We start from the raw sequence: 144179 nt of genomic DNA, 5'->3' as shown, positions 1-144179 counted from the left end.
AAACTTTAGGGAATGCCTTCCCTAGATCAGTTAGTTAATTTGATTAAACTATATATTAAAGAGAAAAGCATAGCTAAACCATTTTCCCCAGGAATAAATCTAGGAAAAAGTACCCATGATCATGAGATTAGTGTTACCAAGAAAATGCTAAAGGTAATTACTATAAATTATAAATAAAAATTAACCTTATACATTGATGTGGTCGTGAATGGGCTTAATTATTAGTACCACCTTTTAAAGATATAATGTTAAAATTTTTATTCATAAACTTAAAGAGATGGTACATTATTGCTAAAATAGCAACAAAACAAGAGGGTAAATTCTCTAACCAATCATTAACTTTATATATAGCATGTGAGGCCAATTACCTAGAAAATCAATGCAATAAAGAAACTAATCTTCTGTTCCTCAAAAAAAAAAAAAAAAAACTAATCTTCTAACCAGAAAAAAAAAAAAAAAAAGACAGTCTCATATCATTGATGTTATCATTGCACGCGTCTCATCACAACCCAACGTTATTGATAAACCTGCGGCTATTCACACTTGCAAATGGGAGGGATCATGAAAATCCCCCTTGTGACAAATGATGCACCAATTTGTGAGAGAGAGAGAGTTTTGAATTAGACGGAAGTTACAAATTGGTGTCATTCCAACCCAATAAATAAATATATTGGCAAATGTCTTGTTGCATAACTTACACTTTCAGAAATTTTCAATAGAGACGTACACGGTTTAAATCTCTCTCTCTCTCTCTAATTTTAAGTATTGAATTACAAAAATAAAAATCCTAATTAGTGCTATTTTGTGATAGTGACACTGAATTTATTGTATCTATAGTATTTTTCATAATATAATTATTGTTGTAACCACTTGTCATAAAATTGAATGAAAATGACACTTGGTGTGCGTTTCAAATTCGATTTTAAGCTAGTTTTTTTTTTTTTTTTTTTTTTTTTTTTTTGCTTAATTTACCAACTTTTTTTTGTATCTCACTGGACTGTTCGCGGGTCCTAAAAAAACAAGACTTCTATATTTTGGTTCGACAGCTTATTTCTCAACCAGCCAATGGACATTATTTGCTAGCCCACTCTAATTTTTTCTCAAAAAGTTAGGTAAAATGTATACTCTATAGTTTTTGCTCAAAATGCTACGTACGGTCAACAGCTATTGTGGGTCCTACTTAATTTTTTTTCTACAGTAATTTTTTTTACAATACTTTCAACAAAGAATTAAATAAGTCTGTTTGGGTGTTTAGTAGTTTTCAGTAGCTTATATAGTATTAAACAAAAGTATAATTTTTTGCAGTTTTAATGCTAAATATATATGTGACAAAAAGCTAAAAATAAATTTCACTTTTAAAACAAGTTAGTTAAAATAATAAATAACCTTAGACAGAGAAAACAAAAACTAAAACTAAAAGTTAAATTAGAGGGACCGCGTGCTTTGATTTGCCACATGCAAGATAATCTCTTCTTATATAGATAGGAAAATAATGGATAGCTTTCCTCAAGTACTGCATTACGGCTACCATGTTACGAGCATTTGTAGGCCCCTTTTAGAGACCATATTTTCCATATGATTCCCTCAAGAGTCAAAACTATAGGTCAAGCATAAATTTTGTAGTTGTTATATTAAAAACAAAATTGAAGAGAAATGATATATGCATAACATTTTCACAATATTTTTACAACAAATTTTAAGTGACAAGCTGTTATTGATTGTTATTATTGGGCCAAAAAAAAAAATATTAGTATTAAGTTCAAATTTGAACTAATAACAATTAACAAACTATGATTTGTTACAAAAATATTATAAACGTTTCTCATAAACATTAAAAAGTGAAAGAATTTATTGCGCGCAGTGATGGCTGCGGAAGCTGCGGACAGCGCTTCAATTTTCAAACATCGATATTTCATGGTTTTTCTTTTTGTCTTTTTCTCGTCAAAACTAGTAGCCCAGTTTTACTGGATTCAGAAACTTTTCTGCGCGCGCAAAACCTTCGGCCTGACCAAATAATAAAAATTCTGAAAATACTTTTCCGTCGCCAGAAGGCAAAGGAGCAATATTGACATCGTTTGACAACCATTATTTCTTCTGGTTCTCGTTAAACTCATCACCAACAATATGTCACATAAATAGTTATGAAATATTTTGTCAATTTTTGTGTTTATGAACTTGAGAAAGTGTTTATAAACTTTCTCAAAGCAAAGGCAAAACGTAAATACCATTGAAATCTGATGTACTATCATATCTTAATTAGGCGACACGTTACAGGTCGTGTTATACTCATGCGTGTGTGCGTGGCGTGTAAAACTTGTAGAACCACTTTTTTCCCCACTAGTACGTATACGTGTGCATCAGCTATTGCATTACGATACTGCTAGTGGTCGAACCACCGATACAAGTAGTCCTTTTACTCATTACCGCTTCTGAAGTGCTATATAAGAAAAACTTCAAATTTCTTCTGAAGAAGAAAAAAAAATGAAATAAAATTTCACCACGTAGAAACTAAAAACAAGGGCGTTATATAATTATTACATAGTAAGTTTTTAAAATTTTCTACGTAACTTGTAAGTGTAAAACTATATAAACAACAGCTGATGTCTGCAAATAATAAATTCCACAACGATGCTCTCAGTCAGACATCTTGAAATAATATACAAGCAAATTTATGACCACAGCTTTACTACAGCTCTAATATAATTAGATTAACTATTCTGATGTGATTAACTATAAGTGGTAAAGAAAAAAAAAATGACAAGTTCATCTAAAAGTAATAAACAACCAGCCTCATATAGTCATGTCATGTCAGAGTTGCGAAGAAGTTGTGGTTTTAGTATAGAACCTCCACTCATAATACAAGTGATAACATCCCATACAAACAAGACCTTCAACTACCTTACTCACCATTCTCACATGCACACGCAGCACACCTACTCTACACATACAAGCATTGCATACACAACACACGTACGTCATTACTAGAGTATGAACTATGAACTGATGTACTATAGTGACATGCACGACACATGCGAACGCATGAGATCATTGGCTCATACTTACCTACATAAATTTTACTAAATGATATTTACAAACATAATATAAATTTTACTATATAATATTTACAAAGACAATAAAAAAAAAAAAAAAATTATCCCCAAGTCTTCAAGCTCTATACAATATATATGCTATCATAATCATGCATGCAAACAAATTTACATACTCAAATCAAATACATGCATAAAGAAACACAAGAACCAACAAAACAAGGTCACCCATGCCATGCCATGCATCCCAAACAATCAAAAGGATTTTTCCATCAACAACAACAACAGCAACAGCAACAAAGCATTAAAAGGATTTCCATCACGAGGATTTCCGTTCCAAAATTACACAATACAATTTGCAATAAATACACAGAAGCTAAAGAGATAGACAGAGAAATACACGTCGGACTACAACATTCCAACATTCCCGGAAACAGAACATTCTAGAAAGAGAGGGAGAGTCAAAGAAGAAAGAAGAAGAGGTGTCAGAAACCTTAATGCTTTCGAAATTTGATATTGTGTTTATGTTTTCATACGAAACTCACCATCATTCGTTCGTCACCACCTCGAATCGACTCGAACATACCGTAAATTTCGAGAGACTTTAAAAATACTTCTTTTTTGTTTTCCTTATCTGACGTGGCTTGTAACTAATGAGAGAATGCCACGTCAGACTGTTTCACATCTGTATCCACCGAGCGAGCTGCGTAGGGTTGACAATATCAGGGATGTGGGTCCCTTCGGTCTTCAATATGTTCGCCACCTCACCATAACTCTGGTGCCCCTTCTTCTTCACGCTCGGCTCGGCTTCCCTCTTCGACTCATTCCCCACTGGAACCGCCTCGGCTCGAGCCGGATCGAACTTCTGACCCAACAGCGTACCCCTCGTCAAGAACTCATAAGCCATGTACCCAGCTAGAAGCCGATTCGAAGATTTCAGCCCGCTCGGCTTGGAAGCTTGAGCCGGATCTGGAGCTGGAGCCGGAGCCGGAGCCGGAGCCGTTGAAGCCAACGGTTTTAAAGAATATAAAGCTTCTCTTTCTTTACGTTTTCTTGAGGCCCCAGGTGTCAAAATCCGACGAGAATGATAACTCATCGTAGCCTTTCAACCATGCCACGTCACCACCAACTGTTTCCTAATGGGAGTGGGGGGTAAAAGCGTCAATACGTGGGTTTTGATATTTGTTTTTGTTTTTTGGAAAGTGTCTGTCTAATCAGTTTTATCGAGAAGTGAGAAAAAGTAGGAAAAAAAACAGGGGAAAGACTAAAAAGACTCGCTGGATGGGTTCGGTTTTGAGTGAAATAAAAAATAAAAAACCGTGGGGTTAAAATGGGCAAAATGACAAAACATGAAAAACATTTTAACAAAATAATAAAAACACAGAAAAGAGAAAGTGGGTTGGGTTGGGTTGGGAGGTTAAAATCGGATGGGACTGAAAGAGAAGGGAAGAGAGGCGGTGGGATCTACGGTGACGCCAACGCAGGCGGCGGTTAGAGGCGGAGAGAGTGTGCGTGAAGGGGTCTGATTGAAGAGAGAAGAGGGAAGAGGAGAGAAATGGATTGAAAGAGAGAGAGAGAAAGAGAGAGGAGAGAGAGAGGATTGGAGGAATATATAGAGGTGGGGGCAAGAGACTGAAGGAACGGCGTGGTTCATACAATATTTAAGTGCCCGGTTGTTTTGCACATCCCCCTTTTGTTCCCAATATTATCTGAAATGCCATCACCTTATGACAAAAGTACCCTCATGGTTTTTGGGGACTATTTTCCTTTTTAATAATTCAAGAGGTGAGATTTTTATCATAAAAACATCCCAACTAATCGAATTACAAAGTTTTTGGTTGACTACAATTTTCTTTTAATTCTATTTATAAATAGTAAAATATAACAAAATCTCAAAATATTTTCACATGCTAAGTTATTAATTCACCGTAAATCAAAATAAAATAAAAGAGTAAAATATAGTTTTTTTTTTATATACAAGATATAATTTTACTATAAACTAATTTAAGTGTATATGTGTGTAAAGTCATCTCTTTAAAACTTGAACATCAGCCCTTACCCCTCACTCCCCACAAACACTTATATTTATGGAGTGACCATCGTACCAAAGGTGTGCGGTGGTGAATAAAATATAGTTAACACAACTGAGATTTAGACTAATAGCAATCATATCAAATATTTTTCAAAACTGACCAATTTAGTCCCCTAATCCAACTTGGACCCTAAACAATTACACATTTTTTTCCTCTCTCTAGTAGTGATTAGGGACCAAGTTAATCAGTTTTGAAAAATTTTAGACCTAACTGGCATTAGCCCAAACCTAAAAAATGAATTGTATTTTTCCCTAAAATAAAATACTCAGATCCATCATAACTCAAATCAATAGTGTTATGAAAATGTTATGGGATTTTGCATGTATAGACTTTCTTTTCTTTTCTTTTCTTTTTCTTTTTTATAAAAGGTTATAAAAGGAGAACTACAATTTAAAATACAAGGTTCTTTAATATTCCCAAAAAATTACTTGCAATTCACATTCCTTGAGAAAATGTGACATTTTCTTGTTAATAAAAGATTTGAACATAACGTGACATATAAATTCTTAGCATGTGTGAAGTAGGATTCACTCCATTTCAAAAGTATTTATTTTATAGTTTAGCTTAAATATAAAGATTTATTTCGTGGTGTTAATTTATGTCTTTTACCCTTCCCCACCCCCCCCCCCCCCCACCCCCAAAAAAAAAAAACTTATGTCTTTTAAATTTTTAAATAACATTCTATCATATATACGATTAAATAGAAGAATAATATCTTAATAATGAAATGAAAACAATCCTCGTCATATGTGACACTCAACCTATTGACAGATAATTAAAGGAAATGAAACTTTCGCTTATATTTAATGCTCGTTAATATAATAATTAATAGCAATAATGTCTCTCTCAAAAAAGAATTGCAATAATGTGTTAGGTAATATCTCATAATTTCCTCTAAAAAAAAAAAAAGGAATCATAACCTTTGTTACTAGAGTTAGGAAGCCCATATACAATTTGTCTCAATGAAGCACTCAACTTACTCAAGTCTTGAATTGGGTTTACTTGTTCGAGGTCTTTTACTTATTTATTTTATAATTCATAAAAATAATCGTAGTTATTAAACCATACTAGACATTAAGCGGTATAAATTATGTGGGGCCAGAGGATTTGTAGTCCCGACCCACTTTTTATTAGGGCCCAAGGCCCGCACCAAGGAGAGTAGTTGCCGAGGACAAGTATTGAAAGACCAAATAGTCTAGAGATGCAGCCGAGGATGACCCTGTCCTCGGCATCCCAAGGCTTAAAAGAAAAAAACGACACGTCATCAAAGGCAGCTTCCAAAGCGCTCCTAGAAGGAAAGGTGAGTAGAATGGAACTCGCACGGGGGTACAGTGTGGGAGTGGTTCAAGGAAAAGATGTCACCTCCGCATTGAATGCGCCAACAAACGTCTTAGCCACATTGATGGGAAAAGACGCATGAATAGTGTGGCTTCGGTTATTGCAACTAACAGAAAGTGGGGGGAGGCGGCTGATGGGATAGGCACTCGAGTAATTATCTACCTGACCGACAGATGGAAGGTCAGGATCAACTGAGAAGAACTATATAATGTAAGGATTCATGCGCCAAAAGGGGGGCCGAAGAAATGGTACCCAAAAAGTGAAAGAAATAACAAGAACATTAAGCTCAATGGACAAAGTCCATGGGCAAACTTGGTTCACCTCTGAGCGTCCACTATGAGCACCATGACTAACCACTGTTCGGTGACCAAGACCTAGTTTTTCAGCCCACGCACTACAAATTTTATTGTCTGGGCCTTAAACGTTCGAACCCAATAAACCAATTGGGGTCGTTACCAATTGAGTCCTTACAAATTAGATTCCAAAAAAAAGTGATATGAATTGAGTTTACTTGTTTAATTGTTGGGTCAATTTCTTTTCTTTTTTTTTTCCTTTTGTTTTTGATGAACCATCGTTGGGACATTGATTTAACCATTAGATCATTAATTTATATATATATATATATATATATATATTAATCAATACATAAAAAAGATGAAGATAAACTAAAAAATATATTTGAAGATGGTATTAATTCAAACATAAATATGCATGTATACCAGACAATGAAAGTAATAAATATTATTATTAAGATCATTTATTCATATATAAAGTTTAATGTGTTTCCATATACAAATATAACAAATGACTAAAAATAGGACCCTTAAATTGCTTTCTAACTATTTATTTCAACTGTTTCTCAAAAAAAAAAAAAAAAAAAACTATTTATTTCAACTTTTAAAAGTAAAAGACTTAAAAGACCATAAATAAGTGAGTTCTAATTAACTCAGTTAGTAAAATTTTTATTGCCTTTTAAGAGATCTGTGATTTGAATCCTACCTACACAAAAAATAAATTAGTATTTTGGTCAAATGATAAAGATAAATTATCATGAAATAAATGTCATATATTGAAATACTATCATGTCTATAAAAAAAATAAAAAAAAATAAAAAAAAAGCATAAATGTGCAAAATTGAATGAAAGAAAAGTTATTTGATCAAAATAACTTCTTCTTTTTTTCTTTTTTTGAGAAAGTGATCAAAATAACTTAATATTAAAAAATCAAACGATTCAAATAAAACTGTACGGTTTCGTATTTCTAAAAAAGTTTTGATTTTCACTATTCAATCGATTTTTTCGTAAGAAAATTATTTCTTTCCTATCGATGGAATTTTGTTTGGTTCATTGATTTGAAGGCTCAACCAATGATTTAGTATCGGATAATATATATATATATATAATTTTTTTTTCTTTTTTTTCTTTTTCTTTTTCTTTTTTTGTTATTGCTATTTCTAATATATTTCCATCTAGTCCATTGTTACTGTCCTTATATTGGCTATTTAAATGAGTTTAGGCAGTTTTATATTATTTGAACTATTCCTATTTTTCTAGAATTTTTTTTTTCTAGGATTACTACTTTTAAATAATATTTCTTTGAGATTTATTTTTTCATTTGTTGGATTCTAGAACATTGTGAATTCAATATATTTTTTATGTGTTTGTTAGTATATAAAAAAAATGGATCAAAATAAAACTATCTCTTAACTTGCTCTATTTAGTTTGGCGTGAACTAGAGTTATTTTCGGTTAAAATTTTATGGAAAACAACTTCATTTCACACAAAGCTAAATAAGGAAAACAATTTTATCTCACATGAAGTTAAATAAAGAAAATTAAAATATATTTTTCAAGCTCATTATAAAGTCGTTATAAAACATAGAAAAATGAGATAATTTTCTAGAAAATAATTTTTGAAAAATGTTAATGTCAAAACAAACAAAAGGAGGCTATTTTCAAAGATTCAAAAACTCTAATAAAAAGTTATCTACCAAAATTATCTATAAATTTAAATACAGTTTCATTATTAATTTTTATATTATTTTAATAATCTACCACGTTATGCTCACATTATGTGACTCAATACAAGTATTATAAATTGTACGACAAATTACACCATGTGACTCAATCATGTACATCAAATTTATTCACATAGTTTATAAGCAAAACTCCATCACTAAAGTTTTAAAAAAGATAAATCACCTACTCCAATTAAAACTAATTATCAAAAGTTTCAAGAAATTTAAAAGGAATTTCATTGTTTATTTTAAATTATTTAATAATCTGTTGTAATAATTGGTTTTTGATAAAAATTTGGTATTACATGATTTACATTAATTATGAAATTTGAAGAAATTTAACCAAAATGACTTTCATTATTTATTTTCATAATAATCTATATGATAATTTTTTGTTTTAATTAAATACAAATTGGATTAATATATACACTCAACTGATGTAATACTAATATTGAAAAGCCAAAATATAATTTCAACTTTTTTTTAGAGAGTTTCAATCTATAGCGTCCGCTCTTGATAATAGCTCTTATCATCAGACTAAGACACTAATAAGTTTTTAGTATAGGTGGGAAATAAACATTAGACTTCTTATTCAACCATCAGAGACTTTAATAATTGAATTAACTGGAACCCACAAAATATAATTTCAACTTATTTTGAATCTCTTTCTTTTCAACACAAATAGGCCCGAATTTTGTAATGAACATATTATTTGACATGAAGCCAACTGTTAACAAGTCGATCTTAATTGGTATGCCAATGTATATTGATATTAAGTGTGTCTTTCATCTATCTAAAAATAAGTGTCAAGTAATTCAATTAGTAAAACACTTTTAATCTCATTCAGAATATTTGAAACATTCTAGAGTTAAAGAGGAAAAAGGAAGTTGATATTTATATCCTTAGGCTTGATGGGCCTATGATGGGCCAAAAGAATGCCAACAGAAATTTACATTTTGTATTTTTTTAAAAAAAATTTTACATGGAATTGGGCCTATTTGGTGAATTTATTTTTATTGGCCTTATTTAGTTAAAAATTAGTTATATTGAAATATAGTTGCAGTTAGTAAAAAATAAGATTTAAAAAAAAAAATTCTATTTAAACCAAATAAATAAAATACTTCTATTAAAAAAAAGTAAAATAAGCTTACCCAAAAAAAAAAAAAAAAAAAAACTAAACAAGCAAAGTAAACATTCTTAAAAAAAAAAAATTAAAAGTGACGTGTACTTTCAGTTACAATGTCTTTTTTTTTAAGTTTAGGGATGGGTATAGGAAATTACAGTCATGCCCTATCTTTTATGTGTTTCCCAAAATGGACGCGAAAGGACTGAGACTTTTTTTTTTTGGGTGAGAAAAGGACTAGGACATAGTCACATAGCACTGTAGCAGTTTTTATATATATTATTTTTTGAGGAATATGGCAGAGTTTATATACGCCCTCCAATCGGAAGAGATTTGGAACTGTTTCAATTTCAATGACAAGAAGACTTTATAAATTTATATTCCCTTAGATGGAAGACTAGCAATATTTTTCATAACTAGTTTTTATTTTTTTTTGTGATCAGATTAACATTGCTTTCTCTCAAGATACTATTAACATTCCAGTTATTCTACTTTCACAATTTTTATCACAAGCATAATTATAATTTTAGATGGAATTTTTTCCCCTATAATTTACAGTTGACCACGTTAATATTATGGCACAAAAATTATGTTCACAAACTTACTCCTAAAATTACTTATAATATACACCAATCACAATAAATCTTGTTAACAATTATGAAAAAAATTTGTAAAATTTTTTTAGATGTCCTAGCTTATTGTAAATGGAAACGGGGCTTCAGTAATCATTTTTCATTATTCCCAATTTAAAAAAAAAAAAAAAAAAAGGAGAAAAAAGTATTTTTCATTGTTGGGGGTTCCTATCTTTGCCGCATCAGCTCATTGGAGGAATAAAGGTACAGTGACCTTCTCTTATGAACTGTGATTCACTCAAGTTCTTTTAGATACCTTGAAAAATACAACAAAATATTAGAAATTACACCCAAGTTCTTTTAGATACCTTGAAAAATACAACAGAATATTAGAAATTATAGGTAGAGAGGGTGCTTGCCAGCATTCAGGTACTATATATCTCTAAGAGACTTACATTTACAAATGGATAAGGCTTCTCTCTAAATTAGTTTAGCAAAAAAAAAAAAAAAAAAAAAAAAAAATCTTTAAATTCCTCCCATAATTTTATTATTGGATATGAATTTTGAAAATTTAACCATTTAATTATATATTCCTTTTATTTTTAACATGTATGTCAAATTTTGTTCAACTTAGATGTTTATTATTCAATCAATAAACTTATTTTTTATGCATAATTTATAATAGAAAAACTTAAAATTTAAACATTTAATTGATGATATAGTTATTAATTTTTTATCTTCATAAAAGATATAATAAAAAAATGAAATCCAATGTTTAGATTTTCAAAATTCATATTCAATAATATATATATATATATATATATGAAGAATTTGAAAAGTTTCTCTCCAAACTAGTTCGGAGATAAATCTTTTTCTTTACTTGAGTAATGCTACAGGTATAAAGTATTTTACAACATTTTTACAAACTATTAAAGTGATAAATTCTTACTGGTTTTCACTTGGGCTCACTACAAACATAATTTGCTAGTTTTTAGGCCCTTGAACACACAATGTTTCACCTAATTTCATTGCCAAGTCAATACTTAAATTAATTACGTAGATCTTAGGTTAAACATAAATCAATCATATCATGTAGCAAAAAAGTAAATAAGACACATATATGATGACCCAAAAAAGCCAATGAAACAATCCAGTTTTAAGGTAAAAAATCTAGGGAAAACTATTCCAAGAAGAACAATCCACTATATCAAATAGAAATTTACAATCAAGAGTATTTAATTTGTAGTAAACTTAACTTTGATTATCAAACCTAGCTCTAAAACCCTCAGACTTCTTTGGTGTGAATTTGCTCCAACATGAACCTCCAATTTATACCTTTGATCTTTAGTAGACTTGATATTTGAAGCTTGTGCTGCAACTTTATTCCACCGGTACTTGTAGTATGTGAATGAACTCCGATAGATGCTTGAAAGGGTAGATGGCACAAAACTCTCTCAAATCTCAAAAGAGTAGCTCTCCAAGACTTGGAAAACGTGATTTAGGGTTTTCCTTATATACCAAGTAAGTTTGAACTGAAACCTTGAACATTTAATGGGCTAATGGGCTTTAATTCAAATCTGCAGATCGCGGTTCGATCGGTTGAGCTCTTCAAATTTTCAATACTTGAACCTGTAGTTTGTATGCTCTTGAATTTTGACTTGCAGCACTTTGAGCAATGTCTAAAACACTTCATGGACACTAAGATCTATTTCTAGATAAGCTTATGTACCCGGTTTGCCAGCACACAAATCATTTAGAACCTAAACATTTATACTTAAATATTTAGAACCTAACATAAATTTTTTTTCTTACCAATAAGGCAATAACCACTCACTACTATAGCACTAGCAATGGGGGATGTAAAAAAAAAAAATACCTATTTTACATTCTCAAATACTACTTTATCTATTTTACCAACCTATCAAACAATACACTCAACATCTCAGTTTTTATTTTTACATACAACCCAATAAAATAATATAAACTTCCCTATCAACTCATTTTCTCTCTTTTCTCTCATCTATCTCTTTCATCTTTTTTGTACTTTCATGTACTTTATATTTTCTTTTATGTTTAGCAACCATGAATAGTAGGTTGTATATATACAACCTTAATATTCATGGTTGCTAAAAATTTTAAGCAACCCACACCTGGATGGAGCTCAATTTGAGCGGGTGGCTTGCTAAAATAGCGACTTGGGGGTTTTTGCACCCCCCAATGCTAATGCTCAGTTTGTAAAAAAATTGTGAAAAAATGTGTCTTTAGCATTTTCCTTACAAATTTACATAAACTCCAACCAATTCTTTTACTAATCATTTTTTCCTTAATAATTAATACTTATTATTAGCTAGAGAAAAGAAAAGAAAAGAACAAAGCAAATTACAACATGAGGGACTAATACCATCTCTCTCTTGAAATTCCAGGCAAAACTCAGGGATAAAGGAGGCAAAGGAATTCAAAATAGTTATACTATTATAGTCTTAGTAATAAATTTACAATAGACCAATGAGGAGTAGTATTAGAGTTTTGGAGTGGTTGGACCATGTTTAGAGCACTTCTTCATAGATTACATGCTTGATACCTACTTCTATTGCTTTTTCAACTGCTAGGTTAGTAGCCTTGGCTTCCACCATTAGCTAGATCTTCTATAGTCTTTGTACACACAAATGACTTCTCCTTATGGTTCCTAAATATTGCTGGAATGCAAGCTGTTTCCTCGTCCCTGAATCAAAGTTTACTTTCACAAAAGGGGGGATAGGGAGATCCCATGAATTGCACTATAGGCCTCCTCACCTGCAAAATCCCAAGACATTAGTGATCACAATACATTTTAATAATTTAACTAATTAAGCACATAGGATACCACTTCCCATTCCGACTGCCTCAGGATATGATTTCTTGTTATCCATATTATGTCATAACATACTGTAGACACCTCATTTTGCAACCTACATTTAATCTTAGCTAGAGGTAAAATGGTCATTTTACATCTCAGGGGTAAAATTGTAATTTTCAGTAATAGATTTCTAAATTCTTCACATAAAAAAATATCTAGAAGTCTTAATGCTCAAAAAGATATGTAATAGGCTCCAATTGGACCACTCGATTGAAAGTTATAGCCAAATCAAATTTCAACAAACATCGTGCATCCTCATGATCAATTCTAATCACATGTGATTATGAACAATTCATTTTAGTTTGTAACATGAGTAATTAATTTAAATAAATAATAAAAATAATATCATAATGCTATTGGATTAAGTTCATCAAAATTATCATGAGAATGCACACGTTTACTTTCTACTTGATGTAATATTTTTAACTATTCAATAAAGTTGTGTTCTTTTTAATAATATGGTTTTCTTATTTTTCATTAAATAAAATAAGTAGCGATTTCATTGTAAAACCCTTGATTTAGGAGGGAAAACATAAAGAGAAGCATTAACGTTACTCTAACTATTGACATGAGTTTAGCCCAACCAAAGTTGATAGGCTGGTGCGATCTCTCATAATACTGAGTATTTTTTGATATAGCTAAAATTAAGTCTTATAACTCAATTGATTGGCATTACTGGTATTTCCAACTGAAACATCCACGGTTCGAATCCTCCAACCCCTACTAACAATGTAAAATAAAATAAATAAATAAAAAAAGAGGAGCATTTTCGATATAGTTAATTTGAATGTGCTATGTTCATGTCAAATTGTTTGCTTTTTATATTTTCTCCAAGTTATGGATTTTTCTCTCATCTTTCTAATCATCAATTTATCATTTTTTCTATTCTCAAAATTAATTTTTGTTTTTGGTTCTCAAAGTTGATCTTTTATATTTATATTTTTTGAGTTTCGAATTAGGCACCACATAGGATATGACAACATAATTTTATACAAATAAGAGAATTTAGGGAAGCGCTTTAGAGTTAAGAGAAATTGCTACAAAATTTATAACACCTTAATATATAGATGATTAACTTGAAATTTATTAAGAAACAATTATTGGGTTTTTCATTTTATTTATATTTTGTTAACATTAAATAGGCGTAAGTTCTATTTTCCACATATTAATTTATTCTTGAATCATTTTATAATTCTCATTATAAACTTGTGAAATTCTTTTGTTCATAATTTGGCTCTCCCAAATATGAAATTCTGGTCCTTGCGTGCAAATACTATATGGCTAACTGATGTACACATACCAAAAAAAAAAAAATCTGATGTACAAAAATTTATCTACATTAAACGTTTTTGAAGAAAAGTGTTTAGTAACTTGTACATCGATCAAAGGATACTGCAATAACCAATGACTAATAGCGTCTTTTTTTCTTTTTCTTTTTTTAACCTTTTATGCAATCTGAATATAAATATTTGACTCCAGAATTGACAAACCAATACAGAAAACCTAAGAGCCTGTTTGGTTAGTTGGAAAAAGTGGTGTTTTTGTTTTCATTTTCAATTTTCAGTGGAACCTACCACAAAAAGCTTGTTTGGTTTAAGAATTCGTTCTAAGTTTTCATTTTCAGTGTCCTAAAAGTAAAAGCTAGATTTAAATACAAAAAAGAAAAACACTTTTTCAGCATTTTCATTTTCATAGAAAGCAAATATAGTGGCAATTTTGTAAATATTGTGCAAATGCAAAGGACCCCACCTCTTATTACGTCCTCTAAAGCCCTTTTTTCTATATTTAATTTAGGATATATCATAATTTGGCTATAAGATACATCACAATTTGGGTATAAGTTGTTTTCTATTTCAAAAAAAAGTTACTTTTTTCACTGTTTAATTTCATGCTTAATTCAAAACAACTTACCAAATACTCTCAAATTTAAAAATGAGTAATTTTTTCTATATTTAATTTCAAGATAAAAAAGAGAAAATGAAAAGTGAATACACCATTTTTTGGAACCAAACAGGCCAGAACGTTAAAGGACTTCAAACTATGGAATCCATATCGTTCTAAGCCCTTGTGATGGTCAAATGTTTCTGCACTTTCTATGGTTTGAACTTCGATGAACTCGCGTTCTTGTGTGTCAAATTAAGCATGATTTGATACACGGGTGTTTAGAAAATATTTGGTGAAGTGGACGAAAAGAGAAGTTAAATACAGACAGTGGCTCATGAGTCATGACCCAATGGGCTCTGAAATGTAATTTTGAGGCTTGCCTTCAGCCTCATGCGATCAAGCCCGTTCCCTTATGTGTGTTAAAAGGCTCCGAAGTCCGAAAGCAGATGGGTATTCCTGATCTCTGTTCCCTTACTTACGGCTGATTAAAATTTTAGGATTTGACAAAGATTATCACTTTTCGAGGAGAAATAAACTTGAGATTGACTCAAACTCATATTGTGACTACAGTAACAATGATTAATGATTCTCCCATTTTATAACATTATGTTATGTGTAATAATTTATTGAGTCAAATCTTAATCACTATAACAGTCTAAAATAAGAGAAGATAAACATTTCTCCTTCACCTTTAGGTCGCTTCCTTTAGCTCCACCACCACCACCACTAGAGTCTTAATTGTTTAATGAGAGAGAGAGAGAGAGAGAGAGAGAGAGTATTTCAAGCTAATTTAGTTTAGTTTTTTTTGGCTTTGTGATAATTATCGGTGGGAATTTGTGCGATTGGTTTTAGTTTTTCGTTTGTGTTTATGATTTTGCTTCCAAATACTTTTTTGTTGTGTTTCTCATATTATTTTATATAAATCAATCGGGGTTGACTCAACCCCAGCTTAAGGCTCCCAAATGGAAGAATTCCTCTTACTAACCAATAGAATATATTATATTTATCAGTCTTGTAGTGTAATCCAAATAATAATAATAATAATAATAATAATAAGGCCCTTTGTTATTGTCCAATAAAATGTATTGTTTATCTATATCACAGTGTAAAAATTTAAATTAAGATCTAACAATTTGAATCAATAAAAAATTATTTTTGAAAAGCTAAACTCTCTTTAGATGTTGTGATTTTGTTATTGCATTTCACTTGTAAATTATTATTTTTTATTATAGATCGTGTTTCATTTATATGTAAATATTTTTTAACTACAAATGTCTCCTAAAAAATATCCATAAGGATGTGAAAAAATTGAAGTAAAGTGCGTTAGTATAAAAGAGAGAATATAATACAATTAATTAATTAAATATGACTATTAAAAGAAAGAAGTTTGAAGTCAGACTCACTATCTTCAGATACACAGATCCCTTTGCTTAATTGCTTGTGATGACATGCTTTGCTGTTTCCCTCCCTCCCTCCAAAGTCCAAATACAATAAACTACAGCAGATATAGCATAATTTTGTAGATAAAATTAAGACACGAAAGAGTCCTTAGGAATGCGACCAATGTTGTTAATTTTACGGTTGAAATATAAATATGTTTCATTATAATTATGTACATATTTACCCATATATATATATATATATATATATGAAACAAAACTTAGGTACAGCTAATAGAAAAGAAATATATATTATTTTGCATCGAGCAGTCTAAAGCCATAAATATGACCTGTGCAGCTGATAGAAAAGATATGAGAGAAGACCTACCTTGTTCAATTATTGATTAGATCTAAACTTTTATTTGTAGTCATCATTGATTGGGCGGCACCTACATATATAGCATTATTTTTAGCAAGAGGAAGTTTAGATGCAGCACAATAAAATTTCACAACATTTTTATAATATCCTCATTTTTAAGTTATAGTGAATCCTAATATAATCTGGGAAGAGCATTGATTTAAGATATATTTAAAAAAAAAACATTTATGGGAAAAAAAAAACAATTAAATTTTTTGACAGTTTTATATTTTCCATAAAATTATTGTTAAATTTTCTTTTAAATATTTTTTGTTTAACAATTGCTCTAAAATATTAAGTACTCGTTAACATGACCCATATAATCTATTTAGCATGCACAAATTGATTGTAGTTATATATGTTTTTTTATTTTATTTTATTAGATTGACAATTCAGCTTTACGTTGTAAAAATGTTATGCAGTACCTGTAAAATAAATTCTTCTAGCAATCCGCGTGCTTTCAAACATCTTGCAAAATTTAAAAAGACAGCTAAATTCAATATCTCCGATAAGAAACATACATGTTGTACAATTTTAAAATAGATATATAGTGTCTAGCAATCAGCTATGTTTGATGAGAATTGAATGCTGAACCGAAATGTATCAGCTTTCAAACTATCATTAACTTCTTCATCTACCAGGCACATGGAATTGGGGAAAAGGACCGATATATATCTCTTCAAAATTTATTAGTTGATCCGTAGCATTTTGCGTTCTTCCCCTTCTAACTGCTTTGTACTGGATGGTCCCATATGCAATACGAAAGTGTTTGTCAATGTCCAGATCATATGAAATTTTGTAAAATATATATATATATATATATATATTTAGATAAAACCTAAGAAATACATTTTCATCCCATGAGAAAAAATACATATGACAAAATCTTAGAAGATGAACCTAAGAAACAGTACCTAAGTCTTGCGTTTTTTTTATTTTTTCCTTAGATTTTTGTCTACATCACCTTAATTGGCTGTTCACAACACCAAAAAGCTCTATGCCATTACTTGATGTAGAAGTTGATCAGTTTTCGGTGGATATTATAAATTGAAAAAAAAAAAAAAAAAAGAAGTGAAAAAAATTTAGATGGTAGTACAATTATTTTTTCTGGAAAACTATTGTATAGTCCGGACTATACAACAACAGCCCATTTTTTCTTCCCCTAAATCAATATAACTACGTAGTAATAAGTACGTACCCCCCAATGCATCTGTATCCCTCAGTCTAAACTCTAACGTCTAAAGCATATCTCACACGGTTTGGCTTGAACTTGAACTCATAATTAACATGATGATAATTATTTGACATGGTTGGTGTATTGACATTGGGTTTAATTTACCTCCAATACTTTTTTTTTTTTAACTAGACACTTCCTTTTGTTTTAAATAACAATGATAAGTGGTAGTGAGTTTTAGTCTCCATCTTCTATTTAGTTAATGGGTGATGTGACAGTTTCTCATTAAAATAAAAGAAGATTCCAATTAAAAAAGTACTTGATATAAGCCAAACCCATTGACATTAACCTCATTTTCTTTTATGCACAATGAATTTGCATTAGTATTAATGCTCTATCTTATTTGTCATGCAATGCTCAAATTATAATATATATACTATATAACTGTACTACTTATTTGTCCTCACTAAAAAAAAAGGGGGGGGGGTGTTTCTCTATTATGCTCAACAACTTGCAGATCAGAGTAATAACCTGTCCAGGTTTTCCATTTCTAAACATTTGGGATGCTTAAAATAGCAGCAAAAACAGTTAATTACTATTTCATGCATGGAATCATGCATGCCAGCCAGCTTGAGACAAGTCACTTGTGAGTAATGTTAGTTAGGAAGACAAATTTTCAAAGGGTTAGGGTAACAAATGCTCTTAAGGCAATTATTAATAAACTATAATAGAAAAGTTTTGACACCATTTTTATTGAAAATATAAAAAACTGTCAATAATATTTATTGTTTTATTATTCTCTCAATAAAATATTTCTAAAAATAATTCCTAAACTAATGTCTTAAAAGCATTAGTTAACATTTCTCATTTTGAAAATATTTTTCATAAATGCTTATCTTTCGAGTTGAGAATAGATATGGACTATTTATTGACATCACTTTTACTAATTTTAATTACCATCGCGTACAGTGGTCACTTCACAAGGGGTGTGGAGTGTGAGACGCAAAAGCTGAGATTCAAATCTCTAGAAATGAGCTTCACACACATATACAATTAGATTATATTAGAGTAGAATTTCTATTTTGTATAAAAAAAAATTACTATAAATTACCTCAAGAATTATGAAAATTAATTTGTCTCTAAACTAATTGGTTAATAATTTTAGGACACCCTGATGAATACAATTATAAGGCAATCCCAATTTTACTTTTACTAATATAGGGAGAGAAATTCGCTGAGGAAAAGGTTTGGATATGTTCAACCACTTGCGTACTTAACACTTCCTTCTTCTTTTTTTTCTTTCTTTCCCTTTTATTTTCTGAATGTCCATATTTTCAGATCCAAATTCACGTACTACAAAGTTGGAATAGCCTACTATTATGAAGTCAGTCCTAGCCTAGCCAAGTAGCCATGCCCATATGGGTGGCAAATGGGTGCATGTCAGAGTTGCGTGTCTTTTACCGATTTGCATGGTAGGGTTTTCTTTATGTGAATAGCAGTGCCCAATAGTTCAGTCATAAAAGACAGATGCACCAAGAGCGTGATGGTACGTGCATCATCCATTAATGTGACAAACGGTTGGTAGTTGAGACCCATTGAATGCAAACGCAGACTAGTTATGCACTACGCCTCTATTATAAAAACCCTCGCGCCTGTAAAGCTTCCATCAACAACAAGCTCACACTCCTTAAGATACCACCAAAATGGCAAGCGGCACTAGGAGAGTTGCTTTGCTATCTTTACTTTGTCTTCATGTTTTTGTAGTGAGTGTGGTTGCAAGGAACGTGGTGAGTGTGAAGAACGAGGAGGAAAAGTTTCTAACCATTCAGAAGGGAGGTGGGTTTGGTGGGGGAGGTGGATTTGGAGGTGGAGGTGGTGCTGGCGGTGGGTTTGGAGGTGGTGCTGGTGGTGGTTTCGGTAAGGGTGGCGGCATTGGTGGTGGAATTGGTAAGGGTGGTGGAGTAGGAGGTGGTGCTGGTGGTGGCTTTGGCAAGGGTGGTGGCTTCGGCAAGGGGGGTGGCATTGGTGGTGGGATAGGTAACGGTGGCGGTGTAGGAGGTGGTGCCGGTGGTGGCTTTGGCAAGGGCGGTGGAGTTGGAGGGGGTGCTGGTGGTGGCTTTGGTAAGGGTGGTGGATTTGGTAAAGGTGGAGGCATTGGCAAGGGTGGTGGTATTGGAGGAGGAGCTGGTGGTGGATTTGGAAAAGGTGGTGGAATTGGTGGCGGTCATGGTGGTGGAATTGGTGGTGGTCATGGTGGAGGTGTTGGAGGAGGAGCTGGTGGTGGATTTGGAAAAGGTGGTGGAATTGGTGGCGGTCATGGTGGTGGAATTGGTGGTGGTCATGGTGGAGGTGTTGGAGGAGGAGCTGGTGGTGGATTTGGAAAAGGTGGTGGAATTGGTGGTGGTCATGGCGGAGGTATTGGAGGAGGAGCTGGTGGTGGAATTGGTGGCGGTCATGGTGGTGGTGCTGGAGGAGGATTCGGCAAAGGTGGTGGAGTTGGTGGTGGGGGTGGTTTTGGAAAAGGCGGCGGCATTGGAGGAGGGATTGGTAAAGGGGGAGGATTTGGTGGGGGCATTGGAGGTGGATCTGGTGGTGGTATCGGTGGAGGAGCAGGTGGGGGTAGTGGATTTGGTGGAGGAGTTGGTGGAGGAGCAGGTGGAGGCGGTGGATTTGGTGGAGGAGCAGGTGGAGGTGGTGGATTTGGTGGTGGTGGCGGCTTTGGTGGAGGAGGCGGTGGTGGGATTGGACACCACTAAACCTCACATTGCATGGAGTCTCATACTAAGAATGAGATTTTTTTTTCTTTTTTTCTTTTTTTGTCAAGAGTGAAACAAAATAAGAATGGGATATATTACTAATTATTAGCTTCATGTATTTCTGTATCAGTAATTTAAAATATTTTATAGTTGCACTGGCAATTACCAAGTCTGTTTAATATGCTTATTATTGTTTGGATCACATTTGGTGATGCCGAAATATATATAACAATAATATAGATTATTCTTCTTATTATTATTCTCAAATAACATACATTCAATTATTAGTGATTGATCGCAATACAATGAAGCATTAAAGCTTCACATTTTTTAATTAAACATACTTTTATACTTAGTTATTAGGGATTCAATGGGCGGGGAATGACGCGGGATAATGGGTGCTTCGTCCCCATCCTATTTCCTTCTTAGGGTGGGTTTGAGGTGGATTAGGGATGTTTTATAAGTACTAATGAAATTGATAGGATAAATATGAAATATAAAGGAAAATGGCAACTGTAAGAGTAACAAGAGACAATGTGAGACAATATTTTTAGAAATGATAATGAAATATGTATAAAAAATTAATTATAACTAAGATATGTATAATGATTAAATTATGAATAAAAATAATTTAAATATATATTAAATAAAATATCTATATATATACACACATTTGGGAAGCGGCAGGGTGGGGTTAGATAAGATGGGACAAGCAAAAGCCGTTCCCACCCTGTCACCTCTTTAGGGTGGGCCAAGGAATTTTAGCCATCCCTATTAGTTATTACATTAAGAGACAATAGAAAAATTGTTATTGTTGGGTTAAGATAACTTGACTTTAGTTAATTAATTTAATTATTCAAATTGATTAATTATGTTCAATTAAATGTAAATCATGAAGGCACCAACAAATCACAAAAAATACTAAGTGCAATGGAAAATAAATTAGACATGGTGATTTGTTGACAAATGGGGAAAACCTCGCAAGACAAAAACCCCACCGGATGATTTTGAGGTCACCACTCCTAAGAATCCACTAATCAACAATCAAGCGATTACAAGTATAAGGAATCTTACCAACTACCCTGGTCTATCTCGAAATACCAACCTACAGTTGAATCTTTACTCCAATCCCCAATTAGACTTGATCTTGTAGTAGCCTTCTTTCCCTTTGATGCACAAACCTCCAATTTGTGACTAACCCTTTATACGGATCTTAAGTACGTGACTAATTTCAGCAACTTGAACAAATGTTGTTGACTGCAAAGCTTTTCACTTCATCAATAATGAAGATCTAGAAGCACTCGGTTACAAAATCCCATAGCGTATAAACGCAATAGCTTCACACAGAAAAAATAAGTCTTTTGGTTTCTGTATCCGTGTATGACAGCCTTTAAAATAAGCTTTATATTTGCCTAAAATTGTGAGAAAAGAAACCCTAAACAAATATACAAGACTGAGCCGAATTTCAGATATGAAAATTCTGAAATCGTAATTCTTAATAGATCGAGCTGCTGTCGAGCTATCTATCGAGTTTCACATTAAGTATCGATAGTAGGTATCTATTAAGCTATTTGTTAAGACTTAATAAACAACTTTTCTTCACTTGTTTCTTGGACCAATCTTCATGTCTTTAATACTTGACTTGAATAACATGTTTCTTGAAGTACTAAACTCATCTTAGATCTATCCAATTATAAGTAAAGTGCATTTTGTTAAAGAATTAGCCAATTACAATAAAAAATGATCCTAACAATTATTAAGAGGGGTAAAATAGTAAATTCAATTTAAGAACTAATTTATCTCCACATTTTTCTTCTAATTTCGGAGAATAGTTTTTGGTGGGTCGAGTGGAAAACTCCCCACCTATCCCGTTTTCTATCTTCCCTCACTTCCACTGCACAAAATAATGAAAAACTTTATTTTCTGTACTGAACCAAACGGAGACGAACCATCATATATAGGTTACACTTATAATGCATGAAAATCTATCTGATGCTTCTATTAGCAAATGGCTAGTTGGCTACTTGTCTACATATATGATATACCAACAAAATTTTCTTTTTTAATTTTTACTGCAAAGATTTTATAATTAGACAAAGCAAACTCAAAAAGCAAATCGATTTTTAAGGAGTTCTCGCATTATCTGATGCCATTTAATTTTTTTAGGGTATAACTAATTAGGTACAAACTATAGTACCTTAGCTGTAATATATAAAATTCCACCATTAATTTTAAATACATAGTTACAATGAATTTAATTATTCTTGAAATATAAAACAGTGTTTGTATTTCATTGGTTAATAAAATCATATGTTTGAATTTAATTAAATGACCTAATGTGCTAAAAATTCTTTTATACAGAGAACCTATTTTAGTTATCTATCAAACAATTCTATAATACACAAAAAAATTGTACTCTATTTCTATAATTCAAGCGTATGATGTCTGGGAAATTACTACAAACTCACGATATTGGTGGCTTGAGGTAGTCCCGACTTCTTATGATAATTTGAATAGAATTCTTGAAATTCTAATAAACATTTCTTAATGAGCAGTTATATATTGTCATATCATTAATAATTTAAATATATTAAAATACTATCATTCAAAAAAAAAATTTATATATATATATATATAATAGGCAAAATTGAGAAAAAAACTAATTAGATTTCAAATTGAAATTCAATTAGAGTCTAATTTTGTGCATGTGTCCTATCTAATTTAAATTTTAAATTTTTGTGCCAAGTGAATTAATTCAGTGTAAAAATTGGATTTCAATTAGAGTTTAATTTTATGCCACGTGTTCCATCTAATCTAAGTTTTTTAATTTTTTTGCCCAATGAGTTAATTTAGTGTAGAAAATGAGGAGTCCAATATAAAGAAATCATAAAAAACCTAATCATATAACTAAAAACAATTTAAATTCCTCAAAAAAAAAAAAAAACAATTTAAATTTATAAGTCATTTATGTAATATACCATAACTATGTATGTTGAATTACTATGTTATATATATATATATATATATATATAAAAACTAAAGTTTAGAGAAAATTCAATTAAAATCAAAATTAGACTTTGTTTTTGTTAGCTTTCCATACAAATTAAATTGTTTGGATTTTTGTTGTTATTTTTTTCTTTGAACTAATGAACATATTTATTATACTGTTTTTATTCAGATATTTTGTATACGAAGATATTAAACGTAACAAATAGTAATTGAGTTGAACGATCGCATGCACCTATCCCCATTCAATTTAGGAGATATTATTTGACCAATTTATTATTTTATTTTGTATTGTATTTAATAGAATTTCACAAATAATAATTGTGAATTGATATTGTATATGTAACATCCAAATAGTGATTTTCAAAATTATATACATAATAGCAATGTAATGAGAAACTTGGATTTTCAAAATATATGACATCAAAATCAAGATCGTTTGTTCAAAGACTATATAACAACTCACACAATTAAGCACTAGATAGCACAAACTAGCAAAGTGTAAAAAATAGACTCATCAAAGCTAAATAAGGTACACAGTCATGAAATGCAAATTTCATTGGCCAACCTTAATTACACACTTAGTGGTGTGCAATACAAAAAAATATTTTTTGATTTACAAATATTTATAACCAAAAACAAAAAACATATATTATGCTAAATGAACAAAATACAACAACAATGCATGACAGTGCTCAATTAAGCTATAGAGGGTACACAAACAAGAAATATCACTTTCTTAATTAACCCATAAGTACATGTACAAATTAATACATACTCACACAAAAAAAAAAAAAAAAACAAACAAACAAACAGAAATAGCTTATAAACTCAGTTATACAACACACACTTTCTTTGTTTCTCCACAATATCAAGCATGTTCTAAATCAAGAGAGAGATATCATCATTCATGTAATTCTCAAGAAAAAATAAAACAAGACTCAAAATAAAATATTTTTGTCTTTTTGAAAATTTTCATTGTTTTTGGATTTTTTTAATAAAATAAAAAAATAAAAAAATAAAAACTAAAACAAAACAACGAAAAACTGAAAGAAAACATGTCCACAAATAATTGAAAGAATTAAATCAAGGACATGTAAACAACATTCACTTGTGTGCATCTTTTCTCACCCACATAGCATGGGTCTTTGGCTTTGTAGATGAAAATCTATGAAAAGTAAAGTGTATTTGAGGGATTACACAAATTCTTCTAAGAGAGACTGAAATCCTGCAATTTCCTTTTGCAAGCCAACAAGCTTAAATTTTAAAAAAGTATATGAAACAATTTATCAGGACTTATGGTAGGAGAAATATCATCACATATCCTAGATTGAAACATAAAATGCTTAAATTTCAATTTATGACAATTAGGATAAATGTGACCAAGAACACCACAAAAGTGACAAACATGAACAAATTTAGGAATATTAGTATTCCTAACAGCAGATCTAGTCTCAGATTTTGATTTTTGCCTCAACATGATTTTTGCCTCAACAAGGAACAATTTGGTCTAATGTGACCAGCAACATCACAAAGGTGACAAGTAGGCACAAAAACAGATTTCTTATGCACTTTAATAGTAGATTTAGACACAAGTTTAGAAATTTCAGTGTCTACATCATAACACTTACCTTTGTCTAACCTAGCAAAATAAGCATTTTCTTTATGATTTCTCTTAAAAGAAGGAATATAAACTTTTTCATCTTTAGGCTTAAGAGAAATAAAATCAGATTTGTTATCAACGGCAAGTTTGGTATTAGATAAATTTTCAAGTTTAGCTTTAGACTCAGCTAACTTTTGTTCCAAACTTTTCATCTTAAGAGGAAAATTGATTTCTCAAAAATTCATTCTTTTTATTAGATTCATCTAATCTCACAATCAATTCCTCTTTTTCAAGATTAATCAGCCAATTTTAAAACTTTCTTGAATTTCTTTGCAATTTTCATAAATTTAAATAATTCCTTACAGAGAGTTTCACAAGCATCAATAAGATCAACAGAAATATTAGTGTCCTTTTTATTCAAATCATCACAGCTAAAAGCAGTAAGACACTAAAAATTATCCATGACAATAGGGATCGAGGATCTCACTCAAGACGTTAATCCAATCAGAGTGAACCCACTCTAATACCATTTGTTTGTTTGTTTAGACCCCTTGAAAAACATATTAGTTTAACCTAATGAATTAGCCAAGTATTTACTTAGGTTAATTATGAGATCTAGGTTAAATACATGCAAACATATTACTTAGTGCAAAAAAGTAAAAAAGACAGTAATATGATGACCCAAGAAAACCAATGAATCAATCGTTTCAAAGTAAAAACCTAGAAAGGATTTAATCTAGCTATCCTTAAAGTAAACAAATCCACTATGATAGAATGGAAGATTACAATAGATTTAAACCCTAAATCTAAAGCTACCTCATTTAGAACTTACTAACACGACCATGTGCAGCTCTGACTCTACAGGCTCTTATATCTTGGATTTGCTAAACGCATACTCCTCGTTTGTGACTTTGAAATCCCACTCAAAGGTTTCAGTCACCAGTAGTTGTTGATCTTAGGGATGGCAATAGGGCTAGGCAGGGCCGAAGGATGGAGTCTTCGTCCCCGCCCCGCATGGTTTTATATTGCCCCATCCCCGCCCCGCCTTGCACGACGGGAAAAACTTTCTCACCCCATCCCCGCCCCTTGGAGCCCCATGAAGCCCCGCCCCACCCCGTAAAACTCTACTTTTTGTTAATTTTCCCTATAACTAGTACAATTTTTTTAATGAAACCTATTTCATTAATAAAAATATACTTGAAATTACAACTAAATTTATCCTATCAAATCAAATCAAGTTTTAGGAAAAAAATTGAATAATATATCTAAGTGTTTAACAAGATAATCATTAAAAAAAATCTCATAGTATAACACATAACAAAATAAAGGCAGAGAACCACATTAGGTAGAATAAAATAAACTAATATTAATATGTTTGTTTAAATAGTAAGGTTTTAGGGTATAAAAATTTACAACTATAGCCCTTAGCAACGCGGGGCGAGGCAGGGTGGGTCTAAAAAGTTTAAATCCATCTCCGCCTCACCTCGTGGTGCGGGGCTAAAATCTTGCTTCATCCCCGCCCTACCACCTTTGCGGGGCAAGGAAAACCTGCACACGGCGAAGCGGGGAGGGGTGGGTTAAGCGGGGCGGGGAAAAATTGCGATCCCTAACTTTAGATCTACTGGTTCTAATGGTATGAGAATGATTTTCAATAGTTACTTTGAAAGGAGAAGGCACAACTAGGGTGGCAATTTATATCTGACCCGCGGATACCCGGCCCAGCCTAACCTAATTGGGTCGGATTTTACCCGGCCCAATAAATTATAGGGTTGGGTATGGGTTTTTTAAAAAAAAAACCCAAAGCGGGTCTAGGTCGGGTTCGGGTTTTATGCATACTTGGCCCGAACCCGACCCGTATACACATAATATTAAAAAAAGTTCAAAACCCTAGTAGTATAAATACTCTCTTTTTCTTTCAGATTTCATTTTTCTAAACAACCTAACCCTCACCTCTCAACCGCCCCCTCTTTCTCTCTCTCAAGCTCTCACTGCCGGCCACCCTTCCTCGTCCTCAAACGCTCCCCTCACCATCACGGCCTCACTCAACTTCACAACCCCATAACCTCGTTTCGCCTCATGCTCCCCTCACAACGTCACTCCACCTCGCCGCCCCTTACCTCTCTCACTCTCGCTCTCGTTTTTTCTCAACCGCCCCTCATCTAGTCACGTCACTCTCATTCACTCACCAACCCACCCTTCACTCTCATCACGTGGTGGTTGTTGTTTTGAGCACGGATCTTGTGGTGGTTGAAGTTTGACACAGAGGAGCATGGGATTGTTAGATCAGAGCATGGGAATTAGATTGGAGCATAGGATTATTAGATCGGAGAGAGATCAGATGATCGGAGGATGGAATTGTATTTTTTGTTTATGATTTGTGTTTTTTTTTTTTTTTTTGATGAGTGAAAAATCTGTATTAACAAAGAAGAGCAAAAAAAAAAAAAAAAAAAAAAAATGATTTGTGTTTCTATTTATGTTTGTGTTTGTGTTTTTATTTTTTTATTTTTTTTTATATGAGTGAAGAGTCTATATTAACAAAGAAGATCAAAAAAAAAAAAAAAAAAAAAAAAACTGATTTGTGTTTATGTTTGGGTTTGTGATTTGTGTTTCTAAATCTGTGGTTGTGATTTTTGGATGTAAAATTGATTTTTTATTTTTTTATATTTTATTTTTTTTAATGATTGGGTCGTATTGGGCCACAACTTTTGATTAGGCTCAGAAACTGTTGGACGGGGCCCGCAAGGCCCGACGGGGCAAGTTTGGAGTTTTGAAAAAAACTCGTTTATTAAATGGGCCAGGTTCGGGTAATGGATAAGGACCTGCGGGTCGAGTTCGGGTATCAAAAAACCCAGTCCGAACCCGACCCGTTGTCAATCCTAGGCACAACACCTTTTAGATTTCACAAGAGCACCTCCAAAGTCATAACAAAACGTGCCTTAGGGGTTTTTTTTTTTAATTTTTTAATTTTTTATTTTTTAAATACTATGTGAAATAGATCTAAAACCCTAATCACTTAATGGGCTTAATAGGCTGATGGGCTTTAGTTAAATTATGCAGAACCCGTCTTTCGATTGGTCGAACTTGTTCACTCGATCGGTCGAACCTGGCATGTTTCGAATTCTTGAACTTGCAGCTTCCTTATTCTTGTATTTTGACTTGCAGCATCTTGAACATTGTCTAATCATACCTATTAACTCCTAAAATCTATATTTAGACAAGTTTGTGCTCACGGTTTGCCAATTGTTCTAAACTTTTAGAACCTAACAAGATTGTATTTACTCCTTGAGATTTATTTGTTGTATATCCAATTTATTGTAGACTTAAGTTTGGCATAAACTTGATAGTTGTAATCTCTATTTCATTGTGGACATTTTTTTAGAGTTGCCCCGTGGTTTTTCCTTCTACACCGGAGGGTTTTTCACGTAAGATTAGGTGTTCTTACCGTATTTTGTGGTGTTTGCTGAAATTTTTGTTTCCATAATATTGCTATTGCTTGGTAGTTATATATTTTAATTCACACATATACATTGAGGAGATTTAGGATTTTTCCCCCAACACAGTCACAACGTTATAAATAGTAAAAATGATTAGGTAAGGTTTCCCATTGTTTCAAGATGGGGTCAAAATAGAAAGCAAATGTCAATGGGTCTATCATCTATGAGCCAAAAGCTTATCCATAGCTAGCTATGGTATAGTTGTAGGATCCCATGCAAAGTGGTTGGATTGTTCAATCATATTGGGACCAAAGCCAATATCAAGAGAAGAGAAGAGGTTGTAGTACTGCAACACAGTTGGAGTGCGAGATATTTGCCAAACAACCTTGGAAATAATTAGACATGGCAAAACGAGTCAGAATTTTCTAACCCGACCCGGCCCGAACCCGATTTGTTTTTTACCTAAAGCAAAAACGAGTTGACTCGTGACCCGACCTGTGTTTTTTGCGGGTCAACCCGACCCAAACCCGAACAATTTTTTTAAATTTTTTTTTTGGGTAAAAAAAATAGTAAAATTAAGACAATATTGGTTTAATTGTTTATTGTGAGTTTTAAGGAAACAATTGATACATTTACATAGCTGCATGCAAATTAATTGAAAGATAAATGCATGTGGTTGAGCATTCTGTAATGAGTAAAGATTTTTAGATATCAAATAGCAAAGTACATGCCAAGATAATCTGTAGAGTTAAAAATATAGATTTAAAATTGTAGACATGTGTGAGAAACATTCACAAGTGTGAAAATAGTGAAGCCGAAGTATCAAATTAGCATAAATTATGAATGCTTAAACCTATTTTTTAACAATTTATGTCCAAAATAAACAGCTTTTCAAAATAAATTATGATATTTCCTAGAGTATGTGTTGCTTAACAATGATATAATATTCATAAAAAATACCATATATAAATAATAAGCAATCAAACTTTAATGTATATCTCAAATTGAAATAGAGTGTCAACCACAATTGATAATAGATTATAAAATTAATTTTCAAGATTGTAAATTTCTTATATGTTTTTATTCTTTATCAAATGAGTTATCCAATAAGTCATTTGTAATTTTGTTTTATGTTTAGGGATGTTGATAATGTGTAAAGTAAAACTTCTATATTTGTTTTACTTATCTTTATGTTATTTTGTTTTAGATAGCAATGTTAAGATTTGTATAATATTAAAATTATTGAATAAGTATTAATAAGTTTAATTGAGTTCATTCTTGACATAAGTGGTGAATTCAAAATAATACATTTTACAACAAGTAATTTGTTGCATAACTTTCCAAATGGCAAATACATGTTGTTTTCTTTATAAAAATAAAAAAAATAAAAAATTCATGTGAAAAATACAGGTCAACTCGACCCAACCTGACTCGACCCGCAACCCAATTGACCCGAACTCTTTTTAACCTGCTTAAAATGACCCATTTTTTACCCGTGACTCGTTTGACCTACAACCTAATTAACCCGACCTGATCTGCCCGTTTTGCCATGTCTAGAAATAATGGTTTGTTGAGGTTCTATTTGACGTGGTTAAGAAGCTACCACTGAAGTAATCTGGAAAGAGTAAGCTAAGGACCTCGAGCTCTATAGCCAAAAATGTCTTATAAAGGTGCATCAAAATGTTCTTCAAACCTAGCTTTTTCATCTGTTTTATCTCTCGTTTTTTCTATTAAAATATGTTTTTTTAACGGAAAAGCCAGAGGTGAGTTATAGTTGTTTAACAGAATATTCCCTAAGTGGATGAAGTGTTTGCTTTTAAATCATAAGAAGGCAAAGTAAAATCGAACCTAACCTCAAATGGCTAATATGTAACTATCTCTTTTATAAAAATATTGGTTTTGGCCAAGCAAAAGTTTTTTTTTTTTAATAGATATATCAAACACAACCTTAATTTCAAGTTTGATTATTTAATGAGTTGAGCTTAAATGTAATAATATATTGGTGAACAAACTCGTAAGTATGAGGCTTGATTTGAGTATATATAATATTATGTTTATATATATTCACATATGAAATATACATATATAGATATAAGATTGAAAAATATGAATTTGTGAATAAGTTTGTAAAATGTCAAATTATTATTTGTATTTTACTCGTAAATATAAATTTCCTAGGTAACTTTATGTATACTTTTAATAAAAAAGTTGTTGATTCTAATTTTTATACATATATTTAAGAAAATTATTCTATAGTTAATTCTAAAAATATAATTTCAATTATAATTAGTTATTATTATAAGAATAGATTTGTTTAGGGATAAGGAATTTCAATCCTAATGTTTAATGTAGGGTCCCAATTTGTGGCCCAAACCCAAAGTATATGGGATCTCGGCCCAATGAGCCTAATACAATAAATTTGTAGAGAGTGGATTAAAGAACTTGGCCATAATGAATTGAACAACGACTAATATGAAATTTAAATGACAATCAGGCACTAACAAGATGTATTGATATCAATAGATTTTCAGTCTGAGGAGCCCTTAATTATATATATTGATCACAGTTAAATACAGAGACAATTTTGATTACTACAGTGTTCTTTCTCCCTTTTTTTTTGGATCCTTCTCTTATGAAGAATCCTTCCCACTATATATCTTCCTCTGGACCATCCTCATCCTACACCTGTTGATCATCCGAGCCTTTACTTGAGTACCTGTCCCATCAAACACCCTCTCTAGTTTTTTGTGAGTTGCGGTAGTCAAGGTAGAACTGTTCAGAGGTCTTCTCCACATAAATGCGGCCAGAAAAGTAGCTGCAGTGCATTTAATGTGGTGGTGGCAGCTTTCCCTTAGATATTTTTAGGTCTCCTTCCATCTCGTATGTTCATGAGGCACATCCTTATCATTAAAGCTTCTTGAAAGGTCACTTTAATTGCTGGATTATATACTTTGAACCATGTTCATCAAGTCTAAGGAGGAGCTACTCTTCGGACAACCTTTCATTTGCTCCCTACTTATGGGACCTAGTTTAGGAATATCAAATAATTATTTGCTCCTCCTCGAACCCATCTATATCCTCGGATAAAGCCCAAGGCTCAATATACGATCTTGGGCCGTTGCCCCTACAATAGCCCTTCAAAACCCCGATTTTTTCCCCATCTAAGGAGAAAAGCGAGGTTTTGATTTTTTAAGAGCTAACACCATTTGATTTTGTTGCTCGCACATGTGGAAGTTCCATTTTCTGTGCCTTATGATTATCTCTGATGTTTCGAAGCCCACGAAGCATCATTAATTGCTCCAGGCAGCATGTTGTTCCCCAGATCCAATGACGAAACTTAGATTCAATAGTTAAGCCTTGTCTTGGAAATTTAAGTGGAATAACTCTCACTCATTTCCATTTCCTATATAAAGCCTCGAGGGAACTTGTTTTCCTTTTACTTTACCAATCTTCAAGCTCTCTAGTGATTTCCAGCGCTCCAACTCACAAAACTCTCCAAATTACAAAGCTTCCGAAACCTTTTCTTCAAGATTTCTTCGAAAATCTTTTAAAAAAAACAAAGATAAACATACTCATTCTCGTAAGTTCTTATTTCTTTATATTCTCCCTTTTATTCTCGGCCATCCTCCTCGGCCTTCTTTCTTTGTTTTAGAAACTTCTTTTTGCGTCATTTCCGTTCATTCAAATGGGTAGATTCAAGTATTTGGTAGACTCTCCGACTAGTATGGAGAGCTTTAGGGCTAAGTACCATATCCCCCCAGGAATAGGCCTACAATATTGTCCCCCAGACCGTGTACTCACGGATAGAAAAGAAGGTGAAATTGTCATTCCAATGATCGCCTTTATAGAGGGAGGAATGGCGCTTCCCATGGGTAGGAAAATTAGGGACTATTTGCTCAACCATAGGTTATGCCTACATTAGTGCGTTGCCAATATGTTTAGAGTCTTAGGATGTGTAGATGCGCTAAATGACCAGATGAACCTCGGTCTTACATGGCACGACGTTGCTCATTTGTACGAGTGTCACTCCCTTTTAGGGGGATATTACCTCAAATCTCAGTCTAACGAGGTGAGACTGATATCCTGCCTCCCTAAGTCCAACAAAGGCATGAAGGATGATTATCTAGTTGTCTCCGAGGGAAGGCACGACGGTCTTCACTGCCCAGTTAGGGCAGGAACACCAGGTGGGGTACCCTAGGATCAGGTCTCTCGGCTGAGACCTTAGTTTTCTGAGCTCTCTCTTTATTCATTTTTGGTAGTCTGTCTTCTCGGATAATGTTCATTATTGGTTTAACAATATTTACCTTCTCGGATGTTTTTGCAGATAAAGATCGCGTTTCTCTGAAGCTCAGTTTGGTCAACATTCCCGGGCTCAACTTTTTGCTGAGGTCGGAGATATTCGTGAGTGAGGATAATCAATTGCGGGCTGCTCACCTCATCCTAGGTTACGAGCTCTTGTCGCGCATATACTAGGATGCAAGCCAAGCGTTAAGAGCAGGTAACCCCCAGTTCACTAGGGTTCCTAGCGAGGCGGGATCTCCCTCCTGTGGTATTGCCTGCTTAACAAAACCCCCCACAGTTTGCGATACCGCTCTAACAAGTTCCGTTCGCAGCCGTAGTAGCAGTGGAAGGGATAGCCTCCTCCTTACGTTTGTCACTTGAGGAGGAGATAGATAGATTTCATTTTGCAAAGGAAGATAGAACACCCGAGAGGCCTGTGGAGCTTTTGGATTCTGAGACCGAGTCCAACAGGCTTTCTACAACTCATCAGCCAGGACAAACCATTACTCTGGTTGAAACAAGTTCTAAAGAAGCAGAGATCATGGACCTTAAGAAGAGGCCGAGCTTGAGGGGTTTGATTGCTAATAGGAATAAGGGAGCAACTCCACCCAAAACTCCCAAGACCCAGACTTTTGCTAACCTTCCTCTTCCCCCTCCTCCTTCTCCTACTAATCTAGGTCCGCGCATCAATCCTGATCTGAAAAAGAAAAGACCACCTCAAGAGCTGGAAGAGGGGGAGATGCTTCTGCAGAAGGGCACAAAACAACAAAAGACCAAAGACCCTCGAGACAAGAGGGCTAAATCCGTGGATAGCCGAGACGATGCTGAGGTACGCCAACAGCAGCGTATATGGGCACCCGCAATAGAGATGGACGGAGCCCCTATCCCTTATGATTCTACGATAAGGGAATCTAGTAGAGGGCATTCTATGCATCTGGCCCAAGCCTTAGAGCAGTCTCTCCCCTTCCGAAGGATATGGAAGCCCTCAGGTGGATGAGGCAACCTGACTTGTTTATGTCTCTAAAAAGAAACCTCGCAATGATGAGTACAGTTCCATTAGTACCTTAACTCATTTCCCTTTTCCATTCGCATATATTTTTTATGTGTAATCCTTTTGGTGCTTTTATGCAAGTCACTCAACAAGTCTATGTGACCGAGGAATGCGTTAGAAATGCCCACAATAAATTTGAAGCCGAGTCTCATTCCTGGCACGAACTCGGCACAAAGTAGAGAAAGTGCTCAGGATTGTGAAGGAGGAAAAGACTTAGCTGGCCGAGAAGCTCAAGACCTTCGAGCATGAGTGTTTAAGCGCTTTGGTAGGGCTTAAGACTGCTGAGACCCAGGTTGAGGACCAATGCAAGCTTCTCTATAAAACTGAGCTGAATCTAGCCATAGAGAAGGTGACAGTTCTATGTCTGAAGGCCGAACTACAAAAGGCTAAAGCAGAAACCCAGGCGATCAAAGAAGCTGCTAAAGCCGCAGAGATAGCAGCCTATGAGCGGGGGATGCTCGAAATGGAGCAAAGGCTGGTCAAGGAGGTGGCCGAAGTGTGCAGGGACTATTGCACTGTAACCTGGAATGAGGCCCTTAACAGTGCAGGGGTCCCGGCAGACTCCGAGCTGAGGAAGGCGGAGAATGTGTATTTTCTAGAACACATAAGAGAGATTCCAGCCAACCCTTCTTCAATCGCTTTGCCCTTGCCCTCTCCTAAGCAGGTTTCCAATGCTCAAGATCTTACCATTGATGTTGGGACTTCTACCGGAGCAGGTATGGGTAAAGAGGGCCTTCCTCCAGCCAGTGATGCTCAGTCTGAGGACACCCTCACTATTAGGGATGTGGTCTCCCAGGCTAAGGTAGCTGAAAAGCCTAAAAATGGGGATGCTAGGTCTAAGATTGCCACTACTAAGGAGGATCTCCAACCAAAGAAAAAGTAGTTGTAGGATTTTCACTTTCTTTTGTTTTCTCTTCCCGAGATTTATTTTGTTGCTTGTAATACATCTTTTTTGAAATTAATGAATGAACCTTTCCTTCTATTCTCTGAATCTTTACTTTTTGCTCTCTTTGTACTTATTATTATTATTGCAAACAAGTTTAAACTATTGTTGCTCCATTTCCAACATATTCTAACAACAAATCATTATTGACATTTCCAGAAATCTATCTAAGTATTAGCAATAGAGACTCATTATCCACTTATATCATAAACTAACCCTTATACAATGAGTATTGAATCTAGAAGAGATAAGTAATATACCTTGTATTTCAAGCTCTGTTTAACATCTATAAGGGTACCTTTGAATGTTAATTTCACCTAAATATGTGATCCGAGAGACCTGAAATATCTTAGGATTTGTTTAAACACTTATGTATATGCCCTTAACTATTAATTTCCCCTAAGCCTGTGGTCTGAGGAGCCATGTAGGGCTTAGGTTTTGTTTAACACTTGGATATATGCCAAAAGTGATTAATATCCCCTAAACCTATGGTCTGAGGAGCCATGCAGGACTTAGGTTCTGTTTTAACACTTGGATAGATGCCAAAAGTGATTAATTTCCCCTAAGCCTGTGATCCGAGGAGCCATGCAAGACTTAGGTTCTGTTTTAACACTTGGATAGATGCCAAAAGTGATTAATTTCTCCTAAGCCTGTGGTCCGAAGAGCCATGTAGGACTTAGATTCTGTTTTAACACTTAAGTAGATGCCAAAAGTGATTAATTTCCCCTAAGCCTGTGGTCCGAGGAGTCATGCAGGATTTAGGTTCTGTTTTAACACTTGGATAGATGCCAAAAGTGATTAGTTTCCCCTAAGCCTGTGGTCCGAGGATCCATGCAGGACTTAGGTTCTGTTTTAACACTTGGATAGATGCCAAAAGTGATTAATTTCCCCTAAGCTTGTGGTCCGAGGAGCCATGCAGGACTTAGGTTCTATTCTAACACTTGGATAGATGCCAAAAGTGATTAATATTTCCTAAGCCTGTGGTCCGAGGAGCCATGCAAGACTTAGGTTCTGTTTTAACACTTGGGTAGATTGAGTAATATGAAGCACGATGTTTTTTCACAACAAAAGAATTTAATGATAAAAGAAATTTTCATTAATAATAATACATTTTCAGGTTGTTTACATTTCACGGGTGTGGTATTATATGTTCATCTAAATTTTCAAGGAAATAGGCCCCTATACCAGCCACAGAGGTGATGCGATATGGTCCTTCCTAATTGGATCCTAACTTTCCCCATGCTGGGTTCTTTGCAGTACCCAGAACCTTTCTCAACACCAAGTCACCAGGCACTAATGGCCTTAGCTTTACTTTGGTATCATAATCTTGTTTGAGTTTGTGTTGGTAGTACGCCAATTGGACCATTGCACTTTCTCTTCTTTCTTCAATAAGATTCAAGCTCCTTTCTGGCAACTCACTGTTACTACTTAGACTGAATGAGCTGGTCTTTAATGTTTGGAAGCCTGTCTCTAATGGAATAACAGCCTCGGCTCCATAAGTCATAAAAAATGGGGTCTTCCCCATTGATCTGCGAGGCGTGGTTTGATAAGTTCACAAGACATGTAGCAGTTCTTCCACCCATTTTCTCTTTGCATCATCCAACATTTTCTTGAGTCCATTCACTATGACCTTATTAACAGCCTCGGCTTGTCCATTTCCCTGAGGATAAGCTGGGGTAGAATATCCATTCGTAATTCCCAATTCAGAGCAGTATCTCTTAAAAGATTTACTATCAAACTGAAGACCATTATCCGAGATGAAGGAATGAGGGACCCCGAACCGGGTAATAATGTTTTCCATATAAACTTCTTAGCATCCACATCTCTGATATTTGCTAAAGGTTCAGCTTCAACCCAACAAATACTTCTTGTTCCTTGCTGCTTTGGGTAAAGGGCCAACTATATCTAAGCCCTATTGAGCAAAAGGCCAAAGGCTAGACAGGGGGTTCAGAACTCCTCCTAGCTAATGTATGTTTGGCGCAAATCTCTGACACTGATCACACTTCTTCACATACTCTTGTTCTTCTTTCTGCATATTTGGCCAACTATAGCCTTGAGTGATGGCTCTATGAGACAAATATCTGCCTCTTGTGTGGCTTCCACAAATTCCTTCATGCAGCTCCTCAAGGAGTAGCTCTGTCGCTTTGGGGTGAATACAGAGTAGATATGGCTCAAAAAAAGAGCGCTTGTACAATTTTTGGTCCTCGGATAACCAGAAACGAGGAGCTTTTATCCTTATCTTTCAGCCTCTAATTTGTCTTCTGGCAATATGTCTTCTCTCAGATATCGTACTATAGAATCCATTCAACTGGGCCCTGCCCTGATTTGATGAACATGAACCGCTGGTCCCTTGACCTTCGTGGGTTTTTACACAAGTCTTCTATAAGGATAACTCGAGGTAGGCTCTGTGCCGAGAAGGTTGCCAGCGTGGCTAAAGAATCGGCGTGTGTGTTTCCACCCCTAGGGACGTGCAAAAGAGTGAAGGATTCAAATCCTGATTGCAGATGTCTAACTTGACTTAGATACCCTTGCATCCTCTCATTTTTTTTTCTAGCTCGCCCTTCACCTGGCTGACGATCAACCTCGAGTTTAAGAACATCTTTACCGTCTTTCCTCCCATTCTTTGAACCATGGACATTCCTTCCAGCAAGGCTTCGTATTCAGCTTCGTTATTTGTGGCCAAGAAGCCCAATCTTAGTGACTTTTCTATGGTGAGCTTCTCAAGCAAGATCAGAACTAGCCCCATTCTAGAGCCCCTTTGGTTTGCCGCACCATCAACGTATACCTTCTAGCATGAAGGTTCTTGCAGGGATACTATGCCAACCAATTTTCCATCCATGTTATGTGTTGTTGATATTTCTTCTAACGGGGGTTCAGTGAATTCGGCTACGAGGTCTGCCAGTACCTGACCCCTAACAGAGGTACAAGGCATGTATTTGATATCAAAAGCCCCTAGAACTATGCCCCACTTTGCAATCCTTTCTATGTAATTAGCACTTCGCAGTATGGCCTTGAGTGGAAGTTGAGTTAGGATGACAACTGTACGCGCATGGAGATAATGGGGGAGTTTTCTTGTACCATGCACCACTGCCAGGATAGCCTTCTCCAGCGGTAGATAGCGAATCTTGACCTCATGCAGTGATTTGCTCACATAATAAACTGGCCGTTGTATTCCATTATCAACCCGTATCAATACCAAACTCATAGCATGGGGGGCCACCACAATATAAGAAAACAAGACTTCGTTCGTCTCAGGGATGGACATAATAGGTGGTTGAGATAGGTATTCTTTAAGTTACTGAAATGTCAAAGCACATTCTTCAGTTCATTCAAATCCTTTCCATTTATGCATCAATAGGAAGAAAGGTCTGCATCTATATGCGGATCGAGAAATAAACCGGTTTAAAGCAGCAGTTATTCCGGTTAGTTTCTGAATTTCTTTGGGATTCCGAGGTGGTTGTAGATTGTTTATCGCCTTAGCCTAGTCGGGATTAACTTCAATTCCCCGGTGGGTTACCATGTAGCCCAGGAATTTTCCTGATCCCACACCAAAAGAACATTTGGAGGCATTAAGGCGCAACTTGTGTTCTCTTAGTATTTCAAAAATGCTTCCGAGGTTTCCCACATGCTTGGACACCACTTTGCTCTTCACTACCATGTCGTCTATATAGACTTCAACATTCTTGCCCAACTGAGGTTCAAACATCTTAGTCATCATCCTTTGATAGGTGGATCCTGCATTTTTCAAGCCGAAAGACATTACCTTGTAGTGGTAGTTTCTAGTGGGAGTAACAAAAGCTATCTTTTCCTAGTTCTCTAATGCTAGCGGTATTTGATGGTATCCTTGAAAGACATCTAAAAAGCTCATCCGAGGATGGCCTACAGTAGCATCTACCAGCTGGTCTATCCGAGGCATAGGAAAGGGATCTTTTGGACAAGCCCTATTTAAATCCGTGAAATCCACGCACACTCGCCATTTTCCATTCTTTTTCCTTACTACCACAGTATTGGCCAGCCATTCAGGATAGAAAACCTCTTTGATAGCCTCCACCTGCTTAAGCTTCATCACCTCATCTTTGACAACATCAGAATGTTCTCTGGATGAGTGCCAAGGAGGTTGTTTTTTGGGGGTAACATATGGATTAACATTCAAGTGGTGACAAATGAAACTTAGGTCCACTCCCAGAGCTTCATAAGCATTCCACGTGAATACATCCACTTTTTTTCTCAAGAATTCAATTAGCTTTTGTCTTTCTTGGGGAGGCAGTTGGGAGCTGACTTGAAAGAACTTCTCCGGATCATCACCAACAGTAACCTTTTCTAGATCTTCGCACTTCGCTTCCTCAGTTGATTCATTGTTGGACATTACCGGGGTTCTTAATTGCTATGAGTTCCTTTCAGCAGAGGCCGAGGACTGCGTATTAGGCCTATGCAAGATGGCAGCCACCATGCACTATCTAGCCATGGATTGATTCCGTATAATCTCTTTAACTTGGCCGTTGGACGGATATTTCACCTTCTGGTGGAGGGTAGAAGAAACGACATCTAAAGCACGGAGCCAAGGCTTGGCCACAATAGCCGTATAAGGTGAATAAGCATCCACCACTATGAAGTCCACTTCCACCACATCCGAACCGGTCTGTATTGGCAGTTTAATCTGACCTCTTGGAGTAACTGTGTTCCCTTTGAAACTTACTAGTGGGGAATCGTATGCTATCAGGTCCTTGGGTTTCAAATTCAGCCCTTTGTACAGGTCGAGGTACATTATCTCGACAGCACTTCCCCGATCTACCAACACTTTTCTCACATTGTACCCCCTTATCCTGAGTGTGACCACTAAAGCATCATCATGGGGTAGGATAGTTCTGATCTTATCATCGGCCGAGAAGCCCAAGACTAACGGGGCCTCTATTATGGCTCTTTTTGGTTCTGAATAATTGTCTTTGGTTGATAGCCGAGCCACTGATATTACTTTGGAGGGACAGGAACAGGTTCTACTGGGAGTAGCGAAGTTGACATTGATCGTTCCTAGAGGAGGTCTTAAAGAAGAATCTCTTAGTGGGTCCGAACCTGTCTACCTCGCTTGGCCACTAGAATGGTGCAGTAGTTGCTTCAACTTCCCTTCTCAGACCAATTGGTCCAAATGATCCCACAAATTCCTGCAGTCTTCCATGGTGTGCCCCTGATCCTGATGATATTGGCAATAAAGGCTTTGATTGCGCCTCAAGGGGTTTCCGACCATCTTATTTGGTCATTTGAAGAATGGCTAGTTCTTAATCTTCTCTAGAATCTAAAGCACCGGTTCTCAGAATACTGCATTGACAATCTGGGTGTTGGTAGACCTTGATTGTCAAGCAAAATCTCTTCGGGGCCGGTTATTATTGAATCAGTCCGACTTGAAATCCCTCCTCTCTTGAGGGATAACCTTAACCTTTCCTTTACCCAATTGTTGATCTTCCTCAACCCTTTTATACTTGTCAATACGGTCCATAAGTTAGCATAGGCTGGTGATTGGTTTTCTTGTTAAAGACTTCCTTAAACCATGCTTGGTTGGGAGGCCACTCTTAAAAGTACTGATGGCGACATCTTCAAAGTCACCCTCTATCTTATTATACATCTCCCAGTACCTGTCTGAGTATGTTTTTAGGGTTTCCCCTTATTGCATGGACAAAGACAGTAAGGAGTCTAAGGGCTGAGGGACCCTTGTACATGTGATAAAACGAGAGCCAAATACCCGAGTGAGCTCCTTGAAGGAATTTATGGAACCCGTCTTCAAGCCGTCAAACCATCTCATCGCCACGGGTCCCAAACTAGATGGGAACACTTTGCACATCAAGGCTTCGTCCTTAAAATAGACAACCATTTTCTGATTGAAATGGCTCACATGCTCCACTGGGTTGTTCACTATGATACTCTTCTTCATATGAGAAGGATTCGCTAGGGGGAGTCCTTGATCTATGTCGATAACCACTATCCTTCTCATCGTCGGAGGAGGAATCAGACGGGGTGGGAGTTTGTTTTCGTTGTGCATGGCATAACTTCTTCTTAAGCTGGTCGATTTCCCTTTGCATGACTTTATTATGTTGTTCTTGAGAGACGTGACTCCCAACTCGAGAATGTTTTTTGCTTGTGTACGTAACGTGCACACTGCCCTCCCTATCTCTCCTACGTTCAAGATTGGCGAAAAGATTTTCATGTTGAGATGCCATGGATTCTGCCTGATGTGAGCTAGAATTTTCCATATTTGACTGTTGTTTTCACTATTACACAGGTTTTTTCCCACAGACGGCGCCAATTGTAGGATCTCGATTTGTGACCCAGACCCAAAGTATATGAGATATCGGCCCAATGAGCCCAATACAATAAATTTGTAGAGAGTGGATTAAAGAACTTGGCCCTAATGAATTGAACAACAACTAATATGGAATTTAAATGACAATCAGGCACTAACAAGATGTATTGATTGATATCAATAGACTTTCAGTCCGAGGAGCCCTTAATTATACATATTGATCACAGTTAAATACAGAGACAATTTTGATTACTACAGTGTTCTCTCTCCCCTTTTTTTTGGATCCTTCTCTTACGAAGAATCCTTCCCACTATATATCCTCCTCCGAACCATCCTCATCCTACACCTGTTGATCATCCGAGTCTTTACTTGAGTACTTGTCCCATCAGACACCCTCTCTAGTTTTCTGTGAGTTGCGGTAGTCAAGGTAGCACTGTTCAGAGGTCTTCTCCACATAAATGCGGCCAAAAAAGTAGTTTCAGTGCATTTAATGTGGTGGTGGCAGCTTTTCCTTAGATATTTTTAAGTCTTCTTCCTTCTCGTATGTTCATGAGGCACATCCCTATCATTGAAACTTCTTGGAAGGTCACTTTAATTGCTGGATTATATACTTTGAACCATGTTCATCAAGTCCGAGGAGGAGCTACTCCTCAAACAACCTTTCATTTGCTCCCTACTTATGGGACCTGGTCTGGGAATATCTAATAATTATTTGCTCCTCCTCGGACCCATCTATATCCTCGGATAAAACCCAAGGCCCAATATACGATCTTGGGCCCTTGCCCCTACATTTAATTTATATGAAAAAAAATTAATCAAATATCTTGTGAACAAGCTTGAGTTTGTTCACCAAAAAAAAAAAAAAAAAAGAATTAAGCTTGCACAAATAATCTAACTTGATGATGAACTCAAACTCGGCTTGTGTTCAAAATAAAATTAAGAGAGTAAATCAAACCAATCTACCTTGAGGTTTATCAATATGACACTAGCTCCCCCTATTAAAGTTTTTATCAATGCAACAATAATTCCATATCCCCTTACAATGTTCCTTCTCTAAAGGAATAACATATTTGTTTATTTAAAAAGAAAAACTTACTACTCGTTTATAAAAACCTTAAGAGCTGGGCGCAATACAAGCCAAAGATCTTTGGTGATTACAATTGGGAATTTCAACATCCTATTGTTTAGCGTATGGCTCAATCCATTATATTAATGCAACAGGTAAATCCATGATCTTTCACAATGTTACTTCTCTAATGAAAAAATTCTTTTTTTAACTATAAAAAGCTTACTGTTCAATTATACAAATCTCATTAGCTGAGTTTTATACAAATATGAAATCTTTGATAATTTCAATTCGGACTTTCAAACATCCTATTGTTATAGCGTATGGTTCAATCCTTGGGTTTTTTTTTTTTTTTTTTTTTTTTTTTTTTTTTGGTGAGAAACAAACACACACACAAGGGAGAGAGAAAGGGATTCTAACACAAAGGCACACTACAACTTTACTCAAAAGCCATGGTAACTTTTGAGGAGCTTAATCCTTAGTATAAAGATGTAATGTTTAGTAGTAAACTTTAACATGCTATATATAATAAATAAATTTAGGGCTCCTATTAAAAAGTTCCCTAAGGGCTCATGATAATGAATAATAAATACAATTAATTTTTTTCACTTTCTAGAAACCCTTAACAAAAATAAATTTGTATTTATGTCATTTTTTGTTAATTTAGACGGCAACATGAGGTATTAAACTTGCAAAGTTGCCATTTAATCCAAAGGCCAAAAAAGACACCTTAGGGTTTGGATTAGTTGCAAACTAATCCCATGTGCTATCACATTTGAATTATTGATCCATGAGTTTTAAGAATTGTCCCAATGGCAACTTGGTGTGCACATGACCTCTTTACTAAAAAAAAAAAAAAAAAAAATCATTTAAAAATAACACATGCACATAATTGATATGGGTGAGTCAAATTGAACAATTTTTAAATTTCAGAGGCCAAAAAGACAAAATTGATAACATAAAGTACCAATTTGCAATTGACCCAAATCGGAAGGGGTCTTTTTATATTTGACCATAATCCAGAATACAAGAATGTAAGAAAAGTTGGTAAGGTAAACTAATAATGGCCTTAACTAGACAGAAGCTATTTTGTCATTTATTGTATTTATTAGTTACATATTTATTTAAGAGTACTGTAGTTTTAGTCTAGTGAGAGCATTCCCATTAATGATGCTAAAAGTGCCATATGCTAAATTTTATCACCAATACACCAAAAAACCAACTCCAAACATTTCAAATCTCAAAAATTTTGAGATACTGCTACAGTGAGATTGTATTAATACAACCTCACTGTAGCTCAAATCTTAAACCAAAAACTATTTTTTTATTCCAACGGTAACTGTGCGTATATTTGTTTTTTTATTTTTCCCTTCTTTCTTCTGTCTCCTCTCTCACTTTCCTCTTCTCTCTTTCCCATAACTTCTCTGTGGGTCTGATGGGTCTCGATGACTGCAAGTGGGTCTAGGTCTGACGGTGGAGGGTCCGACGGTGGTGGGTCCGACAATGGTTGGGGTTGGTTGAGACCGTGGGTGGGTTGAGTTGGTTGAGGCCGTGGGTTGAAGATCGGGGTTGAGGATCGGGGATCGGGGTTGCTGGGGTGGTGGGTTTTGTGGCAGTTTTGTGGTGGGTTTTCGCTGCAGTTTGTGCTGTGGGTTTTTTTTTTTTTTTTTGGTGGTTGGGGGTTGAGGTTATGGTTAGTGGTGGTGGTTGTGGCTGTGGCCGTGGTTAGAGGTGATGAGCTTGAAAAGCTCAGGCCATGGAGGTTTTGAGAGCAAATATTAGAGAGAGGGAGAAGCTTCTCGGTTTATGCCATGGGTTTTTTTTTTTTTTTTTTTTTTGGTGGTTGGGGGTTGAGGTTATGGTTGGTGGTGGTGGCTATGGCTGTGGCTGTGGCCCTGGTTTATTGGAGATGAGCTTGAAAAGCTTAGGCCATGGAGGTTTTGAGAGCAAATATCAGAGGGAAGAAGCTTCACCGGGTTGAGAAAGATGGAAAGATAGTGGGAGAGAGAGATAGGGGGAGAGTGAGAAATAATAAAAAAAATGAATAAAAAATAATAAAGAAAGAATATTTAAATGAAGTGTTAAAAAAATAGAAGTTTTGATGTAAGAGATATTGTAAAGTGGTGTGTTATATGTTATAAATATAGGTTTTGAGATGATAAATGCTAAATTTTTTAAAAGTCTTGATAAGAATGCTCTGACAATATGCTCTCCTTTACGAGGAGAACTAGGATTCAAATAATTCTTCCATCATTGTTGTAACTATTCGATAATCAAATAAATTAGGCTAAAATTCATCCCTAAGCTTTACAAGAAGTTTGGTTTTCATCCCTAAACTTTAATTTTTTTTTCCCTAAACTTTTGTAAATGAAAGCTCGAATATTGTGAAACACTATAGCAAATTTAGACCCCCAATTTTAAATTACGGCTTAATTACTTGTACTCTAACTTAACTAAGTGCCAAACAAGAATAAATGAGTCATAATTAGGGGTGGCAATTTGGGTTCGCGAGTCGGGTTCGTGTCGTGTCGAGCCATGAGTACTCTGCTATATGGGTTAACTCGAACCTGACATGTTTAGTAAACGTGTCAAGAATTATCAACCCTAACTCGACCCGTTTATTAAACAGGTCGACCCGACATGACACGTTTAACCCATTTAATTGATAAGTCATGTAAAATTCAATACAAATGACCCATTATCAATTTCCACATATCCAAAATTAAAATACAATTACAGTCATAAATATAGTAATGTACATATAATTACAACAAAAAATTAAGCAATAATAACAAAATTTAATACATTTATTATCTAACTGGGTTAGACGGGTTCACATGTTGAACACGAACATGACCCGTTTATTAAACGGGTCAGCCATGTCGACCTGAATATAACCCAAACCTGTTTAACCTTAACCCATGACCTATTTGTAAACGGGTTAGTCATGTCGGGTTCGTGGGTCGCGTCAGATTTTGCCACCCCTAGTCATAATAAAACTGAAACACTACTCTAAGGCATAAGCACATACAATAAACAATAAATGTAAAGTTTAAAAAGTAAGGAAGAGAAATACAAACACAAGATAAAACTGAGATGTGTTATCAAAGAGAAAATTGAAGTACTCAGCGAAAAATTTCTTCGCAACCTTCCAAGCCAAAATTGATCCACTAGTGAATAAAGTTAAAGTACATAAATAACAAAAAACCCTCCAAGCCAAATCTACCCAATGTACTTGAACCCTTCAAGTTCCAGCTACTAACGGGTTTCACGGAGCCATGTTTTCACTAGTTATCTGGATCCCGCAATTAGCTCCAAATTGCATCCGCCACTTAATGGCTTCTTCCAGTGCTTCTCATATGCACAAAAACTTCTCTTAACACTCAGATTGGGTAAGGTAAGTGTTTGAGCTAAGAACCTCTCAAGGACGTGTAGATGGAGAGGTAAGAGTAAAGGAAAACTTTAGAAAAAATGCTATAGATGATTGTGGGTATACAATCTCTAACTCTTAAGTTTTTAACTAGGGTTTTTTCTCTCAAAAGTTTCTTAGAAAAACTCTTTACAATTTCGTGGGTAATGAGGGCTTATATAGTGTTGGTAAATGTATGAGAAAAAGCACACTCAAAAAGATCCAGGTAAAGAGTTTCGCAGGTCACTTGCGACTTGGCCTGAGTTGCAAAGTGACTCAAAATCCAGCCTAACAAAGGGACTCTTCAAATTCCAGCATGTGCTTCTTACATGGCCTTTTGCAGGTTGGCACTCGCAAGCTAGTCGCGAATTCTTCATCTTCACAAAACTTCACCAATCTCTCTCACACACAACCCTTACATTAAATCTCACAAAAAATACAGGAAAATGATTAAACATAAATACAATTAAATATGACACAAAATTAAAGCTAACATAAAAATATAGTTGTAAATTACAACTTTACGGTTAACATTTTACTTTATGTCCTCTTATTCATATTTGTTACCTTTATCCTATATGGCCTAACAAAAAGCTAGTATGTTATTTTTTTAACATTAAGGGTTTGTTTGGATATCGCTTATTTTGCTGAAAATTGAAAACACTGTAGCAAAATAATTTTTAAATATGTGAATAGTGCTATGAGACCCATTTTTAATGAAAGTTTTGTTGAAAAAAGAGGTTTGAGGTCCCGTGAATAGTGTACGAGACCCACTGAACAATGCATAATCATGTGAAAACTGACTTCTTAAAAAAGAAAAAATTTTGAAACGTGAAACGCAAAAACGCAGTGACGTGGACGTATATCCAAACGGATACTAAGTGATTTGGCTTGGACCAAACTATTTTTTAAAAAAAAAAATTAAAAAAATGGTTGACCAAATGGCATCTAACGGTTGGTCACATGTTAGAAAAAGGCCAAAGTAATGCTCACTCAAATCATCCTCTCGTTTGGGTATCACTTCTCCTTCACCAAGCTCAACAATCTAACCAAAGGGCTCAAAATTGACACTATTTTAGACTCAAAATCCTCTAATGTATTGACTAGTAGTTTAAAAATAGCGGTTTCTATAAGTGAAATGTTAGTAAGGACCAAAATTACAGTAAATTTAAAAAAATACGGCCCAAATGAGAGGTATGAAAACTTGAGACCAAATAAAAAATTGTTTATGTTAATGAATGCTCTTAGGACAATTGTTAATAAATCATAATAAAACAATTTTTTTTTTAGAAAGAGTTTTAATTTATGATGTTTGCTCCTGATAATAGTTTTTTATCATCAGACTAAGATACTAATTAATTTTTGATATAAGCGGGAATAGAACTCCAGATCTCTTATACAACCATTAAAAACTTTACCAGTTGAGCTAAAAGACACTCACAATAAAAACAATTGTTAATAAATCATAATAAGAAAGTTTTAATATCATTTTTATGAAAAATATAAAAAATTATCAACAACATTTATTATTTGAGTTTGATAAATGAGTGTAATTAAGTGTGTGTTTAATGGTTAATTTTTTTATTTTTTAAATATTTATTATTTAACCCTTTCCTTAATAAAATATTTCTAAAAATAATTTCTATAACATTTCTCGTACAAAATTAAGGCCTAGTGTTTTTGCTTAAAATTTAATGTGAAGTATGAAGTCAACAAATTGAACACAACTGGAAACCAAAAAGAGATTTTCTTTTGTAACGTTAAGGGGCCGGCAGTTGAGTAGTTGACCACACAAGGAGGAAACTGGGCCCCGCTACATTTCCTTTCCATTCAGATTCCAGAATGACAATTTTTCTTTCTTTAATAATAAAATTTAATATAATAAAGTATAAATACTCGTTCCAATTTAGACTAAAATAAAGATTAAACAACACAAAATAAAAAAGTTTAAACAAAATCTTTCTTCTGTTCACACATTCACAGCTTCGAAAGCAGAATTAGAAGGTACATTTCATCATTTAATGCACAAACTCTGACTTGTCTCCGTACTGTTTGAATTTTGAACTAACAATATATCAAAAGCGTAGAAGAGGCAAAGGAGCAGTGAGTTACAAGAAATACAGGCTCAAAGTCATAAAAAGAGAGCAAAAAGTCATTGCAGCTTTGGATTCTTGTTTAGCAAGAGAAAATCAAGGGACCTTTTTTGGTTGTAGGAACTGGAGAGATGCACGGTGGTGTTGATGTCTGGTGGGCTCAGTCAATGCTTTTTCTTAACCAAAAGGTACTTTCTTAAGATGCTGTTTTAATCTCTTTTGTTCTTTCTTCTAAGTTGTAGTTGTAATGGGTGTTTCCTTTTCTGCAACTTTAGCTTCCATAATCATATTGCTTAGCTGTAATATCTTGTGGCTTGTATTTACTTCATCTGGGTTGTTGTTGGATTCTTCTGGGTGTTTTTTTATACTCTAAAGTTTCTTCTTTTATTCATCTTTGATGGGCTTTTGGGGTACTTAAGGTTTCTTGTTTGCGAATTCTGATGGAGTTGTGAAGTGGGGTTGCAGAAATTTTGGTTGGTTTTTCATGTCATTACATAATTTGGATGTTCGAATCCTAGATAGTAGGATTCTGAATTGGACATGTTTATAGCATAAGCTTCATAACATAATTGAATAGGAACCAAAAAGAAAACTTGTTGAAAGTTGGAATTTTGGGATAGTTTCATTTTCTTAGTTCATTTTGATATATATGGAATCTAGTACTCTCAAGAATTCACTGGTTGAGCACTAACACTCTGCTTATTATCTAGGAATTTATGTGCGCTTATATGAGCTGGGGTGTTGGGTAATTTCTGGGTTCTGATTTATAGTTCTATGGTTGATGCTAGTTTAGAAGAATTTCAAGTGGATTGATCCAGTATGAGACTTAAGAATTGGGTGAATAAGGGAGTAATTATCATTCAAGGGAGATTGCAGAAGATGATGAAGTGTATTTGTTCAGGTGAGCAATTGAAGGTAGATGAAATGGTTCATTCATCGGAGTCCTTAGCAACTCGGGACTATTCAGCAAGTGGCTATTCATCCCGAGCTGGTGAGATGGAAACAAAGGTGGACAATAGCAACATTGAAGAAGCAGAGTGCTCTCTTCGTGAGAGTGGTTATCTGAACTATGAGGTTAGTTATACCTATTTTTGCTGATCTCTTGCCTTTTCTGTTGTATTTTTGTTTATCTGTAATATGTAAACTAAGAGCCTGTCTGGTCATACTACGAAATTTTTTATGGTTACGTTTTCACTTTATATGATCTTCAATGAACAAATTGAGCATTATAATGGGAAAATTTATAGATATGATTTATTCATCCATTGTAGTAAATACTTCAACCTGTTTTTGATTGCTCCATTTGAGATATGGATTTAAATTATATGGTAAGACAAAATGAAGTAGTCAAGTTCATACGAACCAAAAAGGCCATAAGTCTTTGTTTTACTGTTATTTAGCTGTACATTTGTAAAGTCATTTTGAGGTGGGAGTGACTCTGACAATGAGAATTCCTTAGTTGGTTTATCCTGTTTTAGATAGATTTGCCTTTTTTTTTTTTTTCTCTGGATGGTCATTGGTTACAGTTATATTAAGGGCAGTACATTGTAATACTAAACCAAATGAATTCTTTTTAAAAAAAAATTGGCAATTCCAATATTCTATGGTAAAGATAGCTCTCTAATGATGCCTGAGACTATAGTATATATGTCTAATTTGGAGAGATCATGAACACCGTCAAATTTTGCTATGCTGGAATCATGGAATCTCTACTAAATTTGTTGAATAATGGATTTATTTTATTCCATGAAACTTCAAAAATTTGTTGTGTTACTACAACCCATTCCTTCACTTAGGCATTGGTTTTAGTGATGCAACGTCTTTTGTCTATTGGTTGAGTACTTGAGTTGCATGGGAGTGGGGTTTAGGGGGTTCGATTAGTTCATGACATGTGCTATTTTCCATGTAACTTGTGATCTCTCCACTGCATTTTCAATGGATGTATCCAAAGTTGGGTAGTTGAATGTATGATATTTTATCTTTGATCTCCATGTTTTCCATAACTGAAGAACTAGTTATTTTGGGCATGTTGATCTCCTAGAACCAGGACTTAAACAGGAATGCTGTTGCTCCAAATATTTTCTTTCATCGATATTGATAATGTACCAATTTGATTTTCAGTAACTTGGTTATAATGGCCCATTCATACATGACATGGAAATGAAAACATGTGACTCAGTTTCTCATAGGAGTTAAGTCCCTTATATTTATTGATATGATGTAAATATATTATATGCTTTTCCTTGAGATTCTTTATAACAGGGGCTTCTTGAAATTTCAGCCAATGTCCTCATATCTCTAGTTTTTGCATGGTTATGGCTAGACTACATGTTATTCTGCAATCTGGGCTTGCTTTGAATCTTTTTAGAATCTTCTTTACAAATTTTTAAGGCTAAGAAAAATGTCTAACTTCTTTAGGAAGCAAGAGCTTTATTAGGAAGGCTTGAGTATCAAAAAGGTAACATAGAAGCTGCACTTCATGTATTTGAAGGAATAGACATTGCTGCAGTTACCCCCAAGATGAAAGTCTCCATTTCTAGAAGATGTGAATACAATAGACGCCATTCACAAAGTGATGCTGCCCCACTAATGTCAATGCATGCTGTTAGTTTACTACTTGAAGCTATTTTCCTCAAAGCAAAATCATGTCAGGGTCTTGGGAGGTTTGGAGGTATTCCCTCCATCTCAATTTGATTTCCGCTTCCTGTTTATCTTTCTTCTCCTTATGTTGTTTCAATTATCTTTCAGATTGTCTTGTACATTTTTGGACTCATGAACTTGCAACGAACCAAGCAACATTTTCTTAACGGTCATTTATATTTAGAGGTCACCAGCATACTGAATCCCATGATCAGTTTTCTTTACTAAATTAGGAATTTATGTATTGTGTAATCAATCGACCAGTATAAAGTAATTATTTAGGTGATTTGTGCATTACAAGTTATCCCCTCAACACCCCCCCCCCCCCCCAAACCCCCAAAAAAAAGAAGAAAAAAAAAGATTGTGCTTGTTGTGGGCTCTCTCTCTCTCTCCCTTATCTTCCCTGCCAAGGATCACATAGAAATGAAAATTTTAAGGTTTCTGAGATGGTTTGTTTATAAAATTACTGCATGGCTAACCTTCCTTCCTAACCCATTTTCACAGAAGCTGCTCAGTCTTGCAAAGTAATTTTGGACACTGTTGAATCTGCATTACCAGAAGGCTTGACTGAAAACTTTGCATCAGATTGTAAATTACAAGAGACTCTAAACAGAGCTGTCGAATTGCTTCCGGAGTTATGGAAGCTTGCTGGGTCTCCCCAAGAAGCTATCCTATCATACAGGAGAGCTCTACTTTATCATTGGAATCTTGACACAGAAACTACTGCAAAGATAGAAAAAGAATTTGCCATTTTTCTTCTGTATAGTGGTTGTGATGCAAATCCCCCAAATCTTCGTTCACAGATGGGAGGCTCCTTTGTGCCAAGAAATAATTTAGAGGAGGCTGTTCTTCTGTTACTGATTCTACTAAGAAAATTTGTTCTTAAAAGGATTGTATGGGACCCATCAATCATTGATCACCTTTCTTTTGCCCTATCTGTTTCAGGGGAATTGAGGGCCCTAGCTCATCAGGTTGAAGAATTGCTTCCAGGGATCATGGATAGAAAGGAAAGATATAGCACTCTAGCTCTCTGTTATTATGGGGAAGGCGAAAACATGATTGCTTTGAATCTTTTGAGGAACTTTTTGCATGATAGAGAGAACCATGATTGCATACCAGAGTTATTACTGGCTTCAAAAATTTGTGGAGAGAATTTGGTTTGCATTGAGGAAGGGATTAATTATTCTCACAAAGCGCTTTCTGGACTGCAAGGAAAATGCAGCCAAGTGTTTAGTGTTGCAAACTGCTTACTGGGTGTTCTATTGTCAGGTAAATCCAGATTGGTTGCTTCCGATTCTGAGAGGATTTTGAAGCAGTCTGAAGCAATTGAAGCACTGGGAACTGCTGAGAGAACAATGAGAGAAAGAGATCCAAGCATTGTTTTTCATCTTTGTCTAGAGCATGCTGAACAAAGGAAATTGGATGTAGCCCTTTATTATGCAAAGCAGCTTTTGAAACTTGAGGCTGGCTCTAGTGTTAAAGGGTATATCCTTTCGGCACGGATATTGTCAGCTCAAAAACGGTTCAGTGATGCAGAGACACTAATTAATGCTGCTTTAGATCAGACTGGGAAGTGGGATCAAGGAGAACTGTTGCGAACTAAAGCTAAGCTCCAGATTGCACAGGGTCAGTTAAAGAATGCCATAGAGACATATACTCATCTTCTTGCTGTTCTTCAAGTTCGGACCAAAAGTTTAGGTGTTGGGAAGAAGCTTCTAAAGGTATGGTGTTTGGTGGGCATCCACGTTAGGTTTGTGCCCTTGTAATTAGATGTTGAAATATAGAATCATGTTTTCATTAACTTGAAAATGTGTCCAGATGGACCTTCTTTTCATTTATTGAAACAGCTTTGCATATTTCCTTCTGTGACTAAGAAAATATTTTACAGTGAAACAAAGGAGTGTAAATTTTGAAGCATATATGACATGTCTTTTTTTAAAGAAATTATTTTCCCTTATATTTTGGTTAGGAATTTTGATTTGCTATTCCCTATTTGTAAAAGATAGAGAATATGTGCAGGCTAAGTATAAAAGCCTTTTTTTTTTTCTTTTTCTTTTTTTTTTTAAAATAATGGAAAGGAGATTAGCTTAACTTTGATCTATGCACCCAATTATTATTCCCAGAAGACCGTTTTGAGGTAGCAAATGACCTACTTTTGTTACAATTTTCTCTTACAGAATAGGAGAAATCATGACAGAAGCTTAGAAATGGAAACGTGGCATGATTTAGCTAATGTCTACACAAGCTTGTCACAATGGCGGGATGCTGAAGTCTGTCTTTCAAAATCCCAGGCTATCAATCCTTATTCCGCTTCTAGATGGCATTCAACAGGTAAGTTCTCATTCAATCACTACTTTTATATTTAATTTGTATATATCTTGAATTTCCTCTTAGCTTTTATGTTCTTATTTTTTAGTTCCCTTCTACTCAATAGCCCTTAGAGACATGGGACATGGTGCAAATTGCTTCATTTTAGAATGATGTCAAGACATAGTGCCAAAACTCAAGTTGCTTGATATAGAGTAGAACTGTATCTGGAATTATTTCTCGTTAAAATTGCTATCAAAGTCTTTTTTTTTTTTTTTGATAATTCAATAGTTACAATAGGGGAGAAGGGGGATTTGAATCCTGGATATTTTCACTAGAAACACCAAGAGGTACCAACTAGTTGAGCAACAAGGCTCTTGGCACTATCAAAGTTTAATCAAGTCTCTCTTCCTTGAGTATTTTGAAACAATCTTATGGGGTGTCCACTGTTCATATGCAAAAATATTTGATTATATTGTTGATTAAGGAACCTAAAACTTGGTGACTTGTTAGGTTTACTCTATAAAGCCAAGGGTCTCCACCAAGAAGCCCTGAAATCATTCAGGAAAGCATTAGATGTTGAACCCAACCATGTTCCAAGCTTGATATCCACAGCATGCATCCTTCGAGAGCTCGGAGGCCAATCATTGGCAGTTGTGCGAAGTTTTCTCACTGATGCACTTCGACTAGACAGAACAAATCCTTCTGCCTGGTACAATCTTGGGCTTCTCTACAAAGCTGACATTGGAGCAACACAGCTAGAGGCTGCCGAATGCTTTGAGGCTGCTGCGCTTCTTGAAGAATCCGCGCCAGTTGAGTCCTTCAGATGACCAAACTACACGCACACTTTGTCTCTATGACCCATGTATTATATTGTAGATTAGACTACAATTTTTATTTTAACTTGATGATACCCATTATAAAAAAGAGCCAAAGGAAATAGAAGATGTTTGATAATTAAATTGCTTCACTTGAAATGTTATTAGCATCTTTTACCCTAGCTATGTCTTGAGGTTTATTGATGAGTGGACTATAATGAATTTTGCGTTATTGTTGTATGATGAACATTAGAAGGTAAAGTATTTTTCATGTTCAATTCACATTCTAGTTTAGGAAGTTCATGAAATCTCTTCTATTGACCTTTGCTGTTCTGTGGCACTGACATTAACAGCACTTCTCGACTCATTCGAGTTGGTCCACTTCCCATGTAAAATAACTGGTGCAGAACATGTTAACAATCAGATATTAGAGCTCCATCCGTAGGGAGATGTATAAGCTTCATATGATCATAACTGATGCAAACTGTTAGCAAGGATTTCAACTCAAGGGAGGCAAAATTAAAAGAAAAGATTGTAAGTTAAATTAATCTAAAAAATAGGAATCAATACTAATAACAAAATAAATAAAAAGCTATATGCTAATATATTTGTCATACACAAGCTAATGTAAAATTTTAATTTATTTTTTCATAATTTCAATTAACTATGAATATATATTTTATATCATTATAATAAAGAAAATAAAATAATAAATTCATTGCTCATAACTATCAGATTAAGAGATTAGTTTAAATACATAAAGTTTAAACATATAACTTGATTTTTCAAGAAAAATTTTTAAAAAAAATTAATGTAAAAAAAGTTAAGAATATAACAATATAAAGTTGAATACATACCTCATTGTTTTGGTTGCTTTTGAAAATTTTTAAATACTTCATTTTTATAATTAAAATGGGGGTATTTAAAGTTTTGAACATTAGAAATACCAAAAATGCCAATTGAGTTATATAGTTCTTGAAAAAAAAAAAGATACTTCTAATACAATATTAAATGAATAAATATAGGAGTTTTTATTATTATTATTATTATTATTATTATTATAATTGTGAGACACCTATTTCAGTCCTTACTTGCGGTTAGAAAGGTAGAATGTGTGGGAAGCAAAGAGTTTTAAGTAGGAATGTGGGACCTACTAATATTGAAGTTTCTTTTTTCTTTTTGAGAAGAATATATGAAGTTTCTAACTGGTGTACAGCAAAATTGCAAATTCTGCAATAGACTTTTTGTTTTACATGCAATTTTGCAATAGACTTTTTGTTTTACTGAAATGCAAAAGACTTGTACAGCTACACCTCTACACTGCACAATAAGGTAACTCGTCCCCCCTTAGACAGCGCCAAGGGTTCACGTCACTGTCTATCTAATAAATATCAATTCAATATTCCATTTTGATATATTTTATGGAAAGTTTGGAATATATATATATATATATATATATATTTATCTGCTACATGGAGACAGATAAAACCATAGTCACAAAAACTATTCTATGAGTTGTGACTTGTTTAAATTATTATGTGAATGGTTTTATAAGTTAACATGATAAATCAGAAGAAATTCATCTAAATCAATTTGAAGGAAAACTTTGTTTATTCTATATTTTGTATGACATTCAAGTATATTAGTACATCTTGTTCATTTTATTTAGACATCTCATTTTATAATCTTGAAATAATATTTTTTTTTCTTTATAGATATACCCAAAATGTAAAATGATCATTTTACATGTGAGTAAATTCCCAAAATTGACCTAGAGGTGAATTTGGTTTGCAATTTTCGTTGATGCAACATTTACCAAATTATTTTAGATACGATGAATTTAAGAGCCAGCTTAATAAGATTTTTCATGGGTGCAACACATTAAAAAAAGAAAAAAGAAAAAAAAAACATAACTTTATTTTTTTTTTGATGAAAAAAACATAACTTTATTATTATTGAATAGCATTCATAAAGAGATTACAACTTCTATTATTATTGAAAAGCATATGTGTAAAGTCAATCCAATATTGCAAGGGGCATTGATTCCAAATGACAGTAATATCTGGACGTCACATGGGAAATTTAATGATGTTTATTCAGACCTTTCAAATCAATATCTGCTATAAATTAAATTCTATCACATCAGAGCATGCAAATGGCAAAATAAAAGCTACATGACTGTCCATGACAAAACAAATGCAAAAGTACCTGCATTAATTTCGTCAAAATAACTCAACAGGCCCCACAAGATTGTAATATTTTTACTAGCTAAACCAAAACAAACCATATACATCCACAAGAACAAGCTTCATAGACAATATTATTATTAAAAAAAAAAAAAGTGATATAAGAAAGAAAATGATATGCTTCCTAACTCGAATCTGACTTGGTTTTACTTTAAAAAAAATTATTTTCATATATATTTCATTTGTTAAAATTAAAAGAGGATGACAATTATTTTTCGTCAAAATATACCTATTAGATAGGAGAATTTACATACTTTTTAAGCAATGTTTCCTGCCCTCATAAAGAGAGTGGGGCTCACACTTTTTGTGAGACTTGAACCAGTGCTCTAAGAATATTTAAGTTTCGTCTAAAAATATGCATATTGGATGGGAGTATTTACATACCTCAAGCAATGCTTCCAGCCCTCATAAATAGAATGGGGCTCATCCTTTTTGTGAGACTTGAAGCACTGTTCTAAGAATATGTAAGTTTTAAGTAGTGTAGAATTGGCTGAAAATTGCAACCAAGTTTAGGCCACCTCTACTCCTTCCTTGTCATCTATGCAAACTGGTCATAAATGCTAAATAAGAGCGGTTTGTATTTCTTAAAAAAATTGATAGTTATAATAAGAGTAATTAGGGGCCCGTTTGGTTGTAGTTTTTAAAAATTGTTGTTTAAAAAGATGTAAAAATTGTGGTTTAAAAAGTGTTGTTGAACAACGTGTTTTTAGTGTGAATAAAACAAAAAAATGTGTTTGGTATCATTGTTTAAACAATGTTTTTCAGTGTTTAAAAAATGTAAAATATGTGTTTGGTATGTATGTTTTGTTTGATAAAAAAAAGCTGACTAACGTATTAAATAATAATTTTTTAATCCGTTTTTTATCCCTTCTTTTCCTTTTCTTCTGTCTTTATCCCTTTCTCTTCAGTCTTCAGTCTTCACTCAGAGCAGAAAACAAAAAAGCCAAACCCACGCCAAAGAAGATCCACGGCTCCGTTCACCGATCAGCCGATCAGCCGACGCCAAACCCACGCACGTCCTCATCTCCATCGACGCCAAAGAAGATTCACGGCTCCGTTCACCGATCGGCGTGGCGAGGTGGGTTTTGATTTTGGGTGGGTTTCGATGGGGTTTCGATCGGCGGAAGAAGATCAGGTGGCTTCCAATGGAGTTTTAATCAACGTGGGTTCTATGGAGATCGGAGTTTTGATCAACGTATATGGAGATCGGGTTTTGATTGCATGGGTTTCGTTCCAATGGGGTTTTGATCGAGTGGGTTCCGACGTTCCGTGGAGATCGAGTTTAGATCGGTGTGGGCTCCATTCCGTTGGAGTTTTGATCGCGTGGGTTCTGTGGAGATTGGATTTTGATCGCGTGGGTACCAAAATAATGGGTTTGTTGGTTTTCTGATTTAATGGGTTTGTTGGTTTATGATTTAATGGCTTTTCCGGTTGGCGTGTGGCATGGTGGTGGTGATTGGTGGTTTGTTGGGGTTCAGTAGCAGTGGCAAGTCCGATCACTTTAAAGATTGGCATGAATTGATGGTGGGTTTTTCTTCGAATTTTTGTTTTGGGATTGTTGTTGTGATTTGCTGGGGTGGCTGGTGGTGTAGCAGTGATTTGGGTCCGTGTTGTGGGTGATTGTTGCTAGGCAAATGACTAGTGAAATGAATGTTGCTAGGCGAAAAAGGTGGTTGTGATATTGATCTGGGTTTGTTCACAGTGAAAATCCAGTGTCAATCCAGGTGAGATGAATTTTGGGCGTGAAGACTGGCGTGAAGACTGAGAAGAGATGAGAGTAGAGAGGAGAGGAGACAAATTTTAGGAAAAAGCTGGTCAGTGGGTCCGGGAACAGTGAAACTTCAGTGGCAATTTTATTACAATAATGCCATCAAAAAACGCTGTTCATTGTTTGAAATATGCCCAGACCATGTTTCAAAAATAGTGTTTCAAACAATGGTTTTTGAGTACTAATTTTCAAACAATCCTATTTCAAGTTGGCAAACCAAACGTGTTGTTCTTAAATTTGGACACTAGTGTTCAGTGTTTAAACACTGAACACTATGTTTTGAGTTGGCAAACCAAACAGACTCTAGAACTCTGGACGTCTGTTTAAAAAATAGAAACACCACTTTCCAAACACAATGTCAATCAATGATATAAAATTATCATATTCCAAAGATAAAATTTCAACAAACAAAATGTGCACATAAAAGAAATAGTAAAGGAGAGGAATGGAGAAAGTGAAAGCAATGTGTCGCTTAGGAGGGAAGGAGGGGTTGGTTATTGATATTGGTTGGTGTGGTTAGTGTAGTTTCCGAATTGGAGAGCTATTTGGATTTTTGACTAGGAAAAAGTTAACAAATGCTCCTAGTTTAGGAAATATTTTTAAAATCTTTTTATGAAAAATGTAATTAAATATTTATATATTTCCTGTGAATTAGTGTCAAAATTTTTTTAAAATAATTTATTAATAATTGCCCTCAAAGCACCCGTTAACATGGTAAAGTTGGCACTTGCTAATTGGGTGGGGTGGAGCTTTGCATCGTATTATCATGGTTCACCGGTGCACCCAATAATCTTTCCTGTCCTAAAGAGAGCATCACAACCGTCAAATTGAAATACCTTTGTCTTTGTCTTTGGTTACTATAAATAAATCAGATATGTCAATCGTATACCCAATAAAATCTCAAAAAGTTTTATTTTTATTTTTTCTCAAATTGGCGCCACACAGAAAATTCTAATTCTTTCTCAGAATCAGAGTTGGCACCGAAATAAGGATTTCTCAGTGTTGAAATAAACCTTTTTTTTTTCTTTTCCGCTTTCCTTTTGGATTTTTCATGCTACTACTTGGTAAACCCTATAAACCCTACACCACACGGTTTTAGGGTTTTGTGTTACTCAGGTCGGTAATGACTTATGAAGTTAGTTTATACTTCATATATATATATATATATATATATATATATTATCATCTTCCTTCCTCTTCTTTCTTATTGTTTTCCGAATACCCATTATTTTTCTCTTTACAGGTTTCTTCAATATGGTAGACGTTCAAGGACTAGTCAATGAGCTTGTCTCCATGCTAAGAAGAAGGTAATGTTCTTTTATATATATATGTATGTATATATTAATACGTGGGTATGTACGTACGCTTCGATTCTTGGTTGAACCTTACGACTTCGGATATAATAAAAAAGAGGAAAAGAATATATGTGGTCTACTTTTACTAACTTATAGTTGGCTTAAAAAATTTGAGGCTAAGGTTTTGTTGCCGTTGTTCTGAGATATATATAGAGAGATGATGTTGTTGTTGGGTTGTGTGATGATGGCTGCAGGAAGGTTGAGGGTTCGCGTGCAACAGCTCGGCTGACAGCTGAGTTGCTTCGTTCAGTGATATCGCAATCGAAACTGCCGGCTACAAACCAGCCCGCCGCTCTCATTGATGCCGTAAGGGATGTTGGAGGGAAATTGATTGCTGCTAATCCCATTGGTAGGTCTTTTTTAATTTCTGTTTTGCTGCTTGAGATTTTAATCAGCACCAGAAGGAGAGGGTGAGTTTTGCACTCCCTCGTATATTGGGTCCTACTCCTACAAGTACACCCATTAGTATATAATTTATAGTATGATTTGGAAGGTTAAAAGTGTGTTTTGAGTTTAAAAATGCTATTTTGCAACAATAACTCATCATAGCTTTTTAAAGAATCCTTAATGATGCAACCAAGCCACTTCTGTAAGGAGTTAAGCCATGCTTTAAACCTGAAACTCTAGTATTTTATTAACTTTTGCTTTTGAAACCTCCTTAACCAGTGCTGTTAAAAAGCCTTCTTATATTAAACGGGTTATTTATTTTTTTGGAGATTTTTTCTGCCCTTGAATATTAATATCCAATTTTTCGTATTGCTCTTATATAATTATAAGATTTTTTTTTTAATAAAAAATTCATCTCTATTTTAAGTATATTTGTTAGATCATAGTTGATAATTTGTTATTTGAAATTATAGATATCATTATAAATTCTTATATATGTTATCATTGATATGGCTTATTTATTTACAGACAACTTTCTATAGTTACAACATCATTTTCACATACTTTTTTTTTTAAACCTTTTTTATAATTTAAAAAATAAAAATAAAAATATCTACAAATATGAGATTAAGGTTTCTTAAAAATATCGTAACATGATAGTGCTAGAATTGTCAAGCATAGAATTGTCAAGCTTGGTGGTCAGTGGTGTACATTGGCTGGTCTAGATCCCAAGTTTCCACATCACTCCTTAACTTTTTTGGACGCTTCATTAAAATCAATGACTCAGCTGAAAGACAATTTTGACCATTTGTCAAATTCACACAAAAAGAGCCAAAGCTTAGATTAGACCATGCCTGTAATTCTAGGAGCATTGTAGGAAGCTTAGGTTATGAGTCTTTGGATGAGCCCAAAGAACACATTCTTAAGAGAACATGTTGGAATCATGTGTTCCAATTTGTAAAATAGGTCACATACAAGAAATCATGTCAGGTAGATATTTCAAGTAAGTTTAGGACTCCCTACGAGAACCTTCTTCCCTTCTACCCAATTTTAGGAGTAATTAGAAAGACATTGTAACTAATCTTGATTCATTAAAAATAAATGTTACCACTTAAGGATTTAAGGGCATATACCTATGAATTATATGCATGTACTTATTCATGCTTGTATGCATACAAATATACATTCGTTTATGAATAACAACTTGAGTAGTCTCAACAACTTGGATTAACTTCTTGAATATGTATACTTCCACATGCCCATTCGTTTGCACACACTTGTGTTATAGTTGCCTAAAGTTGATACCAATTGACTTTGGTTTTTCCTGTCCGCGATATATTTGAAAATTATGATTCGAAGTTATGCTCAGCTCTCTTACAAAAAAGTTAGCTTGTTGCAAATTGATGAAAATTTTCTATCTTTTGGATTACAGAGCTTGCTGTTGGGAACATCGTGAGGCGTGTTTTGCATATAATCAGGGAGGAGGATCATTCGAATGCAAGAGATGCTGTTGAAGGGTTTAGATTATCTGTAGGAGGTGATAATGATTATATAGTTGAGCAAGATCACCTAAATCTATCAGTTGCTGCTCAAAGTTCTCTGTGTCGACCTTCATTGCATGCCCTTTTAGAGCGTTCTCCTAACTCTGCAACAACTTACTTCACTGCTACTTCAGAGGATGATTCTGAAGAGAAAAGCAAATGTAAGCTATCACAGTGGCTTGTATTCAATGAACTCTAATTATGACATCAAATCAAAATATGAATTAAGTTTCTAACTTTGAGAGTTTTTTTTTTTTTCCTAGGTAATAGAATTTTTATTGAAAAAATGAACATCGTATCGTGTTCATGATGATGAACATTCTGGACATGATATATTATTGCTGATATATTACCTTGAGTTTACATAAATGCTAAATAGACATTATTGTTGTTTTGATTTTAAAAAAAAAAGTTATATCCAAAAAAATTATATCCTTTTTCAGCATTGGATCCAATTGCAACGAGCTTGGAGTTTAGGCGTAAGGTCATCTCAGCAGTTAATGATCTCATTGAAGATATAAATACCTGCCATTTGGTGATTGCAGAACTAGCAGTGGAGCATATACATCACAAGTAATTACTATTTAAACTTGATATTATCTTTCTCCATCAAGTAGCTTTCGTTAAATCTTTAAATTTACATCCAGAAACATTTTTCCCCTCGATTGCCACTTTGAATATGTTTATAGATGTTTTCTTTTCTGCTTATTTCTTCTACTGTAATAATTTTTTTTTATCTTGCAATGTTTTTTGCTCCAAACAAGATATAACAGAGGGTTTTTAATTTGGTATTACTCCTAATTATTTTCATCTCTTGCATTTTCAGGAATAGTTCTTTTTTTTTTTTTTCTTTTTTTCTTTTTTTCTTTTCCCCCTCTCTTAATTAATACCAATCAAGAAAGTCATAAAATCAAAACTGAGCTAACTTATATAAGATGTCAGAGCAGACTTGGCTAGGCTATGGATCTCCTTATTTCTAGATCTTTGGACATTATTTATACGAGAACAGAAAATATCATGGATGTCTAACATCAAGACTATTTCTGCAATGTACTTATTTATTAGATAAATAGCCGCAATGAGTTGATCTACCAATAATTTTTCTCTAAACCTCTTGAGAGAAGCTATTGATATGCGAGAAGGAATGATGGGGGAAAGTAAAATATGTCAAAGAGGCACATCAATCATAAGCTAAAAGTAATTTCCAGCCCCCTCTAGGGGCCAAATGAGATAGCAGCTTGTCCTATTTTTACATGCCTGAACAGGTTTTGTCTGGATGTTTACAGGATTTGTACAAAAGCACAAAACTAGGCAACCTTGCTAGTTGGGTGTTCATGAATCCTCTTTAAGAAGGAAGCCTTCACTAAGACTGTTGATTGATCTCTTCTATTCCGTTAATTATATTCTATCATGTCATTTTAAAGTCTATCCCTTGAATCTGGGTGGTACAATGCATCCCCAAGTTTTAGGAGATAGTATTTTATATGGATAATGTAGTGGCACTAAAATTTCAAATTGCATCAACCATGGTTGGAAAGTTTATGTGCCCATATCATCATTGGCAAGTTCATACTTTAGAGAGCTAGTCAATACATAAATAGAAAACTCTAACAAATCTATCACAATATGATCTGCATCAATGAAACTATATATTTCATTGTTTTCAGAATACCCTCTTTCAGCTTTCTGACTAGAGTAGGTTTAAAAGCCAGTTGTAGTTTTTCTATTTCTAGAAATCTTTCTAGTTGAAGTGGAGCTTTGCTTGATTTTTAGTCTCTCTAATTGGTTTTCACGTATGGCTCTCTTTGTTAAAATTGTTTAGTCATTTGATAATCTTTCATGTATGTTGCAAGTATTTGTTGTTTATAGGCTATAGCGGTTTAGTTTTTTCATTCAATTGAAATATTCTTTGCCTTGTGATTATTACAGTGAGGTGATATTAACATTCGGTCGTTCAAGAACAGTGAAAGAATTCCTATGTGCTGCAAAGGAGAAAAAAAGATCATTTGGGTTATTTGTTGCAGAAGGTGCTCCAAAGTTCGTACTAGACACTATCTATCTTTACCACAAGAAAGCAATTGTTTAGTCCCTTTTTAGCTTAAGACCGATTTATTTTACTCTTTTTGAAATGATTTGTTGCAAATTGGTCATTGATTAGGTACCAAGGGCATCTTCTTGCAAAAGAGTTGGCTGCCAGAGGTTTACAAACCACAGTGATTACTGATTCTGCTGTTTTTGCCATGATTTCCAGAGTGAATATGGTAATTATTGACTCTGGAAGCTTTTTCTATTCCATTATGGCTGTTATTGGAAAGAATTTTAATTGTTTAAACTAAAAATTGTCATAAAAGGTAATAGTTGGAGTTCATGCTGTGATGGCCAATGGCGGGGTCATTGGACCTGTTGGGTTGAATATGGTTGCACTTGCTGCACAAAAGCATGCCGTTCCATTTGTTGTTGTTACCGGTACTCACAAGGTATGATGGTATGATAAAACGCTGTTCATTTATTGAAAGAATGTGTCTCACACGGACATCTTATTGCATAATATTCTGTATTACAAAATTACAATTTCCATCCGACTTCTTTAGTCATAGTGTGATTTTTTCATAATCCATAAAATTCCTCCTTAAATATAAGTATCAGTTTTTACCTTTTCATTTCAAATCATGTTGCAACAACTTGTTTCAAGAATTCATAGGAACACCTGGGCTGTGTTGTGTTCTATTAGCACTAAAGAGCTCGAGTCAACTTATGTCAAAACTTCTTAAACTTTTGTTCTGACTATATGGTATCAAGTCCCATTCAAATTTTGATATGGACTAAATGTCATATGCAGCATTTTTGAATAGGATGTGGAATATTTTGAATTATTGATACCAAAAGGTACATTGTTTTATTTTCTACAAAAAAGCTTTGCTTATTATGATTTGTGTAATGCTGCCTTGTTTATGACAGTTGTGTCCATTGTATCCAAACAACCCAGAAGTCTCGCTGAATGAGATGAGATCCCCATCTGAAGTATTGTCTTTCGAGGAATTTTCAGATTGTATGGATTATAGAATTGGCACTGGTGCTCCTCAACTTCATGTTGTCAATCCTGCATTTGATTATGTTCCCCCAGAGCTTGTTAGTCTTTTCATTACTGACATGTAAGACTGTTTTCCATACTGCTAGTATTGAGAAACTTTCAAACACCTTTTTCCTTCTTGTTCTAAATGTTATTTTCTAACTTACCAAAGAAAATTTTCTTTCTGTAGAACTCATGTTCTGAAATTATCAAATATATCTATAACTAACTTCTTTTTCCATTCATAAATATGATTAAAAAAAAAAGTCTCATCCTATTAAATTATTTCTAATATCTATGATACTTCCTATGTATGAAATGTATTCATTAATGCCCTGATTATGCTTAATTTCTTTTGCAGAGGAGGGTATTATCCATCATATATGTATAGGCTTATTGCTGATTATTACTCTTCTGATGATGTGGTTATACAACAGAAACCTGCTTCCTAAAAGTAAGTTTTCTTGAAGCCTCAACCATGTTGGAAGAGATTTTGGTTATGTCAGTCTGCATGTATTATTTATGTGTTGTAGTCTGCATCAAATACTCTCTTCTTGTAATCTAGATTTGATGATTGTAAGCAAGAATCCAAATATCAAGTACCAAAACTTTCCCACGGTTTGCTAAATGATTTACATATTACAAGTATTCTTAGAAGTTAGATATTTAAGATTTTAGTGATTTGGTTAGTCTATGGTGAAAACCAGTACCTTATAATAAACTGTTCATGATTGTAATCACAATTTTCAGTCCTAGTGTTATTTAATCTGGATTTGATAGGGGGGATTATCGCTTCTAAAGAACTGGAAAGCCAAAAGCAGCTCTTTTCTGCTTATCTGTATTCGTTGAACCTCATATATTACAAACTTGATAAGTGTATATCAAGACTTAGCTATACCAGTACTGACTACTGAGTCAGTGCATGGGAGATATACCTAATGTCAATGCCACTACAGATCGCAAGCTTGGTATTAGCGTCAATTAATTCTAACCATTTGTTTCCTTTGCAAAACTCTAGATATCAACAGACCTCAATGGGATTGTACTACAGACACCAACCATAAAATGTAAATTCCTCAAAAAGATGAAAAACAAACTGTACACAGGATACTTCTCTTATGAAGCTTCACTGCATGCCATGTACCTGAATTCTCAAATTAATAAGCCAAGATTAGTAGCAATCCAATATATATTTCTTGTAGTCCATTAATGTATTTAATTAAGAATACAAGCAATAGTATACTAGATTCATCAGAAATTCGCTATTATGCATGCTCCAATATTGTTAGGGGTATGGCTTAACATTTTTTTATAAAGCCGCGAGTAGGGGTTTGTGATCCTCAGGCAGTATTCACAAACAGATCTAATTTGGGTGTCTTAAGTGACATAAAAAGTTTTAGTTTAACATAATCTTTTAATGTTAGTCATATTTTGATATGTGTTGATTGTTTGTGTCTGGTGCAGATCAAGGAGGTGATACTAATTAGCGGACAGAAAATTAACAGGAATTTGACTACCATTATGATTCATGATAAGTTTATGTTAGGTCCAAATTTCATGGGCAAAGAGAAGCCCCTTGTTAGTGGGGAAGAACTACAGGTTAAAAGCATAGATAAAATTTCAAAAATTGATGTTACTGTTAATAAGGATGAACTAATGACCAAATTCATTTGTAACAAATACATTCAAGTTTTCTAGAGATTTTCAGTCCTTTATGTAATAGTACAATTGCTTTTCAAGTTTTTATTTTTAATTTTTATAAAAGATTAAAAAAGTTATGCACACACCTATGAGTTTTGAATCCATGGCCTCACCCTCAATCTTACTCTACAAGAGAAGGAGATGGCATTTAAAATAGAATTAATTAATTGCTTTTCTATGAAATATTAACCCTGTTTCTGTTATTTTATTTCAGTGTGAGCCTGTAGTTATGAATAGTCCTGGCCTTTCAATACATGCATTAGTAGTTACTTGTTCTTATCTTTAATCAATCTATGAGTGGGCTATACAATAAGCAGTCTTCTCCCATTCAAATCCCTTCCCTCTTGGAGGTGAAGGCTAATTCTCTCCCCTTCCCTTGCTTCTGTTTGTTTCTGCTTTCTTTTTTTTGTTAATATATGTCTTATTCAAAAAAAAAAAAAATCCCTTCCCTCTTATGCTGTACATGATCTTCACCTTGCTAACGGGTAGAGATACCAATTGCTACTTCAGAGAGAATGCAGCGATTTTTTTTTTCAATGATCTTTTGTCATTGGCAACAAACATTAAAAGGCAATCTCTCAACCTTGAATTTGACCATTTCCCTTAATTATGACGGCTGATTAGGTGAATAGTTAATAGAGAATTAAACATGACATATACGGGAGTAGTAGAAATGAAGAAGAATTTGTAAAATGGACTGGGGTCGGTCAGTTCCTGAGGGAGTGGGGGATACGTGCCTATGATCGTTACCTCCAATATTTTAACAGTTGGAACCAACTCTTCCAACAAGAGCGAGCTCTTCCTGCAATGTCTTCTTGTTATTTACCGAGGAAAGCCATAAAGAATGTCATCCAGAACACAACAATTCCTCCTGAAATTAAAGGGTGCAATGCAATTGTTATTCTGCAAAACTTTTAAAATTTCCATTCTGCGCCGTCTTGGTTTGGCATCAACAATGACGGAAAAACCAGGACACATGGCCAATGATATGATATCGTATTCAAAGATCTCAAAGCAATATAAAATCATGGATCCATGGTCCCATGATTGCTTGCAACAAAGAAACATATAAACTTTTAGGCTTGTGTGAATAAAATTATTCATTTAAAAAGAAGATCAACAAAAAAGTGATGCAATTTATATTAAAAAATTATTGCAAAAATGAAGTAACTAAACAAGCTTATGAAACACAGACAAAGGCTATTAATAAGGGCCACATATTACTCCTTGCGAAGATCTATTCCCGCCTTCTTAGCAACAGCATCCAGACCGTTCTTCTCTATGGTCTTCAATGCCTTGGTTGATAACCGTAGCTTGACATAACGTTTACCAGCTTCCCACCAAACCCTTTTGTACTGCAGGTTCACAAACTGCAACTTCTTTGTCTTATGGTTTGAGAAGGAAACTTTATTGGCCCTGTTCGCCTTCTTCCCAGTGAAGGGACAGATCCTACCTGAAACAATAGACCAAATTAGGAGATAAGTTCTGAAAAAAGGGCACTAAAATGGTCATCAATGGTAAAGACTAATCACTGTTAGAAGTATAGGAAGTCATATAAGTACATACGCCTACATCTTTGGATAAATTATCAAGAAATACTACATCTTTCACATTTTAAAAATATATCAAATAAAATATGTGAGCGACTGTTACAATGCAAGCCGTAAACAGATATTACAGCACCAATTTCACATAAATTGCTTCAGCATAACGCTCAAACTCAACCCCAAATTTATTCCATTTAGCCATAAAATTATAAGCTTATGCTATGAATTCATAGATACTTACTAGGCTTATTCAAAATCTCCCCCTAAATCCAATCCAACAAGTAAAGATTACTAGTACAAGCTTGGTAGTAATCGCAAAACCAAGTCAAACTAGTAGTACAAGCTACATTGAGGCTTGTTCATTCCAATTTTTATTAGCAAGCCTTGCGTATGCAAAGCAGGGTACTAGCACAAGTAGTAAGTGAAAGAAAATCAATGATTTTATCACTCAAGGGTTTTCTAAATTCCACAAAAAGATAAGCTTTTCCATACATTATTATGTTCAAGCATACAGATTTTGTTAACTTCTTTACCTACACATAATTTATGACGAAAAGGCTCACTCCAACTTGATTATCCTTCCCCTAGTACACATAAACATTAGACACCAACTTGCTTTAGGTTTCACTTCCCTAGACCACCAACGTGGTTTGCGCGTAATTGCGTGCACATTGCAATAAATTCAAATTATAAAATAAAAAAAAAATTGTAGTCTCGAAGAACTCTGGATACCCACATTAGCTATACTAAGCTAATTCAAGCTAGAGATTATATAAAGCCTTGAAATTTTTTACTAGTGGGCATTTCTTAAAAAAACAAGAAATTTGGGTTACATAAACAAAATATGTTATGCGAGTTGAAAATGTATAATTTAGCTATGACTACAACATTGAATGATTCATCAGCGGCGTGGTTGACAACATATATGTACACAAGTGATTAATCCAAAAAACATGTGAAAATATTGAGAGGTTGAGAAGTTTACGGGCAACAATAGGTTGGAGAGGAGGTGTGAAAGGTGGAGCAGTGATAGAGTGAGAGAGGTTGTAATCTGAGATTTTGGTTCCGCTCAATTGGGAGGTCAGGAACCCTAACTCCGACACCGACACCGACACCGACACCTTGGTCCTCAGTGAAGAAGAAGAAGAAGATATCGGGCTAAAAACTGGTGCTCCTGTTCTGCGGAAACATAGAGTGGAAGTTGAAGTGTTTCCAAAACACACTGCCGATGCTGCCATTGCTTCACTTTCTCTCTGTGTGTCCTCTTCAGTTTGAATGGATAACGAATTAAACGAGATTGGCAGATAGATAGAGCCTCTTATTTTCTTTTCTTTTTTTTCTTTTTTCTTTTTTTCACATTCACAGTGGGGTTGCTACTTACTAGTTACTACTAGCTACTTTGCCCAAGCTGGCATGTGAGGCCCAGCCCAGGATTGGTTTTGACCACAGAGTACCGGACAAGAAAATAGTACCAACACATTTAAAAAAATTTTCATGCTAATTTGTTTCTTGGTCTTTACCCAAAAAAAAAAAAAAAAAAAAAAAGAAAGAAAAAAGAAAGAAAGAAAGACTACTCGATAATCTGTATGATGCACAAAAAATTTAACATAATATGATTTTTTCTCTCTCTATATATAATATGCCAAGATTTTAATGAAGTGTTTAGAATCTAAATTCAATTAACAATATATTTAATATGAGGATGTTCAAAGCACCCCAAAAAGATGTACCAAGTCAATTGTATGGTCCACATCGATCTAGCCAACATTTACTTAGGTCAACAATATAAGTTGATTGATTAATATAGTAATCCTCAAAAGAAGTGTTCACTGACCCTCCTCACATTAAAATTTATTGTGTCCTAACAAAAAATCATCACATTTTATGGATCCCTAGGTCCCTATTCAAACTCCCACCCATACCTAATCAATTCCAAACCTTGCTTTTGAAATGACAAGTCATTTGGTGAAGACAACAAAATGGCATGTTGTACTTGATAAATAGATGACGTTATTGTTAGTGTATGCTTATTTAATTTGAGTGCAGCATGCATGCCCTTGTGATTTTAATCACACCTATCAATCTTGCTCTTTGCTTAGAATGATTTTAAGAATGTAAAAGAGATGAGATTAAACGGGATACATAATTAATTTTTCCCCCTTTCTTAGTAAGAAAGGAAAGATGAGATGGAAAATGGGGTGAGCCATTTTCTTTCTTAACCCACAAATTTTAATCCCTCCAAATTGAGAAATAAAGTGCGAACAAAATATAAGAGAAAAAAAAATTATTATTTTAACCCTCTTTTAAAAACTAATGTAAAAAAATTAAAATAAAAAATTTATTTCTTATATATAAGAACAAAGTTTAGCTACAAAATTAGTTGCAGCCTAAGGCTACAACCTTACTCAATATTTCTTTATTGGAGGTAAATTTTGACAAATCCATCATTAGATTACATCTTCTTCTTCTTATATCCTCCATGCTTGCAAAATTTCTAAAAAATTAAAGACCAATAGCTATGTCATCAATAAATTGTTTAAATTGCAAGTTTTTGTAATTTAAAATTATGAATAAAATATAAGCTTATATATTACATAGTAAATAATATCCGATTTATACAAAATTTGACATGTGTATCAAGAGCGTAAAGAATATGTAATTCAACGGTTAAAATTTTAAAATATGTAAAAATATTTATTTTATTAAGTAAGGTTATAGCCTTAGACTATAACTAATTTTGTAGCTAAATTTTGTCCTATATATAATAGGGATAAAATAATAAATTGCTACAAATCACTATTTCTTTCCTCTCATTTTCCTTTCCAACTAAGTAAAGGAAAGAAACTACTATTATATGATTTATATCCTCTCAATTTTCTATTTTCCTACCAAACATAAGTACGTTAAATTAGCATCTTCTCCATACTCCCATTTGTCCATTCTACCAAAGAGCCATACAATAACAGTGTGAAACGAACAATTATATGGTTATGCATCATGATTAAAATGGATACATATTCATTCCGCTGTGAGATACTGCAATTGGGAAACTCAATTATTTGCTATGAGATACTGTGACGGTTTCTGGTCCAGATCAATGGAGAGATTTTCCGCCATCATTTGATCGGATGGTTTCAATCTAGCTATAGAGTATAAGGCAATGCACAGGCTTTGCGTATACAATTTTAATTTTAAACATAGGAACAGCAAGCTAGAACAATCCATCAAACCTCTCCCACAGCATCTGGTTCTCAGCTCAAGTGGTAATTGGTAAATCAGAGGAATATAATTTCAACTTGCCCAGAAGCAACCTAGAAAACAAATTAAATAAATAATCTATAATCAAGCAAAATGGATCATTGCCTCAACTCGGTGCATGAATCCATTTTAAATTTCCAAGAGCATTAAGAAATTGACATAAGATTGTTCATGGGACATAAACCAAGCTAAACAAATCTAAGGGAAAAAATTAGCTCTAGGAATGAAGTTAGTACATTGAGTAAGCAGCACCTAAATACCATTTAGATCAGTAGCCCATACCCTTCCCATCATCATCCTTTGTATACAGTAACAGAGACATTCAGACAAATAATCTCAGAGCTCAAGCAGTATCCAGTGAAGTGCTTGGTGATTAGCTAAAGCCAAGCTCCTCACTACACAGCCAATATGAAGCAATTTCGTAAGATTTCTGCATCCATGCGCCTATACACACTGCACCATGGCCAAAAAACTAAAACATATATATTTGGATCCAAAATTTTGAAATTAACCAATGACTGAGCCCTGCCACATAAAGTAATCAAATGTGTGCTGAGGACCCAGAAGTCAGATTCATCTTCCAGTGGTTGAAGAGACAGGACATTGTACCCTGTAGTCTCACCAAATGCAGTTGTCCAAACATATTCATTTTGGAAACCTCACCCGGTAAAGATCAAGAGCAACAAACTCCACTGTCACAATCCGGTCATCAAAAAGGCGTCCATGCAAACAATGTGCTGCCACACAAGAGGCTTCTGTTCTTCCATACTCAACAAAAACACACCCCAGCTCAAATACATGTCCAAGATCACAATCCCGTTCCTCGTTCTCACCCCGCTCAGCAGCAGCTGATTCAGCAGCCACAATGCCATCCATTCCAACAGAAGCTTCCTGTAACTTATTATCAGCTTCCCCCAAAGTTGACTGATCTTCAACCATCAAATTGTTTTCCAAGCTAATGTCCTTCGCTTCAGTAATATCAGCAACCTTTTCATCATGACAATCCGATTGATTTTGACTGTTCAGCTGGTTAGCGAGTTCTTCAGGAACACCATCTGATATGTTCTCATAGTCCTCAACAACCACGTTACTATCAAGCAGACCCATTTGGCATGACTTGTTCTCTCCATTATCATCAGCAGGTCCATCATCATTGAAGCAAGTTCTTCTCAAAATTATTTCATCTTCTTTGAGTTCTTTGATATCACCAAGAAGGTCTGCCTCACTAATTTTACCAGTATCATGGTCATCATCTTTTCCCGAAGTTTCTGTTTCTGTTTTTTCTTCATCATGAGATAAATCTTGCCAGGCCCCAGCAGATTCCCCATTGTCAATAACTTCAAAGGTCCCCGAGGTGCTCATGTGACTGTTGCTCTGCTTGACAACTTTAACAGATTTCACAGTGCCAAACCTGCACGATTAATCTTATGTAAAATGAGTCTATCTAAAAACACAAAAGAGTAAGGGCCTGTTTGGTTGTAAAGAAAATTCTGAAACATTTTTAAATTAGTAGAATAATATAATAAAAAATTAAAAAAATAAATTTAAATTAATAAATTTCAACGCTTTGTTTATCATAAACTGAGAACAAAAAACAGAAGTCAACATCATTTAGATTTTATCTGAAAATTGGCTTTTGAAAAGTAGTTCTCTGAAAAAAATTTCCCGCGCAGGGGGGTGGGGGTGTGTGGAACCAAGCAGGCCTTATTAAAATGGAAAACAGTTTTATCAGGACCTTGCACACTCCAACCGTATATCTTCAAGAACTTCTTCAACTTCTGGCTCGGGCAGCAATAACAGACTCTCAGGATTGAACTAATTCACATAGGAAAAAAAGAAGATTAGATTGACAAAGAAAATATTATTAGGATATTTGGAAGATTCATGATAATATATAATTAACCCCCCCAAGCCCAAAAAAAGGTCCCCAAGAGTAGAAAAAAAGTAAACTATACTGCAGAAACCCTACCACATTTTTAAGCTTTAGAACTTCTGTGGGCTGTTTGAGAAGTGGCTTTGCAAGCTCGGGGATCCCATAGCAAATAGAATTCCCACCATTTTCCTGCCAGATGTTATTCTCTAGGTCAGTATACATCTCCATAAAAACGTTATAACAGATAATAAAATGGGAGTAGGCTACCTCCCATTACATAGTCCACATACCCACCCAAAAAATAATTAGGATTGTGTTGCATCTCAATTAATTTTTTGATAGAAGGAACAGGGTGATGTTTATTACCAGAAACAATGCATCAGAAATAGCTTGAACTACTGTAAGTACTCGCCCTCCCAACTTCATTCCATTCAAACCAGCACAAGCTTTGGGAGTAACTGATTGATCTACATACTGATAGAGTACACAAAAGTTAGAAGACACCCAAAAGGTCAGAAGAAAAGGTAGTTTCACTCAAATAAAGAAAGCTGAAGAGAATCTAACATTCAAGATTTCACTATAGACGCATACATCAAAGTTCTAAGTGATCCTGATAAATCCAACGACATATTTGTCTGTTGCAAAGAAATTGATATTTATAGACATGACTAAAATAGACTCAATTGAATAAGAGCTAATTAAGCTTAAATACAATGATATATAATTTAGATTGTTTCTTCAATATCATCAGACTTTCCAACAAATGAAGCAAAGTAAAGACCAAGCACATTAAGTCAATATAGGCATTGGTGTCCAACAATGTGAAAAACATGGCCAACTCAACTTAAAAAATTTAAAATTTAAAATTTAAAAAAAGAAAAAGAAAAAGAAAAAGAAAAAACGCTTGAATGCAGGATATGCAACTAAAAATGTCTCCAAAAAGCATGCACGTCAGTGTCTAACACCACATAAGTAGAAGTATTCTCGTTACATAGGCAGAACACAAATAAGATCAAAATGATTATTTTGGGAGTGATTATTATAGTAACCAGACAGTGAAATGTAGGTGAATTTAAGCCCAAAGGGAAAAAAAATGCCCCTTAGTTCATTGTCTTTTATTTTTCTATGTTATGTTTAATTGATTATTATACATTGACTGTTTTAAAAGGAAATGTTACTAATATGTGACTTTTAGTGAAGAAGATGCTTAGGATTTAATAGTTATATGTGAGATGAAGAGTTAGGATTCTAGAGTTACTTAAAGCTATTATAAATAACCTCTTTTGAGTCATTATAGACAGCCTTTCTTATCTAACCTATGAAACTTCATAACCTCTTTTAAGTCATTATTGGCAACATTTTCTTATATAACTTATAAAAGTCCATATTTAAATATTTCTTGTGCTCTTTGAGCTGAGAGATTGATGTTTTAGTGTTTCAATCCCATTTTCTTCCTCTAGCTATAATCTTGTTTTATTGCTGGAAATTTCTTCACAGACCCTTCTTTTACACAATATCTAAGTTCTCCTCACTGTATCAAGTGGTATCAGAACAAAAATATTTTTCATAAAGCAACCACAATCCTTGGGACATACTAGAAGGTGGACTTGAGAATGACATAGAACATGTAGCACAAGGCAGATTGAAGAATCAATTGGTAGGTGTGCGCGGTTGAACTGAAGGATGAAATTTTTTATAGAGTTTGTGCCATAGACTAGGATTCTCCACTGATCTATGATGTCTACTTTAATGAAGGTGATTTAACTGTGAATACTTATACATATTAAAGAAACTATTCAAGAGAGTGATGCATGCTAGGTATTTGATGCAAGTCCTCTGATGATTCAATGACTGGTAGTGGGGGGATTTGAACATGGATGTGTTTGTTGGAAACAACAAGAGGTGGCAGTTGAGCTAAAAGGCTCTTGGCAAGTATTCAATGCAAGTATTAATGGTTTTCTTTTAAAAATGGAAGGTTTACATAAACATGCTGATTTGAATAATTTTACTTGGAAAGATGTGATTTTTAATAATTTTCTATTGACATAATGTTGAATCATGAGAATCTTTATTTTTATGAAGAGAAAGATAAAAGATTTGATTGTGATTAGGAAGAATTTTATGAAGCAAGACTATATTTGATAGGATTCAAGATATGCAAGGACGAGATTGAGCCAATTTTTATAACAAAGTTGTATGGTGCTAGGGTGATGGTAATTTAATATATGTAACTTGTTCATGTTACAAATAGAAGAAAGGTTCTCAAGCTTATTGAAAATATCAAGTACCTCACAAGAGTTACAATATCATAATAAATACTAGATTTTGTATTAAATAGATAGATAAGCAATCATTAAGATCGAAATTTAGATTATGAGAATCTTGTTTAAAATTGTGTTATCTATAGCACATCTGCCATGCCCCACAATGACATAAAAATCTCATTCAAAATGAGAAAAAAAGAAAAAGTTGTGAAAGCAATCACTGCTTTAACATCTTATTAGACAGAATGTATTAGAAACAAAAGTATAGAGGTACAGACTGCTGTATTACCTCAAGAAAAGCACAGCGCTCACTGAGCTCTTCGTTGACCTCAAAGTGGTAAGCCTTCAAAGGTCCAAAGACACTTACGATCTCCATAAGCTGGAAAGCAGAATAAAAAGCCTAGTCACTAAAGATATCCACTTACAAAGGATAATAATAACAACAACAACAACAATAATAATAAAATTGAAAAATATTACCATTTTTGATGAAATAAACTTTGAAATTCCACCAATGAATATCTGCAGAGACAGAGCATAGAAAAAGGATAATAACATACACAACCACAAAGTTAATAAGGGAACACCATGAAACCAAAAAAAAAAAAAAAAGCGTATATAAAATACAAAGAGAAATCCTAAATATTCAGATATGCAATCGCTCTTGAAGCTTTAGAATATGTATATCATGTCAACAAAAAACCTCAGCATACTTCTGACAGCTGGTAATGCTGTAAACACTTCCCCCATCTATTGATATTGATGACGACCCTCATTAAAGTATAATTATATATGTGAAGAAAGAGAGGTAAAGAAAATACATGAACCTTTGAATCACAGGGAAAGAAGTCTGTTCTTGAGTAAAACATACGACACCTTGGGCAATTACAACAAGCACAAAAACATTCTGCAACAATTATGTGACCCTAAAAATACATAAACAAAGAGAATATATATATCCAACTCAAAGCATGACATAATCAGGAATAAGGAATCTTTTCAAAGTGAATATATATGGAAATATATTAACAATTTAACATGGTAAAAATTTTTATAGGTAGATTAAAAACAAAAAGAAATATACAAAAAGGTAAATCCAAGAAGGAAAATGGAAGTTTACTATTATACAATGAAGACATTAAAAGTTTCATCACTTCTGTATGAAACTACATACTGCAACTCCATTGTATATAAACTTAGTTTACTATTAGTTCACTTGGTAAATGGAAACTGGACTATGTGATATAAAGCAGGTAACAATGTATAGGGGTGTCTTCCCATACATCAAGCTATCACATATATACATAGAATTCAACATTGCATACACATGCGGATGTGCCAGAAAATATTCACCACAATAGGGTTATAAAATGATAGAAAAATCCTCAATTTAGTTTGAGCTCAATGTTTTAAAAGATTCAATGGAGTAAAGTAGTATGGATGTCTAGTAATTCGTACTAATATATACCCTAATGGGAATTCACTCTACAGATAACACTTGACAGAATGACTCCAATGAATTCCTATTCTATTTTCTGCCCACTTGCAGTAGTGTAGCTCACCAATGAGAATCTAGTTTACACCAAAAGATACATCCAACCAGGATATGAAATAAAAGATACACTAAAAGAGAGTGAATTAACCACCAACCACTGAAATTATATAGAGTAACTTATGCATGCATAACTTTACGGTCGAGTCTTAATGTAAACATTGTTATATTGAAATTACAAGCTTCATATACATGCCTTGTTAGGTGAATCCTCCACGATATCACTTATTGAATCAACTGCAGCCGCTGATTTCTCCAGATCACCAGTCTGCATGAAAATAGCAACTGTCTGAAAACCTGCTACATGGATAGTAACCACAATATACCTCAGAAACTGCAAAGCAGTGGTAGAAAGTGCTAGTTGAACCAATAATAGCTTCTTTGTATGGCATAGAATAACTTAATCATATCACAGTAAATCATGCTAATAATATAAAAAATGAAAAGAAAAAGAAGATAATAGGAAGCCATAAAATCTAAAACTACAACAAAATTTTTGGATGTTTACTATTAAATAAATAATAATAAATAAACAAAAAAACGCACTAGTATGGTAATCTCATGGGGTTCCATGATAAAATGTCATGAATGAACTCTAAAATTTGAAATGAAATGGTAAAAGGTAACAGTGGGCCATGTTTAAAATCTGAAATCTTTATTTTAGGACCTCCCATCTCCCTAACACAGAATCAATAGCATGAGTGAATTAATCGTCCCATGTATTTCAGATTTTATCCAACAAGAATAGAAACCACAAAAATGTTTTCAAGGTTAAATTAATTATTGGCAACTGAAAGTGTGGATATTTAAATTAATTTGAATGCGCTAAACACCAGAATGCATTATCCAAAACCAAATGAACATTGAAATATTCCAATCAATAAGCAATATGGGAATAAAGCAATAATTATTATCATATAATCCAACGAGCTTTAGTTCGAACCTAAAAAGCACAAACACAACACGACATAGGACATAGCAACAAGGTAATTCTTTAAAAATTAGGACATGACACAGTATTAATTACTCCCTCCATCTCATATTGTTAGGCATGTTTAGAAAAACCAACTTTTTAAAGGAACATCATTTAATGCATTGTCTTTTATATAAAAAGGTACAAGTTCCCAAAACCACCCACTTTAATTTAAATTTTTGTGAAAGAGGGGCATTGACTTTTTCAATAACGTAAAAGGTATGTTAGGAAATTATTTATTGACTTTTCAAAGAGGACTTCATTTTGGGACATCCCAAAATGAAAAGAGGACTAACAATTTGGGATGGTGGAGTAATTATTATATAGTATATATTCTAGGAATGTTTTACATTTTCTTTAGTTAATAATTAAAAAATACAACTAAGCACTCAACTGACCTTAAGAGTAACAGAATAACCGAGTGTTTTAGCCAATATATAAAAAATAGATAATAATTAAAATCAACAATATCATTCAAAAAAAAACAAAAAACAAAAAAAAAAAAAAAAATTGTGGTGGAGAATTTGCTGACTTTTGACAATGCCAAGCGTTTTTGTAACAGAATGGTTTGCATTTAATCTATTAAGTCGTGTCTTTCTGCCAAAAAATAAAAAAAAAAGTTCAGAAAACAGGCTTTTATCTTCTTATAGAGAGAGGTTTCAAGAGCACCCAAACAACTAAAGCCACAATTGGTCAAGACAAAGAGTGAGGCTGATGAACTAAAAGTAGTGCCGATGTGCCTCGATCTGCTTCAATGTGTGTAGATATTCTTTGATGAGTGTAGATCAAGGGAGGAAGAGCGAGAGAGAAGACTATTTGGCTGTTCCAGAGAGAGAGAGAGAGAGAGAGAGAGAGAGAGAGAGAGAGAGAGAGAGAGAGAGAGAGAGAGAGAGAGAGAGAGAGAGAATCATTACGGCTTTTGAAGCTTCATCAATGGCTTTGAATGTGGTAAGTTGTCAAAAGTCATATTTTTTCTTCTTTTTTTTACTCCCATTGTGTCTAGACTGTGTTGCTACAACGTCTCCAACATGCCTAAAACATGTCCAAAATTTTAATTTTTTTGCCAGTAATGCATGCAACTATGTCCCAGGCATGCTCATGTATTACAGACATGTAGGGCTCTTTTGATGTTTCTTAGGGTCAAATGCACTTCCTCCATCCAACATCCAAGATTAACGACCCACAACATCCAAGATTAACTTATACAGTTATGACTGTTACTTCTCTATACCAATACTCAAGTCAATATACTACACAATCAATACATAGTCTGAGCATAACTACCAGAAAACTGCCCTTTTCATAACATTTTCTGAACAGCACAATTTGCTCCATATACATGTCTATAAGCAACATAATTATTTTGATGTGAATCTTCTTCACTGAAGTTTACAGATATGGGAATGACTTCTCTAAAATAAAAGGCCACCTTCATTCGTCTGCTATGAGAAACATGCCCGCACCAACCATATCTTTGCTTTCAGGACAGAGGGAGTACAAATGAGTATCTGAAGAGACACAAGTGGGTTTTTTTTTTTAATTGAAAAATCACAAACTTAAGAAATCTCTTTTTAATTTTTTTTTCCCCTTTTTGTCTTTAACTTCTTTTTAAACTCTTTTTTTTTTCCTTTTTTATCCATCTTTTCTCCCTTCCCAGATTCTGGTTAAGATAGTATTCGACTTGGGTTAGAAAATAGATTATGGGTTAAGGGTGAGAATAAGGAATAAATAATGACGCCAAAAGTCCAAAACAAACATAAGACTGGAGAGATCACTAATGCATCTCAAGTTACCAGAAGAAGGAATCGCATTTCTTGGTCTAGGTTTAAGCAACATCCACAATATTGAGGCACTTCATCTCATATAAACCAAATTGGCTACAATATGCTTTGTCAAGTGTGAAGACTTACAGCCCTATAAAAGGCCTTGCTAGAGGTTATGGAGGGCTAAAGTCAATAAAAGAAGGTTGCGTCAATGCATTTATGAGAGGATTGAAGAAAAACCAAATAAGGAAAATAAAGAAATTTGGTCAAGATGGTTTGTTCACATGCAAGCACACAACAAATACAGAAGATAAAACTAATAAGGACAAGTGATCTGGTTCAAATTGAAAGCAGTACAAAAACATGAGAAATACCACCTAGAATTGAAACAGGGGTTGTGAGAAAAGAAAGGCCTGCAATTAATTCATTTATAAATAATAAACAAAGCTACACACAGTTAAACACAGAATGGTTCATTTAGACAGTCTTATGTAGGTAGTGTAAGACTTCATTAAACATAAACTGTCGATCACTTTCCATCTCTTCATCTTAAACACATAATGTGATGAAAACTGAAAAGGGTGTCATCATAAAACTAGTCCAACCCATTAATATGCACAACTATACAAACAAAGGAGATCATTTCTTATCTTAAGTTTCTTGTGCCATGTGTAAAGGAATATAAAATAAAAATTTTAAAAAAAAAAAGAAGAAAGAAAAAAGAAGAGAATTACAAAACAAGAGGGAGGTCAACTTATATAACTTGGGATGCAGCAATATGCTAACTTATTAGCGCATAACAGTAACTGGTGTTCAAAAAACATTTCGTAACAATAAAATACTTATCTACTTATCAAAAAAAGTTCTGGTGTTACAAAAAGGTAAAATTGCCAGGTCAAATATAGCAATAAGAAAATTCAAACTGCAGATACTTCCACTGAGAATGAGAGCAGACATCCTACAAGAACTACATCTCACAGCATCTTAAAATTTGAACACCAAATAAGAACGTTGTATCACATGTCATATAAAATCTACTACTCTTAAGAGCCTCGATCAATGACCCCAACCATCCAGAAAAGAAAAAACTGCAAGCACATCAAATTTGTCACTACACCTGGAAATCTTCTTATTTAGGAGTCAGCTTCATCACCATCCTGAATGTGAATTACGACATACGCAACATAAACACCCTATTTAAGAGATTCCAACATGGCAGTCAGAAAATAACTCACGTAACGGGACAAATAGATCATTCGATGTGCAATAGAAAACTCTTGAAGATACAAAACAGTTCCTGGTGTTAAGTGTGACAAGCAATCTCAATTTGCTTCCAAGGTGCAAGAATAAATAAGGAACCTATCAAAATTAAAGATGTATCACATAGAAATTCACAATGACAGGACCCTTCAATAGTTTCAAGGATTAGTGATTACCCCAACCCCATCAAAGGCCAATACTCAGTATTGTATTGCTATTGGGATAGCCTTCAGCATTTTTACGTACAATTGATGTACCATCATGTACATTGGATGGCCTTGCCCATCTAGAGTAATCTATGTGTCCATCTTCTACACATTCATTCAGAATGGAGAGCGGGAGATGGGGAGAGACCTTAATTTCATTAAAGTTCCAAAATTAAGCTTTCTTGGAATTTTTCCTTTTGTCTCCTAAGGAATAAGATACAGAGAAAATGAAGCTAACTCTATACATGACATTCTGATCCTGAACTTTAATTGCCCAGACACACCAAGGCCACAGTAAGGAAGGTACAAAAGAAAGGCTATATTATAAGGAAGGTTGAGGGCAGTGAGGCCTGGGATTTAAGCTTATACATCACTGGCCCAAAAATGAATTTGCACAACAAATTTAGTCAAAGTAACTTTCTCTTTCTAACAAATAAGCTCATAGGACTGAATTCTTTTTTGGTAAGTATTGGACTTTTTTTTTTGGGATAAATTTTGGTAAGTATAGGACTTACAATTCCATAATTATAGAAACAACAATTAGCATTAAACGGTTTTCTATCTAATGAAACTTATTTTGAGCTTGTTTGTAAGAAAATATTTTACTGACACTTGAGGCTAAAACCTCAAAGTAGCAAATGGTTCTGATCAGATCCGTAGTGCACATTCCTGCTCAAGTCCAACCACCGTGAATTGGTCATGGAGTTACAAAAATAGTAACAAAAGGCAGTGATAAAACCTATTTCTAGTCAATGGTTTCCCTAAGCAATTCATCACTATTAATTAACATTGACAGCCTTAATGTAACATGTGGTACAAATGCATTACCACTAGATGGTTAGACTATTATTTACTTTGTATGCAAACTGAACATTGTTGAGTTGTTGAAAACCCTTCTATACGCAAACAATAATGCATAATTTTTGGAGGGTAATTCCACCTTTCCTCCCTTTAAGTATAGGGAAGTTGCAATGTCCCCCTTTTTAGTTTATAAGGTATAAGCATCCCCACATATCTTTTCGTAACGAGCACTTTACCCACACCCATTAATATTTTCCATCAAATTAACATAAAATTCATACTTTTTTTAAGAATGTATCTAGACCTACAAGTTAATGACCTTAATACCCTCCAATAGCAAACATATCATATGCAATTTGAAGTGTCATCATTGTGCATGTGATGTGTTTGTTATTGGAGGGTAATAAGGTCACTAACATGTTGGTTCATACTCATTTAAAAATAAATAAATAAATAACTTTCCATTAATTTGATGGAAAATACTAACATCAGGGGTGAAGTTCTCATTACGAAAAGATAAGAGGGGACATTGTTACGTGTTAAATTAATGGGGGGAGATTGCACTGCCATATACTCAAGGGGCAAAAGTGCAATTTTCCCTCTTTTTTATAATAAGTAACCCCAAGGAGAAAGGGAGCAGGAGATTCGTAGTGACTCCATTTCATTAGGCATGGCCCAGTCAATACCCCGTGGGGGTCATAATGCATAATGTATAATATATTTAAAGGAAAGGGTTACAAATTCATATGGAAAATTAATAAATAGTAGAATTGCTCCACATCAATGAGACCATTCCACCAAGGCAGTACATCTAATAAACCTACTAATAGAAGTGATGATTAATGTCATATGGGGTAAAATTGAAACTACTCATGAAAATTTTCAAGCCCTAGATTCCAAATCATTTGCCTTTTAAAGAACTTATTTCATGAATAAACTTTGATTTCCATCATGGGAAATATTCATAACGTAATTCACAAAAAATACTTTGCTATTAGATATTTTTCATAACCGACATACTTTCCACAGCTTTCCACTCAGCTTCTGAAAATTAAATCTTTGTTTTACAAATGATAAGTTAAATAAATGTATCTTTTAATTAGTAACAAGCAGGAAAAAGCGGCTCTTTACCACCCAATATTCCAGCCTAAATCTTGGCTAGAAACAGGAAAGAGTCATGTCTTTAATTGTTTTTTTATTTGATAAATGAAAGAGTCATGTCTGTAATTAATTCCTATTCAGCCCCATTCCAACCATTTTCCAAACTATTTGAGAGAGCATTGTCAGTTACACTAAAGACTCAGGATGACAAGCCAGATCAAAAACCTAATGCATAGTATTCACTTCCAAGGCTGTAGGCTTACAATTAGCTTTTGACCCCTTCTACCAAGCTCCAAGCTAGTTTGGGTTAAGATCAAGGTAGATTGATTAGATATTGCCTCCTAACAACCCACTGCAAACATCCAAACACCCAGGGGTTTGGCACAGTTTTAAACTTTTGGCCATCCTAAGGTCATGCCTGTTTTAAAATCAGAAATGAACTTGGCTATTAAAGTGGCTTTTCTTGCATTTTATTGCAGCAATTTAAGTTTAAAATTTCAACCATCAACAGTAGGTCACACCTCATTCTTACTTTGATTGAGTTAAAAACTGGCATGCTCTTTAATTAGAGGATGTGGAAATGTAGATTCACAAATAAGATAACTCCAGTATAGCTCACATAACCAGTCACAAGACATATTTTGGCCAAAATAACCACACTTTATCCAGAACATCTGACAAATCACACTAATGAAGTAAACACTTCTATGCAAAACCATAAAGCAATATATTAAGTCAAAGATCCTACATCTTACATGCAAATAGAAATGATTAACAAGCTTCTAAGATTCAACAGATTCCCAATTACTTTTAAAAGAAAATAATAAACTAAAAGAATATAAACTTCATACATTCAACAGATAAGATATAAATAAAAAAGCAACATTAAAAGCAATATAAGGCTATAAAGAAGATTAAAAAGGAGATGGTTAGGATAGTCATTCTTACTGCCACTTCAACAAAGTCTTTAGGGCGTCTGACTTTGAGAATGGAGCCAGAGAAGGAACCGCCATCAAAAGAAAGGGCTGCCAAAGCATCCTCAGGTGTAAGAAATTCTAAAAGCGCCTGGCCCTTCTCTTTATACATCTGCAATTAAATATGGAAAGGCGTTCAAAGTTCTTTAAATCATACCAACCTGCATGAAAAGAATGAAGTGTGATATTACCCCAAAAAATGAACACTTACAATACAATTGATACATGGCTGGGGTTCTTGGATATGATTAACACCAGAAGTCAGCAAAAACTTATTAAAGCATTCCACTACAGCTTTCTCTGAGGCAGAAGCTGGTATATTTTCTACATAAAGCCTCCTCATAGGCCGAGTAGCTTGTGTTAGTTGAACAGAGTCAAACGAGTAATTCTTCTTTGATAAGAAAGAGTTAGACACCGCAGAAAGAGACTTCACTGTGGTGGAAGCAGCAGAAACAGCATTGACCATCTCATTTCCAGTTGAGGCTACATCCTGCTTTGATGACTGAAAATTCGAAGGATCTGAACCAGAAACAACAGCAGCTATTCCAACTGGTGGGAGATCCCACCCAGCACTTTTCTTCTCTGGTGAACGACCATATGGGGAAGGAGTCTTAATAGCAGCCTCAGATTTTCTCTTCCTTGGTGAATAGCCACCAAGTCCACTTGTGTATCCACTATGTCGCCGATAATGGCTACTCGAACCATTACTTGATACTCTGTTCCTGTCAATATCTGAATGTTGTCGTCCGGACCTATCTCTAAGAGAATGTGAGGACAACTCTCTGTGCTCCCCACCATGGTGAGAATTATGCTTGTGTGCCCTTGTTGATGGTGAAATGGACCTTCTAATTTTGTCTTCACGTTCTCTACTCCTTGACCGTCTCCTTTTCCTTGACTCTTCACGTGTTGATGGCGAAACTGACCTCTTATTTCTGTCCTCACGTTCTCTACTCCTTGACCGTCTCCTTTTTCTTGGTTCTTCATAACGTGATTTTGATGACTCCTTCCTCTCTTTTCTATCTGAAATATCTAAATCATGTTGTTTCCTTGGGTCATGTTTCTTTGCAGTATTCCGGTCTCTATTAGTCTCATCAACTCCATTTCTGTATTTTCTCTTGCTTCCTCTTTCAAGGCCTTCCCTACTTCTTTCTGCATGTCTATCCCTATCAGCCAAATCTCTAGAGTGCTTCTCTTCAGGTTCATTTTCAGAATCATCAGTTGACCACTCATCATTTTTTCTCCTAACATGTTTTTGGTGGTTGTTTCTTCCTAGTTTATCCTTATAGCTCATATCTTTGTTGTCTTTATCCTTCAATTCGGTATTTGACAAACGACTTTCTCTGTCCTTTCTCTTAACTAAAGCATCTTCCTTCATAGAACTATTCTCTTCTTTCTTTCTGGAACCTGCCTTCACTAATTTCTCAGATACATGCTTTTCCACAACAGGAGAAGAATCATTATTACGTTTGTAACCCCTTTCAGATTCAAAAGCATCAGAAACATTCTCAACAGTTTCTTCCTTTAATAATATGTGCCCTGATTCAAAGGTTCCCTCTTTCACATTTTCAGACAACAACTTGTTTTCCCTTCTAAGCATAATCTCGTCAAAGCTGAAAGGCCTTGTCCGAGCAGCACTTTCTTCATCATACTCACGCAGGGAATGCCTACTACTTTTATCATGCTTTTCTTTTAGCCGACTAGATCTGTTCGTCTTCCGACTAGATCTGTTCATCTTCCTGTGATAAAAAGATTCCAGTGCTCTAATAGAGTTTGGAGTATGTTCAGCCCAGTAACCAAATATTAAAGGTAACCTAAAGGTCAGGTCCTGAAAATTTGAGTTAGGCCGTCTCTAAGTGAAAATCAGAGCAACCCCAAGAAAAAAACAGCCCATTGTCCATGTCAAGGTTATTTTCAGCTACTGATCCACTCAACTTCAACAAGCTCCAGCCATTCTAAATACTGTAACAGAAAAAAGTGGTTCAAATAATTACAATCAAGTTCTAGACCATGGAATAATCGAAAGAGGTAAAAGAAACTGTGACATCATCAAAGGAGATCTCAAATAATTTAAAGCCACTGGTGAATCAATCAGCTAGCCATGTAAAGTATAGATAATCTAAAATTCATCCTAGACCTAACTACAGCTGTTGAAAAAAGAGACATTCAAGTAGGCAGAGCATGAACAACAGTATCAATAATGAATAACGATCTAAAGTTCATAAAATCAGGAGCATTCAGAAAATAGAAGATGAAGAAGTGGAAAGGACACTGCCTGTTGCAGATGTTCAATCGTACAGGGACCTCAGAAATTCAAGACTTAATCGATGAGAAGTGGTGATCAACGCCATTGAAAACAGACTATTCCACTCCCTTCAAAAGTCCACATAAGTCAATGTACTGCATCATTCTAAACAGCACAATTTTTTTGACGAACAAATTTTTTTCCCAACAAGCAAGCAGCTCACTAACTTTCTTGGAATAACCCACTAAACTTCAAATAGGGAAATTGCTAGAGACTACAATCCTCTCAAACCAACCAGCAAAGACGATCAACTATTTCACTATAATTTTTGCACATACGACAATAATCCACAAAAATAACTCTCCTCTTGATGAATTTATCTATAGTTAAAATTTAACCCACTGCAGAAGTCCTTGTAAAAAACACAACTGTTCAAGGAACATGTATACACCATGCACTTCAATGCTGGTAGGAAATAACTACGTATGAATAGGCTAGAATCTCCATATTCACTCCATAGTAAAGGTTTCATTTCTTAAAAAATACTTTTTTATAAGAAAAAAAAGATGACCTTATTAAAAAGGAGAGAAACCTCAGATACACGGAGAATATAAAAGGTATTCTTAAAGAAACTACAAGTCAAAATTCAAAAGATCTTTAAAAAAAAATGGAAACGGGATGTATACTGCCTCAAGCAGTCATCCAATCATACAATGAATTCAAGAATTAAAAAAAAAAATATGATGAGGAAGTCCAATTCCAACAAAATTTATACTATTCCTCTCTCTCTCTCTCTCTCTCTCTAGATTGTCCACATTACCCACAAGGGAACAGCATTCCAAATTCTTCTACTCTTACAGCTACCAAATTCCCTTGCCAACATGCAAACAACTAAATCACGTTATTTGGAATCACCAAAAAGACAAAACACAAACCATCAAAACTATCTTACCACCATCCAATGTAGTAAAAAATGATAAACTGATGCCTCACTACTTTTGCACGAGTTCTTCTTTCAAAGATTGTCTACTCTACTGTTTAAATCTTTTCCAATGCTATTGTACATGTGAAAGACAAAACCCACTCAAAACATCATAAAACAACAGAACCTCAAATTTTCCAGACCGTGCTAATAATTTCCTAGACATTTTATCCTCACCTCAACTAGAAAGAAATTAGGATTGCAATTCCCAATCCAGAAAAGCACAGGAAAAATAGAAGGATTCCAATAGAGCACTTCAGGTCAAGGAAAATATCTTCCAAAAGAAGAATCGCCGTACATAAAATCAATAAAATATCACCAACTCTATCAGACAATATACTGCATTTCCATTATCACTAACCCCTCACCCATCAATATCTTGATACAATGCTTCACACTCATTCTCTTTATACAAAGGGTTGCCTATCAAAGACATTGGAATTGGATTAGGAAAGATATCAACACCGACACTATTACTAGTGTGTGTGTGTGTGTGTGTGTGGGTTGCCTATCAAAGACATTGGAATTGGATTAGGAAAGATATCAACACCGACACTATTACTAGTGTGTGTGTGTGTGTGTGTTATAAGTAATAGAAGTTTTATTGATAAAGTAAAAGTACACTCTATGTTCACGATGATGAACACATAGTACCTAAAGTAATTACAAGCATATCAAATAGTAGATGGAGAATATTCCCCATTGCTTAATGCGGTGTCTTTGAAAGGAAAGAAATAGTAGATGTTTTGAAGATGTCGAGAGATCCATACCTGACCTCAAGTTTTTTTTTTCTTTAGAACTTTATTTGATTGGTTGTCTGTTTTGCAAAACCAATCATTCTCCTCTCTTCTTGTTTTTCTTGATTCTTGTAATTTTTATTCTTAATTGTTGACCCCTGTACACTCCCTGTGTACTAGGGCGTCCTTTTTTTGATATTAATAAAGCTTATTACTTTAAAAAAAAAAAAGCATATCAAATAGAAATTCTAACAGTGTGCTGGAAATCGCAAATTGATGTACAGTGCTTAAAACCCCAAACCCAAGGCCAATCAACCAAAGTCCGGATTAGCAAGGATGGACATAGCGTGTAGCATTATTGATTTATTATGCTACACCTACCAACAATTTTTTTTTTTTAGATCCAATTTAAATTAATGCACAAGACGAAACCAATTAATGGAAGTTATAATAAAGGATAAAACTCATGTACAGTTCCTTAGGTGTAATACATTAGGTTCTCCAATTAAATTCAAATACATGACTGTATTGCATTTAATTCTCCTAGGGAAATAATCGAAAGATAAATACTGTACCTAAGTTTTGTCCAAAAAGTAATACTCCTTTAATTTCTTATCAAAAAACCGTAATTAAAAAAATTTGAACTACATAATTTCGACAAAAACCAATAAAACCAAAGCCTCCATTCAATCACATTGTCTTATTTCACTACGGCTTATTATTTTTGGGGAAGAAACGTTTCAATTTAGTGTTAAATTCTGGTCCTGAAGTTTTCAGGGAAATTAAATGGAGGAAGGCAATCTAGACCAAATTATATAAGCACGTAAAGAGTAAAAAAGAAAGGGGAAAAGATGAGGCGGCTACTAGAGAGTTGTACCTTTTGGACGAGAAAGTGTGGTGGCGGCGGCGAAGTTGAATGGCTGAGCACAGTTGAAGTTACTGTATGGCCTCTCAGCTCTGGTATTAGTATTGTATTGGGATGAAAACCTAGGGAGAAAGAAGGAGAGCGCTACCCATTATTTTTTTTCAGTTATCCGCATTCCGTAAAATGGACTCACTCTTTTTTTTTTGTTACCCACCGGTGACTTCTCTTATCACTCCTCAACTTAGCTAACTGACACGTGTATTACTTTTGGTATTTTTTTTTTTTAATTATGTTATACCAACTCCAAAATTTTAAAAATGTAAATATTGTACGTTCCATTTATTTCACTAAAAATATTTGTAGTGTTTTTTTTTTTTTTTAACCATAAATCTTTTTGTAACATTTTGGTAAAATGTTTTACAAAAATACATCATAGGTCTCTTTCATCTGATAGATGGGCCGCCAATAGAGTTCGGATAACACCGATTTTGTGTAACTTGTGAGTAGAAAATTTTATGTCAAACCAAACAGCTGAAGATGTTTAACTAAAAATGTTTCAAATGTAGAATGTTTTTAGCGGAAACATTTTACAACAAAACAAATAAAGCGTTACAATCTCTCCTTCTCCAATTATCAAATTTAAAAAAAAAAAAAAAAAAAAAAAAAACAAACAAACAAACAAACGGATGTGGCAATTAACATGATTAATAGAGATTTTAACATCACAATAAACACATGTTTGACTAACTTTTATGTGCTTAGTGACACATTAATTTATAAAGTTAATGTAGTAAAATTTGTAATATGGCATAAAATTTTTATTTTTTGATACATTTCAAGTGGGATATTTTTTCTCCAAACTAATTGGAAAGATGGACATCCGAAAATGCCTTTGACCTAAAGATAATTGGAATACTCACCACATTGATTTTTCTTTTCTTATTATGAGGAGATTTTACTCTTTTTCTCTTTCCTTACTACAATAATTTAAACCAACTTCTTTTTTAGGGTAAAACCAAACAACGCTACTAATTACAAGACTCTTGACGAAAATGTAAAATTCTCCCAAGAAATTACATATACATAATGTAGGGACACAAAATCTTCAGCGGCCCATCAACGTTGTTGGGCTCGCGCAAGGAAAATCCCTCACAATGATATTTGTAGAGAGTGGGCTTAACAAAAGGCCAGCGTTGGGTCGAGGGGCGGCATCTCGGGCCGGACTACAGGCATACCGACATGAGGAAGAGCTTCGGGCTGGATATTCAGGCCCTTCAATCTTGTATCTAGGAGGATTTGGCTCCTCGGATATGATCCGAGGCGTGAGGGCGCTGTTCCCGGTCACCCATCGGTGGGATTTTAGGTGATGTCCGGCGTGTCTTATCCAGACCCTCACTTTCATCAAGTATTTCTCCAGAAGCCAGATGGGAGTCCCCTCTTTGGTCACATAACATTCTCTTTTATACTAGCCTACGTTAGTTGTCCTTCGTCCACGTGTAGGGTCGATCTTTCCGGGACAGATATCTGTCCCATCAGTCTAGTCCCAAATTTGCTGTAGATGATCCATAAAGCCTAAGATCCCGGCTTTGTTAGGGGCAGTGTTATGTCAAGGAAGGGTATTAAGGACTATTTCCATGAGATATTTTCTGACCTCTCAAGCTCGCCTGTATCCCATTTTCGTCAGTGGGGTCCTGGGCTTTCCGAGGACGGAGTGGTCCTCGGACGTGTCTTTTGGCCATATCGAGCTCACTACTTTCGGGCTTGGGACCTGGCCTCCTTTAGTTTGGGGGCCTGTGGATTCCCTATAAGTGAGCGAGCCGGGCCCGTAGATTCTTGGGCCCCCACAATAGCCCCTCGAAACCCTGCTGTCCAACGTCCTGGTTGGAGAGGTGGGTTTCGGTAATTCCGAGCCTTAACTGCGGCTCATTTAATTTCGGCCCTTGATCAACGTTGGTGACTCTTCACCTCCCCGAGGAATGCGCCGGTCTACGAGTCGTTTTTCCTAGATTTACGTACGCTGCCGTTATGCCGCGTGGTTATCCGCAACGTGCCTTTAATCCCTTGCCATTTACGAGACCTTCCAGATGTAACGGTTACTGATGGTGTGGGAGAACGAAGCGACGCGTCGTACTCTGGATTTCCTTGAGGGTCCGAATGTGTCACATACCCTCTTCTTCGTCCTCTATATAAAGAGAGAAAACAGGGGGTGACCTTTTCATATCAGAATCCCTCACGTTCTTCCCAGAGTCCATTTCCTCCTTCTGGTTGCTCCCTCTTCTATAATACTTATTTCTCAGTAATCCACCATGAACAAATCCTTCTTTTCCCAGAAACGCCATATCCCAACAAAACTCGAGATGGCTCGGTCTGGGCAAGGATGGCGGAGGCTTAAGACTGGCTTCCCTATTCTTTTAGCCAAAATCCGAAGCAGGGACTCGTCACACCCCAGTTCTGGTGTGACTGAGTCGAAAACTTCCCTTGTCATCTCCATCTGCTCTCTCACGAGCATACCTAATAAGGCTCCCCTTCTCCCTCTTTTGCTCCTTTTATTTTCTTTTCATTGCTTCACTCTTCTTCTCCTCCTTCCCGCTCATATCCTCCATTTTCTTTTGCCCTTGCATTCTTCAGTAACAAGAGCTTGCTGAAGTGCTTCCATGTGTTCCAATTCTTCTTCCTTCTCCTTCATTATTTTTGTATAAGGATCTTCCCCTGATAGGAGCAGTACCGAGGCATAGATTTCAGAAAGACTTTGAAGACGAATGCAGAAGGCACCTGATGGTTTACTTATTTGTATTACGGATATTGTTACTGTTTTAACAGTAAAAAATTTTTTTTATATAGGCTTGTTTGAGCCCTTCTTTGTACGTTGTAACAAATTTTCATAGTAATAAAAGTTAGTGTTACTCTATTTCTTATGTCTTATTTGTATATTTTAACAAGTGTGAAAGCGCTGCTCGGCATAATAGTATAGCATTTCAATCTATAATAACTAAGGCCAAAGCAATCCTTGATAAAAAGATGCCACGATAACTTTAAAGAGATTACTATTCATCATAACAATCCAACCAGCGAAGAATGAGACTTATCTTAAAGTTAGCAGTGATGGGTGTTGAATGCTCGATAAAGTGTGAGAGGTATTTTTCCGAGGACATGTTACCCCTCGGATGAATGGCCCCCTTAGGTTGACGATCATTAGGTTGGCCTGCCATCTTCCTGACATGCGAGCCTTAACCTTTTCCAGTGTTTAAACCGAGAAATTTCTTCATTCGGGCAGTCGATTTCCCGCGAAGCCTGAGTCCGAGGACTTTGCAAGACCTGGGTTTTGTCCATGACTTATGCGTTTTATCTTATGTGCTTGATTTTTCCCTTTGGCTTGAGTCCGATACTTGTGTCTTTATCGGTACTTGGTTTTCCCTTTTAGCTTGAGTCCGAGGACCATGCAAGCCTCAGATTCTGTCCAAGACCAATGTCTGCATCAGCACTTGGTTTTCCCTTTTAGCTTGAGTCCGAGGACCATGCAAGCCTTAGGTTCTGTCCGAGACCAATGTCTGCATCAGCACTTGGTTTTCCCTTTTAGCTTGAGTCCGAGGACCATGCAAGCCTTAGGTTCTGTCCGAGACCAATGTCTGCATCAGTACTTGGTTTTCCCTTTTAGCTTGAGTCCGGGGACCATGCAAGCCTTAGGTTCTGTCCGAGACCAATGTCTGCATCAGTACTTGGTTTTCCCTTTTAGCTTGAGTCCGAGGACCATGCAAGCCTTAGGTTCTGTCCAAGACTTTGAGTTCAGATCTTCCCTTTCATTGAGCATTTCCCGAGGTGCCAAACAGGGTGTCCCTAGGCCTTCACACCAAGAACCCGCGGATCAAGATACATTTCTGCAAACTCTGGCCACGCAGTACTTCTCTGACGCCCCAGGGATCGAGGCGCGCCTTCACGAGGCTTCTTGAGTCTCTAGACTGCAGTTGACGTTGGAAGTTGAGCCAAAGCCACTTTGTCTGTAGTGTTCCTTGGGACACCGCGTGAGTTGACTGCCATCATCTTATCTTTTCAAATAAATAGGAGGGAGAGAGGGTTGCTTTATATATACACCCATCCTTTTATTTTTCTCTCATATCACGCTCCCCATATCCGTAGCTCTCCTTTCTTGGCATAACATGTGGAAAGCGAGGGTTGGGAAGAAAGAACCTTCTCCGCCGCAGAAGCGCCGTGTCCTCATGAGGCTTATAACAGTAAGGTATGGGCACAGGAAGCACAAGTTCAGAAGAGTACTCCATCTCCACCGAGGGGGAACGGCGTCTCTCCCTCTTTTAGTCAAAATCCGAAGCAGGCTCTGTTCATGCCAGCACTTTGGTATGTCAGAAGAAAGATTCTCCGCCATCAGCGCCTCTGCTTAGCAGCAGGCGAATAATTAGAGAAAGCCCCTCAGTTTCCCACTCCCTGCATCTTTCCTTCAACGGTGCCAGGCTCAAGTTGGGTTTCTTTGGCTGCCTGAGTTATGGGCGTGTAGGAGCGCGGGGGAAGAATAAGGTCTCGGAGCTGTAGCCAACCTTTCCTCCGACATACCTCCTCGGCTTTCTCCAGCTTTCTTGTATTTTTCTTTTTCTTGCTTCTGTAGTAAGCTTTGACGTAGGCTGATTCCAGCTTTTCATTGTACTCTGTACTATTTCTTCGTTGTAATAAAAATGGAAATTGACTTACATGTTTTAAGCGTTGATCTATTGGGCAATACCACTTTGTGAACGAATGTGCTCTATGTATGCGTTGTTTTGAAAATATTTGTAACAAAGCTATTTTGAAGTATAATCTAACCAACTCTCATCTACCATCACTATCAGGTATTACATCGATAATTTGTAATAAATCGAACTTAGGAAACTGACCGAGATATCAGTTGTGTATTCTGTGATGAGCGCATGAATATCGTCCAAGGCTGATGATTTCTAAGCAATCCATCTGAGCAATTGACTGGGACATAGGGGACTCCGATGACGCTTTCTTGTATTCGGTTTCCCCATAGGCTTCGGTCCGAGGACCATGCAAGGCCTTGGTTCTGTCCATTACTTATAAGATGTCCTCTTTGTACTTGGTTTCCCCACAGGCTTGGGTCCGAGGACCATGCAAGGCCTTGGTTCTGTCCATTACTTATAAGAGTTCTTCGTTGTACTTGGTTTCCCCACAGGCTTGGGTCCGAGGACCATGCAAGGCCTTGGTTCTGTCCATTACTTTTAAGATGTCCTCTTTGTACTTGGTTTCCCCACAGGCTTGGGTCCGAGGACCATGCAAGGCCTTGGTTCTGTCCATTACTTATAAGAGTTCTTCGTTGTACTTGGTTTCCCCACAGGCTTGGGTCCGAGGACCATGCAAGGCCTTGGTTCTGTCCATTACTTTTAAGATGTCCTCTTTGTACTTGGTTTCCCCACAGGCTTGGGTCCGAGGACCATGCAAGGCCTTGGTTCTGTCCATTACTTATAAGATGTCCTCTTTGTACTTGGTTTCCCCACAGGCTTGGGTCCGAGGACCATGCAAGGCCTTGGTTCTGTCCATTACTTGTAAGAGTTCTTCGTTGTACTTGGTTTCCCCACAGGCTTGGGTCCGAGGACCATGCAAGGCCTTGGTTCTGTCCATTACTTATAAGATGTCCTCTTTGTACTTGGTTTCCCCACAGGCTTGGGTCCGAGGACCATGCAAGGCCTTGGTTCTGTCCATTACTTGTAAGAGTTCTTCGTTGTACTTGGTTTCCCCACAGGCTTGGGTCCGAGGACCATGCAAGGCCTTGGTTCTGTCCATTACTTATAAGATGTCCTCTTTGTACTTGGTTTCCCCACAGGCTTGGGTCCGAGGACCATGCAAGGCCTTGGTTCTGTCCATTACTTTTAAGATGTCCTCTTTGTACTTGGTTTCCCCACAGGCTTGGGTCCGAGGACCATGCAAGGCCTTGGTTCTGTCCATTACTTATAAGAGTTCTTCGTTGTACTTGGTTTCCCCACAGGCTTGGGTCCGAGGACCATGCAAGGCCTTGGTTCTGTCCATTACTTATAAGATGTCCTCTTTGTACTTGGTTTCCCCACAGGCTTGGGTCCGAGGACCATGCAAGGCCTTGGTTCTGTCCATTACTTGTAAGAGTTCTTCGTTGTACTTGGTTTCCCCACAGGCTTGGGTCTGAGGACCATGCAAGGCCTTGGTTCTGTCCATTACTTTTAAGATGTCCTCTTTGTACTTGGTTTCCCCACAGGCTTGGGTCCGAGGACCATGCAAGGCCTTGGTTCTGTCCATTACTTATAAGATGTCCTCTTTGTACTTGGTTTCCCCACAGGCTTGGGTCCGAGGACCATGCAAGGCCTTGGTTCTGTCCATTACTTGTAAGAGTTCTTCGTTGTACTTGGTTTCCCCACAGGCTTGGGTCCGAGGACCATGCAAGGCCTTGGTTCTGTCCATTACTTATAAGATGTCCTCTTTGTACTTGGTTTCCCCACAGGCTTGGGTCCGAGGACCATGCAAGGCCTTGGTTCTGTCCATTACTTGTAAGAGTTCTTCGTTGTACTTGGTTTCCCCACAGGCTTGGGTCCGAGGACCATGCAAGGCCTTGGTTCTGTCCATTACTTTTAAGATGTCCTCTTTGTACTTGGTTTCCCCACAGGCTTGGGTCCGAGGACCATGCAAGGCCTTGGTTCTGTCCATTACTTATAAGAGTTCTTCGTTGTTGATAGTCTTTTCTCTATACTGACTTATTCCTTGAAGGTCAGCCCCTAGACCAGAGAGGGAAGAGTTGGCTCGAGGCCGCAAGCCCCTAGAGCTGTCCACTCCGTTGGCAGTGCACGGCGCAGCTCCTAGCGGTGGCTCATGGCGGAGTAACAACCGTACGTCGCCGGGAATGGGAAAAACCCGTGAGCCTCTGTTTGCTGGAGAGCTGACTCGTGCGCCACCCGTGCCAACGCGCAAGCCCTTTCCCACAGACGGCGCCAATTGTAGGGACACAAAATCTTCAGCGGCCCATCAACGTTGTTGGGCTCGCGCAAGGAAAATCCCTCACAATGATATTTGTAGAGAGTGGGCTTAACAAAAGGCCAGCGTTGGGTCGAGGGGCGGCATCTCGGGCCGGACTACAGGCATACCGACATGAGGAAGAGCTTCGGGCTGGATATTCAGGCCCTTCAATCTTGTATCTAGGAGGATTTGGCTCCTCGGATATGATCCGAGGCGTGAGGGCGCTGTTCCCGGTCACCCATCGGTGGGATTTTAGGTGATGTCCGGCGTGTCTTATCCAGACCCTCACTTTCATCAAGTCTTTCTCCAGAAGCCAGATGGGAGTCCCCTCTTTGGTCACATAACATTCTCTTTTATACTAGCCTACGTTAGTTGTCCTTCGTCCACGTGTAGGGTCGATCTTTCCGGGACAGATATCTGTCCCATCAGTCTAGTCCCAAATTTGCTGTAGATGATCCATAAAGCCTAAGATCCCGGCTTTGTTAGGGGCAGTGTTATGTCAAGGAAGGGTATTAAGGACTATTTCCATGAGATATTTTCTGACCTCTCAAGCTCGCCTGTATCCCATTTTCGTCAGTGGGGTCCTGGGCTTTCCGAGGACGGAGTGGTCCTCGGACGTGTCTTTTGGCCATATCGAGCTCACTACTTTCGGGCTTGGGACCTGGCCTCCTTTAGTTTGGGGGCCTGTGGATTCCCTATAAGTGAGCGAGCCGGGCCCGTAGATTCTTGGGCCCCCACACATAATATCATATCTTCCCTAATATTATAAATGCATTAGTTTTTTATATATGTGGCAGGTTACAATGCTTCTTTTCTGTGCATTAATTATTTGGATATAATTTTTTGATCATATATGTAAAAATAATTTATATGGTTAAAATCCACTAAAAAATTTTTATGGTTACTTAAAAAAATGAATTTTAACTTCCCATAAAATAAAAATAAAACAAAGTGGATTTTAACTTGCCCCTAATGGCCTCTGGCCAATTTTTATCCTTTTTTATTAATTTAATACTATGTCTTTATCTTCTTCTTTTTTTTCATTTTTCTTTTTGTGTGTCTCTCTCTCCCTCTCTCACACACCGTCACACACACACAAAAGCAAAATGACTAGAAGGGGGTGCCTCTTGCCCACTTTAAGAAGTCGACCATGTACAACCTGTTGGCTTCTCAGGCTATGAGAGTCTTGCTCCATAGAGCAAGCACATTAGATACTTACTAAATGGCTAAGACATCAATGGAGGTTTATGAAAAATCCTAAACAAATTTAGATTAGACCCCTTGCTAATTAACAATACGGTAAGCAGTTAAAATATTGAGACAGAGAGAATGGTTACAAGGTAGAAAATCAAAGGGAAACCAATTATGGGAACAAACACAGTCCCATCGAAAATCAATATAATTTGAACAATTACTGAATTACAATTTGAACAATTACTGAATTACATAGTCAACGACTCATAAAACCTTTGTCTAGCCTAATTGCCTTCCTGTTGCTATAGTAAGAACTCCCAAATCCTTGTATAGCAATCTCCTCTAAACTAAAACCTCTAGGCTCTAGTACTCCAAGAATCTCTTGAAGAATTTCTCAGTAAACCTTACTAGCCTTTGGCTATGCAGTTTCAACACTTTGCTCACAATGGGATTAAAATAGAGTTGGAGTAAATAAATGGGGTCTATGATCTTGGCTTAATCAATGGAGTGTAAAAGCAAGATCAAGAACTAAAAATGAGGGAGAGGAGAAAATGATTGTCTTTGCTAAGAAGCACTCTCTCTCTCTCTCTCTCTCTCTCTCTCTATCTATATATATATATATATATATATATATTGGACTCAAATAATGGAGGGAGCTAAAAGAAATTATTAAAAAAAATAAAAATAAAAAAGACTCTTCTCTGCGTTGTTCACAATAGTTACCGCCACCAAATGAAATGCTAAGATTTTTGCAAGTGCTTTGTCAAAAAAATAGCTTTAGTCCCTATGATTCTTCATGCCAGCACTCTCTAATCGGCCATGGAAAAAAACTTTTGATAAGCTAATGCATAACAACACCTTCATACTCCATCCTAATCTACGAACAAGTTGACTCTTATCTCTCAATTTTGTATTCATAATGCCTACTCAAAGGTACTACAATAGCCTTAAAATAAATTAAAAAAAAAAAAAAAAGGGTACTACAATAGCTCAAACTTGTCTTCAATTACCCATCTCATGTTCATCGATGACTTAAGTGGGTTATCACAAGCAAAAAATGGAAGACTTGAAAGTCATTTATTCCTATCTAATCTAGTTCCAAAACCAGTTATGTCTTACCATCAACAAAAGAAAATCAACTAGTTCATTAAGTAGTAATGTAAGACAATCTACTTGTATCCAATTCAAAAAATTCGGATAAACAAGGATACCCGCACCCAATACCTAAACACCTTGATGGGTAGGTAATACCCGCACCAACTGAGTCAGGTCAGGCCAAGTTCTCACTGTTCAGTGAGTTTGGTCATCCCTAAATCCACAACGTCACAACTCAGTAACCAAATTAGGTTAAGAATTTTTAACTTAAAGATCTTCTATCTAGGCTTTCCCCTGCACATAAAGAGACGACAAAACTCCCATTTCCTTGGCATAATTGACAAAATCAAAATTCACATCACAGGATGGAAAGCAAAAATTTTATCCCAAAATGCCCGGGCCACACTAATCAAGTCGTCCTTACAAACCATTCCATCATACTAGATGTCATCCTTCCAAATAGCAAAACATTCTTGTCAACAGATCGATGTTGAACTCAAAGATTATTTTTGGGGGTTACCACTTACCACAATTCAAAGAATTACCTCTACCTCAATGCATGGGAATCTCTTTGCAAACCAAATGGAAGCATGGAACTCCAAAATCTCGAAAGAGCCAACACCCCCTCAATTGATTGGATGGACAAAGTTCAACTTTGATGCTGCCATAACAAGGACATTGATATTGTACCATCCTTTCTATTTCAACTGAAAAGGACATTGCCCACTCACCGGCTCCGGTAGAAGCAAAGGCCACTCACGTTACCAGCACTTTAACCATAAACCAATGTCTCAAGTACGTCTAATTTGAAGGAGATGCCAAAATTTTCATTGATTCAATAAACAACCAGACTTGAGAATTGAATGAGATTTTCACTCGATTGTAAAGATATTTGATCCTTGCTCCAACACTTTTTTTTTTTTTTTTTTTTTTTTTTTTTTTTTTTTTTTTTTTTTTTTTTTTTTTTCCAAATCCATGATTAGCTTATCTTACAACTTTGCCCAATAGACCTAGTTGTTAAAACATGAATCGTATCGTGAATTGATTTTTAATTTTTCTGTATCATAAAATTCATAAATACTTAATAAAATTTTAAAAAAAATATATAGATATACAAATATAAAGGGTATATTTATCATAAATTTTGAATATATTCAATTAATGACTAATTTATTCATCATTTATATTGTGAGATTTAATAAACTAACTAAATAAATCAAAACAATATGTGTTTATAACATACTTATTCAAATCGATTACTTTCTCAAAAAAAAAAAAAAATGATTAAACTCAATTAAAAGTTATAATACATTACAAATAACACAAAATAATAATTTCTTTTTATCATATTCATCATCTTACCTAATCAACTCCATCTAAGTTAATGTTATTATCATGTTCATCATTTTGCAAACTTAGGGCCCATTTGGTAATATTGTTCTTGTAACATTATTTAAATTTTATAGAAATTAGTGTAAATGAAAAAATATTATAGAAATACGTGTTGTGTTGTTTAAACAACAAAAACCGTTGTTTAAATACCCCTACCAAACACCCTCTTAATTATTTCTTCATTGAAATTTTCTTCATCATCATCATCATCAACATTTACTATCTCTTCTTGTTCTTTTATTTTAATAATTTTTTAAGAAAATATTTCTTCTTAAAATTTTCTTCATCATTATCAACATTTACTATCTCTTCTTGTTCTTTTATTTTAATCATTTTTTTATAAAAAATATTTCTTCTTGAAATTTTCTTTATCATCATCAACATTTACCATCTCCTCTTGTTCTTTTATTTTAATAATTTTTTTTTTAAAATATTTCTTCTTGACACTCTTCTTGACATTCTAGTTTCTTGACATTCTAGTTTCTTAGACTTATAACAAAATGACAAAAACAAAAAATAATTATATTATCAATTAATACCTTATTAATAGTATATGAAGGAAATTTGTAAATATGAAGGTGAAGTGTAAGTTTACAGTCCAAATTTTGTAGGAGAAAAAGAAAAGAAAAAACTTATTGACATGTTATTTTATTAGACTAAATTAAGTAACCTAATCATTGTGTCAAAAACAAGTCTAACATGTAAGATTTAAATAAAAGTACAAATTTTAACCCAAAAAAAAAAACTTATTTTAAAGCATACATCCATGTATAAAACAATACATACGATTTTACGATATGATTCATATGATACGTATACTTTATTGTAAGATTTATGAGCACTTACGATACAAAACTTTTTACAGACGATACAATACATATTATATGATACATATTGCATATCATGCGATACTAACATCTGTGTTTATATGTATAGCAAACTATGCTTATATGTATGGCACTTACCGCGATGGCAAAAAAGAACAAGAAATTCAGTTCTATTATAGTGGTACAGCCAAAGCTGAAGAAGAATAGGAATGTTATAATATTACAACATTCTCTAGTCCTGCTCAGCATTATTTGGTGGAAATGGTAAAGATATAAAATTGTCACACAAATAAGGAGCACCAAGCATGTAGAAAGAAAAACTTGACAGTCATCATACAATGTTCATAAACGGGACAGACACTGACAACACCAAATATCATAGTTACAAGTTCAACTAGCCTAGGATGGAGACTTTCAGGCACCACACATAACCCAACAATTATATAGGTTCCCATTGTCCAACAAGTTTTAGAGAGAGCTTAGATATCTACACAGAAAATCTTTCCATGCTGTATTTCACCTCAAGATGACTGCACTATTCTGTGTTTCACCGCATATTTTCTCTACGACGCACATACCGAGTTCTGTCATTGTATCTTGGTCTGTCTTGAGCTCTCTGTGGCTGTGGCTCCACCCTCCTCTGTCTTTCAGGTGACCTTTGAACAATCTCCCCATTCACAAACAATTCAGCTGCAATGCACAAAAAGATTTGCAAAATTGTGTCCATTAAACCTCATGAATCACGTTAACCATATTTGAATATGTCAAGCTAATCTAGAGACAGGTAACAAATTATGGAATGGCTCCCTTTCCAAGAAAAGGTGATGATGCAAAAACATAGAATAGAAAATCTTTAAAACAAAAGATTATAATAGATCATACATATGTGAAGAATTGCAATGATACGGAGCACAGAAATGGTGCACATTTATTGTGTCCATGGGCTTTGTAGCCGAAGGGAAATCAATAATAACAAGGAACAATTGCTAATGGTCTCCCAGTTCAAGTATGTTATGATATTTCGAATGGTAAGGTTGCTCCAGATGTCTGAATCTCAAACTCGTAAAAAAACATGAATATGTAAAGAATGGATTTCCCATTTTTTGATAAATGGACATCATTGGCAGGGTACATAAACTTACATCTACTGGATATTGATATTATAAATAAAGGAAATGGATTGCGCTTTTAATTACTGCTGATCAGCAATCTATACACCTCAAGAAGGGAAAAGATATGGCCAATGTATCAGTACTACTGAATCCGTAACTTCACATAATATGGAAAGCACAGAACATGTTGAGAGAGAATTTCAGTTTGAGTACATTTGCATTCAAAGCTAGACATAACCCCTTTGGGGCTACTAGCTTTGCCAAGATGGACTGCTTATGGTAAAAATTTGTAAGCTGCACTTGGCAATATTAATTCATAGTTTCCAATACACTTGAAAAGAAAGAGAAATAAATATTACAATCAACAACCAAAATGTCAATACAATCAATGTATCAACTCTATTGATTCTGTAACTCCACAGAATATGAAGAGAACAGCTTGAGAGAGAATTTCACTATGAGTCCATTTGCATTCAAAACTAGACATGACCCCCTTGGGGGCTACTAGCTTTGCCAAGATGGACTGCTTATAGTAAAAAATTGCAAAGCTTCTCATGGCAATATTAATTTCCATTTTCCAAAACACTTGAAAAGGAAAATAAATAAATATTACAATCGACAACCATAATGTCTTCATTTCATGGTTGCTCACCTGAGCTAATCAGAATTAATACACAACAAAGGCTTTAAAATGACAGGTCATGGCCTGGAGGGTTAATGCTCAATCCTAATTTTCTGAAGGATATGCATGCATTTGCATCAGCAAAACATCAAAAGGATATAACATCCTCTTTCATCTCCACTGTTCTGTGCACTGATCTGCATCTCCATGATGTATACAAAGCACAGAACAGTTAAGAGAGACATTTTTACACAAGTCCATTACATTCGAAATCGAAACTAAACATTGTTCAAAAGACTCTTTAGCTCCTCCAAGGACTGGGATATTTTACCAAATTAATAATCACTACCACTGATTGTCCACATAAAACTATGGAAATGCATGACCTGAACAAACGCATTCACATCTCATGCAAGGCGTGTTATTTATCTAACAAATAATCAAATCATTAAACAAGGCCACTTTATCTTTCACACCAGCTAATCAACCTCATGATGCATAAAGTACTAATCAACATTTAGAAATCATTCTAAGTCCAGTAATGTACAAATGAAGATCTTGCTTGTTACAGGAATTTAAGCTTAAGAATAAATGGTGCATGCAATTTCAAAAGGAATAACTTGTATCAACCACTCTTACAGTTTCAAACACACAGGTAAAAGATGCACACTGAAATAGGGAGGCAGCAGTGGCTTGAAATCATAGACCAACAAAAATTTTTATGAATACAAGAAAGCTAAAAGCTACAAATCAGAGTTAAAATATGCATGTATGTGCAGTGAGTCCCAATATTAATCTGAAACTCAAAGACTTACCCCCATAGTCCTTATATTCAGGATCCACATAAGAATCAGGAAGCACAAACAGAACTCCAGGTAAGCCTGTCAACAAATAATTTCATTAAAATCAGGAAAAAAGTGCTACCCAAGTACACTAGCTGTACACAACGGGACACGCTAGGACTCAATAACGCTGTTAAGTATATATAAACATTTATATATTAAGTTAATAGTATAAAAAAAATGCTCAAATACATTGTTCCTAAAGTTTAGTCCATGAGCGATTTTAGTCCTTTTTTTTTTTTTTTTGGCCAAACTAAGAACTTACAAATCATCACTCTATTAAACACATTACGGAGTAAAAGCAATCACTTTGTTTGATACTAAAATCAATCAGGGACTAAACAGTTCATGGGCTAAAGTTTAGGCACCAAAAAACAGTGTATCTTTAAAGAAAAAAATGAAATGAAATGTACAAAAAGTGAAAGACAGACATTACCTTCAAGCTTATTAGAGGTCTCCTCGTCAATTTCACAGCCAAACCCAAAATACCTCTCGCACGACACATTGTAAATCTTCTTCTTCGCTTCCTCCTCACTATTTCAAAAAACCGAACAACATTAACTTTCAACCTCGAAAATAAACAAAAAACCTGACAAGATCTAACAACATTCACAACTACAATACCTTCCAACGATTTTAGCGAGTGTCTGGATGTAACAATCGATCATCTGTTGTTTGGTGGCGCCTTCGCCGCCAGGCTTGTCCATGACGATGAGCCAATGCTCGTAGTCGCAGCCAGGGAAGAGTGGGGCCATTTCGGTGGGTGGGCGGTCGCTGAAGTTGGAGCCGGAGTTGAGTGGGGAGTAGGCCGAGTTGCCGGAGCGGTTCACGCGGCATCGGATTGAGGTGAAGCGGGTTGCGGCGGTGGAGGGGATAGCGGCGGAGGAGAGAGGAGCGAGGGGTCGTCTGCGAGAGAGGAAGAGGGTGGTGGGGATGGGAGGAGGGTGGGTGATTGTGGAGAGAACGCGCTTTGATAGAGTGGTTGTTGGGTGGCGGAGTGTGGCGGAGGAGAGGGCTCTCGCTAGGGTTAGAGCCATTTCTTTCACTAATTTGGGATGAGACTGTGTCTCAGTGAAAATGAGGGTTTTTGAGGAGGGTTTTGTAACTGATCGAGTATTCGAGATAGGTATTTATTATCTTTCGTTTTTTTCTTTTTTCTTTTTGAGAGTAGAGTTTCTTGGGCTTTGGTTTTAGTTTTGGGCCATTTTGCTTGGGCCACTTATTAGAAAGATTTTTCTCAATTCCTCTCTTCTATTTTTCTGAGGAAGTAGAAAAATATGTGAGCTATGACTATGACTATGAGCCCATGAAGTGAAGAAATTTGAGTTGTGAGTCCAACCCATTAGGCATGAGGAAGTTCAGAGTCAGTTCTCTCCAAGTAAATTCAATTCAGTGGCTGATTTGTTTCATTGTGTAGCCCCCAAAAGATCTGTTTGAACTTTGAACTACTGGGGACTGGATTTCCAGATTTGCAAGGAATTTAGGGGATACTTCAAGTATTATGGCGGAGCTATGAGCCCTTAAAGACGGCCTTTCTCTGGCTCGACAACTAGATATCAATAACATAGACGTAGAAATGGATGATGAAGTTCTAGGATTCATGTTTACTAATTCCTCTTCTATAAACCTTATGTTGGAACCTTTATTATCTAATTGCAGGAATCTGACGAGAACCTTCACTAATTATACAGTGAAATATTTATAGGGAAGCTAATAAATGTGCTAACAGTTTAGCAAAAATGGGAGCTGTACAAAAAATTGACTTCCATATTTTGAATGACTCACCGCCTATGGTGGAAAATTTGCTGGCTTTTGATAAAATCAAGCTATTTTTTAATAGATTTATTGGCACTAATTAATATTGTGAGCATATTTAACAAAAAGGAAAAAAGTAAAGGGAGACTATTTATACATATACCTCCAGCCACAACATTAAAATAGTAGTAAGTCGTACAACATGAACAAATTTGGTGATCTCCTTATATGCTCGAATTGGAAAATCAGTCAAAGGTAAGTCTCATTTTCTTATTTTTTTATTTTATTTATAGTACTTTTATAGGTCAAACATTAATGCGATGACAAGTGTCTTTTAGGCTTTAACAAAAAAAAGCAAGTTGTGGGTTTTAGTCTAGTTTTCAACATCTCTAAAATAAATCGGGAGTAAGGCTGTTTATCATAACCTTTTCTCAAATCCCATACAAGTGGAAGTTTCATGCACTGAATACTAACTGTCCATCTACATTATATTTGCTTTTCATTTGAAATCAAATATTAGGATCACATTTCTCACTTCTTTTCACATACACACACACAAAAAAAAAAAAAAAAAAAAAAACCTAAATTAAAATAATTAATGACAAATAAATTTTTTTGAAAATTATCAAGTGACATATTTCTATGTCCTTAGGCATGGTGGTATAACTATGCAGGATTTATACAATTTAGGTGCTAGGAAGATGATGTTGTTTGAACTTGGCCCCATTGGTTGTTTTCCATCAGTTATGAACAAAGCTGAACAAAAAGTGAGCTGTCAAAAAGAATTAAATACATGCCAACCATGTTCAATGGCAAGCTATATTTTAAGCTGATGGACTTGAACCTCCAAACTTGAGGGGATAACATTCATTCTCGCGCAAACTTACAAACTTATTTACGACATGGTGGAAGATCCTTGTAGATGCAGTAAGAGCCTCCACTAAAAAACAATTTACACTACAATTTACTTTTCCTTCAAATCGGGTTGTAGGTAAACTTTGTCCTTCTTTTAATTCGGGTTTAAGGATGTAACAAATTTGTGTTGCTTTGTTGAACAAAAGGAAAAGAGACAGTGTGCTCCGTATATGCATCCAAGCCAGGACAGGAACTCAAATCTGTTTTGAGATAATTTTCATCTGACTGTGGCAGCATATAGGATTGTTTTGTTGTGAGCAAATGTCTCAATGAATCAAGAACTTGCAAACCGCTGTGTTATGGAACCTGGCCACTGGCTAAGTGCAATCTTTCATTGTTGTGTAGCATATCGATTTTAGCAATTCTTATCTCAATATATTACTTTTAGCACTTCTGTGTTCTTTGAATGATCATTTTTGGTATAATGTCTATTCCACATTATAAAAGTCATATGCTCTTTTCTCCCTTTTTTTCCCTACAATTATTTTTGTTTAAATGTTTTAAACCTTAAAAGACATTGATAAAATATACTAAACATTTTCTTTCTTTTCTCTTTAAAATGAAATTTATTACATAGAAAACATTATTGTCCATCAATTATGCTATAAAATACATCAACAAGAAATGCTCCCAATAGAAGCCACAAAAGAAAACTCGAAGGATAAGATGAAATGGAAGAACTCAAGGGGAGAGGCGGATTTTATTGTTTTTAATTTTTTTGGGAGGGGTCTCAAAATTCTAAATCATGAAAGAAAGTTTAGTTTAATTTTTTTTTATTTTTTATTGGGTGGGGAGATAAAGCTATATCTTGTTCAATAGAATATTTATTGTTGGTTTGAAGAACATTCAAGGAAGAGTGCAAAGACATTCTGCAGTGTGTTTGCATTTTACCCCCAAAAAAATGATAGGAAATAAATATTTGACCATTTTCTGAAAATTCATCCAAAAACTAGTGAAACTCAACCTTTTTTTTTTTTTTTCTTTTTTTCTTTTTTTTTTCGGGCAGCTTTTGCAAATTTCAACATATAATAGGTTAATATTTAGTTTGGTAAAGTTAATGCTAATTTTTTTTGTTAATGCTAAACAGTTTGGTAAAGTTAAGTCACAGATTAAGAAACAAACTTAAAACAGAGTCTCAAAATGGGAGCAAGCAAATTCTAGATGGCCATTGATGGCTGCCTTTATATAAAGCAACACATTTAATTGTTCTTCAGAGAAAAATAGCAATACGGATACAAAGACTTGAGCAGTCATTTTATTCAACAAAGCTTAGGGCACTTACAAGTTCACAACCATACAGAGTTTTTGGGCATTTATTGATACAAGGTGACGGAGAAAAGAAATATGAGATAACCACCTCAGCAGTCAGCGTGAGGATATTCATTTATTTCACTGTAATCTCAGCCTTGAAACCATGTGTTCTGATTTCTGTCCAAAATAATTACAAAACTTTAAGCATGTTTGCACTTTGTAATATACTGATGTTAAGGACTACAAAGCATGTTAATGGCCTAAATGATTAACGAAGGCATATATCACATGGCTGATACAACAACACAACTCCAGCAGAGTATTAGTGTTTCAATATCAATAGGCATTTGTGTAAAGCATACCAGAAACAGATTGACTAGAAAATTCTGAAAAATCATTGATTCATCTAGTGTGACATATAATTCCTTTGCAAGTTTACTAGATCAAAAATTTATGATGTTCAAAAAAATATATATATATAATGTCACATTCAGAAAGATTTATGATACATTTATAGGGTGTACTCAAAGTATTAGAGCCTGTCCTGCAGATTTATTAGAAATAATACCATGGGGTGAATTTAAAGCTTCTGCTCCAAGAACAGAGAACTCTGTTGGTTGTAAGAGATGTGAATCTGCCAGTCCAACGGATTTCTTTGATGTTGTCAAAGAGTTCATTAATTAGTTTTATATTTTGACCCCCAACCCCCCCCCCCCCCCCCCCCCCCCCCCCCCCACATTTTTTTCTTTTTGAATTTTAAAACAGGGATTTCTATAACATTTTGATGACATTGTAAAATAATCCCCATGCCTGTCAAAGATCTTGGTGCTGGAAAAAATTTCCTTCCAAATTGCGTATTCAATATCTTTTGACTTTTTTGAGCTGTAAGGTCATTAGAGTTTGTGGAAAGGAATTTTTGGGAGGATAACAAAAGGGGAAGTGGGGTATGTAGTATGAAGAGGATCATTCAGAATACAACCTACAATTACAAGGAGAAAAAATGTTGGACATAAGGATGCAGAATGTAGAAACAATTCAATTGTTCTTCAAGGATGTGAGATGCTATTATGTAAACTTTGAATCCCTCAGACATGATGAAGAAAAAAAATCATGTGCTGATAGCCATAAAAGAGTAGTTAAAAATGAACCCCATGGTGAAGCTGTTACTGTATGAAGAAAAACACAGCCAATTAGACATGAGCATTGGCACTATGGGGTCTCATGGAATTTCCTCAAGACCTTGGAGATCAATTCAAATAAGCACTCTCATCTAGCCATCTAGGTAATCTCCCATAGAGGAGACACATGCCATAAAATACTCTATTTCCATTAAGCCCAAAATGGAGCAGCCACTATTAACAGCAAAAACTAGTTGTCCAACAGGGGGATAACATGGTTGACCTTAGAATCCATGTAAACAGATAAAAAGAAATACTAATGAACAGGATGACAGATGCTGAAAACATGAAAAACAACATGGACAGGATCAAGTTCATCAGTAGGCCTCTGATTAGTTCCAAAAGTGAAAAGGTAGGGGAAAAGAATTAATAAATCCTCTAACTCTACTGGCTTAACATCTGGGAAGCTGTATTTCAATCCTCACATGCATGAAAAACTCAATTATTATGTGAGGGATACCATGTCAAGCTGAGGTTAGATAATTTAGAACTTCAAAGTTTAGTTTCACTATCTACCCCAGTTTTAAAGAATATATTTTCTATCAAGAAATATAGACTTTCAAGCTATCAATTAATACAAATTTGAATCTCCCTGTCCCTCTCTCTCTCTCTCTTTTAAAAACAATAAATATAACATTGATTCTATGTCAAGTTGTCAACATGTTACAATCAGAAATTTGGCATTCCAGGAAAGTTACCTGCTCAGTGTAAGGTAAAAATTTCCCATCAAGCATCACAACTGCACGATCCTTCCCATCCACACCTTTAACCTTGTCCACCGAGCAATAGAAATCTATAGCTGACATGCTACACATAAAATAGAATAGCGAATTACTAAGTTAATAATCAAATGACCTAAAGTTAAATTTGACAGCCAAGATGTCATTTTGCAGGGTTTAGCATGTTACTGTATTTGCTACCAGAGTTTCTTATGAACAATGAAGATTCAAGAACCTTATCTATGAACACTGAACAGAAATGACAATTACACAAAATTTGAAATTAAACATATAATTTTGTTTAATTGGTATGTTACACACCCAGAGTAAGTGTTTGAACCATGAGTTCACCCTCCACCCCATTCTTATAAGCAAAATGGATAAAATAATTGGTTGTGGAAAAATTTTGTATTTTTAATCACATGAACTATTCAATGAGTCATGTTACTTATTTAAATAATCACGAATATGGTTTTATGAATTGCCATGTAATGAGTTTGGAGGAGTGCGGGATGATGTGGGGCGATGTGGCGTGGGGTGCATGCGGGCATGCCCCTGGGATGCCCACTGCCTGCCTCCTTGGGGAAAATAACCTCTGGCTCACCAACCACACACAAGAACTACAAGGGACAGGGACACCGCCACCATCGTCGTTGTTGTCGTCGTCACCGCCGCCACCGCAACCACGGAAAAGATTTCTCCAAACTGGTTTGGAGTATAGAAAATGCTAAAGGTACCACAAGTTTGGACAAAATTTGGTTACAAAATCATTATCTTTTCCAACCCATTATGTGGCAATTCATAAAACTATCCATATGTATTATTTAAACAAATCACAGGACTCGATAAAAAAAATCATGTGACTAAAACTACACAAAAATGGTTACTTCAATCACCACATAATACGCTCCAAATTGGTTTGAAACAAAACTTTTTTTTCCACAAATTTTACCATATAAGATTCACAAACTGATAGTGATAGTGGAAATGAATATGATTGGTATGTGTCATGTCAACCACCTAATAAATAAATGTTTAAATTGTTTTGAAGCGATTGATGACACACCGATAGTAAAATTTGTAACATTAATGTTGGTCATAACCACACATATAGGCTTATAATATAAAAGGGGGCATAGGACATTTTTGAGAAGCAAGTGAAAAGGTGTAAATTTATTACTTACATGCCATCACCAAACTCCTCATTGATAATCTCCTTGATGCTCTCACCAAAATGCATAATCGCTTCATTCAACCTACAATACAAAAATCAAACACTAATATTAACCAAAAAAAAAAAGAAGAAGAAATTAAATTAAAAATAAAAATTAAAACCTGTAGACAGTGGGCTCTTGGATCAAGTTGGGATCGTAAGAGCGCATGGGTGGCTTCATCATCTCTTGGATGAGGTCTTCGGGCAGGTCGGGCAGCGCTGCCCGGAGTTTAGGGGCAGTGTCAGGCTTGAGCTGTGCTTGTCGTTTGAGGAGCTGGGCCACGTACACGTTGGTGAGCCCAGTCTCTGCAGCTAATTCACTGTACGACTTGCCGGACTTGTGCTTCACCGCCTGTAGCCGATTCGCTATGCTTGCTTTGTTCTCTTCCATTTCCAAACAAACAAACTGTAGAATGAGATATTCAGATCTTTGTACAGCTCCAAATGGACACACTTCTAAGTGACCTCTTTTTGGCTAACCACTAAGAGCCTGTTTGGATAAGGATTTTTCATCACTCAATTTCCGTCACTCAATTTTCATCACTTATCACTCATTTTTTCACACTTATTTGGCAACATCATTTTTATTTTCATCACTCAATTTTTTCACACTATTCATGGACCCCACAACTATTATTGTGTCAAACCACTTCTGTTTTGTTACCCGCGTACCATTTTCATCCCCCATCAATATTTCTTTTTTTCTAATTTCCCCTTCTCCTTCAGCCCTGTCTCTCTCCCAAAGCAGAAACCCAAACCCAGAAAAATGTCTCAACTTATAGAATGGAATGTCTCAACTTATAAAATAACAAAAAGAAAATCAAATTTCAGATTGGGAATAGAATGGCTATTATTAGAACTCATTCATAATTGTCAGTACATGATCCCGACTTATATTTATTTCATATCTAACATCTGAAATACACCCAATCCAAAATTCACGCTTTTCTACGACTATTGCTCTACTTGAGACATACAAGGAAGTCCATCTTCTTTTTGCAAGTGATTCTCCAAGTGGGAGAAGTGAACAGAGACAAAAATACAGTGAGGCTTGCAAACCCATAACCATTGAAGCAAAACAACAACCATGGTTTCAATCATTCAACTAAAATGGTTACCCAAACATCAAACAAAGAAAAAAAAATAAAAAACTACAAACCCATAACCATTGAAGCAGAACACGCATAACCACGGTTTCAAATTCAAATAAAATGCTTACCCAAACATCAAACAAAGAAAAAAAAAAAGAAAAAAACTGCAAACCCATAACCATTGAAGCAAACCCAGATCTATGGATTCAATAAATCATACAAAATGCTTACCCAAACATCAAACAACGAAAAAAACGGGAAAAAAAAAAAAAAAAAAAATCAGCGAAGCAAACAGAGAAGCATTTCGTTACCGTAGCTGGTGGCGCGGTTGGCTGAGCTTGGAGCGGTGAACTTGTGCGTGAGGAGGTCAGGCCAGTGAGAGCTTCTTGGAATGGAGATGCTCTGCTTTACTGAAATGAAGAGATGAAGTGAAGAGAGGAGTGATACGACTGAAGAGCGGTTGGAGACGGTATGAAAAGGAGCGCACCACATGATTTGTTCTGATGATGGGACCGGGTAAGTAGTTTTATTTACAAAAATACCATTGAGTTATGAGTTATGAAAACTGAAAACAGCCAAAATGTGTTTTCAGTTTCCATAACTCATAACTCAAAAATCAGAGAATTGAGTTATGGAAACAGAGTTATGGAAACAAAGTTATTGTTTAGCCAAACAACCTTTTTGCTATGGGTCCCACCATTTTTGAGTTATGAGTTATGGAAACTGAGAATTAAGTTGTGGAAACTGCTTACCCAAACAGGCTTTAAGTATTTGTTTGGAAATTGCTTACAGTTGAAAATTGAAAACACTGTAATAAAATAATTATTAAATATGTGAATAGTATTGTAAGACCTAATTTTAAAGAAAAATTTTCTGAAATCCGTACTTGTAGGTTCTATAAACAGTGCATAGGACCCACAAAAAAAAAAAGCAAATGCGCATCTACTTTCCTTTTTAGTGTAATCCAAACATACGCTAAAGATACATTTTTTTAATCATTAGTAGGAAGCTATATAGCTTTTGGATATACTAGTCGCTATCCCGTGTAGTTAAATAAAAATTAAAAGTATTTATTTTGTTTAAAAGTCTATGACTTGACTTAAAAAAATGTATAACTTGTGTTATGGGCCTTTTTTACAATATTGGGTTGGGCTGCCTCCTGCGACGCCCAAGTATTCTAAGTAAGGGAGTTGAGACCGGTCCAACTGTAACTCACTTTGATCCGGCTTGTGCATAAACTATCCCCCTTTTTGCCAAGTTTTGATCACATACCCATGATAGACAGATCTATTATAGAGAGTTATGCCAGGCAAGTATAATAAAGGTAACGCAAGCGGAAAACTAGACCAAAAAAAAAAAAAAAAGGAGCGGCAGGAAGTACCCTCCATACACAAAAAATAACAGAAAATAGTAGCAATGGGTTTCTTGGATTAAGAAGAGGGGAAAGTCAGTCTGCCACATCGAGTGACACTATGGAGCTTGAAACCGAGAAGGGAAACCACTTCCTCAATGCAAATAATCTCCCCAGGGAGTGAAATTAATTACTTTGAGGGAATGGACCTAAATGGTTTATGTTCAACAGAGGTTCTTTTCCTTTGATAGAGAGCAGGACTTTGAAAGGGAGAGAGGGAATCAACCTATTGGTGCATGCCTGCCAATCTAACTCTCTATTTTTCTTTCCTTATTTTCTAATTTTTCTTTTATCTTTCTTTTTCCTCTCTTTTCTCAATGCTTGTTTGCTATTCCATGATTTTCTTTTAAGTTCCTATCACCCCTCCTTCCTGTCCTCCCTGTGCATGGCTAGGGTCCCCTTTTTTATAGTGTCTGCCATGACCGGGTTTTACTATTTTAGCCTATAACCACTTTTGTCTGGTCTGGGTGTACTTGCCGACCACCACTGATTCATCCGTATTGGCTGTGCCACTCCTACCACCAGACAAAGAGGACTATTTTGTTTGTTTGTCTGCCGTATCATCTTTACTTGCTACAGTGTGAGTGCTCTCTCTCTATCCCTCATGGCATGCACCTAGTGGTTCCCACTTACCCTTGCTTCTTTCGGGTGGTATGTCATCCCAGTAGGACATTTCCCCCAAAAGAGCCTGAGCAGGAACCTTAGAATAGGTTTTTTTCCTCTCCCCACTGCTAGACCATGCCCTCTTACCTCTGACCCATGACTTCACCACGTCTTGTATTGGCTGGGTATGTCGTGCTTTACTTCTATGTTTATTCAAAGCTTGCCTGCTACTCACGCGTTTGCCGTGATTTGGAGACCTATCTGCACATTCTATCGGTCATTCTTGGCTTCTTATGGTGTAGGCTGTTTTTTGATCTCATATTTTTTGCGCCCTTGCTCCCTTTGGGGCTGGGCTTTGTTGGATTGTGGGCTTCCTTTTCTCTAGCCTATCCTTTTATTCTTTCCGTAGCCTTGCCATTGTTTCCTGCCATATCACTCTGCTATTTTTGCTGTGATGTTATTTGGTCCAAGCCTGTTGGGCCTTTTTGGGCTTGTTACTTATGACTAAGTATAGTCATTTGGGCCTTCTCGGTTGTATTGCTTGCGGGCTCCTGTGTCCCATTTGTTTTTCTCTTGGGCATCCTTGGCCCATTTGCTTTCCTTGAGCTTCTTTGGCCCTTTTCTTAACTTTGCATTCTCATGGGCTTTTTACTAACTTCTTTAGGCTTCCCTGGCCCAATTACCTTATCTTTCATCATTGGGGCTCATGAGCTTGCCATCAACCCCTTACTTTCTTTGCTTGCATTACTTTGGGCTTGTTGTGGCCCATTCTCACTTTTCCACATCATATACTGCCCATGGGTTTGCTATTCCTCTCTTTCCGGACTTCTTTAAGTCTGTTTGCTTCCTCAAGGCCCATTTGTCTATTTCATGGACCTGTGACCCATTATTCCAGCCGCTTGGGCTTAATGGTTTTTTCTATCCATTTACCAATTCTTTTCTGTCCGTGTTGCTGGACTTCTTTCTATTTGGCTTCCCCTAAATGACTGTCAACAACTTGAAAATAAATGAAAATAAGTAATTTTTTATTCAATATAATGGTTTAGAAAAATTCTTTTTCTTTCATATTATTGGTTCCACATAACACTTCCCAACGTGGGCTATTCTATGGTGATGACTTCATACAAAACTCAACTGCAATTAAATCTACTATTCACCACCAATCTAATCTGTGTTATCTTGATAGTATATCTACAAATTGCATTCTCATATCCTCCATCATTTAGAAGGTAACTGAAGTAATGATTGTATGTAATGTATAAATTTTATTTTTTTACAATATAAAATTATTAAAATAGTTAAAATAAAATTGTTCTGGAAATTTTTTGAAATAGAATTTTAAATTTATTAAAACTTAGTTAATAGAGTTTCTATTTTACCTAAAAGTGAACTATCACAATTAATGAGAATTTAACAATTTTTTGCAAAGAGAAGATAACCATAGGCCCAAATTTTTTTTTTTTTTTGGAGAAAAAGCCCAATTTTTATTTTATAGCATAAGATGTTACAGTTAGATCCGTACCATATGTAATATGTTAGTCCATTATGATAGTTCCAAATAATATCCTAATACATATCTATATGAGTTTTCTTTTTAATGATACCATAAAAGATGAAGTTTAATAGAAGTCATTTAAGATCCAACGTATCCAATAAATTTTTTTAAAAAAAAATGTAATTTCAAAAGTCTTTTAATTTTAAATTTTTATAAAATAGACTCTATCTAAACTCTAAAGGAAAGCATTCAGAATGATCATATCATTGATACCATATCATGATGGTTGCAAATAACAATATTATTAATCATGATTAATAGATGAACAATGAAACTGTGAATTAACAATTTAACAATTCAAATACTAAGTTTAAACTACAACAACACATATACAGAAGACTCCAAATATTGGAACATACTTCTTCTGCCATTTTCATTATTCAATCAAAACCAAAGTTTCAAACATAATTCCAATTCAATTAAACCCAATACATACATACACATGAACGTAGATAATTCCAAAAATAAAAACAACAATCTCCAAAAGCCTCTGCCTAATACAGTCACTATTTATTTATTTATTTCAGATTGTGCATTCTTTAGTTCTTTTTCCTTTTATGTTTCATCAAACGTTTGCTAATTGACGAAAATATCTCTCATATAGTTAACATTAAACCTAATAAGAAAACTTTACATGCCTTTTGTTTTGAAGGCGCTCCAAGAACCAAAATAAAAAATGATATATATTTGTTGAGTCTAATTTGATATAATTATAGAGTTTAAATCCTACTGAAATTATAATTTCTAATCAATGTTAATATAAAAAAAAATGAAAAAAAGAAGAGAAAGAAAAAGTAATTGATAGATATAAGGAAATATGATAGATTTTTTTTTTTTTTTTTTAAATGTCATCAACGTAGAAATTATCAAATTAATAGAGATATATTCCATTTTTTTTTAGATAGATTTATATTAATGGAGTTATTATATAGTATGTTAGGATTATCCAAAAATTCCTTGATTAGGTGATAATTTAGGTCTTCTTTAAGTATAGTGGTTGTATGGCACCAAATAACTAAATTTAATTTTTTAAAAATAAATTTAATAAATTTTCTGCAATATGGTGCTATAAAATCGAAAGAATTAAATTGAATTAAATCTAATTAAAAAATATAAATAAAAAATGCTGATGTGGAAAATTGTGGAGAGGTCAACCAGAAGTCAAAGCAGGTTTAGGGGTATCAGTGACTACAGAAGATGAACTGGCCATGATAGTTTCTTCAAGAAAGAACTGTTTACCCAATACCTAACAAGACTAGAATGCCAACTCTAGGCTCAAACATCCCCAAGGTGACAATGGGAAATTGGATTCTTTGAGACTTTTGGAAACAAACTCCTTAGTGTTTTACTTGATTATCAAGTCTAGTGTCTGATGTGACTAATACAGAGGATCCATGTATTGTGGCAACTGTAAATCATAGAGTATACTAATCAGGACAATAATCAAAGTATACTAAGGGTAATAATCAAAGTATACTAATCAAAGGGGGTGGAAACTATACGTGGCTCGAATACCAAGTATAAAAGATAGAGAGTAGAAGAAATAGAGGGTGTAGTGGCTGTAAGAAGATTATGGTAACTGGTTAAGGAAATATAATGCTAAAGAAATGTAGAAAATTACGTGAAAGCATGGAATAGAACAGAGAACAAGATACAACAAACTAACTGATATTATTAGATTCAACAAACTTTTTACATAAGACATAAGGAGTTCTGAAAGAGGCTGTCTTTTGCCTTACAAAGATACAAAGAAGTTATTTATAGACAACGGAACTCAAACCATATTTAGATACAATTTACAATCAGCTTTGCATAAGATGGTAGTGGCCTGGCTTGTGATTGACAAGTGTTGAAGGAAGTAAGGGCTTGGCTGGAGATAAAACTGCTTCTGGATAAGCTTCTGCAGGGGCAATAAGTGTTCCTGACATGCATGGATAAGGCCGAGCTGCTTTAGGACGATTCTAGGATAAGTGTTGGAGCTGTTTAGTCCCATCCATCTCTTCCTTGAAACCATTCTTCATTAATGTCAGCGTCAACATCTGGTTTATGATCATCATAATAGGGGTCATCGTAACCAATAAAAGGATTGGGTATTTTCCAATGATCTTCATGTGGCCACTATTGTCTGTAAGCTTCTGGGGTGCTTGGTCCTATTTTAGATAAGGTTCCCTTATTAAGGGATTCTGCCTTTGTAAGAGCATGGTGACAAAATGCCCAAGTGGTGTCCAAGTGTAAGTGGAGGGTGTCATCTGGGTTAGTAACCCAATGCATTTCTAATGGGTGAAAGATTCCTTCTGCTCGGATATCTTTTTTTGAATTGAGCTTAGCAACCTTATAGTAATTTTGTGACCAAATCTTGGATGTTCTGTGATGGAATACTTTTTCCAATCTCTATTATGAGCATCATTTTTTAGGATTTCAAACCAGAACTTTAGAAAATCCGAAATGCTTACTTCAAAAAAATCTATAGAAGACTGTCCAATGACCATTTTCTTTTCTAAAAGCATTATTTCTTGAGATTTCACTCAATTATAAAATTCAGTGAGCAACCTTTCATGGGATTCTACATCTTTTGAGAACAAAAGGATGTCATCCACATAGATTAATGCATTGGCTAATAGTGGCTGGAACAACATTACCATTGATTTCTGGAATTGGGATAGGGCATTTTTTAGGCCAAAAGTCATGACTGCCCATTGGTAATTGTAAGGTTGAATTTATTCAACCATCTAATTGGTTTTATTCCGTGCCAAATTTGCTTGTGATTCAGCATTTAGTAACCCTGTATTTAGGTGGGTTTGTTGTAAGGGTAGTGAGTGAGATAGAGTGAAGATTGCTCAAGAGTGTGCAAGAAAACAGAGACTCGCGGCTGGGACTCACGGGTGACTCGCGGCTGCAAGCCGCCAGAAGCAGCACACGTGCCAAGCATGCTGGAAGATGAACAGTCATGCTAGCTGGAGCATTACAGGACAAAACAGGACAACTGGCCATACGGTTAACTCGTGACTGGATCTCGCGACTTAGTCAAGCCGCGAGGTCAAGCCGCGAGCCACCCCTGTTTTGTAAAACCTGACGTTTCACATTCCTCTCCCACTCCAGTATAAATACCCCTTTTACCCACGATTGAAAGAGGGCTTCCAGAGAGAATTTTGAGAGAGAAACCCTAAAGAAAAACAAGATTGTTTCACCCACAATCTATACCTTAGAGTCTCTTCAAATTCCTCTACTCTCTTCCTCTCCATTGTCAAATCCTTGAGAGGCATTATACCAAACCTGGTTCTCACCATCATCATCACTGTGAGACAGTTGTTTGGATTTCTGGGAAGCAGTTAGGAAGGAACTAATCTTCATTGGTTGATGCTACGGTCTAGTAGCGGAATCCGGGAAGCTAGAAAAGAAAAAGGTTCGGCGCAACCTCGTTGGAGCAAGAAGCTTGGAGGGCTTAGGTGCACTGGGTAGATTAGGCTTGGAGGGTCTATTGCTGTCCTTGTATCCCAACTGTATTTTCTAGTGGATTGTTTACCGCTTGGAGGGCGACAGAGAGGTTTTTTGCCGAGGACTTCGGTTTCCTCTTCGATAACACATCGCGTGTTGTCTTTGTGTTTGCATCTTCCTTCCTCTCTATCTTTGCCTTTTTATTATCTGCTGTGGTTTTATTTTGTTATGGCTTAGATAGTCTTTAACCAATTTCGTATTATAGCATGTGTTAAGTTTCCGCATACTAGTTGTTTGACATATTGCTTGTATTGGTTAAGTTGTAATTTGGGGGTCTAAACGTTCAAAGGTGTTTTGTACACGTTTTTTGAACTTTCAGTAATGGTGACCTGGAATGCAAAACGCTATCTTGTACCTTTCTTTTGGATGGATTCCTAATTGCCAAAATCCTGCTTTAAGATCAAATTTTGAAAATACTTTTGCATTTGAAAGATGTTGGAAGAAAGTACTCTTGTTTGGTAAAGGGAACTTGTCATCTACAAGAAAATGATTAAGATCCTGGTAATTAATTACCAATCTGAGTTTTCCTTGGATTTGCTTAGCATGCTTGTTGACATAAAAAGCTTCACATGCCCACGGGGAGGCTGTGGGTTCAATGAGGCCTTATGAGAAGAGGGTAGATAACTCTTGTTTAGTTAAGGCTAAATGTTCTAGGTTCATTCCTTTGTGGCTGACTTTTGTGGGGTTTACATCTTCCTTCTTTTTGAAGGGAAGGTGTATGAAAAAGTTTAGGTTCTTTCATAAGGGATTTGGATTTTTAAGGAGGAATTCAGAATGGATATTTACACAACAATCGTTAATGATCTAGATTCTCAAAGAGACAAAGGGGTCAATAGTAAATAGATGAGGGACTTGGGTCCAAGTGAGAAGGTTCTGTTTGTGCAAAAGTCCTTTTGAAGACCATCTAAGGCTAGGTATTTGGTGAAGGAGATCAAACCCTATAAGAAGGTCTCTGCTAGTAAGAAGGGATCCAAGGACTTGGTGTTTTATGGTGAGGGTTGGGAAAATTCTGATAAGGATAGGCTTACTTTTTTGGGTAATTAAGAATGTCTTTGCATTTGTTGCACGGAACATCTGGTTATGGGGCAACTAGAATTCTGTAGGTAAAATCTTAGGTTGGAGAATTGTTGTTGCAACTCCAGTATCAAAAAGGGCTATGACTGGGATGGGTCTAAAGTAAGTTTCTAGAAGGATATGTACTTGGGCTATAGGAGTGGGGCTAGTTAGAGGAGCTATAATGGGCTGGGATGTATAAATGGTTTGGATTTCTAGGTCTGAGGCATCATAACCATCTGAGTCTGAATCTTCTTCTGATGCGGAATAAGCCATGACTACTAGAGCTTGAGGAGAGTAGTCATCATCAAGTGAAAAAAAGTGATTCTACATCTAAGAATGGAGTATTATTTGCATGAATCTGGGCTTGTTCAAGAAGCTTTGTTGCTTTCTCTTTTTTTGGACAATTCTTTGCAAAATGGCCTGGTTTTCTACACACAAAATAGACTTTTTCTTTGAATTGTTTTCTTCTGAGAAACTTCCATTTTTCTTCCTGAAAAATTTCTTCTTTGGTCCTGCATGGTGTCTCCTTTTCAAGGGATACTTCTTAAAATGATTTCTCCTTTTTGTTGAACAGTCACAATTTTTTTCATGGCACTTTATCTGCAAATCTTTCCTTTTGCAACTGTCTTTGAGTTTACTATGAACTTTTTCAATTTCTAAAAGAAATTTTCTCTGGTTGCAGAGCTTTTCTAGAGCAATGAGCATATGCTAATAAATTTCTCCCAAGGAGGCTTGTTGCAAGGTTATTCTTTGGAGGTTCATCATGCGAAGAGTTTCATCTCCCAATGGATTCGGGAGGGAATTAAGGAAAGTATGCTTGATATTGACATCATCTATGCCATTGATAGAATAAAATTGTTTTAACATCCTATCAAAGTGCTTCTCTAGATCTTTTCTTTCAAATAAGCAACACTTCATGGCCAAGAATTCTTCTCGTGCTACTTTTGTATAATGTACAAGCAAGCCAAGAAATTCATTATGGAGAATTGTGAAGAAATCTTCTAATGTTTGGCATTGGGCTGCTTGTCTTTGCTGAAATTCTCCTAAATTGATCCACCATTCTCTTATTCTTCCTGTGAGTCTTGCAACAAACTTAGCGATAACTTGGGCAACAGTAGAATTCAGGGCTTGGAGTTTAGCAGTGCACCATGAAAACATGTTAAAAAATTCATCATGCCATCTGGAGGGAGGAATATTATCAATGGTAAACAGATGTTTTGAATTTGTACTTGATGATTGGGTTAAACAGTTTTGGTTGTTGGGGACAAAAGGTGGTGAAGGAAAAATTGGAGGCGGTAGTGGAGGTGGTTTAGGACAGAGGACATCACCTTCTTCTACAGTTGGCTGGTCATCTGTCATAAACACTTATTCTAGACCAAGATCAGACAGGTCTAAGTCAGTAGCATCAATTACCGGTAGCATAAAGGTTTCTAAAAAAAAAAAAAAAATTACCAGTAGCATAAAGGATCTCTTGGACCTTCAAGGGTGAGGTTTTTTAGGAATGATGAAATTGGATTTGGAAGGTCAGGATCTACAGCGAACATATTCACGTCCGGAGGTTTTGAAGAAGCACCAATGGTTGGATCTGGAGAATGGTATAATGGTTCTTTGTCCTTTTTCTTAGGAGGGGGTTCATTTTGTAACCTGGTTTGGAATTCTGGTTTAAGTAGAGATGGATATGTTATGGCTAAGAGAATTCCACTTGTCGTGAAAGGGTTATAATCAGGATGTGTCATGGCTAGTTGTTGGAGATTTTGTCCAAGAGAGGTTAATGAAAATGGAGAGGTTAAAGGTATGGACAGATCTTTATATAATGATTGTCGAGGTTGGAAAGGAGTATAGACAAGCATCGAGGAAGGTTGGGTAACTATCTTTTGTGATCCTTCTATGGATTGAAGTTGTGTCAGTAGTTGCTTTCTTTCCTTTTCTTTCTGCCCTATGAGAGGGAAACAAACAAACATATCCTTGACTGTGGATACAATTGTTGCAAGCTCTTGTTCAACCATCTTGATTTTTTTTTTTTCAAATCATCAACAAGAGAACTTGAAGATGAGAAGTTGTGGGTAATTACCTCAGCTAACTTCTGTTGGTTATCAAGGATTTTTGAAAGGGCTTGGTTTTGTGCCACAACATTTTCTGCTTGCCAATTTAGAGCTGCTTCTGCTGACGAAACATGCCTTTTGGTTCCATCTGGGTTGGTTCCAATAGGGTTTTTGATTTTCCAAATATGCTTTGTGTTGGTCTGAGGATGTTCAAAACTTTCAAGAGGAGGAAAATCTAGTGAGTAGGAAGGTGAAGCACAATCAAACATGTAACATGATAAGGGTTTTTGTGGATGGGTTTGACTAGTAGGAAAAGGTTGGCATTTGGGTATTTAGGGAAGAACCTTCTGGTAGTATGGAATTAGTGGAGGTTTAGGGTTTTGATCATGATTTTCTTTGGACTTGGTTTCTTTACATGGAGGAGAAGGAGGGATTGTTTGCTTTCTGGATCTAGGATAAAGAACATAATAGTCAAATTTTGTAGAGGGTTCTCCAAGCAGATTAACTTTTGGATCACCTGCTTCATATCTTTCTTTGAGGATTTGTTGAGTGGATTTTTTCTTTCTTCTTCTTGAATGATCTTCTTCAAGAGTTTCTTCTTTTCTACATTCAGCACAGTCGCAAATATCCCACCATATGTGGCTAGAGGGTGATTTGCCTTCATAGCAAGGCTTTCCATCTTCACGAAACACATTAATCTTAAGACCATCTTCACAAACATATGACACAGGTTAGAGCATAGATATCTGAGTTGGAAAAACTGTCACATCTTTCTTTTCTGGTGGGGCCACCAAAAACCTTATCTTAACTTCGCCATTTTCCTTCCTAATAAAGAAAGGATTGTTCGATTGGACTGGCTTAATTGCTTGGTGAAGCGTCTCATATTTCGTAATCCATGATCCTAGGAAAAGAGAAGTCATCTGGTTTCTTGTGAGTTGTCTCGGGACAAACATACACATGGGGGTCATTCCTGGATCAACTTGGATCAACAAAGCATCATTGGATTGGGCCATGTCTGGGACTGCCATATCAAAGGCATGATTTGAAGCTTTTAAGCAAGCTGATAGTGAAGTGTAGCGACAAATCTGTCTTGTACTTGAGAGGCTCCTATAATCTGAACTTGCATCTTAAGAGCATCACAAAGGTGAGGATCTTTGAAGGGCATATTAAAGTTTGGAAAGAGTGTGACGAAAACTGTTCTTGCATTTAAAGTGGTTTGAATAGTTCCTATGACTGCATTTTGATATTCCAAAAATCTGGAGTCAAGGAGTGAAATCCTAAAGGCTACAGGGAATCTCTTTCTTCCATGGAAAGTTAGTGTCAATCTTACCGCACCAAAATGAAGATGTGTGTACCCTTGTCTTTGCCATGGAATTACAAACTCTCTGGGAAGAGCAAGGCTGATGAAGTTTTCATTTTCACTTGCTGGAATATTGAATTGATCAAACTTGGAAGCCTAGACATATTCTTTTGAAGCTTGTATGCAAGCTGATAGTGAAGTGTAGCGGCAAATGTGTCTTGTACTTGAGAGGCTATAAGAGATAGAGAGTAGAAGAGATAGAGGGTGTAGTGGGTGTAAGAAGATTATGGATAGAGGGTGTAAGAAGATTATGGTAACTGGTTAAGGAAATATAATGCTAAAGAAATATAGAAAATTACGTGAAAGCATGGAATAGAACAGAGAACAAGATACAACAAACTGGCTGATATTATTAGATTCAACAAACTTTTTACATAAGACATAAGGAGTTCTGAAAGAGGTTGTCTTCTTTTCTACATCTAGCACAGTCACAAATATCCCACCATATGTGGCCAGAGGGTGATTTGCCTCATTGCAAGGCTTTCCATCTTCACAAAACGCATTAACCTTAAGGCCATCTTCACAAACATATGACACAGGTTGGAGCATAACAATCTAAGTTGGAAAAATTGTCACATCTTTCTTTTCTGGTGGGGCCACCAAAAACCTTGTCTCAACTTCGCCATTTTCCTTCCTGATAAAGAAAGGATTGTTCAATTGGATTGGCTTAATTGCTTGGTGAAGCGTCTCATATTGTTAAAGAGTGTATTTTAGTACACTCTTTAACAATACATCTTTACACCACCACTGCCATTGTGACTACAACCAAAATCACCTTAACTACCGCCACAACGACCCACAAATCATCCTAATTATTGTAACCCAATGACAACCACAACCCAAAATCACGACCCACAAACCTACCAAGACCCATATGCACCACAACAAGTAGGATCGACCCATATATTATGTTCACATATTACTTATATGTAAATAGTTATCCATGTTATTTGTATATTATATTCACATGTTACTTGTAAATAAACAATGTTTTAAATACAAAAGCCAAGTATTTTAGGGCCTGTTTGGTAAGAGTATTTAAATATAGTTTTTTTGTTTTGCAATCTATAAAAAGGTGGGTTCCACATTTGAATTTATTGTTTGACTAATGTTCTCAAAATACAATTTTCAGAAAATTGTATCCTATTTTCCTTGTTGAGTACAGGATTTTGAAAACGGCTAAAAGGATGTTTTCAAGACTCAGAAAATGTTTTTAATGGCATAGTTGTAAATAAATTGAAAACAATGGACCCCATAGATTTGTCGAAATTCTTCTATCTCTTAAATTAAGGAGCTTATCTTTATCAAAAAAAAAAAAATTAAAACACTTCAAATCTGAAACTTATCATTATTAAAAAAAAAAAAGAAGATACATAAGCTCTAATCTCTTATCATTATCTAAAAAAAAAGAAGAAGTAATTTACAGATTCTATACGTTATTTTTTGTAATTTTGAAAAAAAAAAATCTCAAAAATAGAAATGGTCTCCCAAACTTTTTTTTTAGTATTTTGAAAATTATTCTTAAAAGTGGGAGCCAAACACATATAATGTAAAAATTGTTATTTCAAAACTAGTTTTAATTTCAATTATTTAAAAATTGTTTTCACAATGTTTTGAAAACAAAAACAAAAATCTTCTTACCAATCAGGCCCTTAGTTACTTTCTAAAAATTGAATTGTTATAATTAATTCAAATGAGATACTATTTTTTGAATATGTATCATAGAATGTCTAACACTTTTCCCACACACAATTGAGCTTCTAAGTCCAAAGTCTTTGGTTCAAAACTTTTTTCCTACTTTATTAGCTTTGAAGTACTTAGGAAGACCTTGAATTAATTAGATAATTATAATAAATTAGACAATGAGTGATCAATTACACTTAGAAACCAATGGTTCGTAGTGACTCTTAAAAATTAAGTAAGTAAAATGATTTATTCACACACAAATCACTCTAGTATCAATAAAGCAAACATATCATCATACGTTGCCAATTCAAAAGTTCTGAAGTCATCGAGAGCGAGTGGGCCATTTGATTGAAGGGAAAATCGGCTCCCAAAAATATTATTTTAATTATTTTATTAATCATGTCATCTTTAAGTGTGTTAGGTTATCCTTCTGTTAGTCACATTATCAAATTCCTTTACTGAAATGATAGCAAGGATTGAAACAAAAATTTTAGAAACACAAGGACTAAAATAAAAACAATAAAAAAAACGTAGGGATTAAAAGTGTATTTTGCTAATATATAATAGAATTTCAACTCAATTAATAGTATATATTAAAATAATCTATAATCTATAATATATATATATATATATATATTAATAGGTAAAGCTCAAAAAAAGTTCACTTAGAATTTGAAATTAGAATTCAATTTTATACTATGTGTTTAAATTTATGTGGAGACCACATCATAATTATTCACTTAAATTTTTTAATTTTTGTGCTAAGTGAGTTAATGAGTGCAAAATACTAAGAATCTAATCTAATATTAATGAACTATATATATATATATATATATTTTAAATAAAAAAAATAATCACATATACTCAATAAAAATCATCACACAACAAAGATCACCACACATTCTATCTTATTAAAAATTAGAAAAAAAAATATCATAAGTTGTATTAAATTTGGGTAAGAATTTTAATATATGACTAATTATGTTTACTTTTTTAAAAAAAACTTTGTTTAATTTTAAATGTATCCATATGTATACACGTGTTACATGTTTTTTTTTAAAATAATTTGATTAATCATTTATATTTTTATAATAAAAATTGTGTTTAATTTTAAATGCATCAATGTGTTTGCATGGGTTACATGCTAGCCAATATATCAATATATATATATATATATATATATATTAAACCGAAACCTCTAAAGCTCCCACAATTTTCCATGTCAGCACAATATTAAAAAAAAAAGCATAAATGCAAAAAAAAAAAAAAAATAAAAAACATAAGCGCAAAAAACCTTTTCTAAAACCTGATAAAAACACCCTATAAAAACCAAAAAATAAAAAAAACATAAGCACAAAAAAGAAGAAGCAAACCCACGCTCTATCGTTCCTCTCTCTTCTCTATTTCTCTACCTTCTCCTTCCCCAACACCCAACACTGAAAATCAATCTTGCCAAGAAGCCATCCCCACATTGTCAGATCCGAGATAGAAAGAAAGCATCACCAAACATATGGTTTGGTCCTTCGGCAATACATACAACTATGGTTTCACAGTCGTAGAGTTTTTCCGAAAGCGAAGGTGACGATGGGACGCAACAGAGCTTGAAGAGAAAATCAAATCAAACACCACCACTGCTGGTAAATAATTTTCTATACCATTTACATATTTTATTTCTATAATTTTCCCAAATGATATTGAAAAATTATCATAGTTTTTGTGTTCGGATAAAACCATTTCTTGTAAAGTATTTGGGATATTCAGTTATGTGTTAAAATTGATTAGGAATTCATAAACCTATATTATATTTTGATTAGGAATTCATAACCCTAACCAAATTTGATTAGGAATCCATAACCCTATATTATATTATAAATAATATTTTTTTTAGGGATTATTTGTTACCAAGTAACTCACGGCTGAAAATTTTAATTTCTAATTCTTTGAGATTGTGTATTTGAAATTCTTTTATGATTCATATGTTAGATATTGGGATTGGTATTGATGGTGGGATAGGTTTATATTGTAGAAAACAACATTTAGATAGTTTTGGTAATAGTTGATAGTATTGTACAAATGTTTTTTTTTTGGCTGCACTATTGTAACAATGATTTACCATATTGATTATTAGTTTGTGGACTGGTGTCACTTTGGAGCTTTAGGGGCTTGTGTTGGGCTACTATTGTTGTGGACTAGAAGAGTAGTAGAGAAACTTGATGGGGTTAAGGGAAATTATTTAGTTTATGTAAGTTTGGATGTGTGGATGATTAATAGAAGTCAGTGTTTCAAGTGCCCATGGTCCCAATTCTGAGCATGACAAATATGTGGGCTTGGTGGAGTCTTGGAGGAGATTTTGATATGATTCCATTTAAGAAGTAGGTTTGATTTTTTTAATGATTTATTTCATGGTGTGTTTGTGCATTAAGATCAGGGTTTTTTACCCTTAATAACTTCAAATGAATCAAAGCTTTTAGAAAGTTTTATTATTTTACTTAAAAAGTGGATTCCCTTTTAAATTTGATGGAAGCCATGAGATCAAGTTCATAAAACATTCTTAATTTTGATCAAGAGTGTATGTCAATTGTTTACAAAGTGAAACAACTACCATTGATAATGGTTTCAACAGATTAATATATTTTCCATAGTTTGTCAACAGATTAATATTCATAGATTTTATATTGCCATGGAGACTTGCTGACAAAATCACATGGTAACGTGCTTACATAAAAATTAAATAAATAAAAAAGTCAATATGTAAATCTTCTACAAAACAATTGAAATATTTAACTTTCTCATCATCGATGTAGAATTTCATAGTCTTCTCTTTGGTTATATTAGTCCTACCTTTGTATTGCTTTGTTTTGTTTATTTTATATTTTTTAAAATCATTTATTTGTTTCTTTTGTTACAATTTTATATAGTGCTGAGGTTAAGGTGTACATGACTGACAGTTTTTAGACCCCTTAAACAATTGATTAAACCTAGGTAATTAACCAAGTTGTTACTTAGTCCAATTAAATAAGTCTAGGTTATCACAATAATAAAGATCAAATCATACAAAGCAGCGGAAAATAAATAACACACGATATGATCACCCAGGAAACCAAACCGGTAAAAACCTGGGGAGGATTTGACCTAGCTATCCTCAAGGTAAACTTGAATCCACTATCAGAAAGAATCGAAGTTCATACAAAAGGACTTACAAGCACCCCCGCTCGACTTCCTAATGCTACCAACCAGTAGAACTTACTGACACGACCACGTGCAAGCTTCGAATCCACGGACTCCTTCTTTCTTTGGATTCCCACCAACTACAAGCACCCCCGCTTGTGTATTCTTTAAGCTTTAATGGCAGCAACTGTTTTGATCATCAAGGTGTAGAGAATATCTCCTCCTTGAAAACCCTAAGTTTTGTGTAAAAGAAAACTCCTCTAGATCTCACAAGAGATTTACACAAACCGCAATATGAGCAACACTAAAACGTGGCTAGGGTTTGCCTTTTATACTTAGGACAAATAAGAAACCCTAAAAACGTTTTAAAACAATTAGGGCTAAGTTGGAAAATTCTGTAGAAAAGCAATCTGCCCGAGCTTCGATCGGTCAAGTCTAAGCTTCGATCGATCGAGCCATGCCGAAAGCCACAGTGCTTTCTGCTTTACACTCGATTCCAACTTTACATTGACATACAACTTTGAGCTCGCTTTAAACACTTCTAAACACATTGTTTTGATCATGGTTTGCCAACAATACAAATTAGAGTTCTAAATACACAAAGTCCTAAACTTTAGAACCTAACAAACTCCCCCTTTGGCAATCCGTGACAAAACACAACTTAGAAGCTCAAAGTTTACAAAATGAAAAGCCCTTTACAAAATAATGCTCATAAACCAAATTCAATCCTAACTACTATCCATCAGTTGCAAGTGTAGACAGCAGCATGACTGAATCAACCTGTATATTTCCTGAAACACTCAACAAACACATAAACGCATGTGTAACAGAAAAACAAAAACAGTAAATCAACAAATATGCAATCTAACTCTCCCTCTAAGTTAGATACATCAAAAACAATGTTAACTTAATGTTAACTCCCCCTAAACAGAACATTCTTGTATTTTCCACACAGTTCATCTAAATCTCTCCCCCTTTTTGTCACGCATTGACAAAGACAACTCAAACAAAGAGTTGACAGAAAATATACGCAACAGAGTAAGAGAAAATAGAGAAAGAAGAGAACACAAAACAATTCAACTCTATAGGAAATAGAGACAACTCCCCCTATGAACAACAAAGGTTAAAAACAAGCTTCTCCCCCTATAAAAATAGGAAAAACAAAACAAGTTTTGGGAAAAACAGTTTTAGGGAAAAATAAAGGGATTGGGGATAAATAAAAAGACACAAACCAAGTTTAAAAAAAAACTAAGTTGAGGATACACATGAAGAAAAATATTCTCTCTTTCAATAAAATGCAAACATGGCACTATGTGACCCATAAATAGTTGCATGAGTAGAGAAAATATTTGCACATTGATTATCCATCATATCTCTTAAGAAAAATATTTTCTACAGTTCACAAATAAAAATAGCATATACTAGAAAGTACATAGCTCAAAAATTAATCAATCAATTTTTTGATCAAGTTGAGTACCCAATATAGCAAAGTATATGCATGTTATGTGTGAAAATAATGAGAGATATGACTGCAAAACTGCAAGATGGATACAAAAACAATGCAATGCATGTGAATCCTAAACATAAATGATGCATGGAAAAATCAAATTTTTGAAAAACAGAGTAATTTAATGCAGAAACTCCTCAAAACACAATATTTCATGAATGAAATGCATGAGTATGAGATTAAAAGTTTTTCAAAACACTTGAATTCAACCCAGATCTTCCAAAATCAAGATTTTCATTCAATTTGTCCTCAAAGCACAAACATTAAACACATTTTGCATTAAAATCAATGAACTTTTAATCTTGAATGGCCACAACAAAATCACACACAATATAATGTACCAAGTTTAGCAAAGAGTAACTTGTGTAGTGTGTGCAACTAGTAAAAACTTGAGATACATGTGAGGTGATATGTGAATAGAAATCAAACACAAAGTTTACAAAATTCATCACATAGAATTTGAAAGAGACTATCACCAAAAGAGTTACATCATATAACTCCCACATCTCCTAGAAAACAAGCTTGCAATCATGTAAGTTTCTTGATTTTATGCCTCATAATATACACACCAATTTTAATTATGTGATTTGGCATCAAGCCTAATAGTACACACCAATTTTAAGTATTAAGTAATTAAACCGAGGCTACACCTTATGTTCTTTTTGTGCATGTGCTACACTTTCTCGAGCACAAAATCTTATGACATGCACTAAGGTGTTCATGATTGGCTAGTAAATAGTGGTGAGATGGTTATTTATGCCTTTCTCTAAAGGTTTAAGTCCGACAGTCCAAGACATGTGACTTCAAGATCAAAACAAAGTGATCAAAGCCAGAAACATCTCCCACACAACATGCACTACAAAGCTCAAACTAGTAAAGTGCAATAAAAGAAGCTTATCCAAGCTAAACAAGGTACATAAACTTGCCAAACATTGATTATAAATCCAAGATGTGAAATACAAAACACAAAAATCTTTTTGGTTTTTTATTTTTTTTTTTTTATTTTTTTTTATTTTTTAAATTTATGACCAAAAACAAAAAAACACACATTTTGCTAGATGATTAAAAATGCAATGCATGACAGTGCTTAACTAAGCTATCTTAATTAACCCTTGAGTACATGTACAAACTAGTACATACTCACATAAAATCAAAAATAGCTTTCAAGTTTCTCCACAATGTCAAGCATGTTCTAAATCAAGAGAGATATCATAATTCATGTAATCCTCAAAACAAATAAAACTAGACACAAAATAAAATATTTTTGTCTTTTTGAAATTTTTTCAATGTTTTTGGATTTTTTTTTAATAAAAAACATTCTAAAAGAAACAAAACAACCAAAAACAAAAACAAGGCATGTCCACAAACAATTGAAAGAATTAAATTAGGGACAAGTCAGCAACACTCACCTTGGAGAATCTTTTCTCACCCATCTAGCACGAGTCTTCGGCTTTGTAGGTGAAAATCCATGAGAAGCAAAGTGTATTTGAGGAATTACACCAATCTTCTGAGAAAGACTAAAATCCTGCAAATTCCTTTTACAAGCCAACAAGCTCAAATTTTTCAAAAGAATATGAAACAATTTATATGGACTTATGGCAGGAGAAATATCATCACAAATCCTAGATTGAAACACAGAATGCTTAAATTTCAGTTTATGACAATTAGGATGAATGTGACCACGGACACCACAAAAGTGACAAACAGGAACAAATTTAGGAACATCAGTATTCCTAGTGGAGTTTCCGATCACAGGCTTTGGTTCTTGCCTCAACAAAGAACAATTTGGTCTAATCTGACCAACAACACCACAAAGGTGACAAGTAGGCACAAAAACAGATTTATTGTGCTCTCTAACAGTAGGTTTAGACTTAGGTTTAGAAACTTCAGCGTTAACATCAGAACTTTTACCTTTGTCTAACCTAGCAAAATAAGCATTTTCTTTATTATTCCTCTTGAAATGAGGGATATAAACTTTCTCAGTTTTAGGCTTAAGAGAAACAGAAATACTTCTGTTATCAACAGCAGGCTTGGTATTAGTCAAACTTTCAATTTTAGCTTTAGATTCATCTAACTCTTGTTCCAAGCTTTTCATCTTCTCATCTTGAGAGGAAATTTGATTTCTCAAAAATTCATTCTTTTTATTAGATTCATCTAATCTAACAATCAATTCCTCTTTTTCAAGATTAGCCAATTTTAACTCTTCCTTTAATTTCTTAGCAATTTTCATAGATTTCAATAATTCCTTACGAAGAGTTTCACAGGTATCAATAAAATCAACAGAAGCATGAGTAGAAACATGATCAGAAAGACACTTCAAATTATCCATGACAACAGGGGTCAAGGATCAGCTCTTAGATCAAAAGATCTAAAACAAAAGAGCAACCCGCTCTGATACCACTTGACAATTTTTAGACCCCTTAAACAATTGATTAAACCTAGGTAATTAGCCAAGTTGTTACTTAGTCCAATTAAATAAGTCTAGGTTATCACAATAATAAAGATCAAATCATGCAAAGCAGCGGAAAATAAATAACACACGATATGATCACCCAGGAAACCAAACCGGTAAAAACCTGGGGAGGATTTAACCTAGCTATCCTCAAGGTAAACTTGAATCCACTATCAGAAAGAATCGAAGTTCATACAAAAGGACTTACAAGCACCCCCGCTCGACTTCCTAATGATACCAACCAGTAGAACTTACTGACACGACCACGTGCAAACTCCGAATCCACGGACTCCTTCTTTCTTTGGATTCCCACCAGCTACAAGCACCCCCGCTTGTGTATTCTTTAAGCTTTAATGGCAGCAACTGTTTTGATCATCAAGGTGTAGAGAATATCTCCTCCTTGAAAACCCTAAGTTTGTGTAAAGGAAAGCTCCTCTAGATCTCACAAGAGATTTACACAAACCGCAATATGAGCAACACTAAAACGTGGCTAAGGTTTGCCTTTTATACTTAAGACAAATAAGAAACCCTAAAAACGTTTTAAAACAACTAGGGCTGAGTTGGAAAATCAGTGTTAATGCTTCAAGGAACAAGGTTTCAAGTTCAAGTGTTAAAGCCATGCAAGTTTGTCCAAGAATCAAGTGAAGAAGTGCTAGATTTTAAAACTTAAAAGCTAGTATCTATCGAGGTTTAAAAGGCTATTTAAGCCCGATGCTCAACAGATTTAAGAAAATCAGTTTTTTAGATTTGATTTCACTCCAATCCGTGAATAGATGTTTGGGCTTTCTTTTCTCACAACCCTAAATATATATAAGGATTGTTTTAAGGGCTGTCACAGCTGATGCACCTCAATGCAAAAGTTTTTCACAAGCATATTGTGAATCGGAGACATATGCCCTAGTTCATCTTTCTATTCAAAAAGCTGCTGTGTTTGTACATCGTAGGGTTTTGTAACCAAGGGGTTTCATGATCTTCATCGTGTTAATAAACTAAAGAACTTTGCAACTAATATCCTTCTCAAGTTGGTGTGTAAGCCGCGTACTGGGATCCGCACATCGAATTGGTTAGTCACGTACTAGGAGCTGTGCATTGAAAGGAGAGATTGTCACTACAGAACAAGTCCAATTGGGTACCGGGGTAAAGGTTCAACTATAGGTTGGTATAAGGTATTGGAATTCCTTTACTTGTAACCTCTTGTTTTGATAATAGTGAATTCTTGGGAGTGGTGACCTTAAAATCACCTGGTGGGGTTTTTTCCGTGTAGGTTTTCCCCATTCGTAAACAAATCACCTTGTCAATTTATTTTCTGCTGCATTTTAACTTAGTTGGTGATTTTTTTGTGCTACCCCGCTTATTGCATACTAATTGAATTAATTAATTAGGCTAATTAATTGGTTAATTCATCACAAGGGGTCAATACATTCTTGGCCTATCACTTTCATATATGGCTGTTAGAGACAATTTTGTGATGCCATCTCTAATCACCTATCCTCTAGATCATATGAAACCGTATATAGTAAAAAAATTTCATTGCGAATCCCTTTAGTTTTTTTTTTTTTTTTTGATTAGTCTTTATAGGTTTTAAATGCTTATATTGTGATTGAGTTATATAATTTCTTGTATGTGTGCAATAAATCTTTTATTTGATCAGATTGTCAACCATTCTTGAATATTTAAGAAAAAATTAAAGCTCTCTATAGTTTCTTTAAAGTGGTTTCTAAAACAATTTTACTCTTAAGGAAAATTTCTTGACAATGGGCTATAATTGTTATAGTTATTATTGTCTTATCAAAGTAGGTGCTAAATTTGATGTCTAAACTTCTTTACTATTTAGACAAAGAAGTATTAAAACAAAGAACATGGAACTAACTACAACCATGATTCTCTACCAAATTGCTTCCAAGGATATTCTCATCATTTACTGTTTTCTATCTTTGACAAGCTAATTAATTTTATGTATCTTTGTTATACTACTATGTTTTGTTTGGGTTCAATTTTGTTGTGTTACATTTACAGAGTAGTATTTATTCTATGGAGTATCTAAATGAAAGTTTGAATTATTATATAGACAAACAGAAAGAAAATTAGAAAGTCAAGATCAGAGTATCAAGGATGTGGGATGCAATCTACTCAAAAAATAATGAAATTATTAGTTTAGATAAGATTTTAATTGATGAGCAAGTTTGTTTTTCTTTTATAGCTTTTAATATTGTTCGATCATTATATAACTTATGTACTCTATCTATATAAAACTAATGCACTTTACTTGCAGAATAATGACTATAATCTCAAGTATGGATGGGAATTCTTCAGGAGGTTCACTCTTTATCTCTCAAGGAAGTAATTGAATTCATGTTATGATTAAAGCAGATGATTCAGAAACTTAGTGTTAGTTGCATTGTGATAATTGGTAGTTGTTGGCATTGTACTAGGAATTAATGCTAAGTTTAGGGTGTTTTGGTAGATATTTCGCAGATTCTTAAAAAAGGACTTAGTGAATAGTGAGAAATATTAATACGGGTTGTGTTTGCTTGCTTCATGTTAATAGAAAGTTGCAGGTTTATTCAAATGTTTATAAGATGAATTGACCATCCCACATTATGAAATCAGAAGACAATACAATTTTATATATTAAATGCAGGAGAGTATAACTTATCGACAACAAGTGGAACAAGAGTTCATATTGATTTGGAAATTCCTAAGACTGCTAATTTCAAAGATTAGTAATTGCTTTGTTTTGGATTCATGCTTTTTATGTACTTCAATATTTACAATCTTTACAATCCTATGTCTAATATCTTTATGTAATATAATGGGCTGGTGGAAAGTAACCAACCAATAGTTCAAATGCCAAAACAATTTAAATCATAAGTGACAATTCAAGAAGAGATGAACATCAACAGAAGAACCATAAGTGAAATGTGAAATAACCAAAATTATGTGGAACTCTAATAATGAGGTAAGAAGAAAGAAAACCTTGAACAATCACATTGTGTCCTTAACATTGCTTTATGTACTATAGACCTACTTTTACAAAATTTAACTATAAAATTGTGAATTGATTGATATTCAGTAATTAAATGGAAAATCTAATTGGAAAAGAATTTGTTTTCCAAATAAACTAAATGACTATAATCTCAAGTATAGAAGGGAATTCTTCACCATGAAGAAAGTTTTTGAATCTTTTGAAGAAACCGATAAAGCAATTCAGCTTGATAAAATGACAAAAGTATGTATTCTTTAATATAGCAAAATTGTAAATTTGATTTTTAACTTCTATGATAGGCCAAGAATGTATTGACCCCTTGTGATGAGTTAATTGATTAATTAGCCAAGTTTATTAATTAATCAAATTAAGATGCAAGATGCGTGGTAGCACAAACAAATCACCAACTAAAATAAATATGTAGTGGAAGATAAATTGGCACGGTGATTTGTTTACAAATGGGGAAAACCCATACGGCAAAAACCTCACCGGGTGATTTTAAGGTCACTACTCCTGAGAATCCACTATTATCAAAACAAGCGGTTACAAGTAAAGGAATCTTAATACCTTATACTAACCTACAATTGAATCCTTACCCCAATACATAATTGGACTTGTTTTGTAGTGACAATTTCTCATTTTCAATGCACGGCTCCCAATATGTGACTAACCAATTGCGCGGATCCCAGTATGCGACTTAATCACCAACTTGAGAAGAATTTGGGGTTACAAAGTTCTTCAGTTCATCACATGATGAAGATCAAGAAGCTCATAGGTCACAAAACCCTAAGGTGTACAAACACAACAGCTTCTTTAAGAGAAAGATGAACTAGGGCGAATTTTGTCTCTAGTCACAATTTGCATGAACAAAACTGTGCTTTACACTTGTGCAACTGTGCGTAACTTTTGACGGCTCTTAAAATAATCCTTATATATATATTTAGGGTTGTGAGAAAAGAAAGCCCAAACATATAACCACGGATTGGATGAAAAACATCTCTGAAAAATTGAGTGTCATAAACCTCGATAGATAGCCATCTATCGAGCTAGTTGTCGAGCCACAGGCTTCAGCAGCTTTTAAACCTCAATAGATACTAGCTGTTGAGCTAGCTGTCAAGCTACCGTTATGACCGTTAGAATCTCAAGATCATTTTTAAGATATGCAATGAATGAATTAATGCATGTAATGCAACTCTAAATTTTGGGTATATGAATGGTCACTAGTCATCCTCCTAGATTAAATTATGGGTGCAAAATTAAGTGTCTACACCCTCATCACTCACTCTCAAGTCCAGCCACCTCCCTCTCCCTCACTTTCACTCCCACTTGCTGCCGTTGCCTTCCTCCATCTCGTTGTCACCGGTCTTCCTTCTCCACCTCACCGGTCCATCCTCCCTTCCTCTCACAACACCGCTCACTCCTTCACCTCACTGCTCCCTCCTCCCTGCCTCTCAATTCTCCTCTCCTTCCTCTTTGCCTCCCTCACCTCGCCTTGATTGGAAAAAGGAGGGATTTTTGTTTTGTTTTTCAGGTGTGTTGTGGTTTTGTTTTTGGAGAGTCTGAAATAGTGATATCTTTCAGGTTGTAAAGGGAAAATCTTGTTATTTTGTGTTGGTGTCAAAGGAAAAAGGAAGAATTTTGATGTAATTGGGTTATATTTGGGATTTTGTATTTGGGTTTGTGATTTTTTTTTGTATTATTTCATTGTCAAATGTATTTTGAAGGTTATGTATTTAGGATTTCTGTATTTGGGTTTGTGATTTTATGTGTTATTTCATTGTCAAATGTATTTTGAAGGTTATGTATTTAGTATTTTTGTATTTGGGTTTATGATTTTGAAAGGGAAAATGAAAATTTTGAAATTAAATTATTGTAGATTTGTGTGATTTTGCTGTCAAATGCTATTGATTTAAAAAAAAAAAAAATTAATTGGGCCATGGTTCAGGTCCTTCAGGGACCTAGTATTGGGCCTTGAAGTGGCAAATATGGGTGGAGCCCGACGGGGCGGGTTTGGGGGTTAAAAAAAACCCTATTTATTGAACGGTGCGAGATCGGGTTTCGGGGGTGGGTTTGGGCATAAAGAAACCTGCCCCGAACTTGACCCATTGTCATTCCTAATTATTATGGACTTCCTTAATAGTCTATCTTTTTTTTTTTTTTTTTCATCCATAGTCCCAAAAAATGATGTGTAAACAACCTAGAACAATTCTTTCTTAAAAAAAAAAAATTACAAAGGATTGTCATATGCAATGTATATTGGGGTCTTCTGACAAAACCCTTCTACACTAGATATATCATATAACACATTAATAATGCATTGATGGAACATGATAGGAAATTCATGTTGACCTTTAAAAAAAAAAAAAAAAAAAACTTTAAAAAGAATTATTTTGATTCAACCATCTCTTTTTTTGACTTGTCTAGTTGACTTATGTATTTGGATACCAGTTAATTACATAATGTCCCTAGTTACTTGTATCTCTTTTAGGAATCATAACCGATTTCATAAATCTATATTTGAAATTTTAGTTTTGTTGGGTGGATACTTTGTACCATAAAATGTTATTTTTGTATCACTCCATTAATTCCCCCCCCCCCCCTCCCTTTAAAAGCCTTGGTGGAACTTAGAAATTTTTCTTTTTATAAATGAGTTGTTGTATTTGTTGTTTCATGTTTACTAAAAGTTTAAACATGGTGAGACATAAGTAGTGTGCTTTTATTTTATCTTATAAAAAAGACACAATATAATTATTTTCTCAAAATATGTATATCTTTGTTTCATGTTATAAATATTTATTTTCATTCATTTTTAATTAATTGTAGCATTGAACATAGTGAAAAGGGTTAGTGATTAGTATATATAAAACCAACAAACATTTTGTTAGGACATATGTGAATCATTTTTAGGAACATATGTCAATATAGAATTGGCTAATCCTTTGACAAAACATACTTTACTTGTACTTGGGTAGATCTCGGATGTGTTTAATGTTTCAAGGAACAAAGTTTCAAGTTCAAGTGTTAAAACTATGCAAGTCTGTCCAAGAAAAAAGTGAAGAAGTACTAGATTTTAAAGCTCGATAGCTAGCTTGACAGCTAATATCTATCGAGGTTTAAACAACTGTTTCAGCCTGATGCTCGACAGCTGCTCAACAGATAGGGTATCTATCGAGGTTAATGAAAATCAGTTTTTTAGAGCTGATTTCACTCCAATCCATGAATAGATGTTTGGGCTTTCTTTTCTCACAACCCTAAACATATATAAGGATTGTTTTAAGGGCCGTCATAGCTGATGCAACTCAATGTAAAAGTTTTTCACAAGCATATTATGAATTGGAGACATATGCCCTAGTTCATCTTTCTATTCAAGAAGTTGATGTGTTTGTACACCGTAGGGTTTTGTAACCAAGGAGTTTCGTGATCTTCATCGTGTGATGAATTGAAGAACTTTGCAGCCAACATCTTTCTTAAGTTGGTGAGTAAGCTGCGTACTAGGATCCGCGCATCAAATTGGTTAGTCACATATTGGGAGTCATGCATTGAAAGGAAAGATTGTCACTACAAAACAAGTCCAATTGGATATTGGGGTAAGGGTTCAACTGTAGGTTGGTATAAAGTACTGGGATTCCTTTACTTGTGACCGCTTGTTGTGATAATAGTGAATTCTCGGGAGTGGTGACCTTAAAATCATCCGGTAGGGTTTTCGCTGTATAGGTTTTCCATATTCGAAAACAAATCACCGTGTCAACTTTATTTTCCGTTGCATATTAACTTAGTTAGTGATTTGTTTGTGCTACCATGCTTATTGCATGCTAATTGAATTAATTAATTAACTTGACTAATTAATTGGTAAATTCATCACAAGGGGTCAATACATTCTTGGCCTATTAAGTGGTATTAGAGCAAGCACACTTTGATTAGGTTTTAATCTTTGTTGTGTGATCCATTGACCCCTGTTTGTCATGGATAGACGACAGTCTCTCATTATACCTCCTTTATTTGATGGCACTAACTATGCTTACTAGAAAGTAAGCATAAGAGCTTTCTTGCAGTCTTTAGATGAGAAAGTGTGACAAGTTGTGGAGATAGGCTGGACCATGGCGAAGGAAGTGCCGGCCGATTGGGATGATGTTAAGATCAAGGCAGCAAATTTCAACGGCAGAGCATTGAATGCATTATTCAGTGTGGTCATGAATGAGGAGTTTAAGAAGATATCCTCTATTGAAACTACGAAGGAAGCATAGACCATCCTCCAGAAAACCTATGAAGGAACTAAGGCTGTCAAGGATTCGAAACTTCAGAGGCTTACAAATAGCTTCGAAGAGATTAAGATGGAGGAGGATTAGTCATTCGATGAGTTCTATACCAAGTTCAAGGACATAGTGAACTTAGCCTTTAATCTTGGGGAAACCATTCCCGAACCCAAGATTGTTAGAAAGGTGCTCAGATCTCTACCTGAGAGATTTCATGCCAAGATCACCGCAATTGAGGAATCAAAGGATATCGACAAAATTCCTTTGACAGAGCTGGTTGGCAATCTATAGACCTATGAGTTAGGTTTGACAAGGAGAGGGAAATCTGGTAAGGGAAAAAGCAAGGCATTGAAGGCCAAGAGCAGTGACACTGAAGAGTCTTCAGAAGATGAAGATTCTAAGATGAAATCCTATTTCACTTGGCAATTCAAAAATTTTATGAAGAATGACAATGCTAAAGGGTTTGACAAAGATCACAAGTAGTCTAGCTCGTCTCAGTTTAAGAACCAAGACAAAAAAAAGAAGGATGCTATGGATGGGGGTCAGTACACTGTTCCCTCAGTACCAAAATGCGTTGGGTTTCAAGGCTTTGGTCACATGAAACAAGAGTGCCCTACGTATCTTAAGACCATTGGGAAGTGCAAGGCACTTACTGCTACCTTGACCGACACCGAGCCTGAAGATGATTCTGACAATGAGGATGACGGAATCCTAAATGCCTTCACTGCCACTGTAAATCCTATTGAGGGGATTGTTGAAGATGTGGACGAAGAAGAGGATTTGGTGGAGTCTAAATTTGAGAAGATGGATGAACAAGATAACATTCACATAGCCTATGCAAAATTATACAAAGTCTTAGAAAAACATGAGAAGTTGTATAGGTTGGCCACCAAGTAGCTCAGTGAAGTGGAGCATGAACGAGAAGAAATCTCCACGAAGTTTGATGAAGCCAATCAGACCATTGGAGCACTTTGATTCAAGAAAAACTTCTTGACTGATAAGACCAGGAAACTTGAGGCAGAGCTATTCTAAGTCAAAGCTCAGTTGGAAAGGACTTTAAGTGCAAAGCTTGATGAGATGCTCAGTCTTCAGAATTCTGCTTCTGATCGAACTGGTTTAAGGTATGATTTCTCTTCTCCTAGTTTTGCTTCTACTAGTACTACTGTTTTTGTTTCTCCTACTAACAATGTTGAATCTGAGAAAAATGATGTGAAAAATGTATTAGTTAGTGATAACATAGACAAGGATAAATTTATCTTAGGAGAAACCCCTAAGCTTGATAAGAAAGAGATTAAAAACCCTAGGGCTAATAAGGGAAACACTCAAAAGCCTAAACGAAAGAAGCAGCATCTCTGTTATTATTGTGGAGCAGCTGGACATACTTGTCCTAATTACTACAAGTGGTTAGCCACACAACAGAGCAACAATATGATCTTATCCGGAAACCAGAATCAGCTTCCATCCTCCTTTGCTCCTCTTGGAGATCTACTCAAAGCCCTTATGTTCCTTTCTGTTAAGGACATATTTTTTGTAATTAGCTAATCCTTTGACAAAACGCACTTTACTTGTATTTGGGTAGATCTAGGATGTGTTTAATACTTCAAGAAACATGTTGTTCAAGTCTAATATTAAGGCCATGAAGATTGGACCAAGAAACAAGTGAAGAAAAGCTATTCATTAAAGCTGGACAGATAGCTCGACACCTACGGACAGATAGCTCGACAGTTACTCGACAGATAGCTATCTATCGAGATTTAATGAATGAAGCTCGACAGATTCTCGATCGATCGAGGTATCTATCGAGGTTACGGGAATTTAGATTCCAAATCTAAATTTCGGCCCAAACTTATGTATTTGTGTAGGGTTTCTTTTCTCACAATCCTAGACATATATAAGGCTTATTTTAGAGGCCGTCACATAAGAGAATACAAGGAGAACATATGCAAAAGGTGACCAATGCTTTATTCTCTCTAAAGAAGCTATTGCGTCTTTTCGTCTTAGGGTTTTGTAACCAAGTGCTTTTTGATCTTCATTGTTGATGAACTGAAGAACTTTGCAGCCAACAATCTTCTTCAAGTTGGTGATTGAAGTCGCACTGGGATCCGCGCAATTGGTTAGTCACGTACTTGGGAGCCGTGCATCGAAAAGGGAAATTGTCACTACAGAACAAGTCCAATTGGGTATTAGGGTAAGGGTTCAACTGTAGATTGGTATAAGGTACTAGGATTCCTTTACTTGTAACCGCTTGTTGTGATAATAGTGGAATTTCGGGAGTGGTGACCTGAAAATCACCTGGTAGGGTTTTTGCCGTTAGGTTTTCGCCATTCGTAAACAAATCACCGTGTCATTTATTCTTTCTCTGCATATTTAGTTATTTGGTGATTTGTTTGTGCTACCACGCGTTTGCATGTTGATTAACTTAATTAATTCACTTGGCTAAATTAATTGGTTAATTTATCACAATGGGTCAATTTGTTTTTGGCCTATCACTTTCAAACATGAACGGTTTCAATTCGTCCCCCTCACCGCCAGATCAATAGTTTTCAAAACAGAAAGGTTCTTCCAAGGTGTGGAAGGAAAAAGGCTCCAAGTGATTTAGTCACCTTCTCTCTCTCTCTCTCTCTCTCTCTCTCTCTCATGTTTTTGTTTTTGCATTACTTGTATGTTTTGCTTTCATGTTTCGAGTTAGTTTAATTTTATGCTTTGCTTTGTTTAACATGTTTTTGTTTGTTTATTTTTCAGTTTTGCTTTATTTTATTTTATTTTTAAAAAAAATTGAAAAAAAAATACAAAAACAGTGTGTGTTTGTGTACATTGGTACTTATGTACCTTGGATGGCCATTGAAACAAAGTTTTCTAAATTTTGTATCTTTTGTAATTTAGATGAGCATCTCAATGCAAAACTAAGCAAGTGAGCTTTGTAGCTCATGTTTGTGATGAGTAAGATTAAGTAATCTCTTGTACTTAACACTCGTATTACTCTTTTTGATGAGAAGGACTAGAAAATCTTAAGAGAAATGCGTAAATAACCATCTCACCACTGTTGCTTGCCAATCATGATATGACATCTATATGCTCTGGCATAGCAAAAGTGCAATGTCAAAAGATTAACATAATTGAGTATTTCTTTTCTCTCTCTTATATGCCCATGCATGGTTTGCTTAAAAGAAAAATATGCAAAGAAAAATAAAAGCAAAAAGAATCAAAATGCTTTATATATGATTGCAAATGTGTCTTCTAGGAGATGTTGGAGTTATAGGATGTACCTCGAAGGTGCTAGTCCCCATCAAACAGTTATGATTGTGTGTGAGTTAAAGTTATTTTCTCATATCTCAAATCGTTATAACATGTAGACACTTATGCAATCTTGCGATGTTTTTCACACATAACACACAATATTCTTTGCTACTCTTGATACATGTGCAGGTACATTATGATTTGGTCATCACAAGGAATACATATGTTAATGTATGCTCACTAAATTGTCTTAACTTTTTTTTAAATATAAAATTGGTTAGACTTGTTTAGTGTATGTGTGTGTATGTTTTGGATCTAAATGCTTGACATTTTCTTGATGAGAGATGTTTTTGAGAGCTTAAAATGTTGTTTGGATCTTTGGTTGAGTAGCATGTTTGATTGCATTCGTGTCTATGTTTTTCTGTTCTTTGAAAAATTGTTTTTAAGTAATCTCGACAGCTTCTCGATACCTCTCGACAACTAGGCTATCTATTGAGCCTTTTTAGCTTCCTTTCTCGATAGCTGCTATCGCAATCTCGATCTATCGGGATTCTTGAGATTCAATCTCGACAGCTTCTCAACAGCAACTTGATCCATCGATGCTCGATAGATGTTCGATAGCTTCTTGATCCATTGAGCCCCTGTTGCTGTGGACACCTCTTGACAAATCCTCGAAAGCTCCTTGATAGCTATTTCTTGCTTTTTAAAGGTCGACAACTCTTGATCCATCGAGCTTTATGATTTTCTATATAAAGGGTTAGCACGAATTTCTCTTATTTCTACCCAATCTCTCTCAACAGAATAGTGTCTCTCCCAAACACCTTAATCTCAACTTCTTCATCTTCCCCACTCTTTCTTAGGTCTTTTTCTTGCATTTTCATAGGTATGATCTCTTTTCCATCTCTTTATCATACATTTCATGCATTTTTTACCTAACCTTTGGGGTTTTTGAAAATTTTTGGGGTTTTACAAAATTAATGAGGTTTTTGCAATATTTATGGGATGGATTTTGTTTAAATGAATTTAAAACATCATGCATTGCATTACATCTACATTATAACAATGTTTTATGCATTTTAGATGTGTGTTTACTTTGTTGCAATGATGTGTGCTAGTAGGTTTGGATTGGGTTGAGCCCATGATGTGTTTAAGTTTGCATGTCACATGTCATGCATTTTTCATGCATACGTATCTTCATTTATCTTTTTATTTTTTATTTTTTATTTTTTATATTGATCTGTGTTGGTGCTTTTCTGCATGTTTCTTTCTCTCTTTCGTTCTTTCTGTTAGTTGCTCTATGGAACCTAAACGAAAATCCACTCCGTCCCGGAACTTTCTTCCTTCTGGGGTATCTTCCTTTGATTCTACCCCCTCCCATGTCCGGTTCTGTGATGAGAAGGCCAATTAGACTTCTCAAAGAACTTTTTACGATGCGGCATTCATTCGGAACGCCGAGTCGTTCTATTTGATTTTTCTGATACTGACCTTCCCACTGTCATCTACAGTCGGGGTTGGGAGTCACTATGTGGCATCCCGGTCACTTGTCACTCCGTGATCATACAGGAGTTTTACTCTAATATGCATAGATTCGATACTTCAGTACCTCATTTGATCACTCGCGTTAGAGGTATGCGCATTGTAGTTACTCCGAATATTGTATCCGAGGTACTACATGTTCCTAGGGTAGCATATACTGACTACCCTAGCTGTGATCATCTGAGGACTGTGTCCAAAGACGAACCCTCATCTCTATTTTGTGAGACACCTTCATCTTGGGGTGACTGTCAAAACACCCCTTGCTCGAGCTTTACAAAAGGTCTGAGATTCCTTAACATGGTGATGACATTTGTTCTCCATCCATTGTCTCACTATAACTCCATCATAGAGCCTCGTGCTCAATTTTTGTTATCCCTTCTTAAGGGACTCACTATTGATTTTCCCTCTCACTTTATCCTATCCCTCATAGATGTTTATTGAGATAAGGTGACCTGTGATAAGCTCATTTTTCCTTTGGCTATCACGTGGATCCTTCGCCATTTTTTTGTCTCTTATCCCGTGTCTCCTCATTTCTCAGTCATGTATGCCATAGATGTGGCTACCGTCAAACAAAGTGAGGCCCAGCTTCGATTGAAGCAGCCACGGATAGAGACAACAGCTCCTCCAGCTTCTTCCGCTCCTTCCACATCTGCACCTTCTTCATCAGTGAGTGGTGTGACCCTCGAGGCGGTCATGGTGCAGTTGCAGTGCATGGATGCTCGCCTTGACACACTCAGTGATGAGTTGTGTCAGGTGAACACCCATGTCGACCGTATTGCTAGATGGTAGGCTCGCCTTGGTGGCCTCGTGGAGCCTCCCTTTCCTTCTCTAGAGGTATCTGAGGACGAGGATGATAAAGGTGACTTTGACGATGATGAGGATGAGGATGCTAGCTCACGCAATGATGATGAGATATCTACTTGATTTACTTACCTTTTGTCACTTGTGACAAAAAAGGAAAGTAGTTTTGATATGAGAATAGTCATATACGTAGGGGGAGAGTTAGTATAGGAGATTTTTGTTAGGGGGAGTGTCTATATTTTTTGAGGGATGTAGTAAGGACTTATTTATTTTTTCTTTTCTTCTTTTAGAGATACATTGTTCTTACATTGTGATAGAAAACCTTGTACTTATGATGTTATATATATAGGATGAGGTTGTTATTACAATTCTTTCACCTATCTTTACATGTATTGTTTCTTTTCTTTCTTTATGCACATGATTCTTGTATATTGTATGCAATCTGTTATTTCTGTTTCACACTAAGATGCCGTGATGAGTTTTGTTTAAAGTGTTTCAAAAATACAAGTTGTCAAAGTCTTCTTACCATAAACTCTATTCTTGCAAAGTTTTTCAAGAGTTTCTTTTAGGATAGATTTTATTGCATTCAATAAGAGTATAAGTTAAGTGATTTATGACTTCTTTCATATGTTTATTTGTTTGTTGCGGTTTTGTCATAGATTGTCAAAGAGGGAGATTGTTAAGACATATATGAATCATTGTTAGGAACATATGTGAAGATAGAATTGGCTAATCC

General features: G+C 35.1%; 8 protein-coding genes across 16 annotated transcripts; 3 read left to right on the top strand and 5 right to left on the bottom strand.

Annotated features, from left to right (window-relative positions):
* Positions 1-3329: 3329 nt before the first annotated feature.
* On the bottom strand, positions 3330-4672 carry LOC126688588 (uncharacterized). The gene has a single exon (XM_050383344.1). It carries the CDS (start codon positions 4141-4143, stop codon positions 3727-3729), a length of 417 nt encoding a protein of 138 aa, XP_050239301.1. The 5' UTR covers positions 4144-4672; the 3' UTR covers positions 3330-3726.
* A 14914-nt stretch (positions 4673-19586) lies between these two features.
* Positions 19587-20858, top strand: LOC126688587 (glycine-rich cell wall structural protein). Of its 2 annotated transcripts, XM_050383343.1 has the most exons (2): positions 19587-20595; positions 20626-20858. In XM_050383343.1, the coding sequence occupies exons 1-2, from the start codon at positions 19644-19646 to the stop codon at positions 20694-20696; spliced, it is 1023 nt and encodes a 340-aa protein (XP_050239300.1). In that variant the 5' UTR covers positions 19587-19643; the 3' UTR covers positions 20697-20858. The 2 variants fall into 2 exon arrangements, with proteins under 2 accessions (XP_050239300.1, XP_050239298.1); XM_050383341.1 differs by having other exon boundaries at positions 19587-20858.
* A 26827-nt stretch (positions 20859-47685) lies between these two features.
* On the top strand, positions 47686-53791 carry LOC126688586 (protein NPGR2-like). Of its 7 annotated transcripts, XM_050383337.1 has the most exons (7): positions 47686-47785; positions 47869-48062; positions 48585-48948; positions 50293-50545; positions 51019-52235; positions 52692-52845; positions 53335-53791. In XM_050383337.1, exons 3-7 carry the CDS (start codon positions 48694-48696, stop codon positions 53649-53651), a joined length of 2196 nt encoding a protein of 731 aa, XP_050239294.1. In that variant the 5' UTR covers positions 47686-47785; positions 47869-48062; positions 48585-48693; the 3' UTR covers positions 53652-53791. The 7 variants fall into 7 exon arrangements, with proteins under 7 accessions (XP_050239294.1, XP_050239295.1, XP_050239292.1 ...); XM_050383338.1 differs by lacking the exon at positions 47686-47785 and having other exon boundaries at positions 47807-48062; positions 48668-48948; XM_050383335.1 differs by lacking the exon at positions 47686-47785 and having other exon boundaries at positions 47807-48062; positions 48663-48948.
* Positions 53792-58617: 4826 nt separating this feature from the next.
* On the top strand, positions 58618-65726 carry LOC126688585 (uncharacterized). Of its 2 annotated transcripts, XM_050383331.1 has the most exons (11): positions 58618-58769; positions 58897-58960; positions 59203-59357; positions 60828-61097; positions 61380-61509; positions 62866-62973; positions 63095-63197; positions 63288-63413; positions 63895-64088; positions 64368-64460; positions 65471-65726. In XM_050383331.1, the coding sequence occupies exons 2-10, from the start codon at positions 58908-58910 to the stop codon at positions 64456-64458; spliced, it is 1230 nt and encodes a 409-aa protein (XP_050239288.1). In that variant the 5' UTR covers positions 58618-58769; positions 58897-58907; the 3' UTR covers positions 64459-64460; positions 65471-65726. The 2 variants fall into 2 exon arrangements, with proteins under 2 accessions (XP_050239288.1, XP_050239290.1); XM_050383333.1 differs by lacking the exons at positions 58618-58769; positions 58897-58960; positions 59203-59357 and adding an exon at positions 60084-60385.
* Positions 65727-66825: 1099 nt separating this feature from the next.
* Positions 66826-68578, bottom strand: LOC126688584 (50S ribosomal protein L28, chloroplastic). The gene is made up of 2 exons (XM_050383330.1): positions 68240-68578; positions 66826-67160 (listed from the first exon to the last, which is right to left on the bottom strand). The coding sequence occupies exons 1-2, from the start codon at positions 68490-68492 to the stop codon at positions 66928-66930; spliced, it is 486 nt and encodes a 161-aa protein (XP_050239287.1). The 5' UTR covers positions 68493-68578; the 3' UTR covers positions 66826-66927.
* Positions 68579-70563: 1985 nt separating this feature from the next.
* LOC126688583 (uncharacterized) lies at positions 70564-88295 on the bottom strand. The gene is made up of 10 exons (XM_050383329.1): positions 88118-88295; positions 83491-85238; positions 83254-83391; positions 76398-76469; positions 75130-75171; positions 74939-75028; positions 72752-72859; positions 72482-72574; positions 72248-72327; positions 70564-71923 (listed from the first exon to the last, which is right to left on the bottom strand). Exons 2-10 carry the CDS (start codon positions 85009-85011, stop codon positions 71158-71160), a joined length of 2910 nt encoding a protein of 969 aa, XP_050239286.1. The 5' UTR covers positions 85012-85238; positions 88118-88295; the 3' UTR covers positions 70564-71157.
* Positions 88296-99875: 11580 nt separating this feature from the next.
* LOC126688582 (multiple organellar RNA editing factor 2, chloroplastic-like) lies at positions 99876-103293 on the bottom strand. The gene is made up of 4 exons (XM_050383328.1): positions 102798-103293; positions 102610-102707; positions 102147-102212; positions 99876-100287 (listed from the first exon to the last, which is right to left on the bottom strand). The coding sequence occupies exons 1-4, from the start codon at positions 103208-103210 to the stop codon at positions 100145-100147; spliced, it is 720 nt and encodes a 239-aa protein (XP_050239285.1). The 5' UTR covers positions 103211-103293; the 3' UTR covers positions 99876-100144.
* A 2691-nt stretch (positions 103294-105984) lies between these two features.
* LOC126688581 (cyanate hydratase) lies at positions 105985-109676 on the bottom strand. Its single transcript, XM_050383327.1, has 4 exons — positions 109327-109676; positions 109176-109247; positions 107971-108079; positions 105985-106271 (listed from the first exon to the last, which is right to left on the bottom strand). The coding sequence occupies exons 1-4, from the start codon at positions 109593-109595 to the stop codon at positions 106233-106235; spliced, it is 489 nt and encodes a 162-aa protein (XP_050239284.1). The 5' UTR covers positions 109596-109676; the 3' UTR covers positions 105985-106232.
* Between the last annotated feature and the right edge of the window lie 34503 nt (positions 109677-144179).

The sequence above is a fragment of the Quercus robur genome, chromosome 6, assembly GCF_932294415.1.
Source record: "Quercus robur chromosome 6, dhQueRobu3.1, whole genome shotgun sequence".
NCBI lineage: Eukaryota > Viridiplantae > Streptophyta > Magnoliopsida > Fagales > Fagaceae > Quercus > Quercus robur.
Note: the sequence above shows the minus strand (reverse complement) of the source record. Positions and strands in the feature narration are given on the sequence as shown.

Coding starts and splice junctions, on each gene's coding strand:
- LOC126688586 (XM_050383337.1), top strand. CDS start 48,694: ATGAGACTTAAGAATTGGGTGAATAAGGGAGTAATTATCATTCAAGGG. Junction 50,546..51,018: donor GGGTCTTGGGAGGTTTGGAG/GTATTCCCTCCA, acceptor CCATTTTCACAG/AAGCTGCTCAGTCTTGCAAA. Junction 52,236..52,691: donor TTGGGAAGAAGCTTCTAAAG/GTATGGTGTTTG, acceptor TTTCTCTTACAG/AATAGGAGAAATCATGACAG.
- LOC126688582 (XM_050383328.1), bottom strand. CDS start 103,210: ATGGCTCTAACCCTAGCGAGAGCCCTCTCCTCCGCCACACTCCGCCAC. Junction 102,213..102,609: donor GACCTCTAATAAGCTTGAAG/GTAATGTCTGTC, acceptor ATTTGTTGACAG/GCTTACCTGGAGTTCTGTTT. Junction 100,288..102,146: donor TGAATATAAGGACTATGGGG/GTAAGTCTTTGA, acceptor TGTGCATTGCAG/CTGAATTGTTTGTGAATGGG.
- LOC126688583 (XM_050383329.1), bottom strand. CDS start 85,011: ATGAACAGATCTAGTCGGAAGACGAACAGATCTAGTCGGCTAAAAGAA. Junction 75,172..76,397: donor TGGAGGATTCACCTAACAAG/GCATGTATATGA, acceptor CTGTCTCTGCAG/ATATTCATTGGTGGAATTTC. Junction 75,029..75,129: donor AGTTTATTTCATCAAAAATG/GTAATATTTTTC, acceptor TCTGCTTTCCAG/CTTATGGAGATCGTAAGTGT.
- LOC126688587 (XM_050383341.1), top strand. CDS start 19,644: ATGGCAAGCGGCACTAGGAGAGTTGCTTTGCTATCTTTACTTTGTCTT.
- LOC126688584 (XM_050383330.1), bottom strand. CDS start 68,492: ATGGCAGCATCGGCAGTGTGTTTTGGAAACACTTCAACTTCCACTCTA. Junction 67,161..68,239: donor TCTCCAACCTATTGTTGCCC/GTAAACTTCTCA, acceptor CTATTGTTTCAG/GTAGGATCTGTCCCTTCACT.
- LOC126688588 (XM_050383344.1), bottom strand. CDS start 4,143: ATGAGTTATCATTCTCGTCGGATTTTGACACCTGGGGCCTCAAGAAAA.
- LOC126688581 (XM_050383327.1), bottom strand. CDS start 109,595: ATGGAAGAGAACAAAGCAAGCATAGCGAATCGGCTACAGGCGGTGAAG. Junction 108,080..109,175: donor GAGGAGTTTGGTGATGGCAT/GTAAGTAATAAA, acceptor TTTTATGTGTAG/CATGTCAGCTATAGATTTCT. Junction 106,272..107,970: donor TTTTACCTTACACTGAGCAG/GTAACTTTCCTG, acceptor TATTTTGGACAG/AAATCAGAACACATGGTTTC.
- LOC126688585 (XM_050383331.1), top strand. CDS start 58,908: ATGGTAGACGTTCAAGGACTAGTCAATGAGCTTGTCTCCATGCTAAGA. Junction 63,198..63,287: donor TGATTTCCAGAGTGAATATG/GTAATTATTGAC, acceptor TTGTCATAAAAG/GTAATAGTTGGAGTTCATGC. Junction 63,414..63,894: donor TTGTTACCGGTACTCACAAG/GTATGATGGTAT, acceptor TGTTTATGACAG/TTGTGTCCATTGTATCCAAA.